Source organism: Tachyglossus aculeatus (genome assembly GCF_015852505.1).
Source record: "Tachyglossus aculeatus isolate mTacAcu1 chromosome 12 unlocalized genomic scaffold, mTacAcu1.pri SUPER_6_unloc_1, whole genome shotgun sequence".
NCBI classification, from domain to species: Eukaryota; Metazoa; Chordata; class Mammalia; order Monotremata; family Tachyglossidae; genus Tachyglossus; species Tachyglossus aculeatus.
In genome coordinates, this window is record NW_024044828.1 from 14520822 (window position 1) to 14625856 (window position 105035).

Sequence of the window (105035 nt, forward strand, 5' to 3'; positions counted from 1 at the left end):
GGTCACATTAGAAAACATCACAAGGTCATGCAATATGGACTTGCGATATCACAGGTTAGGAACAATTGCCCTAGGCGTTTAGAAGAAATAAGATACAGGAGACCTTGAAGAAATTCCCACACTAAATGAATCAACTCTTCATTTTCCCAGGCCCGAGTTCTATATCCCTGAGGACTGCTGGAAAGTAGATCTGCTCACTCCTACTGTGTAATCCCAAGACACAGATATCATTAAAAAGTAACAATTTTCATGCTATGAAATCTCTAAAGGTTCCCAAGACCTCACTTAGTCCACATTATCCTCCACCAAAACCCCCCAAAATTCTAAGCTTCTGAGATTTTTGGCAATTGCAACTGATTTTAAAGGCTGGGAGGGGGTGTGGGAGGGGGGATACAGGTGAATACAGAAAAGCAATATTGCAAAGTAGATAGAGCATGTGCCTATGAATCAGAAGGACCTGGATTCTAAATCCTGACTACCACTTTTCTGCTGTATGACCTTGGGAAAAATCACTTCACTTCTCTGTGCCTCAGTTACTTCATCTGTAAAATGGGGATTAAGACTGTGAGCCCCATGTGGGACAGGGACTATGTCCAACCAGACTAGCTTGTATCTACCCCAGCACTTACTACAGTGTCTGGCACATAATAAGTGCTTAACAAGTTAAAAAAAATAGTGAAAAGGTAGTTTTAGAGAGCATCTATTCACCACTGCCTGGAGTCTATTTCTAGACTCCAGCTCTCTAGACTGTGAGCTTGTTGTGGGCAGGGAATGTCACCGTTTATTGTTGTATTGTACTTTCTTTCATTCATTCATTCATTCGTATTTATTGAGCGCTTAGGGTAGGGTCCGGATAGCCCCAAATCAGCAGGACAGCCACCCAATTTGACTTTTGGTAGCGGTGTTGACTTGCCCTGAGCCATTCCCACTCTCCCACTCAATCTTCCTGTGCCCAGCAGTGCCCATGAGGAGCGCAGTGTTTTCTCCAGGGCAGAAACCACTTCACATTTGCATCTTCCCTCAAAAATGAGCTGCCGTTTACAACTGGAGTGTTTGGAATGGTGGGAAGCTCTGAGTGGTAGCAACTGTTGTTTTTCACTAGCTTACACTTATCAGGTTGTATTTATCCCTGTAAAGAAAGGTTTGTCACACAGCATCCTTCCCTATAAATATTTTTGCTTTTAATTTGTAGAGGTTTGTCTATGTTCAGCTTAATGATAATTTTTTTCAAAAAGGCAGTGATACTTGCATATCTTGGGGAGCAGTAAATACCTGGATAAGGGTCTCGCTGAAGATGTGCCCCGAAGAAACTCCGAGTTAGCAAGTGTTTGATAAATATTGAACCATTGTCACTCTGTAGTAGGAAACCACCATTTATACATGTTACCACAAGATAGGGTCTATTACAAACAAAAATACTTAAAACATTGCTCCTAAAGCTACCAACTTTCCCAGAAGCCCTTGACAGTGGAGTAAAGGAAGGAAGGGAAAATTAAATTTGACCTAAATAATAATTATGGTATTTGTTAAGCACTTACTATGTGCAAAGCACTGTTTTAAGCACTGGGGTTGATCCAAGGTAATCAGATTGTCCCACGTGGGGCTTACAGTTTTAATCCTCATTTTACAGATGAGGTAACTGGGGCACCGAGAAGTTAAGTGACTTGCCCAAAGTCACACAGCCGATAAGTGGCGGAGCTGGAATTAGAACGCATGACCTCTCTGACTCCCAAGCCCGTGCTCTTTCCACTGAGACACGCTGCTTCTCTAAAGGGTAAAGAGGGTGGGATGGGGTGATGGGAAAAGGCTCAGGGAAGAGATTTTGGGCTGATGAGCCCTGAGCCCTCTAGAGATGTAGGGGGGGCATCCATTCTTTAGTATGGTGGGGCCCTCCCCAGCCATTACTCCAGCACAACTCTGACAGTAAGGGGAAGGTTGGGACTAGGGGAGGCGGAACAGGACTGACCGTTTGAAATTTTTCCTAGGAAACAATGTATTATTATTATTTGTTAAGAAAAATAAACTATGCTCCCTGTTGGGTAGAGTTGGGGACGAACACCCTCCTGGGAGAGTGGGAGTGGGCTCGAGATGGGGCAGAGACAGGCCTCAGTGGGATGGCGTGATCCCTCCCAGAGTCCTCCGCATCTGGCAAACCGGACACCCAGGAGCCCCCGCGCACAGCGAATTGGACTCCCTGGAGCCCCTGGGGATGCCCCCACCATGTGCAGAGGAATAATAATAATGGCATTTATTAAGCACTTACTGTGTGCAAAGCACTGTTTTAAGCGCTGGGGAGGTTACAAGGTGATTCAATCATATTTATTGAGCGTTTACTGTGTGCAGAGCACTGTACTAAGCACTTGGGAAGCACAAGTTGGCAACATATAGAGATGGTCCCTACCCAACAGTGGGCTCACAGTCTAGAAGGGGGAGACAGAGAACAAAACAAAACATATTAACAAAATAAAATAAATAGAATAAATATGTACAAATAGAGTAATAAATACGTACAAACATATATACATATATACAGGTGCTGTGGGGAAGGGAAGGAGGTAAGGCAGCATATAGAGATGGTCCCTACCCACCAGCAGGCTCACAGTCTAGAAGGGGGAGACAGACAACAAATCAATCAATCAATCATTTATTGAGCGCTTACTGTGTGCAGAGCACGGTACTAAGCGCTTGGGAAGTACAAGTTGGCAACATATAGAGACGGTCCCTACCCAACAGTGGGCTCACAGTCTAAAAGGGGGAGACAGAGAACAAAACCAAACATACTAACAAAATAAAATAAATAGAATAGACATGTACAAGTAAAATAAATAAATAGAGTAATAAATATGTACAAACATATATACATATATATATATAAACCAAATAAAATAAATAGAATATGTACAAGTAAAATAAATAGAGTAATAAATAGGTACAAACATATATACATATATATATATATAAACCAAATAAAATAAATAGAATATGTACAAGTAAAATAAATAGAGTAATAAATATGTACAAACATATATACAGGTGCAAGTCCAATTCGGGAACAGAAAATGGGGATTCAGTACCTGTTCTTCCTACTTTGTGAGCCCTGTCTGGGGCTGTGTCTAACTTGACTATCTTGCAGTGCTTAGGACAGTGGTTAGCACAGGTTGTCCCACGGGGTGGGGGGGGCCTCACAGTCTTCATCCTCATTTTGCAGATGAGGTAACTGAAGCCCAGAGAAATGAAGTGACTTGCCCAAAGTCACACAGCTAAGTGGCGGAGTCGGAATTAGAACCCAGGACCTCTGAGTCCAAAGCCCGTGCTCTTTCCACGGAGCCACGCTGCTTCTCTAATGAGAGGGTCCCGGCTGGGGGCTAAAGCTCTGAGTGGTAGCAGTTGTTGTTTTTCACTAGCTTACACTTATCAGGAAGTATTTATCCCTGTAAAGAAAGGTTTGTCACACAGCATCCTTCCCTATAAATATTTTTGCTTTTAATTTGTAGAGGTTTGTCTATGTTCAGCTTAATGATAATTTTTTTCCAAAAGGCCGTGACGCTTGCATATCCTGGGGAGCAGTAAATACCTGGATAAGGATCTCGCTGAAGATGTCCCCCGAAGAAACTCAAGAGGGAGGAGGAGGGCAGGGCACCTGCCTACCAACTCTGTAATAGTATACCCTCCCAAGTGCTTAGTAATACTCGTTAAGCGCTTACTATGCGCCAATCACTGGACTAAGCGCTGGCACAGTGCTCTGCGCACAGGAAGGGCTCAAGAAATACGATTGATTGATTGAGCAGGTGGAGGTGGGCCAGAGCATTTAGGGGCTGCTCGGCGGCCCCGTAGCTCTCTCCGCCAACTGTCAGCTGTGTGACTTTGGGCAAGTCACTTAACTTCTCTGTGCCTCAGTTACCTCATCTGTAAAATGGGGATGAAGACAGTGAGCCCCCCCCGTGGGACAACCTGATCACCTTGTATCCTCCCCAGCGCTTAGAACAGTGCTTTGCACATAGTAGGCGCTTAATAAATGCCATTATTATCATTATTATTATCGCTGCCCTTTTCCCAGGGCAGGGCACGAACTCCGAGGAGGAGGAGGAGGAGAAGAAGGAGGAGGAGAAAAGGAGGTGGCCGGGGGTTGGGGGAGCGGCTGGGGGAGTTGCTCTCCAGTGTCTCCGGCGCCCTGCCAGTCCTGCCCAGCCCAGAGAGCGGGGGAGGCACCAGCCGGGCATTAGCCAGGGCCCGCCTTGCAGTGGCCACCGCTTTGGCGTCTCCCTCTCTCCGGCTGGGCCCGGCGGGCACCGTGGGCACCGCGGGCACCACCTCCTCCTCCGCCTTGGCCATGCTGCCGCTGCTGCTGCTGCTGCTGCTGGGGCTGTGCCCGGGGCTCCGGGCAGCGGGGCAGGGCCCCCCCGGGCTGGACCAGGCCGAGGCCTGGGGGACCCCCTCCGACCAAGTAAGTGCGCCTCCGGGGGCGGGGGGCACGGGAACGGGGGCACCGGAGGCGGGCACGGGCCCGGGCCAACTCGCCTCTCTGCCCTCCTCCGTTTTCCCCATCGTAACAGCGATTGGGGTAGGTCGTAAGCGCCGGCTAAGGGGCTGGCACTGTGCTGAGCGCTGGGGTGGGTGAAGTTCAATTCATTCAATCGTATTTATTGAGCGCAGCCTGGCTCAGTGGAAAGAGCTCGGACTTTGGAGGCAGAAGTCATGGGGTCGTATCCCGGCTCTGCCGCATGTCTGCTGTGTGATCTTGGACGAGTCACTTAACTTCTCTGAGCCTCAGTTACCTCATCTGTAAAACGGGGATTAAGACTGTGGGCCCCATGTGGGACAACCTGATCACTTTGTATCCCCCCAGCGCTTAGAACAGTGCTTTGCACAGAGTAAGCGCTTAACAAATGCCAACATTATTATTATTATTATTATTATTATTATTACTGTGTGCAGAGCGCTGGACTAAGCGCTCAGGAAGCACAGATCGACAACAGATAGAGACGGTCCCTACCCACCGACGGGTGCAGACCCGGGCCCTGGGGTCTGGGATCAGGATCGATCGAGCCATCGAAGCCGAGCGGGCACCAATTTGACACCAATCACCCTGAAGGCAGTAATAACACTAATAATAATTCTGGTGTTTGTTAAGCGCTTACTACGTGCCAGGCACTGTACTAACTGCTGGGGTGGATCCAAGCCAATCAGGTTGGACACAGTCCCTGCCCCACGTGGGGCTCACAGTCTCCATCCCCATTTTACAGTCGAGGTAACTGAGGCACAGTGAAGTGACTTGCCCAAGGTCACACAGCATCCCAACCTGATTAGCTTGTATCTACCCCAGCTCTTAGTTCAGTGCCTGGCACATGGTAAGCGTTTAAGCATTGAACAGAGAAGCGGCATGGCCTAGTGGATAGAATGGGAGTCAGAAGGCCTGGGTTCAAATAGCCACTTGTCTGCTCTGTGATCTTGGGGAAGTCACTTCACTTTTCCGTGCCTCAGTTGCCTCAACTGTAAAATGGGGATTGAGACTGTGAGCCCTTAGAGGGACAGGGACTGAGTCCAACCTGATTTGCTTGTATCCACCCTAGCTCTCAGTACAGTGCCTGGCACATAGTAAGCACTTAACAAATACAACAATAATAATAATAATTAATAATAATAATATTAATAATAATAATAAACATCTTTTTTAAAAAAAAAAACAAAGGGCACCTTCTGTAGCCCTTAGCCCATTCCAGCTAAACTGAGCTGAGCATCCTGAAATAGGTCTCGTCAGCCACCCCTGTGTCACCTCCAGCCATGGCTGACTCTTCCGTGAACTGGACACCACCACTGGGCTGCCAAGTTGTTTAGCACCGTAGATAAGCGTTGGGATGGAGGCAGAGGTATCCTGCCAGCAGCGTAAAATAATATCTCCAGGTGGCTCTTGGCCACCAGCTGGTTGTATGATATTGGGCTAGATCTTTTTTTGTCTTCAGGTCCACCTGGGGGAAAGAAAAATCACAGACTACAGGATCTGTTAATTAGTAAGACTTTTTACAAGTACAGAATCCTAAATGGGACCGAAAGATTCTTGTTTATGTTTCCCTAGACTTAAGACTTTCTAAAATGTTTGTTTGGCTGTGGTATATTGATGGTGTATATGAGAGCACCCTGAATACAATGCATTCTGCTAAGCATTTGGTTTGGCGTGTTCTCTTGGTAGGGTAAAGGATCTAAGTCCTCTAGCCTGGCTGTCTCTTGCAAATCAGCGTGGGTGCTTTTTTTATTATTAAAAAAATGGTATTAAGTGCTTACTTGGTGCCAGGTACGATACTAAGCACTGGGGTAGATACAAGCTAATTGGGTTGATCACAGTCCATGTCCCATATGGGGCTCATAGTCTTAATCCCCATTTTACAGGTGAGGAAACCGAAGCACAGAGAAATTGTCATTTACCCAAGGGCACACAGCAGATAAGTGGGGGAGCTGAGATTAGAACTTAGGTTGCGCGGACTCCCACATTTATTCTCTGCCCACGTGGCTTCTCTGTGCTGAAGGCAGAAGCTTAGAAAGCAAATGGAATCTAGTTATTCTAGAGGATTGGTCAGAGGCAAAATTTGGAAATTCTGAACTTAGGTCTCTGAGGCGACTGTAACTAGAGATAGGAATGCCAAGTTTACAGAATGCACTGGGCAGGAGTCAGAATCAGATGAGTCTGAAGTCTTGCTGAAGCATTTCTGTGAGAGGGCAGAGGGAATTGAAAAGTGGGAGCCTTTCTCGATCAAAGAGGAAGAGTTAAAGTGCCTCCTCGCTAACATCTGCCGCTTTGCACAATATAGTTTAGTTTAGGCTCAGTTTCCTTAGTAGCATGACATGGACTTGGCCCATTTTATTGATTTCCATGCCGATTTAAGCAGCAGTGACTTCTATGTGTTTCACAGATGACAGAATGAGGGAAGTGATCCAGGATGCCGAGTTGTGTGAAAATTTGTCTTTTCACCCCACTCATCTGTTCCTGGTCTTTATCCAGCACTCTGTGTAGCTTTGCGTGCTCCGGGGCTGTCCTAGTTCAGGAAGGATGCAAGCTGATATCTGCAGGAAGTAAGGAGAAATGGTGGTCATTGAGGAGCTTTCCCTATTCTTTGAAGGATCTGGCACTGGTCACTATTGGAAGCAATATGTAGCAACAGACAGTGTTCAGATTATGGCTTTCAAATTAAGTTGCAATGGATTTTTTCCCCCCAGTCTCCCTAAAACAAAATAAAACTGTGGTAATAAAACAAAATTGAGGGAAAGAAGTTCTCTTACAGGTTTAAGGTTAAAATGTCCTCTAAGAGTTTAATGAAGACTTACCCTCTGAGTGGATTATTTTGCTAGCAAGTTGATATGTGTCTTATCTTAGTTTCAGAAAGGATGTGAATCTACTATCGCTCCCAAACTATAACGGCAGAGTTGAAGACTTGTAGGAAACACAGAGTGAGCAATTCTAACTGAGGCATTCAGTCCATTGCTCAGGATTTATTCACTCCCTAGTAGTAGTAATAATGTATTTATTGAGCACCCACAAAGTGCAGTGCACTCTAAGCACTTGGGAAAATGCAGCAGAAGCATAATAATAATAATTGTGGTATTTTTTAAGGGTTTACTATGTACCAGGGACTGTACTAAGTGCTGGGGTGGATACAAGCAAATCAGATTGGACACAGTCCCTGTCCAAGCAGCGTGGCTTAGTGGATAGAGCACAGGCTTCGGAGTGAGAGGATGTGGGTTCTAATCCTGCCTCTGCTACTTGTCTGCTTTGTGACATAGTGCAAGTCACTTAACTTGGAACAGTGCTTTGCACATAGTAAGTGCTTAATAAATGCCATCATTATTAGTAACTTCTCTGTGCTTGTTACCGCATGTGTAAAATGGGGATTAAGACTGTGAGCCCCATGTGGGACACCCTGATTACCTTGTATCTGCCCTAGCACTTAGAACAGTGCTTGGCACATAGTAAGTGCTTAACAAATACCATCATTACTATTATTATTATTATTATGTGGGGTTTACAGTCTTAATCCCCATTTTAGATCTGAGGTAACTCAGTCACAGAGAAGTGAAGTGATTTGCCCCAGGTCACATGGAAGACAAGTGGTGAAGCTGGGATTAGAACCCAGGTCCATGCTCTTTTCACTAGACCCCGCTGCTTCTCAAGAAATGTTCCCTGCCCACAAGGAGTTTACACACTAATCTGGAGACAGACATGAATGTATTTACAAATAGTGGAATCAGAACAAATCACTGCCTGGACAGTCAAAAGTAGAGATAGACATAGGTGCTGAGAATGAATGTGAATGATTGTTTAAGTGTATGAGGTGGCTGTTGGATTGCTACAACTAGAGGTCTGGTAACTAATAGGAGGAAAGTTTGTTGGAGGAGGTCACTTTTTAGGAGGGCTTTTGAGGTGGGGAGGGATGAAATTGGATACATTTGAGAGGAAGGAGACTTCCAGGTTGAGGTAGACAAAATGTATAAGGAGATGGAGGTTCAAAAGATGAGCAGGATAGAGTTAGGTGATCTTGGGAGGAGCGAAGAGTTATGGGAGAGGAGAGTCTATATGTGAAATGGAGAGAGCTGGCAAAGAGCATTTAGGCCAATGATTGGCACAGTGCCTGGTCCTAAATAATAGTATTAAGTTCTTATTATTACTATATTATTTGCAAAAACAAGCAGAGAAACATGTAAGAAACAATGATTTTAAAGAGGGCAAGAAGTAATAATAATAATAATGATGGCATTTATTAAGCGCTTACTATGTGCAAAGCACTGTTCTAAGCGCTAGAGGGATGTGATGAAACCAATCCAATAATCTGTTTTTAACGCCCAACTCCTCCTCTAAACTCCTTGTGGGCAGGGGTCCCATCTACCAGCTCTGTCAATAAATACGATTGATTGATGATGATGATGATGATGATGATGATGAGTGGACCCTCCCGAGCGTTTTGTACGGGGCTCTCCACCAAGCAAGCGAGCGCTCAGTACATACCAGAGATCAATCGATAACCATCAATAGATAGGCAGTATGGCATGGGGTTAGGGCACGGGCCAGGGAGTCACAAGGTTTGCTGCCATTTGTCTGCTGCATGGGGACAGGGCACGGGCCTGGGAGTCACAAGGTTTGCTGCCGTTTGTCTGCTGCATGGGGTAGGGACTGGCTCTATATGTTGCCAACTTGTACTTCCCAAGAGCTTAGTACAGTGCTCTGCACACAGTAAGCGCTCAATAAATACTATTGATGATGATGATGATAGGGCACGGGCCTGGGAGTCACAAGGTTTGCTGCCATTTGTCTGCTGCATGGGGACAGGGCACAGGCCTGGGAGTCACAAGGTTTGCTGCCATTTGTCTGCTGCATGGGGTAGGGACTGTCTCTATATGTTGCCAACTTGCACTTCCCAAGCGCTTAGTACAGTGCTCTGCACACAGTAAGCGCTCAATAAATACGATTGATGATGATGATGATAGGGCACGGGCCTGGGAGTCACAAGGTTTGCTGCCATTTGTCTACTGCATGGGGCAGGGCACGGGCCTGGGAGTCACAAGGTTTGCTGCCATTTGTCTGCTGCATGGGGTAGGGACTGTCTCCATATGTTGCCAACTTGTACTTCCCAAGGGCTTAGTACAGTGCTCTGCACACAGTAAGCGCTCAATAAATACGATTGATGATGATGATGATAGGGCACGGGCTTGGGAGTCACAAGGTTTGCTGCCATTTGTCTGCTGCATGGGGACAGGGCACGGGCTTGGGAGTCACAAGGTTTGCTGCCATTTGTCTGCTGCATGGGGTAGGGACTGTCTCTATATGTTGCCAACTTGTACTTCCCAAGCACTTAGTATAGTGCTCTGAACACAGTAAGCGCTCAATAAATACGATTGATGATGATGATGATAGGGCACGGGCCTGGGAGTCACAAGGTTTGCTGCCATTTGTCTGCTGCATGGGGACAGGGCACGGGCTTGGGAGTCACAAGGTTTGTTGCCATTTGTCTGCTGCATGAGGTAGGGACTGTCTCTATATGTTGCCAACTTGTACTTCCCAAGCGCTTAGTACAGTGCTCTGCACACAGTAAGCGCTCAATAAATACGATTGATGATGATGATGATGATGATAGGGCACGGGCCTGGAAGTCACAAGGTTTGCTGCCATTTGTCTGCTGCGTGGGGACAGGGCACGGGCCTGGGAGTCACAAGGTTTGTTGCCATTTGTCTGCTGCATGGGGTAGGGACTGTCTCTATATGTTGCCAACTTGTACTTCCCAAGCGCTTAGTACAGTGCTGTGCACACAGTAAGCGCTCAATAAATGCGATTGATGATGATGATGATAGGGCACGGGCCTGGGAGTCACAAGGTTTGCTGCCATTTGTCTGCTGCATGGGGACAGATCCGCCAAGATCCGCCCTTTCCTCTCCATCCAAACCGCTACCCTGCTAATTCAAGCTCTCATCCTATCCCGTCTGGACTACTGCACTAGCCTTCTCTCTGATCTCCCATCCTCGCGTCTCTCTCCACTTCAATCCATACTTCATGCTGCTGCCCGGATTATCTTTGTCCAGAAACGCTCTGGACATATCACTCCCCTCCTCAAAAACCTCCAATGGCTACCGATCAATCTGCGCATCAAGCAGAAACTCCTCACCCTGGGCTTCAAGGCTCTCCATCACCTCGCCCCCTCCTACCTCACCTCCCTTCTCTCCTTCTACTGCCCAGCCCGCACCCTCCGCTCCTCCACCACTAATCTCCTCACTGTACCTCGCTCTCGCCTGTCCCGCCATCAACCCCCGGCCCACGTCATCCCCCGGGCCTGGAATGCCCTCCCTCTGCCCATCCGCCAAGCTAGCTCTCTTCCTCCCTTCAAGGCCCTGCTGAGAGCTCACCTCCTCCAGGAGGCCTTCCCAGACTGAGCCCCTTCTTTCCTCTCCCCCTCGTCCCCCTCTCCATCCCCCCGTCTTACCTCCTTCCCTTCCCCACAGCACCTGTATATATGTATATATGGTTGTACATATTTATTACTCTATTTATTTATTTATTTATTTATTTTACTTGTACATTTCTATCCTACTTATTTTATTTTGTTGGTATGTTTGGTTCTGTTCTCTGTCTCCCCCTTTTAGACTGTGAGCCCACTGTTGGGTAGGGACTGTCTCTATGTGATGCCAATTTGTACTTCCCAAGCGCTTAGTACAGTGCTCTGCACATAGTAAGCGCTCAATAAATACGATTGATTGATTGATTGATTGATTGACAGGGCACGGGCTTGGGAGTCACAGGGTTTGCTGCCATTTGTCTGCTGCATGGGGTAGGGACTGTCTCTATATGTTGCCAACTTGTACTTCCCAAGCGCTTAGTACAGTGCTCTGCACACAGTAAGCGCTCAATAAATACGATTGATGATGATGATGATAGGGCACGGGCCTGGGAGTCACAAGGTTTGCTGCCATTTGTCTGCTGCATGGGGTAGGGACTGTCTCTATATCATCATCATCAATCGTATTTATTGAGCGTTTACTATCTGCAGAGCACTGTACTAAGCGCTTGGGAAGTACAAATTGGCAACATATAAAGACAGTCCCTACCCAACAGTGGGCTCACAGTCCAAAAGGGGGGAGACAGAGAACAAAACCAAACATACTAACAAAATAAAATAAATAGAACAGATAGGTACAAGTAAAATAAATAAATAAGTAAGTAGAGTAATAAATCCGTACAAACATATATCCATATATACAGGTGCTGTGGGGAAGGGAGGGAGGTAAGATGGGGGGGACGGGGAGGGGGACGAGGGGGAGAGGAAGGAAGGGGCTCAGTCTGGGATCCTAATTAGACTGGGCACGGTCCCTGTCCCCCGTGGGACTCCCAATCTGCATCCCCATTTTGCCAGTGAGGTAACTGAGGCACAGAGGAATTACGTGACTTGTCCAAGGTGACACGGCAGACACGTGGTGAAGCCGGGATGAGAATCAGGTCCTCTGAGCTCCAGGCGCGGGCTGTTTCTGCCAGACGGTGCCGGCTCCTCTCCCGGCCGTGCTGGCGTGTCCGCGGCGACATTTATCCCCGGGCCCCGGGGAGCGGGACGCGGGGCCCATGGGCCGCGGTGCTACTGTGGCAGCCGTTCTATGTTGCCAACTTGTACTTCCCAAGCGCTTAGTACAGTGTTCTGCACACAGTAAGCGCTCAATAAATACGATTGATGATGATGATAGGGCACGGGCCTGGGAGTCACAAGGTTTTCTGTATTTGTCTGCTGCATGGGGACAGGGCACAGGCCTGGGAGTCACAAGGTTTGCTGCCATTTGTCTGCTGCATGGGGTAGGGACTGTCTCTATATGTTGCCAACTTGTACTTCCCAAGCGCTTAGTACAGTGCTCTGCACACAGTAAGCACTCAATAAATGCGATTGATGATGATGATGATAGGGCACGGGCCTGGGAGTCACAAGGTTAGATGCCATTTGTCTGCTGCATGGGGACAGGGCACGGGCCTGGGAGTCACAAGGTTTGCTGCCATTTGTCTGCTGCATGGGGTAGGGACTGTCTCTATATGTTGCCAACTTGTACTACCCAAGCGCTTAGTACAGTGCTGTGCACACAGTAAGCACTCAATAAATACGATTGATGATGATGATGATAGGGCACGGGCCTGGGAGTCACAAGGTTTGCTGCCATTTGTCTACTGCATGGGGTAGTTACTGTCTCTATATTTTGCCAACTTGCACTTCCCAAGCGCTTTGTACAGTGCTCTGCACACAGTAAGCGCTCAATAAATACGATTGATGATGATGATGATAGGGCACGGGCCTGGGAGTCACAAGGTTTGCTGCCATTTGTCTGCTGCATGGGGTAGGGACTGTCTCTATATGTTGCCAACTTGTACTTCCCAAGCGCTTAGTACAGTGCTCTGCACACAGTAAGCGCTCAATAAATACGATTGATGATGATGATGATAGGGCACGGGCCTGGGAGTCACAAGGTTTGCTGCCATTTGTCTACTGCATGGGGTAGTTACTGTCTCTATATTTTGCCAACTTGCACTTCCCAAGCGCTTTGTACAGTGCTCTGCACACAGTAAGCGCTCAATAAATACGATTGATGATGATGATGATAGGGCACGGGCCTGGGAGTCACAAGGTTTGCTGCCATTTGTCTGCTGCATGGGGACAGGGCACGGGCCTGGGAGTCACAAGGTTTGCTGCCGTTTGCTGCATGGGGTAGGGACTGTCTCTATATGTTGCCAACTTGTACTTCCCAAGCGCTTAGTACAGTGCTCTGCACACAGTAAGCGCTCAATAAATACGATTGATGATGATGATGATAGGGCACGGGCCTGGGAGTCACAAGGTTTGCTGCCATTTGTCTGCTGCATGGGGACAGGGCACGGGCCTGGGAGTCACAAGGTTTGCTGCCGTTTGCTGCATGGGGTAGGGACTGTCTCTATATGTTGCCAACTTGTACTTCCCAAGCGCTTAGTACAGTGCTCTGCACACAGTAAGCGCTCAATAAATACGATTGATGATGATGATGATAGGGCACGGGCCTGGGAGTCACAAGGTTTGCTGCCATTTGTCTGCTGCATGGGGACAGGGCACAGGCCTGGGAGTCACAAGGTTTGCTGCCATTTGTCTGCTGCATGGGGTAGGGACTGTCTCTATATGTTGCCAACTTGCACTTCCCAAGCGCTTAGTACAGTGCTCTGCACAGAGTAAGCGCTCAATAAATACGATTGATGATGATGATGATAGGGCACAGGCCTGGGAGTCACAAGGTTTGCTGCCATTTGTCTGCTGCATGACCTTAGGCAAGCAGAAAGTATCTTGTTTCTAGAAACAACAACAACATAGTAAGCGCTTAATAAATGCCATCATTAAGAAGACTACATCCCGTTTCCGTGGCAACAGGGCTGGCGAGGCCTTTGAGACTGAGTTCATTCATTCATTCGCATATTTATTAAGAGATTGCTGTGTGCAAAGCACTGTACTAAGCACTTGGGAGAGTACAAACTAACAATAAACAGACACATCCCCTGCCCACGAGAAGTTTGCAGTCTAAGCTAGTCTAGAGAAGCAGCGTGGCAACAGTGGAAAGAGCATGGGCTTTGGAGTCAGAAGTCATGGGTTCAAATGCCGGCTCTGCCCATTGTCAGCTGTGTGACTTTGGTCAAGTCATCATCATCATCAATCGTATTTATTGAGCGCTTTGGGCAAGTCAATTCAATCAATCAATCAATCAGAGTGAATGCCATATGTGAGCGTATATAAATGCTGATATGAACTAAATTCAATTGTATTGAGCGCTTACTGTGGAAAAGCTGAGTGGGGAACATCTGCAAATTGCAGCCTTGTGCGCTGTCAGGTGAACTTAATACTAACCCCTGAGAAGAGTTCGAAAGAGAATGTGACATGCTGAATGTGCTCTTTCCCCACATCCAGTGTTGTGAAACTCAGGATACTGTCCCTTGGTAGGCTTTGTTTTTGTCCCAGGACATGTTATTGAAAATGAAGGCCCTTCTGTGTATCCTCAGTGGCCTGTTGTGCTGCCTAGAGTTCCATGAATTCCTCTTATAAAAAATGTTAGCCGGAAGCTCACATTCAGTCCAGCTAGTGATTGAATGAATGAATAGTGAGTGGAGAGCTATTAATATCTTTAAATTCGGGTACATACCTTTAAATTTAAATTGTATATTAGTGAGTGGAGAACTACTCACATCAGAGGGGTAGTTCAGTTCTACCCTGGAGCTTACAGTGTTAGTCCTGTCTCAGTGAGAACAGACCACCCACCCACTTGGTTTCAATTAGTCAATAGTATTTACTGAGTGCTTATTTTGCACAAAGCACTATACTAAATAGTTGGGAGAGTAGAATATGATGGAGTTATTAGATACATTTCCTGCCCATAAGTAGCTTACAGTCAGAGGGGGATAAAGACATTAAAATCAATTTTGGATATATACGTATGTGCTGAGGGGATGAGCTTGTGGGCAATATCATGAACTTAAAGATTTCAGATCTAAGTGCATGGGTGAGGCTGCAGGAAAGGGGAAGCAACACGAAGTGCCTCAGTTTCCTTATCTGTAAAATAGGATTAACAATTGTGTCTAAATAATAAAATAAATAGTCAGAAAATAATTTTGCAAATATAAAGGGCTCCTTAATAACTTAATAAACCTTCTACTTTTTTTGCAGGTTGAGCAAAGAATCCCAAGGCAAGCCAGGATTCAGCAGAGATTGGTATGTACTGCACATTGATCTCACTTCTGAAAAGATTTCCTTCCTTTTATTTTTTCTCTTAGTTAGATATAGTTTTGACCAAGACCCAAGAAATCTTTCAGAAAAAAAAATCAGTGAAACCTGTCCAAGTTTGCTCATGTTTATCATTGCAACCAGCCACTGTTTTGGGATTTTTTTTCTAAACAGGCAAAAGCATTTTTTTCTTTTTTGGCAAAGGAATTAATGATGCCTGTAAGAAAACAAGAACAAGGCACTGTAAAAAGAATAAATTTATTTTCATCTGCTCAATAGGATTTTAAAATCCCTAACCGAAACTATTAATCCCTAACTCCCAGCTATTTTCTTAGCATCTTATCCCTCCAAAAGGACTTAATGATTGTGAGTTCATTCATTCAATCATATTTATTGAGCGCTTACTGTGTGCAGAGCACTGTACAAAGCACTTTTTAATAAAGTAAACAAGCAAGTCATCCCCAGCTGTAGGTCAAAGCTCCATGTGATTCATTCATTCAGTCATATTTACTGAGTGCTTACTGTGTGCAAAGCACTGTACTAAGCACTTGGGAGAGTACAAAAAGTGATGCAAAATTTACAGTGCATACCCAAGGTTTCAGATTGTAAATTTAGATTAGATTCTAGCAACCCTAATGACTTATTTTGAAACCCTCTTGACTCTATTCCTGGCTACTGGATACCCCTAAATCACACAAAAATGTGGTGACAAGTTCCTTCTGCTCTCCAGGGACCTCTCTTTTGGGCATGTCCAGCACGAACTTCACAGGAATTGGATTCTGTGTTTTCCTTGGGGCAGTGTAGGGAGGCTGCTCTCTCAGTTCTTTCTACATCTGGCCCTTTATAGAGAAGCCAATCCTGGTTATTGCTGCTATTGTCCCCATCTTTGGTGCCATAATTAATATTGTCTCATGCTCATTACTGTTATGTGTGAGAAAGTAAGAAGAAGAAAAAGAACAGTTGGCCTCTAACAGGAGCAAGTCCATTCCTTCCTCTAATTCTTGCCTAAGAAAGGCTAACCGTAATGATAATTGTGATAGTTGTTTTGTGCTTACTCAGCGTTAAGCATATACAAAGCAGTAGCGTGGATCAGACACAGTTCCTACCCAACATGGGACTTACAGTCCAAGAGGAAGGGACAACAGTTATTCAATCCCCATTTTGTAGATGTGGAAACTGAGGAACAGAGACATTAAATGACTTGCCCAAGGTCACACCACAGACAGGTGGCAGAGTCTGGGGATCCTCTGACTCCTGGGCTCGTGTTCTTTTTTTAAGGCCACACAGCTTCTCTCTGAAGTGTCTTCTTTGGAACTGAGATGTTGGATTTCTAATGAACCAGAACCTAGTGGATAGAACACGGGACTGGGAGTCAGAAGGACCTGGGTTCTAGTTCCGGCTCCACCACTTGTCTGTTGTGTGACCTTGGGCAAGTCATTTAACTTCTCTGTGCCTCAGTTACCTCCTCTTTAAAATGGGGATGCTTGTGGGGCATGGACTGTGTCCAAACTGATTAGCTTGTATCTACCCCAGCACTCAGTACAATGCCCAGCACATAGTAGCGCTTAACAAATACCATTAAAAAAAATTGAAGCCGCAAACCAATTTTAACCTTCAGGGTTCCTGCTCTGCACCCCGCCCAGTAAGGGTTCAATAAATAGTATTGGCTGATGGGACAGAGGAGGAAGGGAGGCTGGGGCAGATCACAGGATATGGTCAAGTGTAGAAGCAAAGAGAAAAGCAGAGCTGGTAGAAGATCCAGTCGAATTAAAGATTCAAATGTATTTGCCAAAGCCCTCTCACCACCTCCTGGGCACAGTGAAACCCACCAAACTTGGGCTGTGAAAGGCAGATGGGCCATGCAGAGCCTAGGTTCTTCCCTGCAGCTGGCCTGGTTTTCCTGAAGTAATTTAGTCACCCTCATTCTCTTTAACCTTCATTTCCAACCTAGAAAATTTCCTTCAGCATAGTCTAGTGGACCTGAGAGTCAGAAAGACCTGGGTCTAATCCTGGCTTCGCCACTTGTTGGCTGTGACTTTGGGCAAGTCACTTCTCTGTGCCTCAGTTACCTCAGATGTAAAATGGGGATTAATGCTGTGAGCCCCATGTGGGACTGTGTCCAACCTGATTGGCTAGTATCTCCCCCAGCGCTTAGACCAGTGCTTGACACAAAGTAAGCGCTTAACAAATACCACCATTATTATTGTTTTTATTATTATTATTATTATTACCAGATCTGGTCTTAAAACTTTGGACTCAAAGGCAGCCATGAAGACTAATCCTCCATTCGTTTTTCAGTTTTGTTTTAGAATTGTACAAAAATGGCATCAACACTTTGGGTTGGACAGTGCCTGTTACCATGGGGATCAGGATATGGGACAGATATATTTTTCCAAAGTTTAATTTCTCTAAATCCAATTTATCCCCATAAATTGGCAGGTAGTCTGAGGTGGGAGGGGCAGTGATGCAACCAGTTCTGAAGAGAGCCGAGGGCACTCCAGGTCCACCCATAGTGTGATTCCCCTCTCCCCTCCACTCCCCCCCCCTCCTTCAGTGTTCCAGTGGGTAGTTCTCAAGGGAATCCTCATAATAATAATAATAGCAACAATAATGGTATTTTCTAAGTGCTTTCTATGTGCCAGGCACTGTACTAATTGCTGGGGTGAACACAGGCAAATCAGGTTGGACATAGTCCCTGTCTCTCATGGGTGTCTCAGTCTGAATCCCGATTTTACGGACAAGGTAACTAAGGCACAGAGAAATGAAGTGACTTGCCCAAGATCACAAAACAGACAAGTGGCAGAACCCAGGCCCTTCTGACTTCCGTGATCTATCCATTAGACCATGTTCCTCCAGCAGCCTCATCTGAGGGATTCTCCAGTCAGCCTTTGCCTCGGGGTTTTGAGCCTCTGTGCCTCCACTCCTTCTGGCAGCACGGGGAATGCCCAGCAAAGCCTCTGTTGTATTTGCTAGTTTCCCCTCTGTCTTTTGTGTGAGCCAGATGGTTAGAAAAGAGGAGTAGGGGTCAAGGAGACTCCCAGATTCGACCCCGAGCACTTAGGACATCTTTATTCAACTTGAGAGAAATGGCTCACATGAGTAATTCAGAGGCCTTCTGTTCCCTGGGCAACGAATTAACACACTCCCAGCGTCAAATGACTTTTCAGTCTGTTTAGCCCTTTCAGGAAATAAAAATGAAGGAATAATTACATTGCATCATACATAGACTCCCCCCCACCTTATTTTTTTTCCATTTTCATTTAAAAAATCAAACCTAATTAGATGCACCTATAGAAACATGTTATGCCTTGAAAAATATGCATTATAAGATGGTAGCACCTGGTTTCCATTCTTCTCTTCCTACAGCACCAGGCCTTTTTCAATACATTTCTCATTTGCCCTGTCTCTCTAGCCTGAATGGACTCGTTGTTCAGAATGGGTAATCACTTCTGTAATATTCCAAAATCCAAACATCTCTCATGATCACAGTCTTTCTCTGAATGTCTAGGTTGTGATTCCTCTCAATTTCACGGGCCTTTACCTTGTTATGCTTTCTTAAGACCTAATAAATACCTCTTTTTTGGGTATCAATCAGTCAGTGGTATTTATTGAGCACTTACTATATGCAGAGCCCTGTATGAGCACTTTGGAGAGTACAATACGATAGAATTAGCAGACATGTTCCCTACATATGTCTTTCAGCTACATATAGATCATTCTTTCTTCTTTATTGAGGCTTAACTGAACTGTGCACATTCATCTCTTCCAAGAAGTCAGTCTTTGCATTCTCCTTATGTTTCCCCTCAACCTACTCCCATCTGTGTATCTCTTTTGAGTCGCAGAGGAAAGAGCTGATGCACCAATGGCTATTCCCAAGACATCTGCTTTAAATTGGTTTTCAACACTCCACCCACTCCTCCAGCTCGTAATACTTTCTCATATCCCTGCATTAGCCAGCGCAAAGAGAGAGTCCACCGCGTTCTCAGATGGGCTCTGGGCACTGGGACCCCAGCCACAATTCTTTGGTGGATTATAGGGCATTTCCTCTATGGCTTTTCTTAATTGGTTGCAGGAAGCCTGTTCCATGTCCTCTCCATCTCTTCCCTTGAGTATCTGATGCAAAGCCTGGTAATGCTGGTCCCATGGAAGCTCTTGAGGTCCTTTGTTTTCTGAGTGAGCAGTGTCTCTTGATAGCTTTTATTGTGTGATATTTCACAGCTGGCACCTTGGTGCAAAAGGCATTAAGCCAGGCCTAAGAGAATAAATCTGATGAAAATTAGAGAATATCCCCCACCTACACAGAAAGGGATTTTCACTGCAAAAAAACTTCTCCAACTTACTATTACTCTTGGACTCCAACTGTATCCTATTGCCCTGCCATTGGTAAGTGTGAGAAGGCTAGGAAGCATTTTCATAGGCCAGTGGCATTTTTAAACCCCTCTGTAGAGCTGGTTTTTATGTCATATAGCAACTCTATTCTTTTTGTGTTAAACATCTGTATAAAAATTGCTTCTCTGGTGGGTAGTGCTTGAAAGCCTTTGCTTCTGAATTCCTTGGATATCTTTGTGAATTAGGGAAATGGGAAAAGCACAGGCCTGGAATCAGAGGACCTGAGTTCTAATCCTGGATCTGTCGCTTAACTGCATTTTGGCCTTGGGCAAGTCACTTCACTTCTCTGTGCCTCAGTTGCCTCACGTATAAAATGGGAATTCAAATTGTGAGTCCCATGTCGGACATGGACTGTGTCCAACCTGATTATCTTGTATCTACCGCAGTGCTTGGTACAGTCCTAGGCACGTAGTAAGTGCTTAAATACTATAATTCCTGCAGTCTAGGCTTAGGGACAAAGAAGAGGTTGAAGCATTGGCCTTGGGCATCGAGTCTAGTGGGATTACTCCCTAAGAGAAATATTCGTTTGTGCGGAGGGGTAATGCAACACTGAGCTACTTCATACCTGTTCCAATTTCCCCAGAAGACCAAGCCCCTGATGACAGATCTGGTTGTGAAATCTACCATCATCTCTCGTTATGCCTTCACCGCCGTCTCCTGCACCATGCTGAACCGGGCCTCAGAGGACAAGGAAGTAGAATTTCAGATGCAGATTCCGGCAGCGGCCTTCATTACCAACTTCACCACGTAGGTGAACGAGGGTAGGACAGCCCCTGCGTAGGTGGCTTGTTGTGGGGAAACAGAGCAAGGCCAGGCAGAGAAAATATAGAGTCCAAAATGGTGTTAGTCAGGATAAATGGTGCTGGGAACTGGAGTTACTCAAACCTGTATAGTTCCAGGAGAGCCAAGGGATCAGAGAGCCCAAGTCTTGCACCAGGACAGCACATCTATTTCTGGTTCTTATCAGAATCAGAGATGCGTTCAAGTAGGGTGGGTGTTTGGGTTTATTTTTAGGTCTGGGCAAGGACTCAAGTTGTATCTACTTAGGGCAGGGCCAGGCCCGCCCAACCCTGGTGCTATGTCTGGATCCGCTCACTGGGCTGCAGGCTGGTGGGGTGATAGTGCCTGGGGCTTTGTTTATTACTTGTGAGCCAGGACTTGCCGTTCAGACCTGTTGAAAGTTGTCCTGGAGAGGAATGAATGATCTCAGGGAATGCCCGAGTCTGGCACCCCCAAAAACAGAAACAAAAATATTTCCCAGGGTTGCTGTGGTTTTACCTTCTGTGTCTGAAATGGTCTCATCACTGTCACTGGTAACAAAGCTGTCTCCTACTTTTTCAGCATCATTGGCGACAGGGTGTATCAGGGGAAAGTTGTAGAAAAAGAAAAGAAGTCCGGCAACAGGGAGAAAGAGAGGAGCAATAAAACTTCTACTTCTGACGGTGGTGGGTGAGTACCACTTCATCAAGGATTTCATTAGAGGTTTCCCCTGCCAATCAACCAATAAAAACACTTATTGAGCACTTGCAATGTGCAAAGCACTATGTTATGGGCTGGAAAGGATGCTGAAACAATAATCTGCCACTTGCCTGTTGTGTGTCCTTGGACAAGTCACGTCTTCTCTGGTCCCCAGTTTTCTCATCTGTAAAATGAGGATTAAATAAAATACCTTGGTCTCCCTCAGTGTCCGACCTGATTGAATTGTACCTAGTGCTATCTATTTGTTAGATGCTTCTATGTGCAAGCACAGTACTAGGCATTGAAGTACAGTGCTTGACACATAGAAGCATGTAACAAATACCATAATTACTCTTACTGTTATACTGTCTAAAGTGGGATGGAGAGAGGAGGATGGAAACAGAGAAAAAAAAATAGTGGGGAAAATACAGGCTAAACCTTCAAGTATCAAAGGCATTAATATGGGCTGCATGACTACAACACTTGGTTCAGTAAATTTCATTCATAATCAATCTTGTAAACCTCACTAGCTACTGAGAGGTCACTCTGGGACCATTTAAAGAGATGAGCAGAGGGAGGTAGGCTTGCCAGAATCCACATGGTGAGTCATGGCAGAGGGGAGAATGAAATCCCCATGCTCCTCATCAAGGATACATTTCTCTTAGAAGGAGCCAACCCCAAATCTGGGAGGGTATATGCGCCCCTGACTCTTACTAGCCTCAGTGTCCCTCGGCAGAAAGGGAGGCAAGGTAGGATCAAGTGATACAGGTGGACCACTAAGAGTAGGTGCCCATCTACCTTCTGACTTTTCTAAAGAGCCTAATCCAAACTCCCTTTGGAGTCTCTGAATTCCCTCATCGGGGAAAAATAAAGCAAATTGTACATATAGTAATGTAATTGACTGAGCACATACTTGGTGCTTGGGAATTACAGAATAACAAAGTGACACATTCTCTGTCCACAAGGAGCTTGAACTCTAACAAGCAAGTCAATCATATTTACAGCTACAGTAGTCAGGTTTTTTTCTCTTTTGTTTAAAAGTGTGTAGGAAAGGTTTCCCTCCCTGTGCCCTTTTTCCTGCTGGAGGTATAGTAAAGTGGACTCTCCCAAGCGCTCAGTACAGTGCTCTGCAGTGTGTTCCATAAATGCTACTGATGGATTTATTTATTGATAGTTGGAGAATGCAGTTGGCCTGCTCTTCATCGTTCCATGCATGTTTTCGTATGGTCCTGATATCCTGACCCTGCAGGAAGCTTTTCCTTACCACCCACTCATCAGGAATCACTTCCCCGAACTTTGCGGGCAAGCTGTCTGAGAACAAACGCTGAGGGCTGATTGGTGGTGGAACTGGAGAGGGAAGGGGCTCTGGAGGAAACAATCAGTGATGACACAAGGAGACAACTGTGCCTGATTGGTGATGGCTCGTCTGTCCTTTCCATGCAGGGAGAGAGGTGTTGAGACTTTCCGAGCCTCTGGAATGATTCCTGGGAAGAACAAAGCTGTCTTCCTCCTCCATTATGAAGAGCTCTTGCAGAGACGCCTGGGGAAGTACGAGCATGCTGTCAGTGTCCGGCCTCAGCAGCTGGTTGGGAGGCTGCGGGTCGAGGTGAATGTTCTGGAGAAGGCCGGGCTCCGGTCTCTGGAGGTGCCGCCCCTCCACAATGGCCGCAAGAAGAGTAACGAGAAAGAGGGTGGTAAGTTTCCCTGGAATTTGAGTGAAGTGAGATGGAACATCCAGGCTGTTGTCACTTGGGGGTATTAATAGGGCCATTGCTTTGGTCCTGCTAAACTCCAGTCTGAGCACTTGTATCCTGTCTACTGAATTTATTACTCACATCCATCTCCTTTCAGTCATTCAATAAATCAAACAATCAAAGGTATTTATTGAGCGCTTATTATGTGCAGAGCACTGTACTAAGCTCTTGGAAGAGCATAATACAACAGAGTTAGCAGGCATGTTCCCTGCCCACAGTGAGTTTAGATTCTAGAGGGGAAAACAGACATTAAGTAATTTTACCCCCTGTTGTACAAAGAAGGGGCTGTGAATTTGCCCCGACGCGACTGCATGGAACAAAGGGACTGGAGTCACATATGTGATCTAGTGGCAAGAGCATGTTCCTGAGACTCAGGAGACTCAGGTTCTAGTCCTGTCTCTGCAACTTGCCTGCTGCGTGACCTTGGGCTAATCACTTAACTTCTCTGGCCTCCATTTCCTTCTTTGTAATTTGGGGTTGAGACATACTATGGGACGGGGATTGTGTCCGATATGATAACCTTGTATCTACCCCAGCATTTAGCACATAGTAAGCCCTTAAGAAATGCCATTATTATCATCTTCATCACATAATTTTAGTTTTTGACACTTCTGCTTCTCAAACCTTGCCCATCACAACATATAGTCTTGGCTTACACACCCTTCTAAATATGAGAACTCAACATTAATATTGATATTTCACCTTTGCTGGCTGCTCTGTTGGAAGAGAACTTATCTCAGACCAACCAACAGCTAAGACCCCAGTTAAGTGGGTTTGGCATCTGATTTGTTAGAGACAGATAGCAAGGAGGAGAGGCGGGCATTCATCCTGATAATTACACTGTGGGTGGGAAACCAGAGGTGAAGAAAGAGGTCAGTGAATTAATCATTTGTCTCCCAATGGAGCTCAGGGTGGAAGAATTAAGCTTAGCTTTGAGCCTTTGCAGATAGTAGTAGTTGTAGCTATCATTATTGGGTTCCCACATGGTATGGTGCATATACTAGGAATTTAGGAAGAACAGAACAAAGTGACATGTTTGCTGCCCATAAGAAGCGTACATTCCAGTGGGAGTGACCAATGGAGAAAATATTATTGGACCTGATTCCAGGGTGAGCCACAGAAAGCGATGAGTTTCTGAGAGGAAACTTTGTGATGGATTGCAGTCAATCAATCAATTGTACTTATTGAGCACTTACTGTGTGCAGAGCACTGTACTGAGCCCTTAAGAGAGTACTTATAACAGAATTGGTAAATACGTTTTGTGGAGTATAGACTGTCCCCATCAAGACTTGTGTGTATGAGTGTGAATGGGAACTGCCCATGGTCCCACAAGAGGAGGAGAAGATGGACACTCTCTCCCAGGCAGCTGAGGAATCTACCCGGGAATGTGTGGAAATTCCCATTACGACTTCCAGGGCCCCTCCTCCCATCCTGCCTAGTACCTGCTGGTCTGTGGGAGATTTGAGCTACAGCACGAGTCCTTCCGGCCTCTGTCTCTCTTGCCATCTCTTCCAGGCCAGAAACCAGGTCTGGAATAAAGCTTTTGCCTGCCAGCACTGCTGTGTCACATCAACAACGGTCCTTCCGTCTCACCGGAACATTGGGAATCCTGACCTAACACCCCCCGATTTCCATTTGAAATGTTTTCTCCTGGATTTAGGCCATTATTGAATTACTCATGCAGTTGTTGGAAATAACCTCTCCCCATATCCTCCTCATTGCCCTCGGAGTCATAGAAACAGATGATGGAAAAGTATCAACAGTAGACTCATTGCATCCTTACAGTATTTTCTAGCCTCTCCTGCTTTGATTACTGCATCTTCCTCCTCGCTGACCTTCCTGCCTCCTGACTCTCCCACTCCAATCCGTACTTCTGTCTGCTGCCCAGATCATTTTTCTATATAAACATTCAGTCCACATCTCCCCTTGCTTCAAGAACTTCCATTGGTTGCCCATCCATCACCGCATCAAACAGAAACTCCTTACCATCTGTTTTAAAGCACTCAGTCAGTTTGCCTCCTCCTCCCTTACCTCACTGCTCTCCTACTACGGCCCAGCCTGCACATTTCACTCCTGTAGTGCCAGCTTGCTCACTATGTCCCCATCTCATCCATCTCACTGCCATCCCCTTTCTCTCACCCACCCTCTGGCCTGAAGTTCCTTTGCTCTACATGTATGTCAGACCACCACTCTCCCCATCGTCAAAATCCTATTGAGGTCAGAATTTCCAAGAGGCCCTCCTCTCTTTCCCCAGCCTTGCTCTCCCTTCTCTACTGTCTATGTGCCTGGATCTCTATCCTTTGGGCACTTGGTATTCACCCCACTGTCAGCCCAACAGCACTTACATACATATCTGTAATTTATTCATTTATACTAATGTCTGACTCTCCCTCTATACTGTAAGCTCACTGTGGAAAGGGAACGTGTCTACCAACTCTGTTGTACTGTACTCTCCCAAGCAGTTAATACAGTAATCTGCATGCAGTAAGCACTCAATAAATGTCATTGATTGATATACTCTGGAGTTTAACCTAAGTTTCAGGTTTCCAAATTAAGAGACTTTTTCCCTTATCTCTTGGATCACCCAGGATATTCTCAATGCCAGAATGTGATTTTTAAAATTCCCCATACACTACCATGCTTGAGAATGAGGTCCTTAGAAGGAAGATTTTTAGGAAGATTTTCTAGGATTATTCAAGAGATCTCCTTGAGGATTTTTCTTTTGGCCAAGAGGAAAGTAGTGTCATTGGCCTGGTCTTTGCAGATGATGACATGATAGCAGTGGTAACGTTTGGGGGTACAGGAGGGTCTATGGATACTGGGTACCCAGTCTGTCCCTGTTTCCATCAACTGATACTATTTATTGATCATCTGCCGTGTGCAATGCACTGTCCTAAGCGTTTGGGTGAGTAGAAGAGACTCAGTACACATAATCCCAGCCCTCAAGGAGCTAACAATTTTGCTGTTTCCAACTGTTTCTTTCCCAGCCAGTCTTCTTCATAACTTTTGTCTCAAGATAAACTACCCACAAAGTTTGACCATTGTTCAGTTTTCTTGCACTAATCAGGGCCTGATGGAGCAGGATCACTAGCTTTTTCAGGAAGGGAGAAAGGAGAATAGGGTACATGGATTTTTTTTGCTATTTTTGACATGAGGCTTGGCTGACTTAGCTGTTGCCATATGATCTACAAACTGCCAATTGCAAGCTTGGGTTTTCCATTGCTAGCAAGGGAATAGAAATGTTGGGAGGATTATTTTTGCGAAGAGCTGAGCAGTGTTGCAGGATTTAGGGAATGAGCCCTGGGTTTTTGTTAGGCTTGCTAAGTATAAATCCAGTGTAATATCAAACAGTTGCTCTGCAAGCCTGAAAATAACTTCAGTCCAATATGTTTGCCTTATCCTTCCATATCCTCTTCATGAAATAGTCAGGCATCTCTGTGCCTCTTAACTACCCCATATCAGATCACATACTGGACTATGCCCTGCTCTGCATCTGGAAATCAATATGGCAATTGCACGCTCATCTCCCAGATTACACTGGCATTGTAGAGGAGCAGCATGTCATAATGGAAAGAGTACAAGCCTGAGAGTCAGGAGACTTGGATTCTAATCCTGGCTCCACCACTTGTCCACTGTACAAACTTTGGCAAGTCACTTAACTTCTCTTTTCCGCAGTTTCCTCATTTGTAAAATGGAGATTAAATACCTATTCCCCGTCCCCCTTAAACTGTGAGCTCTGTGTTGGGCAGACTATGTTTGATTATCTTGTATCTATCCCAGTGCTTACTACATAGTAAGTACTTAACAAATACCACAGTTACTGTTATTACACAATACCACAAATATCACAATTTATTTATTATTCCAGGCCCCCTACATCTAGCTATGACACTCCAACCACCATAGAGGTTTGTTTGTCATGCCTTTTGCCATAATTTGCTCAGGGCCAGCTGTTGTGCAGATGACTCAGAGTCACTCAATGTGTTAGACAGGGTTGGAAAAAATGTTTTCTTTGGTATGCATCTCATGGCTCATGGCAGCATTTCGTGTGTGAAAATCTGTCTTTATCTCTACAATTGGATTGTTCCCTGTATCGCTATATGTACAGGTACTGTGGGTTTTTGTTTTTTTTTAATTCAGGGGCAACGTCATTTTTAAGTTGCCTCCTGTTAGGTTTGTCTGGAATCTGCTCCACTGGGCTCAGAATTTCTTCTGACTTCAAATCATGGCCCGATTCCTCCAGCCCCTTGGGATCTGGAGCAGGTCACTTAGCCATCAGCACTGCCCACTTAGAAAGCATTTCTCCTCACCAAGTGGGGCAGCTGAACTGTGGTTCATGAAAGCCAGTAGAGGCAAAAGGGAAAATTAACTTCCTGGGCTTGTGAAACCTGGAAGAGACTGGGAGGTCCAGAGGAGAGACTAAGTTGGTGACAGAGAGGCCCTGGGACAGAGAAGGCTGATTCTTGAGCTGCCAATCGAAGGTAATCACCTCTCCTTATACCGGAAGATTAGGGAATATGGCAGTTGTACCCACATTTCTTCCTGCCCACCTTCAATCCTTAGGCTCCTGACCCAGTTTTTTCCCACATTGTAACAGCTCAAAATTGAACTGCCCAATTATACACTAAAGTGTTCCTCTTGTGAAACTGTCTGGTTTCAGCCCAGCTGTGTTCAAATGTGTGTGTGTGTGTGTGTGTGTGTGTGTGTGTGTGTGTGTTTGTGTGTGAGAGAGAGAGAGAGAGAGAGAGAGAAAGAGAGAGAATGTCCAACATTTAGGTAATTTCATTAATAGCATTTGCCTCCCTTTCAACAGAGAAATGAACAAGCAAATGAGCATCTGGAAAATGCCACACTAAAATCACCAGGTGTTGGCTGCTTTTGTGCCACGGCAGCTCAGACAAAACAGTCCACCAGAAGCAGAGGCCAGGAAACCCCTCTCTCCACTGACCCAAATGACTGCAGCCTTCCGGACAATGCCCTAAAGGGCCATTCCCCAGACCTATGTCTTTTCATCTTTAGTTATTCTACGTAGTCTCTGGTTTCCTTCTCCCGTTTGTGTGTAAAGTGGTGTTTGTAGCTGAGGGCGGGGAGAGGTTGGAGGGAGAGGGGTTAGCAGCGGCTATATCATCTTTCCATAGCATACCATGTCCCTGGTCCAAAACTAAGCAGACACCCATGAATCTCTGAATTCTCTTCCCAAGTTTTATTTATTTTAAAAAACCTTAGTTGTTTATCATCAAAAACTAATATATCAAAAACATTTTATATTGGGAGCCAGTGTGACTTAGTGGAAAGAGCATGGAACAAGGAGTTAGGAGACCCAAATTCTAAACTCAGCTCTGCTTCTGGCCTGCTGGGACCTTGGGCGAACCACTTAACCACTCTGTGCCTCAATTTCCCCATCTGCAAAATGGGGAAAAGATACCTGCTCTCCCCTATCTCTTAGATTGTGAGCTCCATGTGGGATGGGACCATGTCAGACTGTAAGCTCGTTGTGGTCAGGGAACATGTCTACCAACTTTTACATGTACTGTCCCAAGTCCTTAGTACAGTGCTCTGCACATAGCGCTCAATAAACTTGATTGATTTATCTTATATGTACAAGTGTTCATCACAGAGCACAGCATATAGTAAGGGTGTTTAAATATCATCATCAGTGGTACTACTCATTATTTTTCCATATCATTTTCCTTTCTCATCTCAACAGTCATGTAATGTGAGGCATTAGATACTGGAAACATGGCTTTCTATAGCTTGTAGCTCATGTTTATGAAACACTTTAAAAAAAAAAAATGGTGGTAAGTATTTACTATGTGCCAGGCACTGTTTTTAGTACTGGGGTAAATGCAAGCTATTCAGGTTGGACACAGTCCTTGTCCCTTATGGGGCTCACAGTCTTAATCCCAATTTTACATATGAGGTAATTGAGGCCCAGAGGAGTTAAGTGACTTGACCAAGATCACACAGCAGACAAGTGGAGCTGGTATTAGAACCCAGGTCCTTCCGACTCCTGGGCCCATGCTCTATCATTCATTCAATCATATTTATTGAGCGCTTACAGTGTCCAGAGCACTGTACTAAGTGCTTGGGAAGTACAAGTCGGCAACATATAGAGACGGTCCCTACCCAACAACAGGCTCACAGTCTAGAAGGGGGAGATAGAAAACAAACCAAAACATGTAGACATGTAGACAGGTGTATCCACTAGCCCATGTTGCTTTGTTATCAGGGTATTTTATTATCTTCATTTCATAGGGAGGAATGAGAGGCCCAGAAAGGACAAGCACCATTAATTAGCTGTGGGACCATTGGCAAGTTACTTAACCTCTCTGTGGTTCTCGTTCTGCGAAGTAGGGGGAACCAGAGCAACCTTGCTAAATGGCAGTGCTGTTTCCCAAGGATAAACAAAGGGTTGCATTTTCCCATGAATGTCAACTGGGGGCTATCTGTGGTTACAGGAAGTTTGCTTATGGCGTTACTATGGAATACACTGGGTCAAATCTTAACCTTATGGTATTTACAGAGAAGGATGAGTTGAGATCAGTAGTAGGCTCTGGTCTTGTGTGTCGGTAACCGAGGACTGGCTCAGCCCACTCTCTGGGTGCAGTATAACACAGGATCTTTTCATCTCACTTAGACAAAGCTCAGAGTATTTCAAAGTGCCTTATATTAGCATAAAAGACAGCCTTTCAAATACCGTTGGAGCCAGTGGATGCATATATGATGCCAAAATGCCTTTTCTATATAGCTAAAAAAACTGGTTTAATGGGATAGTGAAATCTACCCCAGCACTTAGTACAGTAACTGGAACATCATAAGTGCATAACAAACACCACAATTTATTTTTAGTAAAGGTCTGAGAGTGAATGGGGACATAAAGGAGCTTGAGGGGGCAGTCAAATTTTCGCACCACTAGTGGCTTGATGCATGATATTCGGCAGATCATTATTCTCTCTGTGTCTCAGTTTCCTCATCCGTAAAATGGGGAGGATAGTATCTGCGGCTCTCAGCCACCCAGGCAGGTTGGGTGGGGAGAACTAGGTTGTTGATACCAAACGACTTCGGAAACAAAAAAGTTTAAGCAACTTCAAGAAATTATTATTAAAAATCAAACCAAAGGACCCCCAGAAAGGTAAATAATAACTCTTTTATTTAGTCCTGTTTGACTAGGGGCAGTGGCAAAGATAATTTTCCTAGAGATGATTGAATTATCAATCCTGGACAATCCTCACCATCTTGTACCGTGAACATATGCTTCATTGAAGAAGTTCAAATTCAGCATACTAGGGAGAATACTGAAGGCAACTCAGTAGGGGATGATCAGCACCAAGATTCTGTGAATCCACTAGAAATGGCACTGGGATAAGTGTGGAGTTAAATGTCCCAAACAGTGAAAGTCAGATCCCACCAGGAGTAGTAGTAATGGTGTTTATTGACTGACCCCTCGGTGCTTTGCACTGTACTAAGCACTTGGGAGAGTATAACAGAAGTGGAGATACATTTCCTCCCCATGAGTAGCTTACACTCTAATGAGGTAGATCAATATAAAATAAGAAATTGGCTGGGTTAAATCTCTAAATTATATGTATATATATATATATATATATATGTACAAATTCTGAGGATGGGAATAAATAAATATGTACTGGAGGTGTCTGATAGGTTGACATGACTCCCAAGTACTATTGGGCCTATACCCTTTTTCTCTATTCCTTATCATGTCTTGATTTTTGTCGACAGATGACATGGTCCCACCTCCTTCTACTGTTATCAACCGAAATGAAACTTTTGCCAGAATCACTTTCAATCCCAGTGTGGTCCAGCAAACTAAGATTTCTCAGAATGGCATTCTGGGAGATTTCATCATCCGATACGATGTCAACAGGGAGCAGAGTATTGGAGACATTCAGGTAAAGTTCTCCCATTTTATGCTACTCTGATTTGTTGTTTCCCTAACACATCCCTGACTGCTAGTGCCATCTGTCAAATGTCACCCAGTCTATTTTAATTCTTCTGAATTTCACTGCTACTTTATTTTATTTGCTGGCTTTCCAGTGACCGTGAAATGTGGGTCATTTCCAAAATGTGTGCTCTTCAATGAAAAAAGAGTTTTCCTGGGAATCAGATGTATTGATTTTGTGCTTGGGTACATCCTATATTATCTTTGTTCCTGCAGCTGTGCTTGGGCAGAGTCTGTTTAAGAAGGCTTATCCCACTTTTTAAAATCAAAGCATCTGTTCAGTTGGTAGCCCTTTCAGGTTCACTAATTCCACACATGGAAATGGAAACTTCATCACTGCTTATTCTTCTGGGGTGTGGTGATGAAACTAAACATGCTTGCTAGCTCCTGCACCCAGTTCTGCAAAGGTTGTAAGAGGGCTGTAGAATGACTACTCCTGGTCTCTTGGAGCCCCCCAGCTTTCTTCAGAGCTGGGTTGGCCATCCTGGAAAATAGGGATGGTCTGGAGCATTAGGATGAGCTACTGGGTAGGTTCTAGATGTGATCTGGCACACAGGTGCATGCACAAGGCCCAGACTCAGGAGTCAAGAGGGTTTGTAGGCAGTCTAGAAGTTTCTCTATCTAGTCTGGAGGTTGGACACTCCTCTTTAACTCCAGAAATGCCCATCAGAATCCAAAGAGGTGCCTTAGTGGGGGTTCTGGTCAAAGCACTAGCAGTTGCAACATGTCATAGTGAATAGAACATAGGCCTAGGAGTCAGAAGGTCATGGGTTCAAATCCAGGCTCTCCCACTTGTATGCTGTGTGACTTTGGGCAAGTCACTTCACTTCTCTGTGCCTCAGTTACCTCATCTGTAAAATGATGATTGAGACTGTGAGCTCCACATGGGACAGGGACTGTGTCCAACCTGATTTGCTTGTATCCATCCCATCGCTAGAACAGTGCCTGGCACATAGTAAGCACTTAAAAAAATGCCATAATTATTATTGAGGGAGAGGGAGGGAGGAAGTAGGAGAGACAACCTTGGCCGTCAAAGAACATAGCCTGGGATATTCCTCCAGGCAGCTGTTTACTGCCTAATCACCCATCTTTCCCCACTCCCTGCTCCATTCTGCATGAAGTGAAGCCCCAAGTGGTAGTGGTACTGCCCTTGTTCCTCTGGGGAGAGCCTGGGTGGTTGGTGGTTTAATTTGGGGTGTGTTGGTTGTCCTGCAGGCAGGCACAGAACCTCTAGATAGGCTCTGGCCCCTCTCCTCATGGCCGCTGAGATATTGTCATAATGGCAACTGGAGGGAGACTGTTCATTCATTCATTCAATCGTATGTATTGAGCACTTACTGTGTGCAGAGTACTGTACTAAGTACTTGGAAAAGTACAACACAACAATAATTAGTGACATTCCCTGCCCACAATGAGCTTACAGTCTAGAGGGGGGCAGGCCATGGCCAGGCTGTCCCCTGAGGCTTCCTCCCTGCCAGAGCATCACCAACCTCTCAAAAGAAGGCTCTAGGACCAAAAAAAAAAACCTCAAAGTATCAAGCCCGTGATTGTGGGAAACACCTCCAGATTTAAACCTTTGTTTCCCCCCAGTCTTCCAAATGCAGGTGACAGAAGCCAGCTGGAGGGCAACAGTCTGCCACCACTTCCCAAGGAAAAATGAGCTGTTCCTAACATCCTGGGAATCCCTCCCCAACCCCTGTCCCTGCCCTTCAGAGACAGTTTCTTTTCTCTTTCCCTCTCCCCGCCAGGTCCTGAATGGCTACTTCGTCCACTACTTTGCCCCCAAGGACCTCCCTCCCCTGCCTAAGAACGTGGTATTTGTGCTGGACAGCAGTGCCTCCATGGTGGGAGCCAAACTCAAGCAGGTGAGTGAATGCCTGGTGCCCAGGCAGCTCCATCCTCTTCCCCCACAAATGTTCTTCCCATGGGGGTCCACGCCCCACAGCTGCTCCCAGAAGTCAAGGCACAACTGCATCACCCAGCTGTTCCCGCTAGCAGGGAACACCCCGGAATGGATTGGGTTAAACCACTGGCATATTTCAGTGCCAGAAAGTTGGCTGGAAGCAGGGCGGTAGTTCCAGGTCTAAATATGTGTGACCCTCCCTTCCATTTCTGGGCAGTTTGGCTTCACCTGAGCTCATCTTTTCATATGTTCCTTGTCCTGGCTTCCTCTCTATGTGAGTGAGTGAAGTGCAGGGTTGGGGAAGTCCATTTTGGTTACATTTGACAGCCTCCTGTCTAGGCTGTAGTTTCCTAGAGGGGAGGCACTGATACAAGACCTGAGGGTCCTCTGTAAGACATGTAGGAAAACTGACAGCTCCCCGCTAACTGGGGGAAAGTTTCAGGAGCTGACCCTGCCTCCTCCTTGCTATGTCTAGGAGGTGGCCTGTTAGCAGGAGCAGGAGATGTGTGCTAAAGTTACTTGGGATTCAGAGAGAATATCAGAACCTGGAACTACCAATCCAGCATTAAATCACAGAGGTTCTGTGGGGCATGTAGAATTAAGGGGAAGGGGATGTCCCTCTTCCAGTTCTATCTTTGAATTGTTTTGTGACCTTGAACAAAATAATTACCCTCTCTAATCCCTGATTTCTTCTGCCACAATTCTCATCTTTCTCCCACCATTGTTGGGTGGGATGATTTATTTTTAAAATGTTGTAAAAAATATTTGTGGGAGAAACAGTGTGATATAGAGCTGTGTTTTCATTTTCATTTTGACTGCTTTGGTAATTGTATGGACACATTTTTTGCCTAAAGGTAAGAAGATTTATCCCTCTGCCCAAATGCATCCCTCAGTTAGATCCGAGGTCATTCTTGTCTTGACAAAAATCAAAGAGGAGTGGGGAAACCTTCCTTATTAAATGAACAGTGAATTATGGAATTGGGATGTTGAAACTTTTGGCTGACCTGCTGAATGTTGATGAATTGTCTAAATGTCTTGGGTTTGAAGATTCATTGTTGTAGTAATTTTTTAAGCTCCTCCCCAGCACTTCATACAGTGCTCTGCACAGAGTAGGGGCTTAATGAACACTTTCAATCACTGACTGATTGATCACCATCCTTATCACTGGCATTTCTTGTCCTGTTAGGGCTTAATACTCTTTCTTCTTGGCAAAACTATTTGGAGCAGGGGAACTGAGTGTTTCTGAAGGAAGAATCTGATTTTGCCTGACGACATAAAAATGATCTTTCTCCTCCATATCTTCTCAGCTGGCTAGAGGAACCATTAAAGAACAGTATTGACTTCATAATAGTCACAGAAACAAATTTTAGCTCCTGTTGCAGACTAAGAGGCTCCTGTTACAGCGAAAGGCAATGCTAGATGATCCATCAGCAAACTTGGAGCCACGCTCAGGTTTCAGAACCTTGAGCTCCTGCCTTCTGGGATCCAAGAGCAAAAGTGACCTATTGTGGGAGGCCCAGCAAGAGCAAAGCTCGCATCTTTTGCTTCCAAACGGTTTGCGGCATTAACTCAAAAACCTTATGGTGTTTTGATCTGAAGGTTGAGATGCTATCGGACCATCGTTGTGAGAGAAGAAAGAGAATCCCAGCTGTGAGGGGCACTGCTGCTTTTCTTTCTTAGTTGGTACCTGTGATGGATGGGGCCAGAGATTGGTGCAGAGCCTGGCTTGAGTCAGTCATTGAATACTGAAACTACAAAGAGCCAAGTAAAATGAGTTCACATGACCCACTCAGGCTCATCTCAGCTTGGGGAGTTGTGCTAGAAACTATCCCGAAAGTGGAAGTAGTGTAGCCTAGTGGCATTGGGAGTCAGGAGATTCAGGTTCTAATCCCACCTCTGCCACTGGCCTCCTATGTGACCTTGAGTAAGTCATTTAACCTCTCTGTGCCTCATTAATTCATTCAATCATATTTTTTGGGCACTTACTGTGTGCAGAGCACTGTACTAGGCACTTGGGAGAGTACAATGCAACAACAGACATGTTCCCTCACCTGTAAAATGAGGATAAGAACCCCCCCACCTCAACCCCCCGACAATCAAACCTCTTTAGATTATGAGCCTCAATGCGACTGTGACTGTGTACGACTGTGACTGTGTATGATCTGATTAATTACCCCAGCACTTGCTAAATTCTGAACATTATGTTAAGCACTTAAGAAATACCCTAATTCTAAAAGCCATTGGCTTCATCTAGTGGAAAGAATTTGTGGCAAGGGGATCAGGGAGAACTGATGTCCAGTCTTGGCTTTACCACAGGTTTGCTGTGTGACCTTGTGCAGGTTGCTTAACCTCTCTGTGGTCAATATTCTCATCTATTCAAGTAAGAGAATAATATCTGCCCTTCCCTATCCCTACATGGAATATTTGTGACAGTCATTTGGAGAAAGAAAAAACTCTATATACACTCCAGGTACTATTAAGGAATGGTTACAAGAACCCCAAGACTGAACATGGGCTTTTGGATATGTATCCTTTAAGCACTTGATATTCACCCTACCCTCAGCCCCACAGCACTTGTATATATGCCTGTAATTTAGACTGTAACTTCCTAGTGGGCTGGGAACATGTCTAATTATTCTGTTGGATTGTATTCTCCCAAGTGCTTAGTACAGTGCGCTGCACGCAGTAAATGCTCAACAATTACTATTGATTGATTGACTGGAAAATTTGGGAGGCTGTCGATCCTTGTTTTATGAAGTGACCCCATAAGGCAGATGAATTTGTGGGAACTTCTCTCACTCTAAATCTCCAGATTTGCCTTCTGAGCCCGACCAAGCAAGACTTCCCCAGCTCAGACAAAAGCAATTTTTTTTGCCTCTCGTTTGCTGCCCTTTTTCGTCAGTCCTTACATCCTTGTGGATTAAAATCCCTTTTTTTCTGTAGTCACTGAAGCCCTGGCATAAAGTCTGCTGGCTGTGAAGTGCCCGGGTGGCAACTTTCCTAAAGAACTACCTTCACTCGCCAGAAATCTGCCAGGCCCCTCTGAGCCAACCTAATCCTAATTGCTGCTCCATGAGGCTTTGAAAGCAGCTGACTGTTTGAGCTGCTCCCCATTTCCCTGGGCTTGTGGCATGAAAGGGAAAGCCGGTAGCTGGCACTCCCTTGGGCATTGGGTAAAATGCCATGTTCACTGGAGAAGGGGGTGTCAGTCCCCACTCAGGGGTTTCTCATCAGATTAATACTTGCCAAAGATCCTTATGATGTCCAAAGGGCTCCATTACTGCTTTTTCCACTCCTCAGCTCCTCTTGCCAGTGAGCTCCAGAAGCCCTTTCAGGGTGTGATTGGAGTCACTCAACACAGAGATGAAATTCCCTCGAGGGTGGGGAAAAACAACAGCAGATTTGTTCCATTGGGCTGGATGATAAGACAGGAAATCGAGAACCTGATCCAAACTCTTGGGGAACATGAGGCTGGTGGAGAGGGGGAGCTGGCCTGGATTCAGCTTCCAGTCCTTCTAGTAATAATAATATTAATGATGGTAATTTTTCAGTGCTTACTGTGTGCCAAGCACTATTCTAAGCACCAGGGTAGATACGAGATCATCAGATTGGACACAGTCCTGTCCCCCACAGAACTCAAGGTCTAAGGAGGGAGAGTGCATCTCACAGTGGCATTCCCTATCCTGCTCCACAGGTAAGAATTCCTGGGAGGTGAGTTTCTATGCTCCACTTGGGAGGATATTTCTGGATCTGGACCAGGTTTGTGTCATCAGACTTCCGGGGTTGAGTTTGAACCTAACACTTCTCGGTGAGCCTAGTGAATCAGGAGGAGCAAGGAGGGACGGATGGAAGAGCCTTGAGGAAGAGGCTTGCTGGATGGGCCTCCATGGGTTTTTTTTTAGTGGGTTTTTTTTAATGGTATGTGTTAAGTGCTTACTATGTGTCAGGCACTGTTCTTAGCACTGGAGTAGACACAAAATAATCAGGTTGCACTCAACCCTGTCCCACAATGGGCTCACAGTCTAAATTGAAGGGAGGAAAATTTAATCCCCATTTTGCAGATGAGGGAACTGAGGCACAGAAAAGTGAAGTGACTTGCCCAAGGTCACACAGCAGAGAAGAGGCAGAGCCGGGATTAGAACCCAGGTCCTCCAGGTCTCAGGGCCGTGCTCTTTCCACTGGGTCTTGCTGCTCCAGGATTCATCCACTGGAATGGTAGAGATCATGTCAACTTTAACAGACTAACTCAGCCTCCACCCTCCCTCCTGTTCACTTTGCTGGGTCAGTCTTGCTCAAAAGACCATCCCTGCCAGGTTTTCAAAGGAACCCCCAACACTAACCATGCCAGACACGCAGATGTACTCAGTGGGTTCTGCAGCAGCTGTTTCCACACTGCAAGCTTTGAGCAGTTTCCTGAGAACATCAGAGCAGTCCCCCAGGACCCAGTTTTCCCATGTGAGTTTTGGATGGTTGTTTTCCTTTCTTAATCCGTTCATCGCTGTGAGTGGGTTAAGAATAAATAACCAGAATTGAGTTTGGGAATAGCAGTTACTCACTTGAAAAGGAATAGTGTGATCCAGAGAAGAAAGTGGTGACGTGAGAGGGAAGGGGTGGTGAGACCCAGTAGAAGGGCCATGGGCTTGGGAGTCAGAGGACCTGGGTTCTAATCCTGGATCTGCCACTTGTCTGCTGGTTGCCCTTGGGCAAGTCACTTAACTTTTCTCATCTCTAAAATGAGGATTCAATACTTGTTCTCCCTACTACTTAGACCATGAGCCCCATGTGATACAGGGACTCTGTCCAGCCTGGTTGTCTTGTATCATCCCCAGTGCTCGGCACATAGTAAGCGATTAACATTACCGCAATTATTACCATGATTAGAAGTCAGAATTATGTTTCTACTTCTCTCAGTGATTTGCTGGATACCGTGGGGGAATTAACTGAACTTCTCAGAACAATGCTTACTCCATCTGTAAAACCGGTAGAGTGATACAGTCATTTGACATCACTCTAGCATAAGTCCTGCTGCAGGCAACCTATAGGACAAAGACACCTTCTTCTCTCACTGAGTTTGTGAACCAGGAAAACTGCTCCAAAGAGCTCTTTGGACTCAGGCAATAACAAGTGGGTGGTTGACCGACCTCAAAATAGCTGAAAGCAAGGCAACAGTTATCTCTAAGAGGCCTCATCACCCCTGGCTCTGCTATTCTGGCTTTTAAGAGCAATGACTAAGTGGAGGCCGAGCTGAGGTCAGACCAGGTGACAGACAGGACCCACTCTCACCTGCTGAGCTGCAGCTGTCACTGCCGGGCCACAGGCAAATCCGTTGTAGAAACACACCACAACTAAAGCTTTCCAGGGCTTTGAACGTCATGGAGACAGCAGGAAGGTCAGCATGCAGAAGGCTCGAGGTATAAGAAATGCCCCGGGGAGATAGAGAAATTATTTTTCCCTCCAAAACCAACCAGCACAGTCTTTTGTTTTTTGCTCCCAAGAATTAGCCTGCGGCGGTGATGGAAAGGGTCTCATAAGGTAGTGGCTTGAGAAAAATGTAATGTGATGAGTGCTTAGCCCTTCTTGGGGAAATTGAAAGGAACGCTGGAAAATATTAAAGAAACTTGTGACATGAGAGAGCAATTGGGTGCAATGAGCTAATCAGTGACAGGATGGGCTGCTTCTTAAAAATAGAATAAAAGAGCCACAAGAATCACTCTTGTAATTGATACTTATAAAAAAATCCTTCCTCAAAATAGCCCAAAGCCTCCTTGTCCACTTACCTTGCTCTTCCTCAAAATGTCTCAGAAGGCACTTGGAAATGAGGGATATCATTTACCTGATAGGCAGGCTCAGAGTGATGAAGAGACTGGCTAAAGATTTCATGACAAGGAGGTAAGACAAAGATGCTAGAATCCTAATTCCCCAACTCAACTCTCCGAGGAGGGGACATGGAAATATTCAAGGCTCAGAAATTGAAGGCAGAACCCTTCAATAACGATAATAATTATGGTGTGTGCCAGCATTGTTCTAAGCACTGGGATAAATACATGATAATCAGGTTGGACATAGTCCCTGTCCCTCATGGAGCTTGTAGTCCAAGGGGGTTGGGGGGGGGAGAAAAAGTATTGAATCCCCATTTTACAGATCAGGGAACTGAGGCACAGAGAAGTTAAGTGACCCACCCAAGGTCACAAACCAGACAAGTGGAAGAACTGGGGCTAGAACTGAGGTCCTCTAAATCCTAGGCCGGTACTCTTTCTGCTAGGCCATGTGGCTTCCTTTACCCAGGTTTGTATTTCCATGGTGATTCACTGCTGTATGCGGGAGAGGAAAGGATGGTTTGGTCAGATTTCTGGGAGACTGGGATCTATTGCTTCTAACATGCTCCCCTGCCATCGGGCCCAAACTCCAAGAACCCATAGAGGGTGGTCTCTCCCTCCGCACCAGGATTCAGATTTAGATCACTTCACCCTCTCATTGTGAGCTGGGGAGGCAGGGGTAAAGATTTTAGGGGAGGGGGCAGACTTCAGAAACTAGTAGGCTGGAAAGCCACTATGTGAGCCCTCTTCAACTGTGATTTGTTTAGCACCTCGATCTTGTCAGAGCCCTGGGATGAATGAGTCCAGGATTCCACTCGCTGGCCATGGGGACCATTATCCGTGAGGCGGCACTGTAGCTTGGGTTCAACTTTTGAGGAAGTCCTTGGAATGACTGTTCATGAAATGTATTTTTGGAGGTTGCTAAAGTAGATTTCTTTTTGACCCCTGGTTAAGAATGTTAAAGCCTTATTCTTCGATAGGGGGATTGGGGAGAAAACTCAAGTAGATTTTTTTTTAACCCATCAATAAATGAAGGTTTTCACCAGCCCTTCCTCATCAGACTTAGTAATGTGCAGGACCAGCCTGACTCTGAAATTCATACAGGGAAATCCCAAGACAGATGTTGGGTGGGGCGAGGGGGTGAAGAAAGGAGCATCAAAAGAGCGGAGTGACATTTTTTCTTCTGTCTGGGAGTCACTCCAGTTGGCTCCTGCTTGCTGTCTGTAAGCTCAAAGCAAGAACAGAGCCACTCAGAACTGCACATGGCCCACATTGGCCCACCAGTACTTTCCTGATCTCCCCATGGGCCAGTCTAGCCCAGCTAATGTCATATCTGGGAAGCATCTGATGGCCTTGATAATCGGGAATCTGAGAAAACCAATGATGAAGCAGTGGATTGTATTTTCAACTAACGTAAAATTCTTACCTTGTACCTGCTGGTTGTTTTAATAATGGATTGTACCAAACACCGTGCTAAGCACTGGGGGAAGAGTTAGGATTATCAGATCAGATATAGTTCCTGTCTCAGGGACTAGGATGGGAGAAGCAAGAATCTTATTCCCATTTTACAAGAGAGGGAACTGAGGCCCAGAGAAGTTAAATGCCTTGCCCAAGGTCACACAGCAAGACCAGAGGCAGAGCTGGGATTGGAAACCCGGTCTCCTGCTTCCCAGTAGCAGATTTTATGAACTACTTAATAATAATGATGGCATTTACTTGCACTGTGCATAGCACTGAACTAAAAGTCACAGACCCTGCCCTCAAAGGACTTGCATTCTAAAGAAGTAAATATAAAAAAATTCAATTCCCAGAAACAAACAATAATTAACCACATGAAAATCAAATCATGATGATGATCCACTAATCAAGGTGGACTTCTCATAGCAAAATTGGAGCTTCTCTCAAGGCTCAGGGACTTGGAATTTTCAAATTTTACAGCTACATGCTACGAAGTAACTAAAGCTGCCTGGTGGGGCTTTGACTCTAATGGTGCAGGGAGGCAGGGACGGTCCTGGCCATGACACAGCACAGTCTAATGGGAGGAACACTGGGATTGGAAGTCAGAGGATCTGGATTCTATTCCCATCTCTGCTACTGACCTGCTGTGCGACCTTGGGAAAGTCACTTAACCTCTCTGGACCTTGGTTTCTTCATCTTCAATTTATTTATTTTGAGAGCGTTTTATATATGTTTGCCTATCCCATTAGTGTAAGTTGTTTATGGGTAGGGAATGTGTTACTTTGTTATTCTGTAATTCTCAAGTGCCTAGTACAGTGGACTGCAGGAAGTGGGCATTCAGTAAATGCTGCTCCTACTGATTCTCCTGTAAAATGGGGATAAATATCTTCTTTTTCTTTTAGACTCTGAGCCTCATGTGGGACAGGGGCTGTGTCCTACCTAATAATCTTGTGTCCACCATAGTGTTCAGCAGAGTGCTTGGCATTAGAGAAGTAGAGTAGTCTAATGGAAAGAGCACGGGCCCAGGAGTCTCACGACTTTTAGTTCTAATCCCAGTGCCGTCACTTGCCTGCTGTGTGACCATGGGCAAGTCAATTTAACATCTCTGTGCCTCAGCTTCCTTATGTTCTCCCTTCCCTGCTAGACTGTGAGCAACATGTGGTACAGGGACTGTACAATCTGTTGGATTCGTAACTACCTCAGTACTTAGTACAGTGCTTGGCACATAGTAAGTGCTGAATACCTACCATAATTGTTATGATCATTTTTAGTTCAAGCTTAATAAATGCCACATTCTTGTTTAAAACCTTCCTAACCCTTGGAAGTTCACCCTGCTTTGTGGTGCCGAGCCCAGCTTCATTCGGTTTGGGCTGCTGCCCCAGGGTCTGTCAATCAATTAATAGTATTTATTGAGTGCCTACTGGGTGCAGAGCACTGTACTAAGCACTTCCGTCCTAACAGGTAGTACTGAAATGAAGAAAATACTTGAAGGAGAAGGGTGTCAGGGCTACTGCCCAACCTGTATAGAGATTTGCATTATTTCACATGCCTTTTTAAGTACACGTTGGCCTCCAAGTGGTGACTTACCCCGGCACAGACCAGCCTCGAAGTCCACCATGCCCCTGATGCCAAACATCGGGCCAACTCTGAGAGGAGCCAGATTTCTAGAGCGGAAACCATCCACCGCTCTTATCTCTGGAGAAAGCACTCAAGCATCAAGGAGCAGTTCAATTAAAACTCCATTCCCCCGCCTGGCCATGCCAGGGTAAAATCAAATCCGCATTATCTGGACTCCAATATTTTTTACTTTGGTCTCACTTGGCCCTTTCTCTGGAGAACAAAAAGCAACATTGAAGTGGAGGCAAATGGGTGAGCCATCAGCTGGGGACCCGAAGCGAAGAAAGAGGAGATTGTCTCCATGGAGGAAAAGGAGCAGACTCGGGAGCGAGGGAACAAGATAAAAAGTTCCCTGGTGGACGACGTTGACTTTCTGCTCCTGAGAGAGCGCAACTAGGTCCAGTGAATTGAGCAGAGGAACAGGGAGGTAGAGCCAACTCGTGCCCTCTGTTCTCAGCTCTGTGCAACCAACCTGAAGTAAATCCCTTCATCTCTCTGTGCTTTCAGTCCTCCACTGCAATCATCCTATTAATATTAACAACTGTGGTATTTGTAAGCTCTTACTATGAGCCAAGTACTGGATTTAAGCACCATGGTAGACACAAGATGACCAGGTTGGACACAGTCCCTCACAGTCTCACAAGGCTCACAGTCAAGACGGGAGTTAGAACAGGCATTGAATACCCATTTTACAGATGAGGAAACTGAGGCATAGAGAAATTAAATTACTTTTCCAAGGTCCCAGAAGGTGAGTGGCAGAGCCAGAATTCGAAACCAGGTCTCATGAAGTGTAGGTCCTCCACTAAACTGTTTAATTTCTCTGAAAAATGGGGATAACAGTACAGTGTCTCTGATCAGCCCCCACATGAAAGTGGAGTAGAGACTGAGTTAACTGGCCAGCTAGTTGGGCTCCTGGGAAGAAATTACTCTGTATTAAGTACATTTATAATAATAATCATTATCGTGAAATTTTAGTGCTTTCTATCAATCAGTGGTATTTATTGAGCATTTACTATGGGCAGAACACTGTACTAAGCATTTGGGAAAGTACACTTTGACCCAGGACAGATACAATACAATCAGATAAGACATAGTCCTTGTCTCCCGTGGGGCTCTTAGGCTAACAGGAAGGGAGAACAGGTATTTAATTCCTATTTTACAGATGCAGAAAATGAGGCACGGAGAAGTGAAGTGACTTGCCCAGAATCACTTAGCAGTCAGGTGGCTGATCTGGGATTAGAACCTAGGTCTCCTAACTCCCAGTCATGTCCTCTTGCCCCTAGGCCACGACATTATTTGTTAGATAAATATTTTCATTTATTAAATTTTCATCTTGAGCTTTCCCCTTGTTCCAAGCACTGTACTAGATGCTTGGGGGATGAATCAAACTAGAGTTGAGACAATATTAGGAGCTTGAATTTTTGAATTTTCAACTAAAATTTAAAGGGAAAGTGTAAAGGGTACAGTTATCTAAATTCTTGTTTGGACCAAAATTCAAAATCCTTGAACACAGGAACACAAAGACTGAGCAATCAGAGTGTGTGGATGGAGCAAAAGGTACCCCAGCTGATACGCTGCATTTTTCAAATGGCAGCCACATAATGTCCTCTGGGGGAGGAAAGGTCAGATGAGCTAAAGGACATTTTGTGGATTTGACAAAATGTTCATCAATCAGATGGTGGTATTTGGTGCCTACCAAGTGTGAAGCACTGTGCTAAGTACTTGGGAGAGTTCAACCAAAGCAAGAGCCATGATCCCTACCCTCAAGGAACCTACAGTCTTTAGGGGGAGGCTGCCAGAAAAGAGTTATTTGCAGAAAGTGGTCAGAGATGGAACCAACAGGAAGTAGTTTGAGGACTCCAGGATGGACTAGCAGAGTAAATAATTGAATATACATATGATAATCCAATAAACCTTGACATCTACAGGGCGATTCCTCTTCTGAGGATGACACATGAAGGTGGCTAGAGAAGGGCTTGAGTATTTTACTCTGAGGGAAAAGTGTCAGGTGAGAGAACCCACTCCTGCGATTTTTTTTTCAAACTGCCCCACTCTGGAGCTCGGTGGTGGCCACATAGGAGATAAGGACAAGGTGGACAATTGAGCAGAGAAGCCTTTGCCCTCAGAAGCACAGTCAGCTGAGCCACTCACGAGAACAAGAATGTTAGTGTGCAGAAATAGTGGGAGTCACTGACCACTTAGCCCCTTCAGAACTTTGCTCTGCTTATGATGTCATGTCTTCCCCTCCGCCCGCCATGCCCAACAACCAGGGGATTGTGATAAATGCCATCTGGGTCAGGGTTTCATCCTGTTCACCCTGGCTTGACACAGTCTCACAACTATTTGAGAGTAGTCTGTGCCAAAGGGTATCCCAGGAAGGATTGTGCAGGCTGTCGAGTTTTCCATTGGTCTCACCGAAGACTTTATCGGAGGCTCTGGGTGTGAAGCTTTTGAATTGTATTGAATTAGCCCTTGGGTAACCCATTCCAGCTGTGAAGGAAAACGAACACAGAATGAAGTGACTCTCAGCTACTCAAAGGCCAAGTCTTCAAAGCAAATGAGAAGTGGGAATGTGGCCACTCTTTGATTAATTTGCTCCATGTAGATAGTCCATGACAAGCTGAATAATCTGGCCAGTCTGAATTTCTAGCTAGTAAAGAGTTCAGTGTTTATGTGCCAAGCCAAGTTTAGACCTAAGCTATTGCCACTTCAGCATGAAAGGATCCTGCATGTCAAAAAATCTTTGTGTGCACTTTGCAGTGTGCTATGGCACAGTGAACCAGGCTATCAGGAGAGGGAAGGGTGCTAGTGGTGCTGCTCATTCTACTCTCACCATAATCAGTTCTCGGTCCTGAAATCCTAGGATCAGGGCTCATCTGCTCTCCCAGACAGGAGACTCCATTGTCACAGGCCAATCACTGTGCTAAATGTTGGGGGAGGTGCACAAAAAGCAGATCAGACGTGATCTCTAGCCCACCTGGGAATCACAGTCTGAAGGAGAGCAGGTATCTTAGCCCCATTTCACTGATGAGGAAACTGGGACACAGAGTGGTTATGTGACACAGCAAGCCCAGTAACAGAGTTGGAATTACTATCCAGATCCCCTGACTCCCAGACTCATGCTCTTTCCACTGGGAAACATTCCCTTTCAAGTATCTGGTTGGGCTGTCTACACGGGTCAGATGATGATGATGATGGTATTTGTTAAGCGCTTACTATGTGCCAAGCACTGTTCTAAGTGCTGGGGTAGATACAAGGTAATTAGGTTGTCCCACATGGAGCTCACAGTCTTAATCCCCATTTTCCAGATGAGGTCACTGAGGCACAGAGAAGTTAAGTGACTTGCCCCAAATCACACAGCTGATAAGTGTTGGAGTGGGGATTAGAACCCACAATCTCTGACTCCCAAGCCCGAATCAGAGTAACTGCAGCCACTGCACTTGCTCAATTTAGACCAGGTCACTGGGTGTTGGAGGTGATTTGCCTCTGGAAAAATCCACGTTTGAGCTGAAATTAGAGATGCCTCCTTCTTGGGCCCAGGCGAGGATCCCCAGATCTCCCTTCCTGTTGCTTGTGTTCAGATGGGATCATTCAGATATGCTGGGAACTTGGAGAGGGCTAGTCCCTTAAGGGCCAGGATCGGGCTCTCCATTTGGGCAGTAGTGTCCATCCCCTGGTGAGTACAGAATCAGAGGGCTGTAAGCTCATTGTGGGCAAGGAATCTGTTTATTGTTGTACTGGACTTTCCCAAGCACTTAATACAGTGCTCTGCACACAGTAAGTGCTCAATAAGCAAGGTAGAATGAATGAATGAATGAGCTTGGGTAGTATTTTCCGTAGAAGAGCAGGGGCAGTGGTTGAAGTTATGTTTTGAGAGGCTCTGGCACTGCTCAATTAGCTCCCAATCAGCTGCCCCAGTGCAACTTCCCTCCCACCTCCAGCTCTTTCCACTGAAGACAATACATATATAGGCTGGGGCTTTTGAGAAGCAGCATGGTCTAGTGGAAACAGCAAGAAACTGGGAGTCAGGAGACCCAAACTCTAAGCTCGCTCTGCCATTTGCCTGCTCATGAACTTGGGCAAGTCACTGGACTTCTTTATGCCCCAGTTTCCTCGTATGTAAAATAAGGATGAAATATTTGTTCTCCCCTCCATCTTAGACTGTGAGCCTCATGTGGAAAGGGGACTGTGTCTGATCTGACTGCATTGAATCCACCCCACTATTTAGCAGTGTGTTTGGCACATAGTAAGTGTTTTATAAAAACTGCCATAATTATTATTGTGATTTTACCTCTGAAATTGTAGGAACTGATAACTTTTCAGTCAGACCACGGCAAAGACCATCCAGGTAGGGAGAGGTGTAAGATTTCTCAGTAATTTTGGCCTTGGAGTTTGGAACTTGAAGGGAGGGAGTTCTGGAAAAACCAGACTGGTAGGCACAGGGCTGGGCAGCCTTTAAAAGACCCTCTTCTCCATGTCCTCCCCAGCCTAGGGGTGTGTTCTTTGGTGCCTGTTAACTCTGGGTTTCTCATCCCTTCCCATAGTCCTCCAACTCAACTGGTTCCTGAAAATGCCTCTTGAATAGAAAGATTGTAAATGGGGGATAATTTTCTCCTAGGGATACTGTTCTAAATGGGGGATTGATTACTTTTTTACCAAAATTCCCCAGAATTGTGTACTTTATTCATTAGCAATCACTAACATAACAACATAACTACATCACCTTGCCCCCTCTTATCTCACCTCCCTTCTCTCCTACATCTCTGCCTGCACACTCTGCTCCTCTGGTGCCGTTAAACTTCTCACTGTGCCTCGTTCTCGCCTGTCCCGCTTTTGACCCCCGGCCCACGTCCTACCTCTGGTCTGGAACGCCTTCCCTCCTCAAATCTGCCAATCACACTTCCCCTCTTTAAAGCCCTACTGAAGGCTCACCTCCTCCAAGAGGCCTTTTCAGACTAAGCTCCCCTTTTCCTCAGCTCCCCTCCCTTCTGCATCACCCCGACTCTCTCCCATTGTTCTACCCCCCTCTCCCTGCCCCACAACACTTGTGTATATATGTACATATCTATAATTCTATTTATTTATATTAATGCCTGTTTACTTGTTTTGATGCCTGTCTCCCCCATTCTAGACTAATCCCAGTGTGGGCAGGGATTGTCTCTATTGCTGAATTATACTTTCCAAGTGCTTAATACAGTGTTCTGCACACAGTAAGTGCCCAATAAATATGATTAAAAGAATGTATTATTATTGGTTCAGAGAGGTTCCACTACCCGGGTGACTTATACTTCATCAGAAGTGAAACAGAAGTATTAATCCTCCTTGGCAACTCCACCTTGTCCCTTCCCACTGTCATTACTGTCGTTAAACCTTCTTTCCCTTCACCACTGCTACCCCAAACCAGGGCTTTTGTTTGTCTATTTCTCTTTGACTCTTATGGGTTCCATTTCTCCCCCTACCACTGTCCAAGCCCCAGGAGCCAGTAATGAAGGGTGGCAGTGGTGGCAAAGGGAAGCCATACTGTAAAGGAAGGAAGAGTCCTAAACAGGGTAGTGAATTTAATTAACAGGGTGTAAATTTAGAAACATCGTGTCGTTCATCTTGACTCAAAGCGCCGTATGTTGAGGACTGCCTGAGATTCCATGTGCCAGTTGCACCCGATGGAAACAAGGCCTGGGATGCTGTTGGGTTGGACAGTTGCCCTCTGCCCAACAAGGATGGGAAGCATCATATTGGAACGGGCATTGACTCTGCTTTCAGTTCAGGTCACGCGAATGTCTGATCTGGTCTCTGCTGCAACTCACCATTTTTCTAGACTGTGCAGAAATATCAGTTTAAAGCTATTGAGCATTTCCTCTCTTCCAACCCACCCTATCCCCACCGCCTCTAGTGCCTTTTAACCTTTTGGAGGTTGGGAGCCATCACAGGGTTAACCCATGCCTCCAGGCCCCGGGTGGGCCGCAGTTCCACTGGCTTGCTCTTCGAGTGCATGTGAGGATACATCACAGCTGTGGCCTTACAAGGTCATAAGAAACCTGCATCGGAAAAGCGGAGGGAGGAGCTATCCAGCCAAATGCAGTCCACAGCTAACTTCTGATACTTGTCTGGAGGGAAGTATTAAAGTGTCCCAAAACAGGGGCTGTTGCTGCCTTGTAGCTTACAGACCTGAGGATGGCTCCCAATCAATCAATAGATGGCATTGATTGAGTGCTTACTATGTGTAGAGCACTATACTAAGCGCTTGGGAGAGTACAGTACAAAACTTGTACTTCCCAACTGCTTAGTACAGTGCCCTGCACACAGTAAGCGCTCAATAAATATGATTGAATGAATGAATAGAATTTGCGGATATTTTCCCTGCCTATAATGTGCTTACATTAGAATCTCCCATCTGTGAAGCAGTGGCAGAGCCTAGCATGAGTCTGGTAGGGCCCAGGCTAAAACCAAGGTATGGTCAGGCTGGACAGTCAGTCTGGGTCCTCCCCTCAGCCCCCTGCAGCGCTCTCTCCTATTTTCTGTCCCAGGAGTAACAGGATTGGGGTTCAGAGTGCAGTGGATGGGTGCTACTGGGTATGCTGCTGGTACTGTACCTCCCAAAAGCAACAAGGACAATGGCATGCATGTGATAAGACCTCCAGGAGAGAGCCAAGACCCCCGCTCACATGGACTTGAGCTCACTTCTGCTGGTTCCCCCTCCCCATCCCCTTCCCCCTCCTCATCCCCCCCCTTACCTCCTTCCCCTCCCCACAGCACCTGTATATATGTATATATGTTTGTACGTATTTATTACTCTATTTTATTTGTACATATTTATTCTATTTATTTTATTTTGTTAATATGTTTTGTTTTGTTCTCTGTCTCCCCCCCTTCTAGACTGTGAGCCCGCTGTTGGGTAGGGACCGTCTCTATATGTTGCCAACTTGTACTTCCCAAGCGCTTAGTACAGTGCTCTGCACACAGTAAGCACTCAATAAATATGATTGAATGAATGAATGAATGAATGGTTCAGTGCTCCCCAGGTTCCAGAGCCAGGACTAGATTGGGATGGCTCTAGCAGGACTAAACTGAGCCAGTTTAGCCCCCAGCTACTGGCCCAGGCAGAGCTTTAGCTGTGGCTCCTTTGGATAGATGAGACTGGCTGAAGCCGAGGCCACTGGCTGCTTGGTGCTGCTGGCCCTGCGTGCGTGTGGTGATTGCTGGGGCTGAGAAAGGAGTGCTAGGAAAACCTAGGAGGTGCTGAGCATGTACGGCTGTTCTTAGTTTTCCCCTGCTCTCTGTTGATTCAGAGCAAACACTCAGGTCCAACTTGACTGGATTCTTCTTTTGGGCCAGAAGTGCCACTGGTTTCCCCAGGCTGGCTTCTCCTTTGAGCTGAAAAGGAGATGCACAGTCCCCAGGCTGCGAGGGGGTTCAGTGGTCCTGGTGGAGCCAGCAGTGCTGGAGGCTTGGAGGCCAGAGGTGGAAAGAGAAGAGGGTTCCTGAGACAGGGAGCAGGGGGTGAAAGAGGCTAGAGAAAAAAATGGCCCATTGTGGCTGCCCTCCTTCCCCTAGAGGAGTGGGGGAAGCCCCAGTTTCATGAAGAGCGGGGGGGAAGGATTCCAGGGGAAATCCCTTCCAAATCTGTTCATCCTGAGCAGGGCAGACACTGAGTCCATGGGGAGCTTCTGCCCAGCTGTGAGAGGGGACAAATCATTCGGTTGCTGCTGGGAGAGAACAAATAAACCCTAGACTCATTGGGCACGCAAGAGGCTGTGAATCGTCTGGGCGGGGACTGGAGCAGCCAGCTGGCCGGAGGGCAGCAAATTCCACTGGCCCAACTTACTAAGGCCGGGCTCCGAGACATGTCACAGCCCCTGGCTGCCTGGGCAACCAGTGGGTCGGAAGCAGAATGCCCAGCTGGGCTCTACTGAAGCTGTGCCCAGTGTGGACAGGGGGCTCAGTCCAGGGCGGGTTCTGGTATTCCAGGGGAAGTAGGGAGGAGCTTCAGTGGAGCCTGGAGGCACGATGGATGTGGAGGATTCCTGGGGTTGGATCCTCTGTAGGAGTGGGAAAGGGAAGACATCCTTGAGGGGTCAGTGTTTGGAGGGTCAGAGGGTGTGATCTATGGGAGGGGAAAGTATCATCCTGGATTCTATTCCCAGCTCTGCCAGTGGCCTACTGTGTGACTTTGGATTAGTCACTCAACCTCACTGGGCCACAGTCCTGTCATCTGTAAACATAGGGACGATTCTGCCTCTCCCTACCTCATAGGGATGTCATGAGGGTAAAATAAGTGCTTTGGAAAAATAAAATTACTATTCAAATGCAGGTTTGTTTGGGGCTTTTTCCTTTGTATTAGAGGGGTTGAAACCATGTTGACAGAATGGAAGAGATCGCGGGCTGCACTGGCCAGACATCTGAGTGGGAGGGTGGGAGCAGAGTCTGGTTGTGAAAGCATTTGCATAAATGTGATATGTGTTTACATTGACTATATTGTGGGGAAGGTGAGGGATAAGTGTGGCTCACAATTGCTGCCTTGTACTCCCCAAGTGCTTAGTACAGTGCTCTGCACACAGTAAGCGCTCAATAAATACAATTGATTGATTGATTGATTGGAACAAATAGTCTCAAGATAAAGATATAGTGGCCACAGTAGGGGCAGAGAAGATGGAAGCATGAGGAAGTCAGTAACCAATCCTGTCCTCAAAATGAGGCAGTGAGGCATGGGACACATGTTCCCAATTCTCCCTTCTCTCCTCTTCCACCCCTCCACTTCACTCTTCAGGTCACCCCCTTCACTCCGAGAGGGGAGGGGAGGGGACCCAAGTGGGAAGCTCCACATTCTGGTGGCTGAGCATATGTACACTTAGAGTTGTCCTTCATATTCAGTTCATCACTGACAATGAAGATCGTGTGTGTGTGTGTGTGTGTGTGTGTGTGTGTGTGTGTCTGTCTGTCTGTCTGAAAAGGCCAATGCAAGATCCACAATCCCAGCCCTATAATAGGCTCACCAAAAGGTTGTCACTTGTGCTTATTGTTTGCCACGACTGGTGCCGTTTTCTCTTTTTCTCCCTTGCCTCTCTTTCCATGCAAACTTTTGTGCAGAGTTACTCCTTTCTCGATGGCCGCGTGCTGTCATAAGCTATTGCCTCCCAGTTTTGAGCTGGGATGCAGCATCGTCGGAAGTTTTATCACATCTTTGAAATGCTTCCTCTGCCCTCTGTGCTTTCTGATGACCAATTTCAACTTTCCTTACAGCAACTGTTTGGGTGTCTTGCTGTCAGTCATTTTCCTCAGGTGTCCCACCCAGCATAGTTGTGTTAAGGTGAGCATAGCTACAATGCTAAGAGACTGACTTCATTTCAGAGCTTCATTCTTCATGGGGGGCTGAACATCTAGACTGTGCCGACCATCTCACCACCGGCCCCATTCTCTTCACCCATTTTTCTCCCCAGCGATGGTTCTTTCTTACCCTAGAAAACACTTGCCCCATGTCTTCTGGACAGAGCTGGTGGCTTATTTACAAAGTGACTGCATTCTTCTAGAAATTATCCAAATAGCCTGCTACCCCAAGACTCCTTATCCCTTCTCAGGAGGAGGAGGAGTAGGCTGTTGCTTTCAAGTACATCTTGTTGCCATGAAAGGATCCGGTTGGGAAGTCCAGAATGCAGCATAGCCTAGTGGATAGAGCACAGGCTTGGGAGTCAGAAGGATCTGGGTTCTAGTTCCGTACCCACCACATGTCTGCTGCATGACCTTGGGCAAGTCACTTCACTTCTCTGGGCCTCAGATACGTCATCTATAGAATGGGGATTAAGATTGTGAACCCCATGTGGGACAGGGACTATGCCCAACCTGATTTGTTTGTATCCAACCCGGTGCTTAGAACGGTTCCTGGCATATAGTAAGTGCTTAAACAATACCACAATTATTATTATTATTGTTGTTGTTAGTATTAGCCGATGGGAATTAGCTCAGCTGACTGACCCGTGTCTGCCTCTGTCTAGACCAAAGAAGCCCTCTTCACCATCCTCCATGACCTGCGGCCTGAGGACAACTTCAACATCGTTGGGTTTTCCAGCCGAATCAAAGTGTGGAAGGACCGACTGGTGCCCGTCACACGCAACAGCATCAGGGATGGCAAAGTCTACATCCACCATATGTCCCCCAGTGGAGGTAGGAGAGAAGCTTGCAAACTGCCCAGGAAGCAGAGGCAGGCTGTTTGCGGGTTTCCTCAGAGGTTAGGCTGAGGTCCCTAAAGTATCATCTGCCACTCTGGTCCTTGGTGTATTCCCCCAGAGCCAGCTGGAGAAGGTTTTTTTTTCTTTTTTTTAAATGGCATTTGTTAAGCACTTACTATGTGCCAGCAGCAAGCAGCCAGTAGAGAAGCAGTGTGGCATAGTGGAAAGAGCACAGGCTTGAGAGTCAGAGGTCATGGGTTCTAATCCTGACTCCACCACTTGTCAGCTGTGTGACTTTGGGCAAGTCACTTAACTTCTCTGGGCCTCAGTTACCTCATCTGTAAATTGGGGATTAAGACTGTGAGCCCCACGTGGGACAACCTGATGATGATGTATCTACCCCAGTGCTTAGAACAGTGCTTGGCACATAGTAAGCCCTTAACAAATACTATTATTATAATTAATGGCCTTGGCTTCAGCCTGGACTGCATTAGTCAGGCATTTATTTTCTGAAAAGAAGCAGGAAGTTCCTTGGATTCTGACTGCAGGAAGGGACCTCCACACCCTCCTGCCTCGGTCCCCATCCAAGGTGGTCAAATAAGCCCAGAGGAAAGAGCCAATGGGTCCAGGGAGGCTCCCCTGCCTTCTCTCATCATCCACAGACAATGAAGCCACGTACTAAAAGAGGCCACGCAGGGGAGGAATCGGGGCTAACAGGATGCCCTGCTGTTCTTGAGCTATGGTGTTATTGCTTTCGGAAGGCAGTGGGACCTGCCTGGTTCAATAGTTGTGCAGTAATTACCCTTGGGGGAATGGAGCAGAGCAGGAACAGAGCAGAGCAAGCCTGTCCTCTGGTGGGCCTCTCTGCAGTGCACACTCCTGAAAGGTTCACACTCCTGAAGCCGATGTGCTAACTGTCCAGATTCACTTCTGATGAATTGCTGCTTAGGGCACTGATTTTTGGCTGGGATCCTGCCAAGTCCAACGTGGAGATAAACTGCTTTCCTGGATCATGGGGAAATTGAAGGTTATTCCGCCGGGGTGGGGGTGGGGGGTCATTTAACTTCTAGGTGTCTCAGGATCAGCATCTGTAAAATGGGAATTACACACCTGTTCTCCCTCCCTCCCTTTTAGACTGTGAAGCCCATGTAACACAAGGACCTTGGTCTGATCTGTCCCAACACTTAGAGCAGCACATGACACAGAGTAAGCGTTATAATTATTCACATCAGATTAGAGAAGTTTGATGGCTTCTTTGGAGACTCCCAAGGTCCTTAAAGACGCTTTCCCGAATCCCTTATCTTCCTCCTCAGTTTGCCTTCATCTCTTCCCTCTTGGAGCGGGATCAACTATTCACCAGTATTAACTAGCTCCTCCTCTCATTGAACTCCCTGCACCTGACAGTCCTGGTCTGAGCCTGTTTTCTGCATCCCTCTTCCTCCTTCCCAAACCAACTCCTTGAGGTTTGCCACAAAGAACTCTCTCCATTCTTTGGAAGACAGAGTTCTGGGAAGCTCGGCCAAGCAGCCACTAAGTGGAAATTGAGTGGATTGAGCCCACTGATTCACCGTCTGGCCAGGCACCATGGTTTCCTTAGTGTTACAATAATGATGACAACATTTATCAAGCATTTACTATTCATTCATTCAATCGTATTTATTGAGCACTTACTATGTGCTGAGCACTGTACTAAGCACTAGGGAAGATATAAGAGAATCAGATGGGGCCTAGTCCCTGCTCCACACAAAGCTCGCAATCACACAGATAGGGAAAGTAGGCAAATTATCCTTATTTTACAGATGAAGAGACTGAGGTCCAGATAGGATAAGCTACTGACCCGAGGTCACACAGCAAGTCAGTGCCAGAGATCTCCTGATTCCCAGACCCATGGTCTTTTCCAGTAGACCATGCTGTCATCTCAAAGAGGCTTCCGAGGAGACAGGATGGCCCACTTATCCAAGAGCCAAGGCTCTGAGTAGATGGAGCTCAGGGTCCACAGTCCTGGGGGTAAAAGAAATCGGTCTGAACAGACACTTTCCTATTCCTTTTCTGTTTGGTTGTCAGATGCCCCTGTGCCCAGGGGTGTGTAGTGGCAGATGGATGTGGGGAAGAGGTTGTAACTTGGAAGAGAGGGCAGAGTCACCGTTTAGCAAATCTTAATCATCTATGGAGGCTGGGGTGGCGCAGGGGAAACACAAACAGCAGGCTTAAAGGAAATCCGCAGAGAAATCCCAAGTACCGTCTCCCTCAGCCACTACCTCATAACACAGCGCAACCATCAGTGGCCAGGCTGATGACAATTCCCCATTTCTCTCTGACCCAGCCTGCCTTCTGGTGGAGGTGCCCACCTGCAGCATGGTGGCAGGAAGGCCTGAGTGAGCAGGGAGGAAGGCCAAAAGCCGAGGGCCCAGGTGGTGAAGGGTTGACTCGATTGGGCCTCCGTGGGCGAGGAAGCCTAAGGTCAGACTGACCGCGCTTTGCTTCCGTGTCCCGCAGGCACCAACATCAACGGGGCCCTCCAGACAGGAATCCGATTGCTCAATGACTTCGTGGCCCACAATGACATCGACGCCCGGAGCGTGTCCCTGATTGTCTTTCTGACAGACGGGAGGCCCACCGTGGGGGAGATCCAGACCCCCAAGATCCTCAATAACACCAAGGAGGCCACCCGGGACCGAGTGTGCCTCTTCACCATCGGCATCGGTGACGATGTGGACTTCAAGCTGCTGGAAAAGCTATCCCTGGAGAACTGTGGCATGACCAGGAGGGTTCAGGTGGAGGCCGACGCAGCAGCCCAGCTGAAAGGGTGGGTGGTGCAGTTCTCGCTGAGCGTGGTGGCATTGATTGGTCTTTTTTTTTTAATGGTATTAAGTGCATCGATCGGTCTTTGTTTTAATGATATTTAGGCACTGTATTAAGTGCTGGAGTAGATACAAGCTAATCAGGTTGGACACAGTCCTTGTCCCACATGGAGCCCACAGCCTAAATCCCAATTTTTCAGATGAGGTAACTCAGGCATAGAGAAGTTAAGTCATGGGTTCAAACCCTGGCTCTGCCAATTGTCAGCTTTGTGACTTTGGGCAAGTCACTTAACTTCTCTGTGCCTCAGTTACCTCATCTGTAAAATGGGGATTAAAACCGTGAGCCCCCCGTGGGACAACCTGATCACCTTGTAACCTCCCCAGCGCTTAGAACAGTGCTTTGCACATAGTAAGTGCTTAACAAATGCCATCATTATTATTATTATTATTAAGTGACTTGCCAAAGGTCACATAGCTGGTGTTAGAACCCGGGCCCTTCTGACTCTCAGGCCCATGCTTTCTTCTTGCTGAAGGATGTGAGTCAGAGCAAAATGGAGCCCCGAGGTCCTGTGGAGGCTCTGCCCATATACCGCTCCAGGGCTCAGCCATGAAGGAAGGGGTCTGCCCTTCCTTGGTTGGGTGCTTAGGAAGGAGGAATGCATCGAGCACTGTCGTAGATGCTTTGGATAAGGTGCTAACAAATGGATTCAGATCCTGCCCTCGGGGGTTAGTGTCACATTAAAATGAGTCAAAACACACCCAAACCTTCAATCAACCAACAGTCACAAATACATTAGATTTGATTCTTATGAGGCGCGGGTGATGGATGGTGTGAAGAAAAGGTGGGATTAATTGTGGAAAACTTCCTGGAGGAGGTGGGTCTGGAGCATCAGTCGAGAGGGGGGGCCATCATCAGGCAGAAACTCCTCACCCTGGGCTTCAAGGCTCTCCATCACCTCGCCCCCTCCTACCTCACCTCCCTTCTCTCCTTCTACTGCCCAGCCCGCACCCTCCGCTCCTCCACCACTAATCTCCTCACTGTACCTCGCTCTCGCCTGTCCCGCCATCGACCCCCGGCCCACGTCATCCCCCGGGCCTGGAATGCCCTCCCTCTGCCCATCCGCCAAGCTAGCTCTCTTCCTCCCTTCAAGGCCCTGCTGAGAGCTCACCTCCTCCAGGAGGCCTTCCCAGACTGAGCCCCTTCTTTCCTCTCCCCCTCGTCCCCCTCTCCATCCCCCCATCTTACCTCCTTCCCTTCCCCACAGCACCTGTATATATGTATATATGGTTGTACATATTTATTACTGTATTTATTTATTTATTTATTTTACTTGTACATTTCTATCCTACTTATTTTATTTTGTTGGTATGTTTGGTTCTGTTCTCTGTCTCCCCCTTTTAGACTGTGAGCCCACTGTTGGGCAGGGACTGTCTCTATGTGATGCCAATTTGTACTTCCCAAGCGCTTAGTACAGTGCTCTGCACATAGTAAGCGCTCAATAAATACGATTGATTGATTGATTGATTGATCAGTCGGATGTGAGGCCTGGGTGAGGTTGGGGTGGCATTGAGTCACCCGAAACACACAGGCTCACCACCACTCGTGCTGACAAGTCCGCTCCCTTCCAGGTTCTACGATGAGATTGGGACCCCATTGCTGTCAGATATCCGGGTGGATTATCCCGCCAGCTCAGTGGAACATGTCACCAAGAAGCTGTTCCCCAACTACTTCAATGGGTCAGAAATCGTAATTGCCGGGAAGCTGGTCGACCCCACCCTGAACACCTTGCATGTGGAGGTCACAGCCAGCAACAGCAAGAAGTTCGTCGTGCTGACGACGGATGTGGCTGTGGGGGCCCCGAGGGGGAATGAGGTTTCTGGGGCGGCGCCCCGCGCCGAGGCCGAGGGTGGCGAGGACCCGAACTACGTCGAGAGGCTCTGGAGTTACCTCACCATCAAGGAGCTGCTGACGGCCTGGCTGAAGAGCGACAACGAGCAGGAGAGGGCCGATTTGATGGAGCGGGCCCGGGCCCTCGCAGTGACTTACCATTTCCTCACCCCGGTCACCACCATGAAAGTCAGGGAGACGCCGGCTCAGGCTGGGAAGCCTAAGGAGGCTGGCGGTGGTGGCGATGCCGCGGCGACGGGCCCCGGAGATGTGATGCAGAGCTTACACGGGCAGGACGTGCGACCGGGTAAGATACGAACAGGCCTCAGTGCCCTGGGGACCTCGGGTGGACCTCCAGATCGCAAGACTGTTCTTGCTTTGGTTTCCGAGACAGGGTCTGCTTAGATGTGGAGAACCAGGAGAAATCAAGACCAGAAAGTTTCTCGGCCGGGGAGCGATCAGTGACGCGGTTATTTCAGATGGTGGGAAATATGAGTAATCTGGGACAGAGTGTATTTTTAGGTCTCAATTATCCAGATGATTTTGAGGGCGTAGATGATTTTGAGGATATAGGGTCTGGGTTCATACCCAGGCACCGTATTGGGTTAAAGTTGGTCATGTCTCCCTGCTCCTCAGAAACCTCCAGAGGTTATTTATCCATCTCTGCGTCAAACAGAAACTCGTCATCACTGGCACTCAATCAGCAACCTTCTGCTTCACTCACAGTAATAGTGACTCTCTCCTCCCTTCCAGGCCCTGTCCTCAAGGAAAAAGGAGGCCCAAGGATTCACATTTCCAAAACTTCAGGTATGGAGAATTCAGACAATTAGCTGCTCCTCCCTGGGGTGGGGTGGGGTGAACTCCTGGGCCAATCTCACTCCCTGGGATGGTCCAACCAGGATCCCATCTGTCTGCCCACCCCCGCCATCGACACTTCCTATGCTGCACAGTCGTAAATATCACTGGAAAAAAACCTCCAAAGAGGACTCCATGAAGGAGAACCACCACACCAATGGGGAAAAAACCCAGCACTTTTAGAGAACTGTGCAGGTTTCTGCAAGCCTGTTTGTTTCAGCCCTTGTATTAGGCCCTTTTCCAGCATCCATCTTATAAATAGCCACCAGTGATCCTCAAATAGCTTCGGCCTTGGAGGGGAAGAGTATAACGGCAAAGTCATTGCATCCCTTGGGGGTAAAGGCAAACTGTCCTAGTTTTAACAAAAAGCTAAACAGAATGCCTGCAGAAGGAGATTTTTCCTCTTGGAGGAGTATGGATCTGTATACCTGAAGGGTTTTTTTCAGTGTCGTACTGATTCCACACAAAGTCAACTGAGCAAATTATAAAGCCTAGGCAGTTCTGTAGATCATTCTTTCCAAGAAGTTGACTCTAACTTTTAGACACATGCCTGTGAAACCCGCCGCCACCCCCAACACACACATATATCTGAATGTTTGAAACTCTCCCTTTTGGAGAATCAATGCTAGTAATGACTTTCAGATTTCTTATGAAAACAATCCGTCTCTCCCCATGAAATATTGGATAGGATTTGTGTCAAAAATGCGCCAAATAAGCAGATACAAATCACTCCCGCAGCTTAAAAGGAGAGGTTCTGATTATGTAAAGGGAATTCCAAAGCACATGCTAGGAATCTGCCAAACTTGTGCTTCTGAGACTTCAGTTTCTCCAAATTCCAAGTAGCCAGATCAATGATTCCCGCTGAGCTGAGAACCCTTCACAGACACTGCCACATTCTTCCAGGGCCGGAGCAACTCCTCAGGGGGAAATTGGCTATACTGGAAAGTCTCCGGTATTCTTGGAGCAGGCAGTGATTTGTTAAATGGTGGTGTGAGGACCTGGCCCTCCTGGTGGTCAACTTAGCACTGGAGGGTAGCCCCTTAGAGACAGGTCCAAAAGGCCAGACAGCCCTGGCCAAACTGAGAGCCCCTTGAACAGATAAATCAATAAGAAAAGAGACCCAACCAATGGAGAAGACTCTTCTTACTTGCTGAGATGTCCCTCTCCCTCCTCCTTGCCACCTCTGCCCCCCAAGCCCCAGATCCCATCTGAGAGTAAATTTGGTTTCATTTTCCACTGTGGCAGCGGACGGAGACCCTCATTTTGTAGTGGATTTCCCCCTGAGCAAGCTGACGGTCTGCTTTAACATCGACGGGCAGCCGGGAGACATCCTTAGGCTCGTCTCCGACCACCTGGGCTCCGGTAAGTGGGCGGGGGGGGAATCGGGCATTGAGGGTATCTGTTTCTGTGAGCCCGTTGTTGGGTAGGGACCGTCTCTATATGTTGCCAACTTGTACTTCCCAAGCGCTTAGTATGGTGCTCTGCACACAGTAAGCGCTCAATAAATACGATTGAATGAATGAATGAATGTAGTCAAGAATCTGACCCAGTTCTGCCATTAGTTGGTAGCTCTCTAGGGGCAAAGCCCATGGTTTCTCCTTCCTCTGTAATTTCTTTTAAGCCCCAGTGAAGGGCTTGCCCAGAGTGAAACCCCGATGATGGCTGAGTGATAATTGACTGGCAGATGCCTTCCCTGGTGGCTGTCAGAATCCTAATTTTGGCAGCCAGGAGCCTTGATTACCTAGCTCCCCTTCCAACCCCTCTCCCCTCAGCTTCCACATCTGTAAAATGGAACTGTGGATTGAGGAGCTGTGTGGCTTATTGGAAGGAGAACGGGCCTGGTCATCAGAGGACCTGCATTCTAATCCCACTCTGCCAGTTACCTGCTATGTGACCTTGGGAAAGTCACTTAACTTCTCTGTGCCTCAGTTACCTCATCTGTACAATGAGGATTAAATACCTACTGGGTCTTGTCTCCTTGTGAGGTGTGACCGTGAACGGGGAGCTGATCGGAGCCCCAGCCCCTCCGGGGGGCCACAAGAAGCAGCGCACCTATTTCAGCACCATCACCATCCTCATCAACAGACCGCGGAGGTGGTACCTGGAAGTCACCCCCAGCAGGGTCGTCTTGGACGGCGGGGACCGGCTGGTCCTCCTTTGTAACCAGAGCGTGGCCGTGGGCGGCTGGGGGCTGGCGGTGTCTGTCTCTGCCAACGCCAACGTCACGGTGACCATCCAAGACACCATCACCTTCGTCATCCTCCTCCACCATTACAAGAACCCTGCCCCCTACCAAAGGAACCACCTCGGCTTCTACATCTCTGACAGCCACGGGCTCTCGGCCGGCTGCCACGGGCTTCTAGGTGAGGAGTTGAGAAGGAGCGTGGCATAGTGGCTAGAGCACAGGCCTGCGAGTCAGAAGGTCATGGGTTCGAATCCCAGCTTCGCCACTTGTCTGTGTGACCTTGGGCAAGGCGCTTCACTTCTCTGGGCCTCAGGTACCTCACCTTTAAAATGGGGATTGAGACTGTGAGCCCCACTGTGTGCAACCCGATTTGTTTGTATCCACCCCAGCATTTAGTAAAGTGTCTCACAAATAGTAAGCACTTAACAAATACCATAATTATTACTTATTATTTTTAAGGAGTTGGGTTTCTTGTCCCATATGGCCTAAGTGGTCCAGAGATTTAGCCTTGAGCATTGTGGACCAGCGGAACCTAGTGAAAAAAGCTTAGGCCTGGGAGTCTGGAGACCTGGGTTCTAATCCCGGCCCTGCCAGTTGCCTGCTGTGTGACCTTGAGCAAGTTACCTAACTGTTCTGTGCCTCAGTTTCCTCATCTGTAAAATGGGGACTAAATACCTGTTCTCCCTCCCCTTAGACTATGAGCCTCTTGTGGGATAGGGATGGTGTCTCACTGTTTTATGTATCCCAGTATTTGGCATAGGGCTGGGCTCATAAGCGCTTATTACAGTGCTCTGCACACAGTAAGCGCTCAAATATGATTGAATGGATATAAGTCCTTTTATTGGTATTACTAGCATTGTTATAGTCAGGGAAATACTGTCCATTAATGCTTTCTATCTGGGGAGCCAGGCTGGGTTGTGAAACCCTGTCCTTACAGGTTGGGGTCCTGAGAATGTAAGAGTCTCCTCCCCGGGACCATCCGGTCTTTCCTTACATCCACTTACGTGGGTGGGAATGTACAGCCAGAATCCATACCATTTCCATCTACTAACCCTTCCTAAGTCTATTACCCTGACTTTATCAATCAGTCCATCACTCAGTGGCAGTTATTTTGTTTATTCAGACAGTTTTGACACCTGTCTATATGTTTTGTTTTGTTCTCTGTCTCCCCCTTCTAGACTGTGAGCCCGTTGTTGGGTAGGGACCATCTCTATATGTTGCCAACTTGTACTTCCCAAGCGCTTAGTACAGTGCTCTGCACACGGTAAGCGCTCCATAAAAACGATTGAATGAATGAATGAATACTATGCATTTGGGAGAGTATATAATCTTGGCTCACAACTTTTCTTGAGCCCTTCAAATTTTCCCTGGAGTAGAGCTAACCTTTGGTTACATTAGTAGTGTAATGATTAATAATGCTATTAATGATAATATCTCTTTTGGGGTCCTACACTTTTCCTAGCCCACTTGCATATCAGTGATTTCATTTTATCCCCTCAGTATTCCTATGGAAATTGTGTCACAGAGAGGTGAAGTGACTTGCCCATGGTCACACAGTGCATCAGGCCAGAGCTGGGACTAGAACCTAGGTCTCCAGCTCCCAGCCCTGTCTCTTAGGCCACTGCTGCCTCCCTTAAGTAGCATAGTGTGGACTGCTCGTCCTTGAATTTCCCCCACCATTCTTGCACCTGAGGACATTTCTTACCCACCCAAATTCCTACAGTGTCAAATTCTGTGCATCCACCGCCCACTGGGTGTAGGTGCATTTCCCTTTCCAAGCCCCAGACTCAGAGACCCCCATCCCAGTTCACCAGGCAGCCTCCTTCCCTCTCCTCACGTGGCGCTTATGCCTAGCCCTCTACTAAGTGCTGGGATTGATAAAAGATAAGGAGATATGACAGTGTCTGCCCCGGCAGGCTCACAGTTGAAGAAAGGAGAACAGGTATACAATCCCCATTTTACAGATAAGAAAACCGAGGCCTAGAGAAGCCAATTGACTTGCCCAAGGCCCCAGAGCCGTGCTATTGCAGTTGGATTTCTTCCAATCGATCTATAGTATTTAACACTTACTATGTGCAGAGCACTGTCCTAAGCACTTTGGAGAATACAGTACAACAGAGTTAGCAGACACAAGGAGCTTACAGACATTACTAGGAATCTAAATAGAATATAATACATATCTGACTTGCCCCACTCCATTTCTGCTCTTCTAGGTCAGTTCCTGAACCAAGATGCGAAACTTATCCAGGCACAGCCCCCCGACCCCGCCAGCCCGCAGGGTGGCCCAGGCTCCGAGCCCATCCTCCAGGTGAACGGCCACAGGGTCCCAGTGGTGTGGAAGCAGAGGAAGATCTACAACGGAGAGGAACAGGTCGACTGCTGGTTTGCCAAGAACAATGCGGCCAAGCTGATTGATGGGGAGTATAAGGACTACCTGGCAGTCCAGCCCTTCGACACCAAGACCAGCTTTGGGGATGGGGCAGCCGACAACAACCTTTGAGATGTGCAGCCTGGGGGGAAAACAGGTGGCAAGGTGCCCTCGCTCCACCCACCCCCCACCCTCCGGGGTCGCCACACCATGGGTCTTCCTCATGTTTAACCTCCCGCCGTGTCCCGGCTACTTCCTGGACCTCCCACCTCTCCCCTCCCCCTGGCAGCAGCCCCGGTGATGTACTAAACAGATGCCGTGGGGCAGCAGACTAAATTGTCCCCACCCTGCCGTCCCTGCCCCAGCCAGACAACGGTGAGGACGGAGCCCACCGGGGATCGGGTCCCCAGGGTAGTGAGCACAACTGAAACCAAAGCCTGAGCACCACTCCCAGTTTGCACCAACTGCTCATGTTGACCTCAAATGACCGGCATCTTCAACTCTGCTCCTTGCCTTTCAGTGGCGGCTCCCCGATCCGGTCCTGGCACCCAATTCCTGATCTGCCCAGGCCCTCTGGGGGCTAGAGGATGGAAGACTGGTGGTGTTCCATCCAGAGGAACTGGCTCCTGCTGTAGTACCTCGTTATAAACAAATTACTCTGTTTCCACTGAAAAAATCATTTAAGAGAATGGATCTGGCCTAAGGAGGGATGCCCATCCTAGCCTCCACCCACCTCAAAGCTGCTCAAATGGGCTGGGCTATTCCCCATTTGTCCCCCAAGAAGGCCCACGTGCAGATCCACAGTAGAATGGGCAAAACCTGCTGCCTCTAGATTGAGGCTTGTGCAAAACCCTGGGCCACTGTCAGTCGGTCATATTTATTGAGTGCTTACTATGTACAGAGCATTGTACTAAGCGCTAGGGAGAATACACTATAACAAGCTCCCACCCCGAGGGCCACTGCGGAGGGCTGTAAATTGCTCTGAAGTGGGGGAATCGCCTTCTAGCAGCAGGTGGCCAAAGGGTTAACCTGCACACTTCCAGCAGAGAGCCAAAGAACCAGAAAGCGCTTTCACAACCCAGGATCACTTCCAACATCTCCTCACCACGCCTTACTGAGGGGTCAGAGGGAGGTTGTGTCCGAGCATTTCAGACCCTCTCTCCCGGCTCCCAGCTCTAAGCAGGGACTGGTGAAAGCCCAGCGCCCCATCTAAGGGAGCAAGATACAGTAGTCTCACGCAAAGGGGGAGGGCCAATCCTCCACCTTCCTCTTTCCCCAAACATTTGCCAACTTCCTCTCAACCCTGTACCTCCTCCCTCTCCTGCATGGCTGGCTGACTGACAGCACCCTAGGGAAGCGGATGGCTTAGGGCATTTAGAGTGGGCCAGAACCAAGCAGCAGGGAGCAGGCTGGACTCTGTCCAAACAGATTTCACTGTGCGTGCCTCCCTTGATAGAGAAACACAGAGAGAGAGAGAGATTCCTCCCCCTACCAAGAGCCCTGCCAAAGTGACCCTTCCTTTAGGTGGGAAAACACTCTGCACTGAGGGCAGAGGGAGCAGGAGCAAGTGGGTTAAAGGCCCTTCCCTGAGGGAGCAGCTGAGCCCTGCAGGCTCAGGCCTCTCTGTCTCTCACGCTCCTGGCAAGGCTGGCTGGGACCAGTTTCTCACTCCACCTAGCTCCCCGGCTCAAGCCCCGCTGGCTCCCAGACAGGCGGGACTACATGGCAGAACTTCAATAACTTGCAAGTGGGGGCCTGGGAAGTAATATGGACTTCAGCTGAACTGGGCTTGGACTAGCTGATGTTTTTAGGAGAGAGGCCCAGGACCTCTGGTTGGCTGAGGAACAGTAGTTTTTGGAACTTTGCACTACTGAATAAACTGATATTGGACTTTAGGGGACTGTACCCCAGGTTTAGGCTCTTGGGCTTTGTAAGCCAAGCTAGGCCTGGGATAGAGTAGAACACACCAAAGCGATCTCAGAGAACACTGGCACCTGTGGATCCTGGTAGCAGCAAGGCTAGAACCCTTCTCCCTCTCCCCTCAAAGTCTATACACCCAGACTTCCTATCCCATCCAGAACGTTTCAGCTTCTACTGGGACTTCAGAATTCCTCCTGGCATGCTAATCCCTTTTAGTTCCTTCCCACTCCTGGCAGAGGGCACTAGGCAGCTTGTGTCTTCAGCAGCCATAGCAGTTCAGATTCAAAGTGGTCAGACATTGGGGAAATGCCCCCCTGCCCTATCACATTCCTTAGGGACAGGCTGGGTGCCATCGTGGGTGAGCAGACTGGTCCCAGAGTTGTCCTCAGGGAAACTTTTGGAGCAGGGGCAACGGGGCCAACTGCCCAAATTTAGCCAACTATCCCAGTCTCAGCAGCTCAGGTCCTCCTGAATCCATCTCTTCCTCCTCCAGGGCCACACCCCATTTGGCAGCAGGCACTGATCCTGTTTAGGTAACGGCGGATGCTGTTAAAGCCCTGAACCTCCAGCCCTCATCGAAAGGCAGGAAAAAAACAAATAAAAAACATTGGAAGACTCACCAGGACAGGGGCCACTCCATTCTCTGCATAAGAGCCCCATCCCAATAAACATACTTTACATACCAGTCACGTTCTTTCCTTGGCCCAAGGAAGCCTGGTGGAGAGAACATGGCCCAACCCAGTGAATAGGCAACAGTCACAAGGGGGAGAGAGCTATAATAACTTCATATGGAAGAGCTTAATCTGACTGACAGCACAGAGAGAGGAATACAGATGTTTTTCAGTACCAGCTTTGCCTGGGGCTGCACCCAACCCCAATTCCCCCTCACAGTCCTCCAGTGTTGCATTTGCACAGTCCTTAGAGAATGAGCAGCTGGTGGTCTCCACTGCTTAATAATAATGGTATTTGTTAAGCACTTACTATGTGCCAAGCACTGTTCTAAGCACTGGGGTAGATACAAGATAATCAGGTTAGACCCACAATCCCTGTCCCACATGGGGCTCACACTCATCCCTATTTTACAGATGAGGTAACTGAGGCACAGAGAAGTAACTTGCCCAAGGTCACACAGCAGACATGTATTTCCTAGCCACCCCAGGAGGAATCAAGAAAGAGAGCCAGTCTCCTTTTTCTCCATGCCCAGAGAGTCACTTCCTAGACTGATGGGGGTAGACCACCAGGCCACTGGGGAAACATTCATCAGCTGTTGCTTGTACAGGTGCTCTCATGGCTAAGATTAGGCCTTAGCCCTGGACCTGTTCTCTGTCAAAGGGCATCCTGTACTGAGGGATATTTTCTCTACTCACGTAGGTGTCCTGGCCCCAGCCCCCACAACAGGCCCGGGGGAGGACGCTGCTGCCACAGCTCTTCACACGGACACCTGTCTTACTTCAAATGTTTATTACAATCTGTACAAAAAAAGTACCCCCCTCCCAGAAACCCAGTTCATTAGGATACAAAGAGTTCAAATGCCAGGGATTTTTGCATTTTCTTAAATAAGTTAGAACACCAGAGATATCTTTGAGACATCTGTGCTTGTAAAAGGCAAGAATGTCAGGGCCCGGCCTGGCATTTTCAGAAAAATAACAGTTAATGTTAGGGCTTCACCCAGAACCCTGGTTCTCTGAAGGCACCATCAGCTGGCCCCTCTCAGGGCCTGCAGGGAATGTGCCACTGCCAGAGGCCAGGAGGGGTGAACCAGAGGGTCCCGGCAGAGAAGGAGCTGTGTGAGTTACCGAGCACATCCCCTCCCCACTTCCTCATTGCCTCCGGCCCCAATCCTGAGCCCTTCAGTTAGGTCGGCAGCTGGCTGCAGTGGGGAGGAGGCTGTTCGTGGCTGAAGGTATCTTTTTTTGACACCACCAGACAAGAGTCCTTCCCTGCAGCCTCCATCCCAACCCGACTGCTCTCACTCCTGGGGAGCGGCCCTAGCCGCCGCTGGCCCACGACAGCATCACTGCCGCCGCCTGCAGCTGGCGTTCTCAAGGCACAGTCGGCCGGCCACCTGAGCCCTGCGGCTGGTCCCTGTTCCCGTCTCCGTTGCTTTGGCCTTGGTCACCGCCAGCGGGATGCCCCTCCGCTCCCGCCAGATTGCCACCAACTCCACGTCGGTCCATGGCCAGTTCTGAGCTGAGCAACACCTGAGGAGGGTGGAATCAGAGCAAAGGTCATGAGTGAGACCAGATGAGGTGGGTAGGAGCAAGGGGGAAGGTCCCGAACATAAACCAAGATGGATGGAAAGGCCAAGGGATTTGCTCACCCAATCCCCAATCAATCAGTTGTATTTGAGCACAACGCTGTACTAGGTGCTTGGGAAAGTACAATAAAACAGAGTTGGCAGAATTATTCCCTGACCACAAGAAGCTTAAAGTCTACACGGGGAGACCAGTACTTTTCCAATCATCCAACCAGAAAAATTTGTTTCCCAGGCAAAAACTTTCTGCTCTAGCCTCGGAGGGCAAATTTCAAGCTAGTCACACACATTAAACCTCCTGCAAAGGTAGGCGAGGGGATTTTTTTCCAGCCTGGAATGGCGGCTCCATCCTTCCACCCCCTCACTCCTCACCCCTGACCCACCCAATCTTACCCCACTGAACTTCCCACCAAACACTCCTGTTCCTGATTTTAACCCTGCCTACCTCTTTCCTTCATCATTTCCCACTTTGGGCATATGAGGAACCTGTAGGTAGTCCTGCCTCTTCCCCCAATTTAGGTGCTTACTGTGTATCAAGCACTGAGGTAAATACAGCATAATCAGGTCAGACACAGACCCTGTCCCACACTAAGCTCACAGTATAGGGGGAGAAAAAACATATTTACTTCCCATTTTACAGATGAGGAACCTGATGCACAAAGAAATTAAGTGGCTTCCCCAAGGTCTAACAGAGGGTAGATGGCAGTCAGGATTGGAACTCAGGTCTCCTGATTTCTAGCCCATGCTATCCCTTTGAAGAGGTACCCAACATGCCAAATTTGATTCTGGTTTCAGGCCCGGGACAGATGAATCTCTCAGCTAAAAACAATATAGTAAAATTGGCCTGATTAATTAAGCATGGTACACGACATACAGGCAGCCTAGTTTGCACACAGGCAGCTTGAAAGTGTTCATTTCATGGTCTAATGGAAAAAACCTGGGTCTAGGAGTCAGATGGCATAGGTTCTAATCCCAGCTCTGCCATTTGCCTCCTGGACACCTTGGGCAAGTCACAACTTCTCTGGGCCTCAGTTTTCTCATCTATAAAATGGGGATTCAATACCTGTTCTCCCTCCTACTTAAACCATTTACCCCATGTTGAACAAAGTCAGGATCCAATCTGCATATACTATGGCAGCCTATTGTTTATGCATATTTGGCACATAGTAAATGCTTAAAACAAATGCAATTATTATGGGAACAGAAAGAGGTGACAGGTTATGCAATTTTTTTTTTTTTTACCCCTTCTGATTTTTTCTCTCCAAGTACCTTTTCCCTTCCAGTAAATAGTTTCTCTCCCAGACCTCTCTGGAAAGTCCAAGAGAAGCAGGCCCTATGATTCCTCCCCTAAGATGAAAAAGTCTTGCCCATATAGCACAGACCTGGGAGTTAGGGGACTTGCATTCTAATCCCAGCTCTGCCACTTAATGCTTATTGTATTTAAGTGCTTACTCTGTGCCAGGCACTGTACTAAACACTGGGGTGGATACAAGCAAATCAGTTTGGACACAGTCCCTGTCCCACATGGGGCTCACAGTCTCAATTCTCATTTTACATATGAGGTAACTGAGGCCCAGAGAAGTGAAGTGAATTGCACAAGGTCACACAACAGATAAGTGGTGGAGCCGGGATTAGAACCCAGGTCCTTCTGACTCCTAGGCCCATAGTTGATTCACTACGCCATGCTGCTTCTCTAAGTACCATCACTCCTCCTCCACCTCCTCAAGGAGCCTGGATGTTAGCCCCACCTCTGCCACTGACTAGCCCCCAGACCTTAGGCAACAAATCCAGGACTTAGTTTTGCCACCCCTCCAAAGGAGTACACTAACAACTTCCCTTCCCCCAGCCTCCCAAGAATAATGCAGACGATTGGTGCGAAGTGTTGGAGGCCCTGGGAATCGGCATCCACTGGGGGTGGGCTGTGGTTGCCATAGTTAAGGATTTTTCATTCATTCATTTAATCGTATTTACTGAGCACTTACTGTGTTCACAGCACTGTACTAAGCGCTTGGGAAGTACAAGTCAGCAACATATACAGACGGTCCCTACCCAAAAACGGGCTCACAGTCTAGAAGCAGGAAACAGACAACAAAACAAAGAGAGAAGCAGCCTAGCATTGTGGCTAGAGCCTGGAGTCTGAGAGTCAGAAGGTCATGGGTTCTAATCCCAGCACCCTGCCTGCTGTGTGACCTTGGGCAAGTCACTTCGCTTCTCTGGGCCTAAGTCCCCTCGTCTGTAAAACGGGGATAGAGACGGTGAGCCCCATGTGGGACAGGGACCGTGTCCGACTCGATTTATGGGTATCTACCCCAGTGCTCAGTTTAGTTCCCGGCACTTAAGTGCTTAACACACGCCGCAATTCTGACAATTATTAGAGAGAGAGGGCGGGAGGCTGGGGACCTGGATGGGAGGGGGTGGGGGGTAGCAGGGGCCAGGTCCTGTCTCGGTCGGCCAAACCACCCGAGGGGCGAGGGGTCTGAGGGGAGGGGAGATCTCCTCACCTGATACTCTTCCTCCTTGCGTCCTCGCAGACCCTCCACAGCCCAACTGCTCTGCAGGTCAACATCGTCGTCTTTCTTCTGTTTGTATTTCCTCATGATCAGGCTGTCCACCACCCAGAACATTATGGCCTTGAAAAGGAAGTTATCCAAAGTGAATTTTACCACCCTTTGGACACATATTAATTTCAGTCCTACAGGGACTGGTTATGCTGTTATCTCTCTCTTTCCCCCACTCCATTCCAAAAGGAAACTAGACTGGGGTGTCCACCTCCCAACACCTCCTTTTTTCCTGTGAAGCCTCGGGTAAGCTGAATTTGCATGTCACCAGACCCACTGTTCCTGGGTGGCCTTTACCCTAGTGGACCCCACTCATGTGATGAATTCCCAGCTGTTGGGGACCACAGGAGTAGCTCTGAGTTGAGAGAGAGAGAGAGAGAGAGAGAGAGAGAGAGAGAGAGAGACCAAGCAGAACAGTAGCTACAAAGTCCACTTGTTCCAATCCCCACTGTAATGAATGGGGAGAAAGGAGAAAATATGGCTGGACAGGGCTCCAACTCTGGCCCTGCTGCAGGTCTTGGAGCTCCACAATCTGCGGAGCAGCCTTTGCAGCCACTTCATCCCCTGGACCGGGTGCATCATGAGGTGGGACAAGGGCATGCCCCACTTGACATACCCCACCCTCCCCTCTGACTGCAGGGGGGATGAACTAAACAGTGGCCCCAAGCAGAGCGCCACATCTGCTCTCCAACCCCCGCCTCCGGGCCCTGCGCAGCCAGGCAGCTCTCCAAAGCCATCAGAGGTTCGGGGTCGTTCACAGGGCTCCAGGAATTGGGCAGGGCACATCCTCCAACAGCCTCTAAGACGCCACTTAAGCACACAATCCTTTAGAAGAACTTCCACCAGACCATCTGGGGCTCGTCTCTCTCGCTCTCCCTCCTGGAAGAGTGCAGTCTTCTGCTGCTTTCAACTCCCTCCCCCGGAGGAAATCCAACCTCTGGCCAACTCTTCCTCTTCGGAAGGTGCCTCTGTCTCTCTCCCATCTAAAAGGCCATCCAGAGTTGTTTTGCCCTCCTGCCAATCCTGTCCCACGAGGAAGGGCCCAAGATCATCCAGAGCCCAACCAGCATCCCCCGCACTCACGTTGACTATGAAAGGCACAATGAGCATGACCAGGATTAGCTCCAGCTGTGGGTCCGGGATGTAGTCCAACAGAATCTCCTGTAGCTGAAAACGGGAGAACATTGAACCCCAAGTAAGCCAGGGGGAGAGATCAAACCGCGCCATCTGCCCTGGAGAGGAACCCACCTGACGGCAGCGTTTTGCCACTACCTGTCCTTGGCCATAGTCGCCCCTGGCTTCTCCCACTGGCCCAGCTGCCAGAATAGTCAGTCAGTCATATTTATTGAGTGCTTACTGTGTGCAATTTAACATTATAACATACACATTCCCTTCCCAAAATGAGCTTACAGTATAGTGGGGGAGACAGACATTAATATAAATAAATTATGGACATTCAATCGTATTTATTGAAAGCTTATTGTGTGCAGAACACTGTACTAAGCACTTGCGAGAGCACAATGCAACAATTAACAGACACATTCCCTGCCCACAATGAGCCTACAGTCTAGAGATGTGCATATGTCCTGTGGGGGTTGGTGGTGGGGTGGCAGGGAGAGAATGAATAAAAGGAGCAAGTCAGGGTGGCACAGAATGGATTTGAGAAAAGGAAAAGAGGGCTTAGTCAGGGAAGAACTCTTGGAGGAGATCTGCCTTCAAAAAGATTTTGAAGAGGAGAAAGTAATTGTTGGATGAGGAGGGACAGCTTTCCAGGCCAGATGCAGAAGAGGTCGGCAGCAAGATAGACGACATCAAGGTAGAGTGAGAAGGTTAGCTTTAAAGGAAGGGGAGCAGGGGAAGCAGGACAATGTATGAGGGGGAGCATGGACTCATGCAATGAGATGGCAGGTGTTTGTGTTCTTCAATGACCTTGCATTATGGAAAAATCATCTTCTAGGAGCCAGTGATTCAATGGGCACCAACGGGCTGCGGCGAGAAGGCAGCATGGCCTAGTGCCACGCTGGGAGTCAGGAGAACTGGGTTTTAATTCCAGTTCCACCGGGTTGCCTGCTATGTGACCTTAGAGGTCATCTAACTTCTCCAAGCTTCAGTTTCCTCATCTCTAAAATGGGGAGTTAGTATTTCCCCTTTAGACTGTGAACCCCATGTTGGGAAGGGAATGAATCTGGACTGATTGTATTGTATCTACCCCAGCGCTTAGTAGTAATAATAATAATAATAATCATAATAATGATAGCATTTATTAAGCGCTTACTGTGTGCAAAGCACTGTTCTAAGCGCTGAGCACTGTTCTAAGTGCTGGTACAGTGCTTGACACAAAATAGGCACTTAGAGAATGTGTCTGACAACTCTGTTGTATTGTTTTCTCCCATGCATTTAGTACAGAACTCTGAACAGAGTAAATGCTCAATGAATTTTATTGATTGATCAACCAATGCCATTATTATGGTTCAAAGATACCACCACGATGGACATTTCTGTTACAAATTCTACATTACTGCTACGTCGACTGCTTGCAGAATGTTGTAAGCCTGCACTACTCAGTGGTATTTTACTGTCTGAAGTACTGTCAAGTTCAAAAACTGCAAAGAAGCTCAGAGCCTTGGACTGGGAGCACAGAAGGTTGAGGCATAAGCCAGGAAGCTAGGCAGCGTCACACAACTGACTCCACAGGTGTACCTACACAGTCCTCTAATTCCCCAGATCTACTTGAGCCAACTTGTGGTGTGTGCTAGATCCAAATAGACTTGTGAGGTGGGAAGAACGTTCCCTGATACTGCCATCATTTTCCAAGCAAATCAAGTAATGAAAACATGGATTATAGCACATTCAAACAATTAGTACCAGTCAGCAGAAATGCCTGGATCACAGTGTTGAGGAAAAGTGTGAATAACCAAAATTCACGGATAATCCCCCAACCTCCATTTAACTAACTGTTCCTACTCCTTCGCTCCTTCCCCAGGCTTTTACCTGAACTGCAAACAAGGAGCAAAAATGCACTGATTTGAGTTTTATCTCCTTCACCATCCAGCCTGTCTCCTCCAAGGAAGCACTCAGAGGAGTGCCGTCACACGTCTGCAGCTCAAACCAAACGTCAAATCTCAGGGCCCCATACCCCCCACCCCCTCGACACCGCAGGGGAGGCCGAACTTCGCTCCTACCTTGGTCCAGCCGGGAACAAGAAGCACAAGGCTAACAGCCGTCTTCTCGAAGACCATGATCAGCAAGTAGAGCATGCACTGCCCAATCCAGGCCGCTGCTTGGGGAGGGTCCCCTGGGGGGGAAGGCAATGAAAACAGGTGCACCTTGAGGGCAAGAAACATCACTGCTCTGTTTGGAACTCTTCAAGTGCTTAGCACAGTGCCTTGCACCTCGGGGGTGCCCAGGCGATAGTATGACAATGACCCCAGTGTGGCAGAATAAATAGCAAACCATAAAGAATAATTTGAGGTCCGCTCCTGAAGACCATCAGGATGCTGAGTCCTGAGCACTTTGGAACCATTCTACCTGGCTACTGGAGACGTCTGATGTTCCTACTGCACATATCTGAAGCATGAGAAAGTGTCCGCCTGCTACTGCAGTCCCTATCTGTCCCTACTTGAGAAGGGATTAAAGCAGGCACCATTTTCCGTAAAGCCATCGGGTATCTTTCACTGCAGTCCAGAAAGATTGGAGGTGAGCACTGCCTTGCAGGGATCTCTAGGTGGTGAATCCCCAAAGGATAGAGAAAGAGGACCTGGCTCAGGGAGCCACCATTTTGTGTTCAAGTTGGGAAATCAGGACCTCCGTTCACCAGAAAAATCCCTGAACTCGAGAAAACTCCTTCTCTGAGTCGAGAGGCGGGCAGATCAGGTAGTCATCAGGCACTCACGGTGAGGAGAGGCTAGTAGTGACAAAAGATCTAAAAAAGGGGATGGGGGCTCTGTTACCCAAGGCTTTCTGGATAATGCAATTGGAAAATCAACACTCATTAAGCACAAATGAGGCTATTACCTCTGACAGGTTACAACTCAAACAATAATTAAAAGCACATTTCCAGAAGCTTAGATACTATGTAATGCATCCTCATTATCCCACAGAAGAGGTCTCCACAAAGACCCCAACAGGCATTAATTAGCTCTCCAGGAATTTCCCGATTGTCATTTGGCATTTTAATCTAATTTTCCTCACTTAAATGAAACAGAATCCAGCAATAACTCCCTCCACATTCTCCTCTATCTCCCCATTCTTTCAACTCTTAGTAATAAGGCCTTTCTCCAGGAAGGCAAGCTCAACTCAGCACTTACACCTGGTTTCTGTCTGTGTGTTCATTGATAAATTCCCCAAAGTCTCCTGGACCTTGGAAACTTCCCTTTCCCCACTGCCCAATCTGCTCTGAGTAGACAGAAGTGGCTCACCCATTTCTAGCAGTCAATGATCTCAACACACTAGACACCCCGTTTTACAGATGGAAAAGCTGTGACCCAAAGAGATTGGTCATAGGAAGTAGCAACAGGGCTACTGATCAGGAAGCTCTAATGATAACTACCTGTTGCTTTCTCATTATTACCATCTCTTTCCCTCCATGAGGCCCAACTCCACTCTCTGTACATCCTTTCCCAGCCCATGCCATACACAGTGACAACTCCCTTATCAAATGGAAACACATCTTGTTTACCTCAGTTGGCTCACTGTCCACACAGGGATCTCACAGCGAGGGAGGAATGTGGAACTGACTGAAGCTATTTCTAAGAGCTCAAGTTGCTTGTTAAATGCAAGCCGGTTGCATCAGTGCTAGATAAAGGGTGAGGCAGGCTGACAAGCAGAACTATCTAAACGGCAAAGGGAAAGCAGAAACGCCAGCTAAGTCAATCTACTTGGGGTTATTCTTTCCTTTACTGGGGCATACGTGGGCCTGGCTCTGCAGAAATGGAGGGAAGGACCTCAAGGTGAAAACAAACCACTGGTCACCTGGATCCAGACAATGGACATTTCCACAGGCAGCTCAAAAATCTCCACAAACAGAATGGGATTTGCAAACTAAGAGACCTGAATGTTTTTCAGTGACCCAGGTTATTCCTAAGGATGAGATGATTATGATATGTTATGCACTTATTGTGTGTCAAAAACTGTAATAAGCGCTGGGGCTGATACAAGATAATCAGATTGAGCCCAGTCCCTATCCCACTGCCCACAGACCTTCAGACACAGCTAAAGAAGAATTTGGGTCTCATCACCTTAATAACCAATCAACCAATGGAAATGATTTCTTACACTTAGAACACTGTTCTAAGCACTTGGGAGAGTGCAACAGAGTTGGTAGACATATTTACTGCCCCCAAAGAGCTTACAGTCTAGAGTCTAATAATAGTACTAATTATAGTAAGTGGTATTTGTTAAGTGCTTACTATGTGCCAAGCACTGGGGTAAGGGCTGGGATGGATACAAGATAATCAGATCGGTCAGAGTCCCTTTCCCTCATAGGCCATGGTCTCCTAATTCCAGACCTTAGAGTTTTGGAAGCTCTTAGACTTGTCTGGATTGAATGAGGCAGTAGACAAACAGATGACTTCAGCTTCTTTGGCAGTTTTCTCCACGGAGAAAATGATCTAGAAAAGATGCATCTGCCCACACTTGTCTGCAATCAATAGCCAAGATGGATTTCATGACATTAATTTATTAGGTCATTGGCTTCTTCCTTCCTAGCAAGGGTCCTCTCAGAGCTGGATAAAGGAGGGTTAGAGGTTCTACAGACGCAGGACAGTAGAATGGGCAGTCTGGATTTTAAAGGTCGTTTCTTCAAAGGATCCCAAAGCACTTCAAGTTCTGCTCATCGGAAATCACCAGCCCCATTTAACAGATGTGGCAAACAGAGGCACGGGGGACAAATGGCCACAAACCCCCACTTGGGGATGGTAGAGCTAGGATGAGAACTCAGATCTGACTTCCTCAAGTGCTCTCTCTCAGACAAAACTTGCCTTCACTATAAAGTACAAACAAAGCCCGCTAATGAGAAATCAATAGGTTGGTGAAAAATGTCCAAACTGGTATGTTCCTCCTGTACTTGTTGAGGCCAGAATCTCCTCCTGTGTCTGGCTCTGGCACCCATCCGTGACCAAACGAAATGTGGTGGTTGCCCTGGGGGCAAGGAGAGAGCTGCCTGCTGGGTTAAAAAAAAATCATTGCTCCAACTCAGGCTCTGAGTCAAGTGGGCATTTTCCTTCCAATCCACTCCAATCAGACTTGTCCCAGCTTTTTTCTAATGCTTCTGCTGAGCTTCTCAGGAAAGAAGGCAAGCCCGTCACTTGACTGGCATGGCTGCTTCTCTAATTGGGAGCAGGGTGACCTAGAGGAAAGAGCTTAGAACTGGGAGTCAGGAGACCTGGGTTCTAATCCCAGCTCTGCCCCTGGCCTGCTGGGTGACTTGGGGGCAAGTCATTGAACCTCTCAGTTTCTCAACCTTTAAAACAAGGATAAGTTACCTGCTCTCCTTACCTGTTAGATTGTCAGCCCCATGTGGGACAGGGATTGAGTCCAATCTGATCATCTTGTATTTACCCCAGCACCTGGCACTGAGCTTGGCAAAGAGTAGTACTTAATAAATACCATTAAAAAAATTCAAAACCATAACCTGGCCATCAGGGAAGGGAAAATTTTGGGAAACTGCTGCCACCTCTACTGTATTCTCCAAAGTTTTCCCAGCACTTACCGTATTCTCCAAAGGTCATCAAGGTATATTCTTGGCGTTCCACAATCCAGGACACCACCTTCACTCCAGCCCAGATCAAGAACATCCCCAGGGTGGCATCCAGGAGGAAGTTCATTAGGTAACTAAGAAGTGAGGCAGAGAAGAAACATTAGGCACATTAAGCACTCCTTGGCACTCCTTGTAACCCTCCTTTTGCTGGGAAAAAACATGGAAAAGCAGTGGCTACCTCCTCTTCATGCAAAGATCTCTCCCAAGTTAGCCCTGGGAAGATTAATTCAATGTGGAATCTTGTATTCTCAGAGGCATCATCATCATCATCATTAATGATGTCTACTGAGCACACTCCCCCTCTAGACTGTAAGCTTATTGGCTCATTGTGGGCAGGGAATGTATCTACTACTCTGTTATACTTTACTCTCCCTAGTGCTTAATACAGTGCTTTGCCCATAGTAAGTGCTCCATAAAAGATTGATCGAGCACTTCCTGTGGACAGAGCACTGAACCAAGGGCACAGTGGAAGGAGCACAGGCCTGGGAGTCAGAGGATATGGGTTCTAATCCTGACGCCATCACTTACCTGCTGTGTGACATTGCACAAGTCACTTAACTGCTCTGAGCCTCAGTTTCCTCATCTGTCAAATGGGGATAAAATACCTGTTCCCTCTTTGCGACTGTGAGCCCACTGTTGGGTAGGGACCGTCTCTATATGTTGCCAACTTGTATTTCCCAAGCGCTTAGTACAGTGCTCTGCACACAGTAAGCGCTCAATAAATACAATTGATTGATTGATTACATCTAAGCAGCATTATATCTAGCAGCATGGCCTAGTGGACACAGTATAGGCCTGGGAGCCAGAAGGACCTGGGTCCCAATCCCAGCTCTGCCACTTGCCTGCTGTGGGACCTTCAGCAAGTCACTTAACTTCTCTGTGCCTCAGTTACCTCATCTGCCAAATGGAGATTAAGACTGTGAGCCCCATGTGGGACAGGGGCTGTGTCCAACCTGATTAGCTGCATCTACCACAGCTCTTAGATCAATGCTTGACACATGGTAAGTGCTTAATAAATGCTATCATTATTACTACAATCCCATCTATCCCATTGCTTAGTACAGTCCTTGGCAATAGTGCCGAACAAATATGACAATTATAATAACTATTATTATTTAATTTTTAATTTTTTTATCAGATACTGAAATCAACTTGAACTTTTCTTAAAATGTTCATGGACTAGGAAATGTTATGCCTTCTTCACATAAGTATATTTAGAAAAAAACTTATTGTCTTAGTCCCTGAGAGACCAACCAACCATGGTGGAGAGAGACAGGGTACTGATTACAGATTCTCTTCTTGCTCATAATTGCCTCCTGAGTCAGTTTCCACCCACAACCCATCTGGTGAAAGTCAGATAAGCACAAACCCAGCTCTTTTGGTTCCAAGGACAACTACCCATCTCCCGCCCAGGGAGGACAGCTATACTCACAGAGAGCAGGGATCCTTTTCCGTGAGATCTGATAGGTAAATATTGGTGAAGTGGATGAAAAGGGCTCCAATCGCTTGCTTGGAGGTGTCATAAAACCTAAAAACACAGCATCTCCAGCTGCATAATTGTGGCCTCCCAGGGGGGTCAACAATTTTGATGTCACATGTTTCTAGGCCACATCACCCCGGCCACCAAGGAAGAGTTGTGAGTCTGAGCCTGGAAGTCCAAGTCCCTCTGAGGCTCAAATTCCTTCTATGAACTTCAAAACATTTGTCCTAGTGGATAAAGCAGAGACCTGGGAGCCAGAGGACCTGGTTTCCAATCCCAGCTCCACAACTTGTCTGCTGTGTGACCTTGGACAAGTCATTTCACTTCTCTGGGCCTTGGTTACCTCATCTGTAAAATGGGGATTGAGACTGTGAGCCCCATATAGTACAGGGACTGTGTCCAACCCCATTTGCTTGTATCCACCCCAGCGTTGAGTATAGTGCCTAGCATAAAGTAAGCACTTAAATACCACCATCATTATTATCATTATTATTAATAAAATGAGGATTCAAACTTGTTCCCCATCCTACTTAGACTTTGACCTCTATATGGGGCAGGGACTGTGCCTGACCTGATTAACTTGTACCTACCCCAGCAGTTCCAACAGTCCTTGACACATAGTAGGCGCTTAACAAAAACCACAAAAAAAATTAACATGGAGTTTTCAAAGTTCTAAGACCCAGCCCACAAAATTCTTCAACTCAGGATAATGCTTCACAACAGGATCCCAGCCAAACAAGTCTTAAATCAAAGTAGTATGAACAGTAAAAGAAGAAAGTATACTTTAATTTTTTAAATTCAAAGAAAAAATATCTTCTCCCACCATCCATAATAATTTGAAATAAGAAAATTCACTCAGTTGTGGCTCTGGCAAGCCTGGTCCATTTCAAAATTATGCTGGGATTCTTGCAAATCCCTTCAGTGACCTTTCCTGCTTCCTGGGAGCAGGCAGGCTTTGCAGTCAGGGTCAATTCATTCCTTCAGAGAATGATTTTAGAAACTGTCCAAGGAAAATGCATCGAATCGACTCCCCACTTCGGAAGCAACAATACTATTTCAAAATGCCACTGTTCTACATAAAGAAGGGGGATTGAGCTTCTAAACTTTAAGGAAAAAAGGGCCAATCTTCCCCCGCCTCAATTTCAAGAATGAAGACTGGCAGACTCTCACCATATCCTCCAAGGACGCCTTTCTTCTTCTGGTTCCTTGAAACGTTTCACTGGGAAGCAAAGAACCAGAGGTTAGTGTGCTGCTCCTTTGGGGCCAGGTTTCCCATTGTAGGAAGGCTGCCCCGCCGGGAGCTGGTCAAAACCCGGTGCTTGGAGAATTTGGAACCTGGATGAACCGAGCCTTCCCTGCAAGGCAGCGGGCACCTCCCTGTCCAAATCCGGGGCATCTGTCTCACTGGAGCCAGGCCTAGGAGCTACACATCGAGAGTTGAAAGCATGAGAGCTGGGTTAACGTGGTCACAATCAATTTCTGAATTCAATCCTTAATATTTATTGAATGCCTTGGGTGGTGGCACTTGGAAGAGGACAACAATAATCAAACAGTGGTATTTGCTGAGCACTGACCGAACAGCACACCGTGCAAGATATACCTTTCTTCCCCTCCAGGAACTTACAGTCCTTCAGTGAGAAACAAAAAATAATTGCAGGCCACTGGACTGTTAGATACTTGAGGGCAAGGATCTTGTCGACTAATTCTGTAGTATTTTCCCATGCACTTAGTACAGTGCTCTGCACACTGGAGGGGCTCAATAAATACCACCAATTGATTTATTGGGAAAGCCAGAAGAGAAATGAGGATAAAATAGGAAGCAGCACAAACACCTCAAAACAAACAGATGAACAGACATTAAAAAAGTGGTTTATTCAGAATTGTAGACCCTCCCTAAAGAGGAATTTTTTTAAAAAAATCACTGACTGCATCTAGAGTAGATGTGTCCAGAAACACTTTCACCCAAAGCACAGGCTGGTTTGACTTAATGTGGCTGGTTTCTCCATTTGGTTTTGTTTCACTTGGTGGTGCTGGTGCATTTAAAGTCAACTGACTTTCCAAAAGGCAAAATTCCATCCTGATGGCAATCTCACTTTTCCAATCTCTGGCCTGGTACCTAACCTGGTACAGGTTATCATCACAGAAGCAGGTTTCCCTCAAGAACAGATAAACGGTGATGCTTGGCTCCCCCTCCAATTCCTTCAAAAATCTAAAGTTTCTCTTTGATGTCTCCCAGAAACCAATTCTGCCATTTAAGGATTATAAACCCCAAAGGCTGGAAAACTCCAAAGGGAGACTCTATTCACTGATTTTTCTCCTCACGTGGCTTCTCTGCTGCGTGGCTGGAGTTTTTCAAGGCACAATCTTTTGCTTCCATCTGTCTGCCTTAAGTTCTTCCTGTAGTTATCCCTATATTCAATAGTAACTTTTCAGCTGTTTGGGCAGCCTCTGGCTGCGAGGCCCCAAATTGGACTTCGGGCTCAAACAAAGTGCCAGGTAAGGAATCAACACAAGCCCATCGAGCCCTACGATCAGAATTTTTCTGGGCATAGCCCCTACTCAGCTGGCCCAAACAGTCATCCTGGATGGGCAGGACGAGGGAGTGGCTGCTTACATCTACAGGGTGGCTCAGGCGGCCAATAGAGACTGGAGAAACCCTCAGGTTCCTGGCCATAAAATAGGGTTATTTTCAAAAACATCAAACACAAGGGAAGCAGCATGGCCTAAAGGACAGAGCCCAGGCCTAGGAGTCAGAAGAACCCGGGTTCTAATCCCGGATCCTCCACTAGTCTGCTGTGTGACCTCGGGCAAGTCACTTCACTTCTCTGTAACTCAGTTACCTTATCTGTAAAATGGGGATTAAGACTTTGAGCCCTAAGTGGGACAGGGACTGTATCCAACCTGATTAGTTTGTACTTACCCCAGCATTTAGAACAGTGCTGGACACATTAAAAATGCTAAACAAATATCATCATCACATTTCATGTTTACAAAATGCAGTGGTAGCCACTTCTCCCAAGTACATTTGAATATGATAATAATAGTAATAATGGCATTTATTAAGTGCTTACTATGTGCAAAGCACTGTTATGAGCTCTGGGGAGGTTACAAGGTGATCAGGTTGTCCCACGGGGGGCTTGCAGTCTTCATCCCCATTTTTACAGATGAGAGAACTGAGACCCAAAGAAGTTAAGTGATTTGCCCAAAGTCACACAGCTGACAATGGGCAGAGCCGGGATTTGAACCCATGACCTCTGACTCCAAAGCTCGGGCTCTTTTCCACTGAGCCACGCTGCTTCTCTGATCACACTCGCTCCCTCTGAAAACTGGCCTGCATAAATAAACCACTAAATCCCCCATAATGCTGGCTTCTTCACTCAATCCAGCAAGAGAGATGCCCAGCATGTTTTGTTTGTTGGAAAAATAACCATGACACCATCCAATCTAAATACTACCCGTGACTGGAAGTCTAAGGGCTTTGTCCTCCTCATCCAACATTTTCCTCCAAACCTGTCACGCTCTCATGCACGCATGCAGGATTATCCCAGACCTTGGGAAGAAGCAGTATTTTCCAAGTGACAAATGAACACTCTTAAAAACTTGGCTAAGTCTTCTGACTAATGGTGGGCCGGCTGAATGTGACTGCATCTCTTCTGGGACACCCCAATCCTTAGTCTCTCCCTTGCATGCATGCCCGGAGGCCAGACTTATTAGGATCATGGAGAGGAAATGGAGAGGTTGGCTCAGAATAAATTGGAAAAGGAAAGGATCTGAAATGTATATCTGGCTTCTGTTGGAAACTCCCAACTCCCTGACTTCCCTTCACTCTGTCCTCATGGCAGTTTGGATGGATCCAACCCCAAAAGGGTTAGAGCTGTCTCACCCTCGATAGAAGCACTAACCACCACCCAGGATGTTCCAAACAATTCTGGGTCGGGCGGGGGGGGCGGTCCCAGGATGTGCCAAATGATTCTGGGGGCTCCCAGGATGTCCAAACAATTCTAGTAGGGGTGGTTATCCAACCCCCAGGCCTGTGACCTTGCTGCCTAACAATGATTGATTGACTAAAGGAAATTTGACAGGTAGGAAAAGGGCAATGGGAAGTACAGGGAGTAGGACATTCATTCATTCATTCAATTGTATTTATTGAGTGTTTACTGTGTGCAGAGCACTGTACTAAGCACTTGGGAAGTACAAATTGGCAACATATAGAAACGGTCCCTACCCAACAACAGGCTCATGCTGTTTAGACTTGGCAAGCAGCACTGCAGTGGTGGGGAAGATTGTACATAGAAACCACCAGGAGAGAAGAATTAAGAAGAGCTGGAAGTCAGAGAATAAGGAGAAAGGGAACAGAAACCCCAATCTTCTCATCTACAACATTTAAATTTAATTTTTGACTGTCTTTCTCCCCCATTAGCTTATCAGCTCATTAAGGGCAGGAAATGTGCATCTTGTTTGGGTTACCTTCTCCCAAGCGCTCAGTCTGGTGGCTTTAGACGTACTAGATGCTCAATAAATACTATTGATTGATTTCCAGGACACTAAGTTATAGTTTATCTTATCAAATGAAGGATTGTTTTCTGCAAAGTTTTTTCTATCTCTAATTAAGAGTCCCAACCCAAAGATGACATGGTACTCTCATATAACTGAAAAGAGCTCTAATAATTATTATTTTTGTTTAAATACACTATTTTTGGCAGGAAAATTTCCAATTGCATTCTGGAAGGAGTTAGTGTCTGAGATCCTTCTGGAGTTGGGGTTTTCCCTGGCCACCCAGTTTCTCCCCTTGGTAATCAGGTGATCATGAGAAGCAGCATGGCTTAGTGGCAAGAGCACGAGCTTGGGAGTCAGAGGCCGTGGGTTCTAAATCTGGCTCCGCCACTTATCGGCTGTGTGACCTTGGGCAAGTCACTTAACTTCTCTGTGCCTCAGTTACCTCATCTGTAAAACGGAGATTAAGACTGTGAGCCCCACGCGGGACAACCTGATTACCCTGTATCTACCCCAGCGCTTAGAACAGGGCTTGGCACATAGTAAGTGCCTAACAAATACCATCATTATCATATTCATCGCTCATTCCCTTCATATCAATTCTCTGATCTGGGTGAAGGAGGTGAGGAGGGAGTGCTGTAGGGGAGAAGAGACACTTGGCCCTCCAAACCCTTTTCCTTCCTAACGGCCAGCCAACCTTCACATCCTGCAGAAAGTTCCCTTTGAAATTATTTTCCAGTCCGCCGGGTAAACGGACACCACAGTCCTTTCTCTTGTGAAAACATTTGTCAAGGAATCTTGTCCGCAACTTTCCAAAGTTTGGCTCAGCCCAGGGTTGGATAGACTGATCGATGGTGCCATCTACTGTAGGAACAAAACAAAACTATCCCAGAAAAGGTTCCAGGGAGGAATTTAGGGGAAAAAAAATGCATTTTTTTTCTGCAACCAAAGATGATTGTAGTGTCAGAATTAATCCATGGGCTGGACTTCCCCATGGTAATAATCATCATCATTATGGTATTTGCTAAGCACTATGTGCCAAGCACTGTATTGTCTTCAGAACTTATCCTTTAGTTCCTAGTCCTACACGATGAAGGATTCATTTCCATCTTGGCAAAAACAAAGACCTTTTTTTCCCAAGCCAGAGCTAAATATATCCAATATACTATTCACATCTTAAATCCAAGGTTTCTGCAGTAAAATGAAAATACAGCATTGGAAAGAAAATCATAATTGACTATAATGAAGTTTCCAGTGCAACACTAGAGGAACCCAAATTCCAAGATCACTGTGAAGTTCATTCATTCATTCAATTGTATTTATTGAACGCTTACTGTGTACAGAGCACTGTACTAAGCGCTTGGGAAGTACAAGTCGGCAACATATAGAGACGGTCCCTACCCAACAAGGGGCTCACAGTCTAGAAGGGGGAGAAAGACAACAAAACAAAACATGTAGATAGGTGTCAAAATCGTCAGAACAAGTAGAATTAAAGCTATATGCACTTCATTAACAAAATAAATAGAATAGTAAGTATGTACAAGTAAATAGAGTAATAAATCTGTACAAATATATATAAGTTCTGTGGGGAGGGGAAGGAGGTAGGGCGGGGGATGGGGAGGAAGAGAGGAAAAAGGGGGCTCAGTCTGGGAAGGCCTCCTGGAGGAGGTGAGCTCTTGGGCTTTGAAGGGAGGAAGAGAGCTAGCTTGGCGGATGTGTGGAGGGAGGGCATTCCAGGCCAGGGGTCGATGGCGGGACAGGCGAGAATGAGATACAGTGAGGAGGTTAGTGGCAGAGGAGCGGAGAGTGCAGGCTGGGCTGTAGAAGGAGAGAAGGGAGGTGAGGTAGGAGGGGGCGAGGTGATGGACAGCCTTTAAGCTGAGAGTGAGGAGTTGTCACTTCCCTGACTGCAGGACAAAGTCCTGGCCTGAGCTCCACAAATCACGAGGGGGAAGAAGGAAAGGGAGGAAAGGAGGTTGGAAGGGTAAGGCTTGGCCCTACAAACCCATTTTCCTTTCTGCGGGTGAAAATGATTTTTAAAGACTGTGCCTTGCTGCTGATCCTGCTCAAAAGCTCTTGCCCGGCTGCAGACGAGTTTCAAAGCTGCCAAAAACCACAGCTGAGAATGAGATCATCTGAGCACTGATACAGCTACTCCTCCAAACCCTTCCCACTCACACTGGCCTCACCCACCACGGGAAGTGTAGGCCATTCGAGGTTCTGGAGAGCTGTGAGGCCATTACAGGTTTTGAAGGGTGTAAGAGGTTTAATAAGAACCACATGAATTTCCCAGAGGTCCACTGGAAATTACCCAAAGGTTCCAAAGCATTTTAACATCTGCAATCTATGAACCAATTGATTACACTTCCTTTTAGAGATTATTGAAATGCAAATACAGGTTTGCACAATGCAGCCAAGACTTTAGATCCTGCAGTGATCTTTTCTCTCTCTCTCTCTCACACACACACACACACACACACACACACACACACACACACACACAAGTTTCACTGTCAGTGGTGTCTTCTTTGCGTATGGATACCACCACAAATGACAACTTTTCACTGTGTGCAGGGGCAAGAAGGGGCAAAGGTTTTTGTGTGTGTGTTGGTGGGGAGGTGAGGAATCAAGATAAGAGATGGGACAGAATTTAAAGAATTAACAGGGCAGAGAGTCATTTTGGGGGGTCTTTTTATTCATTCATATTTGTGAGCACTTATTTGGGGCAAAGCACTGTACTGAACAGTGAGCCCCTTCTAGAGTGAGCCTCCCCCTTCTAGACTGTGAGCCTGTTGTTGGGTAGGGACCGTCTCTATATGTTGCCAACTTGTACTTCCCAAGTGCTTAGTACAGTGCTCTGCACACAGTAAGCATTCAATAAATACGATTGAATGAATGAATGAATGAACAAGAGTACAATAATAACAGACATTCCCTGCCCACAACAAGCCTTAAAGGGAAACTCTCAGGTCTTATTCGAGGCTAGGTTTGAGCAAGTGTAGATTCAACCTACCCATGTGGGACAGGGATTGTCTGAATTGCTTACGTTGTGTTGAAGCAGCATGACCTGGTGGACAAAGCAGCGGACCTGAGTTCTAATCCCAACTCTTCCACTTGTCTGCTGTGTGGCAAGTCAGTTCACTTCTCTATCTTCTTCTACTTCTCTATGCATCGGTTCCCCCTCATCTATAAAATGGGGATTAAGAACGTGAGCCTCATGTTGGAAGTGGACTGTGTCCAACCTATCTTGTATCTACCCCAGCACGTAGTACAGTGCCCGGCACAAAATAAGCACTTAAAAAAATCTATCCCAGTGATTACCACAGTGCTTGGAATTTAGAAATTTTGTTTTTAATAGTATTTGTTAAGTTCTTACTATGTGTTAAGCACTCTAAGCACTGGGGCTGATATGAATTAATTAGGTTCTTAGCAACCACTGTTATTATTATTCTTATTGTAAACAAACTGTTGAGAGAAAGAGCTATAGTTCAGTCATATTTATTGAGTGCTTACTGTGTACAGAGCACTGTACTAAGTGCTTGGGAGAGTACAATATCAGATTAAAACAGGCAAATTCCCTGCCTATATACTTATTGATCAGATGTCTTATTCATGACCCTTTTTTTTTTTAATTTCCATGGAAGTCATGTTGATTCTTCCTTACAGATGAGGAAACCGAGATTCAACAATGTTAAGTGACTTGCCCGAAGTCACACAGCAAGCTGGTGGTGGAGCTAAGAGTGGAATCTGTGAGTGGAATCTGTGTCTCCTGACTCTCAATCCAGTGGCTACCTATCTCCCCTCCAGTCCCTCACAGAAGCAGGGGAACCCTGCTCCCTGGAAGGAGGGTCCGGGGTTGAACAAGGGGAGGGAAGGGCAACTACCTGTTTGATGGCTCCATGTCAACCCACACTGGCCTGATTTGGGCTCAAGGATTCAGGCAGGGCCAGGCTGAGAACCCTCTGCCCCTCACCCCCCATCCTGGCCCCAGGGTGTAGAGCTGGCAATCCAGCCAGGAAAAAATGACAGATTAAGAGGAGAGAGGTTAATGGCCTACACCTTGTTGAGCAGAGTTTACCACACCTCATTAGATGTAAAGGAGTTAAGAGAGTTATCTCAGAAGGGTAATTATCAGAGTCAGTAAGACTGCTGTATTAAAAGATAAGAGTGAGTCTCAGAGAAATAATGAACTGCCTAATAGGGCATCTGGGGGCAGAGCTGTCTCGTTGTGAAAGCCTGGAAAGCCGGTAAGATCACTAGAGTCCCACAGAGGCCACCTCCAGGGTGTTGCCCACCCACCCTGGGGCCCTGGGAAGCAGAACATTAAGGAGAGGACTGGCTGAGGGGGAGGCAAGGGACCCAGAGCCAAGGCCCTACTCTGCCAGTCATCTGCCCTAAGACCCTGGGAAAGTCACTTAACCTCTCTGGGCCTCAGTTTCTTCACAGACTGTGAGCCCACTTCTAGACTGTGAGCCCACTACTGGGTAGGGACCGTCTCTATATGTTGCCAACTTGTACTTCCCAAGCGCTTAGTACAGTGCTCTGCACACAGTAAGTGCTCAATAAATACGATTGATTGATTGATTGATGTAAAATGGGGATAAAATATCCTCAGACTGTGAACCCTGTATGGAACTGGGATTGTATCCAATCTGATTATCTGAATCTGCCACTCCAGTGTTTAGCATGTAGAACACACTTAATAAATACCATCATTTCCAAATCCGTTTCAGCAACTTGATGGTTTACTTGGTAGTATTCTTGGAGACCAGCCAAGATTTGCACAACAAAAGTTTTATATGTATTTCCATTATTTTGGTGAATCAAAGATGTCCTGTAGGACATACAAGATAGTCCCTTGTTTCTGTGGTAGTTTCACTGCCCACTCACTGCTGCCCAAGTATCTTCTGCACAGCTTTTCCTAATGAGTGACCACTCACCCAATGGTATTTAAGTGCTTACTCTGTGCAGAGCACTGTACTAAGCATTTGAGAGAGCACAGTAGCCACTGGAAAACATTTGCAAAAACATTTCTGCCATCAGAGAGACGCAAGGTGTTTTTCAAAATGTTTATGTGGCAGCTAAAAAGAGTTTGCGAGAAGACTTGAAAATCTCCACAGTGGGTTTTTGTTTTGCCGAAGCAGATAAAACTTTCTATAGTGACCATTTATTTTTATTTTTTCAGGATCTATGCATTCATCCAACTATACTGAGCCATGGAGTGTCCTTCTAGAAGGAAAGATTATGGGACTGGGAGTCAGGAGATCCTGGGAGAAGGGACTAGAATCTAGGTCTCCTGACTCGCAGTCCCGTGATCTTTGGAACCTCCTTGGCTCAACATAATTGGACAAATGCATATATCCTGAAAAAAAATAATCAGTGGTAATAATAATAATGGTATTTGTTAAGCTTACTATGTGCCAAGCACTGTTCTAAGCTCTGGGGTACATACGAGGTAATCAAGTTGTCCCATGTGGGGCTCACAGTCTTAATCCCCATTTTACAGATGAGGTAACAGGCACAGAGAAGTGAAGTGACTTGCTCAAGGTCACACAGCAGACAAGTGGCGGTGGACAGGATAAGAAACCAGGTCCTCTGACTCCCAAGCCCGGGCTCTTTCCACTAAGCCATGCTGCTTCCCATGGTCACTTGATAAAGTGAATCGACTACAGAAAATTATATCTCTAATAGCACTAGTGGAATTGTTCTTTGTGGAACATGGAACCAAGGCCACGAGACAAATTATTTTATTAATGATGTGTATATAGCTATAATTCTATTTATTCTGATGGTATTGACACCTGTCTACTTGTTTTGTTGTCTGTCTCCCCCTTCTAGACTGTGAGCCCGATGTTGGTTAGGGACCATCTCTGTTGCCAATTTGTACTTCCCAAGTGCTTAGTACAGTGCTCTGCACACAGTAAGCGCTGAATAAATACGATCGAATGAATGAATGAAATTATTTTGCTTCTTGTTTTTAAGATGGGTCTTCCACTATGTGCAGGGGAAGGGTCTCCACAGAGACAAGAATACTTGCGGATCAGCCCTATGCCACTGAGTAGGGCTTTTCCTAGGTAAGACTCCACTCTAACTTTCCTCCTAAACAAGGCTTTGCTGGCTTGCTCCCCTGGGGATTCATCTCATTCCTCATTGTTTTGGAGAACAATGAAAGGAAGAGATGGGCCCAGCTGTTAGAAACATTTTGAAGAGTGACGCCTGCTCAAACAAATGGAAGGGGCTCTGTCAGGCATCTGCCTTGGGCAGGAAGACAAGAGACTATGTCAGGTGACCCTCACACAAAAGGGGGCTTGGTCCTCCATGTCCAGAAGAGTAAGCAACTCTAAGTAAGCCCCTCGATTTTGAAAGGGCCAAGAATTCAAGGGATGAATGCTTCCAAGAAGCAATTCCCCCACAACCAAACCCATGGATGAGTATTTCCAAGAAACAATCCTCCCCACCAAACCCATAGATGAATGCTTCCAAGAAATGCACCGCCCCACACACCCACACACACACACAAAAAAAGGATAAACACTTCCAGGAAATGACTCCCTAAAGACCTGGGTTCTAATCCCAGCTCCACCACTTGTCTGTTGGGCAAGTCACTTCACTTCTCTGTGCTTCAATTACCTCATTTGTAAAATGGGAATTAAGACCGTGAGCCCCATGGGCGACATGGTCTGTGTCCAACTTAACTTCTATCTACCCCAGCGCTTAAAACAGTGCCTGACACATAATAAGCACTCAATACCACTAAAAAAAAAATCCAAGGATGAATGGCTCTATCGTTTCACCATTTTTTTCCCATAGGATGGATGACCCACTGGTTGTCCATGGGAGGAGGTGAGCTTCAGGTTGGAAATGAGATAGGATCCTGGCAGAGGAGAGAGTCAGAGAGCTGGAAAGGATCTCAAGAGGTCAATTTAGCGAGCCTCCTCCTCTAGGCAGAGGATGCCTAGATCAACAAGAACAGATGAAAATATGATGGACACCCCACCCTCCCTCCACTTCTCCCCACCAACACAATTCGACAGGGAACTATCTAGTATTTCAAAGCAGCAAGGATAATAGTGGGCCAACAGAAACCCCCAGGTGTAAGTCAGGAGTTTTGAAACAACCAACATCCATCCTACAGATAGCTTTGAGAGGACCGGCAGGGAGTGCTAAGGAGAGACTTAGCAGTGGAGACCCAGCCTCTCCTTGGTTCTTCAGAGGGGTCTCTCCCCAGCTTGGGAGTGGGGTGGGGAGAGGCCATTGCTGGCTACCCACAAGCAGGTTTCTCACCCACCCTCCTACTTGTCCTCCCTCAAACTCTCCAGATAGCGCTCTGCCCTCCCTCTACTGCTTTTCCCTGTTCATCAAGCTTTCCCTCTCTGGATCCCCAGCTTCCACTTGCCCTTTCTCCTTTCCCCCACAATGCCACCATTGCATCTGTTTCCAGGATTAATAGACAAAGCGGCAAAGACGATAGCCTTTAACCACCGGTTTCTTCCAAGGCCTCTGGGTTGGGAAACATGCCTGCCTTGACTCTGTGGAAACAGCACCAGTTCATGTAATAATATTTCACGGGTCGGGTGGGCGTGAACAGCGTTTGATGCTTTTAACGCCCACTGCTTCAGTAAACAACATCTCTAAGGAACAGTCCACGCTGACTCTGCCATGGGGAAGGGGAGGGAGAATACAAGGGCCAGAATTCAACGTCTGGATGACAAGCGAGGCACTGTCAGCGCTGGGGTATCGTCCCATATGGGGTGAGTTCCTTGACCCAGCCTTTTGTGAATCTCTGTGAATGGGAAAAGGTTCCCTTTGTTCCAGCGCTTCCTCATCACAAACCGAACACAAAAACTACCCATCTGTTAACGCAGCAGAAGGCCCTGTCTGTCTCCTTGGCCAGAACGGAGCTTCTATTGACCCACAACATGGTCGGATAGCAAAGTTGAAACCTGACATTCCCCCATCAGACTGACCTCTCCCCATCCACTCCATGGAAGACATCGCCAACTTATCCCAGGGCAAACTCGGGTTCTTTAATGGCAAAGGCAGTGTCGTTGGATTTTCCTCCACCCAACCTCTCCTGGAGCTCACCTTTTCAGCCCATCATCTTTTCACAGCCCTCAAAACTCTACCAGAAACCCAGCTCCTCCTTGGCTTCCCCTAGGAAATGGTCAACTTGGGCAAAGGATCATTATTAAGTTAATGCCAGCATTTGAGAGCCAGGAAGAAATAAATCTTCCCTCTTAATTGACAAGAGATTATTAGAATAATACATTGTTTTGTTTACTACATGCTAAAAAGGATGCTGAGAAACCAGAGAGGATTCAGAAAAGAATTAAAAATATGATTAGAGGGACAGAAAAGTAACTATTATAGTTAGGAATTGGGAGTCTTTAGATAATCCTGAAAGGGTCTCATCTCCTTATAGACCATTAGTAATTTTAAGAGGTTGCTTGCCAGTTCATTTCTACAGAAGACAAAAGTAGACTAAACTGCAGTATCGAGCATGCACCGAGTGCAAAACACTGTACTAAGCACGTAGGGAAGTATAACAGCAGAAGAAGACGCACTCCCTGCCCACAAGAAGATTACACTAGCACATTTTGTAGCTACCCCAGTGCTTAATTCAGCATTTGGCATTCATTCATTCAATCGTATTTATTGAGCGCTTACTGTGTGCAGAGCACTGTACTAAGCGCTTGGGAAGTACACGTAGTCAGTGCTTAAAAAATACCACAATTATTATTATTTAGAATTTCTTGATTTTCCAGTCAATTAAACCCTGGCACCGGCTATGGTGGAAGGCACCGGACCCAGGAATAGTGGCTCTGGAACAACACTAGGAATATTAAAAATGAACAGACGACCTCCTTCTTGGATAGTTTAGACACAGGAGACCAGACTAAGCCCCTTTGATCTTTTCCACTGCTACACTTCTGAATGCAGTCCTGGAGAACTTTGCGCTCTCCGGTCCTCAGGGGCTGAAGGCAAACTCTTGGGAAGCCAGTGCCACCGGGCAGGGACCAGAAGGGGCCAGAATTCCAACCTGCTGCATCACTATGCATCAGAGAGGGACGGCTGTGTTTAGTGGGGTGATTCCCTGGATCCACTGAAGCACAGTTTGAAACAATGCGGCATTGCTGTTGTCAGCTGGGGGGCGGCAGCTGCTGGCTGAAAATGCTGGCGAGCGGCGAGCGGCAAGAAGGAGGCCCCCCGTTTGAGAAGCAACGCACCATCTGCCAGACTAAAAGGCTCTTTAAAGTAGCCCTGGAGAAAGGGGAGCGATCCGTGTTGGCTGCAGGTTCGTTCCGCACATGCGATCGCCATGGCGAGGAGTTCAGGTTACAAATGGGAGACTCTACCCCTACTTCCTTTACCTTCTGTGCCCTCTATGCACTTGGATCTATTCTCTTTCGGCACTTAATCTTCACCCCCTCCTCAGCCCCACAACAGATGTACATATCTATAATTTACTTTAATGTCAGCCTCCCTCTCTAAGGTCCTTGTGGGTAGGTAATGTGTCTACCAACTCCGCTGTATTAATAATAATAATAATAATGTTGGCATTTGTTAAGCGCTTACTATGTGCAAAGCACTGTTCTAAACGCTTGGGGGGATACAAAGTGATCAGGTTGTCCCACGTGGGGCTCACAGTCTTAATCCCCATTTTACAGATGAGGTAACTGAGGCTCAGAGAAGTTAAGTGACTTGCCCAAGGTCACACAGCAGACATGTGGCGGAGCCGGGATTCGAACCCATGACCTCTGACTCCAAAGCCCGTGCTCTTTCCACTGCGCCACGCTGCTTCTCCTAAGCACTTAGCACAGTACTCTGCACACAGTAAGTGCTCAAGCAATACCAGTGATTGACCATTTAAACTGCCTGTAGGGTCCAACCTTTACAATTTTACAATCACTCACACACCCGGGTGGAATTCCACTGGCAGTTTTGTCTTCAAAAGTAAGGTGAAGTGCTTGCAATCTAGAAGGGAGTAAACAGGCACATAATCAAGCGATGATATTAATTGAGCACTTACTGTATGCAAAGCCCTGAACTAAGCACTTGGGAGAGTACAGTAGAGTAGGTAGACCTGATCCCTGCCATAGTACAATCATTTCAATTCCAAAATTAACCATGTAAAATGAAGTTAGTCATGGTTCTTGGAGAGAGGAAGGGATCTGGACACAATCTACGCTAAATAGATCTGCCCTTACCTTTGCTAAACTGAAATGGCACTCAAGTAGATAAAATACTTCAGAGGTTGAGGAGGAAAGGGAAGGGAGGTGTTGAAGCCAAAGTAAATTATGCAGTGTTATTTTGAAGTGGAAGAGCTCTTTAAAAGTGTCCATATGGACAGGGATCAAGTCTACCGACTCGGTTTTATTACACTCTCCCAAGTGCTTAGTACAGAGCTCAGCTCACAGTAAGCGCCCAATAAATACCATGGATGATTGATTCAACAAAGCTATTGCTAAAAAGCACTAAAATGGGAGGCTGCTGAATTAGGTTTCCTTTTGTTAGGTTAAACACACTTGGTAGAGGTTTAATTGCTAAGTTTCTTGAAGAATGGGCTTCAAATTACTTTGCACTCTCCTTTCAGAGCTTAACCCCTTAACGCAGGGAGAGAGAACTCGATGGAGTTAATAAGAGGCTTTAGGAAAATTCAATTAATCAGATTGTCAACTTCTTGGGGGTGGGGAGGGGTAGGAGAGGGGCAATTGTTCCTCAATTTCACCCTCTTCTCCTACCCTTTAATCAGCCTGTCAATCCCCACTTTCTATTTTATCTTCCCTCAAATGGCTAACAACCTCTCATTGTTAAGCCTGAACATACACTTCTGTCACAGTTTTGAAAACTTTCGCTTAGATCCACTCTTCCGCCCACCGTGAATGTCCTTACCATCTGTGCCACTCAACCCAAAGAGCTACAGCCTCATTCTTTCTTCTCAATATAACTCGATCATCAATCATGGTATTTATTGAGCACTTACTGTGTGCAGAGCACTGTACTAAGCGCTTGGGAGAGGTACAATATAATAGAGTTGGTAGGCATATAGCCTGCTTACTCCGCACCAACTTTTTTTACTTAGTTCCACCTCCGGCTTATAAAACAAACAAGCAGTGTGGACTAGTGGGATGGACATGAATCTGCAAATTAGAGGACCTGGGTTCTAATCCCTGCTCTGCCACCAACCTGCTGTGTGACCTTGAGCAAGTCACTTGGCTTCTCTTGGCCTCAGTTCCCTGATTTGCAAAATGTGGATCCAATACCTGTTCTTCCTCCTACTTGACTGTGAGGCCCATGTGGGACCTGCTTATTTTGTATCTACCCCAGTATTTATTACAGTGCTCCGCACATAGCAAGCGCTTAATACCATTACTAAAACCACCCACCCACCAAAATGTGTTAATCTTATCCCATCCTCCTTCCAAGAAGTCTCAGGACTGTGCCCTACTGAAGGATCTAGTATCAACCCCAGCCTGCAGCACATAGTAAAGCACTTAAATGCAGTCTTTTAGAGTGTGAGCCCGTTGTTGGGTAGGGACCGTCTCTATATGCTGCCAACTTGTACTTCCCAAGCGCTTAGTACAGTGCTCTGCACATAGTACGGGCACAATAAATACGATTGAATGAATGAATAAATGCTACAGTTATTATGGAACACTGTGAGATTATTTCTTGATTTCTAGGACTCAACAGCTAAAGAGCACGGGCTTGGGAGTCAGAGGTCATGGGTTCAAATCCTGGCTCCGCCGATTGTCAGCTGTGTGACACTGGACAAGTCACTTAGCTTTTCTGTGCCTCAGTTACCTCGTTTGTAAAATGGGGATTAAGACTGTGAGCCCCACGTGGGACAACCTGATCACCTTGTATCCTCCCCAAAGCTTAGAACAGTGCTTTGCACATAATATGCGCTTAACAAATACCATCATTATTATTATTAAAAACTGACAGTTCTATTTGTTCTGTCGACTTGACACCTGTCCACATGTTTTGTCTGTCTCCCCCTTCTAGACAGCGAGTCCGTTGTTGGGTAGGGAACGTCTCTATATGTTGCCAACTTGTACTTCCCAAGCGCTTAGTACAGTGCTCTGCACACAGTAAGCGCTCAATACGATTGACTGAATGAATGACGGGGGTGGGGGGGCCTGTTCCCTGGAAGGGTCTGCTACCACAGGTAACTTATTACACATTCCCGCACAAACAACTGTATTCAGTCCTCACAGGTAACAGTTCCCAAGCCACAACTTCCAGAACTTGGGAGGATTTGGGAAAGGAAAGTTACAGAAGTTGTGGAGTTGTGGGCTTGGACACCCAGGGGCAGGGGGGACCGACCCCGGCCAGGCCAGCTACGTGTCGCCCATTCATTCATTCAACCATATTTACTGAGCGCTTACCGTGTGCACAGCACTGTGGTAAGCGCTTGGAAAGTACAATTTGGCAACAAATAGAGGCAATCCCTACCCAACAACGGGCTCACAGTCTAGAAGCGGCATAGCCTGATCTTGGGCAAGTCACTTAACTTCTCTGTGCCTCAGTGACCTCATCTGTAAAATGGGGATTGAGACGGTGAGCCCCACGTGGGACAACCTGATGACCTTGTATCCACCCCGGCGCTTAGAACAGTGCTTTGCACATAGTAAGCGCTTAATAAATGCCATTATTATTATTATTATTATCATTTTGACCTTGCATCCACCCCAGCACTTAGAACAGTGTTTGGCACCTAGTAAGCGCCTAATAAATGTCATTGTTATTATTATTATGACCTTGTAGCCACCCCAGTGTGTAGAACAGTGCTTGGCACCTAGTAAGCGCTTAATACATGCCCTTATTAATATGACCCTGTATCCACCCCAGCGTTTAGAACAGTGCTTTGCACCTAATAAGCGCTTAATACATGCCATTATTATTATTATTATGACCTTAATCCACCCCAGCGCTCAGAACAGTGCTTGGCACCTAGTAAGCGCTTAGTAAATGCCATTATTATGACCTTGTAGCCACCCCAACGCTCAGAACAGTGCTTGACACCTAGCTAGCTCTTAATAAATGCCATTATTATGACCTGGTATCCACCCCAGCGCTCAGAACAGTGCTTAGCACCTAGTAAGCGCTTAATAAATACCATTATTATGACTCTGTATCCACCCCAGCGTTCAGAACGGTGCTTTGCACCTAGTAAGTGCTTAGTAAATGCCATTACTATAACCTTGTATCCACCTCAGCGCTCATAACACTGCTTGGCACCTAGTAAGCGCTCAATAAATGCCATTATTATGACCTTGTATCCACCCCAGCGCTCAGAACAGTGCTTGGCACCTAGTAAGCGCTTAATAAATGCCATTATTATGGCTCTGTATCCACCCCAGCGTTTAGAACAGTGCTTTGCACCTAGTAAGCTCTTAATAAATGCCATTATTATGACCTTGTATCCACCCCAGCGCTCAGAACAGTGCTCGGCACCTAGTAAGCGCTTAATAAATGCCATTATTATGGCTCTGTATCCACCCCAGCGTTTAGAGCAGTGCTTGGCACCTAGTAAGCGCTTAATAAATGCAATTACTGTGACCCTGTATCCACCCCAGCGTTTAGAACAGTGCTTTGCACCTAGTAAGCGCTTAATAAATGCCATTACTAGGACTCTGTATCCACCCTGGCGTTCAGAACAGTGCTTGGCACCTAGTAAGCGCTTAATAAATGCCATTATTATGACCTTGTATCCACCCCAGCGTTCAGAACAGTGCTCGGCACCTAGTAAGCGCTTAATAAATGCCATTATTATGGCTCTGTATCCACTCCAGCGCTCAGAACAGTGCTTGGCACCTAGTAAGCGCTTAATAAATGCCATTACTATGACTCTGTATCCACCCCAGCGTTTAGAACAGTGCTTGGCACCTAGTAAGCGCTTAATAAATGCCATTACTATAACCTTGTATCCACCCCAGCGTTCAGAACAGTGCTTGGCACCTAGTAAGCGCTTAATAAATGCCATTATTATGACTCTATATCCACCCCCAGCGTTTAGAACAGTGCTTTGCACCTAATAAGCGCTTAATAAATGCCATTACTATGACTCTGTATCCACCCTGGCGTTCAGAACAGTGCTTGGCACCTAGTAAGCGCTTAATAAATGCCATTATTATGACCTTGTATCCACCCCAGCGTTCAGAACAGTGCTCGGCACCTAGTAAGCGCTTAATAAATGCCATTATTATGGCTCTGTATCCACTCCAGCGCTCAGAACAGTGCTTGGCACCTAGTAAGCGCTTAATAAATGCCATTACTATGACTCTGTATCCACCCCAGCGTTTAGAACAGTGCTTGGCACCTAGTAAGCGCTTAATAAATGCCATTACTATAACCTTGTATCCACCCCAGCGTTCAGAACAGTGCTTGGCACCTAGTAAGCGCTTAATAAATGCCATTATTATGACTCTATATCCACCCCCAGCGTTTAGAACAGTGCTTTGCACCTAATAAGCGCTTAATAAATGCCATTACTAGGACTCTGTATCCACCCTGGCGTTCAGAACAGTGCTTGGCACCTAGTAAGCGCTTAATAAATGCCATTATTATGACCTTGTATCCACCCCAGCGTTCAGAACAGTGCTCGGCACCTAGTAAGCGCTTAATAAATGCCATTATTATGGCTCTGTATCCACTCCAGCGCTCAGAACAGTGCTTGGCACCTAGTAAGCGCTTAATAAATGCCATTACTATGACTCTGTATCCACCCCAGCGTTTAGAACAGTGCTTGGCACCTAGTAAGCGCTTAATAAATGCCATCACTATAACCTTGTATCCACCCCAGCGTTCAGAACAGTGCTTGGCACCTAGTAAGCGCTTAATAAATGCCATTATTATGACTCTATATCCACCCCCAGCGTTTAGAACAGTGCTTTGCACCTAATAAGCGCTTAATAAATGCCATTACTAGGACTCTGTATCCACCCTGGCGTTCAGAACAGTGCTTGGCACCTAGTAAGCGCTTAATAAATGCCATTATTATGACCTTGTGTCCACCCCAGCGTTCAGAACAGTGCTTTGCACCTAGTAAGCTCTTAATAAATGCCATTATTATGACTCTGTATCCACCCCAGCGTTTAGAACAGTGCTTGGCACCTAGTAGGCGCTTAATAAATGCCATTACTATAACCTTGTATCCACCCCAGCGTTTAGAACAGCGCTTTGCACCTAGTAAGCGCTTAATAAATGCCATTATTATGGCTCTGTATCCACTCCAGCGCTCAGAACAGTGCTGGGCACCTAGTAAGCGCTTAATAAATGCCATTACTATGACTGTATCCATCCCAGCGTTTAGAACAGTGCTTGGCACCTAGTAAGCGCTTAATAAATGCCATTACTATAACTTTGTATCCACCCCAGCGCTCAGAACGGTGCTTGGCACCTAGGAAGCGCTTAACGAAGCCGATGATGATTATTCTCCGAAGACTGGAGGGGGCCGAGGCCCTGGTGCCGGCACTGGGTCCCCTCGCTGGCCCCCGGCCTGGGGGGGTCCCGGCGTTACTCACACATGAGGGTGCTGAAGGCCACCAGGGCCAGGAGGGCTTGCAGGGTGAGGCCGAAGCGGTCCAGCAGCGCCCCGGAGTCGCAGCCTCGGCTCAGCGGGGCCATGGGGGCCCGGAGGACGGCCAGGAGGAGGAGGACCGGCGGCGGCGGCGGCGGCAGGAGGAGAGGAGCGGGGTCCCCCGGGCCCCCCTGTCCGCGAGGGCACGCAGAGGAAGGAGGGGGCCGTGGCTGGCGAGCGGCAGAAGAAGCGGCGTCCCCGGCCTGGGACAAAGAGAAAAGTTGTGAGCAGCCGGGGGGCCGGGAAGGGACCCTCGAGGTCTCCCCGGCTCCGCCCTCCAGCCCCAGAACCGGGGGAGGGGGCGCCGCCTCACCGACCCTCCAGCTCGGCTCGGCTCAGCCTCGCCCTCCCCCCAACCTCGGACACCCTCCCTCCCTCTCTCCCTCTTTCCTTCCCTCCCTCCTTCCTTCATCATCATCATCGATCGTATTTATTGAGCGCTTACTATGTGCAGAGCACTGTACTAAGCGCCTGGGAAGTACAAATTGGCAACATAGAGAGACAGCCCCTACCCAACAGTGGGCTCACAGTCTAAAAGGGGGAGACGGAGAACAAAACCAAACATACGAACAAAATAAAATAGACTAGATATGTACAAATAAAATTAATAAATAAATAAACAGAGTAAAAAATATGTAGAAACATGTATACATATATACAGGTGCCGTGGGGAAGGGAAGGAGGTAAGATGGGGGGGATGGAGAGGGGGACGAGGGGGAGAGGAAGGAAGGGGCTCAGTCTGGGAAGGCCTCCTGGAGGAGGTGAGCTCTCAGCAGGGCCTTGAAGGGAGGAAGAGAGCTCCTTCCTTCCCTCCCTCCTTCCCTCCCTCCTTCCTTCCCTCCCTCTCTCCCTCCTTCCCTCCCGCTCTCCCTCCTTCCTTCCCTCCCGCTCTCCCTCCCTCCTTCTCTCTCTCCCCTCCCTCCTTCTCTCTCTCCCCTCCCTCCCTCTCTCTCTCCCCTCCCTCCTTCTCTCTCTCCCCTCCCTCCTTCTCTCTCTCCCCTCCCTCCCTCTCTCTCTCCCCTCCCTCCTTCTCTCCCTCCCTCTCTCTCTTCCTCTCTCCCTTCCTCCCTCTCTCCCTTCTCTCTCTCTCCCTCCTTCCTCCCTCTCTCCCTCCTTCCTCCCTCCCTCCTCCCTCTCTCCTCCCTCCCTCCCTCTCTCCCTCTGTCCCTCCCTCGGCCTAGTGGACAGAGCCCAGGCTTGGCAGTCAGAAGGTCATGGGTTCTAATTCTGCCTCCGCCACTTGTCTACTGTGCCACCTTGGACAAATCGATTCATTCATTCAGCCGTATTTATTGAGCACTTACTGTGTGCAGCGCACTGGACTAAGCGCTTGGGAAGTACAAGTCGGCAACATAAGCGCATTTGTTAAGCTCTTACTATGTGCCAAACACTGTTATAAGCCCTGGGGAGGCTACAAAGTGATCAGGTTGTCCCACGGGGGGCTCACCGTCTTAATCCCCATTTTACAGATGAGGTAACTGAGGCACAGAGAAGTGAAGTGACTTGCCCAAAGTCACACAGCTGACAATTGGCTGGGATTTGAACCCATGACCTCTGACTCCAAAGCCCGTGCTCTTTACACTGAGCCACGCTGCTTCTCAAGTCAGCAACATATGGAGACTCTCCCTACCCAACAATGGGCTCACAGTCTAGCTTTGCTTCTCTGGGCCTCAGTGCCCTATGCAAAAATAGGGATTAAGAGTGTGAACCCCACGTGGGACAGGAACTTTGTCCAACACAATTATCTTGTACCTACTGCAGCGCTTATCACATAAAAAGCACTTAACACAATACCATTTATTATTATTAATAATAATGAGCATCTGGCACATAGTAAGCACTTAAATGCCATAATAATAACAATCATTATTAATAAAGAGGAGTGCCTGGCACATAATAAACACTTAACAAATACCATAATTATTATTATTAATAAAGAGGAGTGCCTGGCACATTATAGACACCTAATAAATACCGCAATTATTATTATTATTAAAGAAGAGTGGTCGGCAGGGTCAGGACTTCTCTGCTTATCCTGGGGGCCCCCTTTCTGACCTGCTCGTGGCTTTCAGCCCTCCACCCCAACCCAACTAGATGACAGACCCCTACCCTCCACCTGACATCTCACAACCTGATTTAGACACAAAAATTCCTTCATTCATGCCGGCAAGGGGGCTGGGGGCATGACTGTTTATTGCTTTCGAAGAACTAGGGAAGGCTACGTATAAAAAAAGCCAACAAAAAGGGCCAGGTTGGCAGAGAAAATGACATGCAGCAACAAAGAGGTGCCCTCCTTCTCCAGCCCTTCCTTTACTGCTCTGTAGACCCTCCCCATCGGCCCCAATTGAGTAATGTAATGAGCAACTCTTTAGAATTAGAGAGGTGGAGGACAATTTTGGTCACAGATATTAAATTGGAGGGCAGAACCCTAGGAGATTGTCTTTTCCTTCCTCATTCAAAGCGTCCTCACAGTGTCAAAAATATAAAGTGTCGGAAGAAAAGAGGAGGAAGTCAAATAAACTGTCCCACTCTGCCTGTAATTCCTGATATTTGTACCTTGGGCCTCCTTCACTGGTCCATCTGGTTGAACTGTTATCCCTTTCCTCACCAATTCAGAGAAAAAAGGAGTGTGTGGCTCTACACAAGATGTCAAAGTAGAAAGCCTGCCAGACACCCATGATCGTTTACCAAGAATCCAGCAGGGGCATCAGGGGTCTGAGTATGTGTAATATTTCTATTTCTTAATTTTTCTTAATATTCATTCCTCTAGAAATCCACCTTATCTACCTTACTAGTTCTTGCCGCCTTTAGTCGTTCTCATATTTATTTCTCAGATACTGTAACACAGTGTAATTGTTGTGGTATATGTTGACCTTTTACAATGTGCCAAACCCTGGGGAAGATAAAATACAGTCAAATTCCGTTATACTGACCATGTACCTAAAATACAGAAATATTATAAGGCCAAAGACCAGGAGGAGGAGTCTCTTGTAAGCTGGAAATTCTTTTTCAATCCCACCCAGGTGACAGGAGCTGAATTCCACGTGGGAAATTGAAACGCCTAATGGACTTACAGGTGTGATGTGTTTGCAATCAAGCTGCTGCGATTCAGGAGAAAGAAGCTTGTGTGGCTTCAGGAGGAGAGCTGTGAGAGCAAGTAGTCCAAGAAATCAGCTACCAGAGGGGAAGCAGCAGATTGTAGAACTGCTACAGCCAGAAGTGGACTTGCAGTAAGTACAGGGCAAAAGGATGTAGAGGGAGGGGAGGAGATGTGGAGGGGGGTTGTTGTAAAATATTTAGGAGGGTAGGTATTAGGGTTTTTAACAGCATTGGCCTAAGTATGAGGGAGAGAAACTAGACAGAAATCCTAAGCAGTGCTTTGTTGGGGTTGGGGAGCCTGGGAAAAGCTGTGGTAAATCCAAGGAGTAACTCGTTCTCATTGCTGCTGCCATTTTGTGAGCTGCTATAAGTGAAAGCAGCACTTTTATGGGTCCTTCTCACCTGTCAGGCCAGAGGCTAAACTTGTGGGACAGATGGCCACATTAGCTTTCTGCCCTGCCTGGTTCACTTCTGTCTCTGATTCTTTTACTGTCTCCTCGCCAATCCTCTTCCTCATCTCCCCTCCGGCAAACGCTGGAATCATTAACTTTATTTCCTTCAATTCTGCTTCTTGAAAATTCTCTCCCTCCAGCCATCTCACTTTGGACTTCACACTAGCTGGATACTAAGTGTGAAGCCACCGGTGGGGGCTCAAATTTTAACCCCCTAGAAAACCCAAACTAGTTTTCAGTTGAGTAGAATTTCAAGTTGTATTCAGAAATAAAATGAATAATGGTATTACCCATCCACAGCCCTACGGGGCAGTGCAATAGCCTGTTTAAAACATATCTTTAAACCTCTAGGCGGCTCTCACAATCCAAATGTAGGGGTGTTATCTATGGGAAAGGGGTGTGGAGACTTTTATGGGGGTCATCCAGATTTGCAGCTCAGAATACAGCCCCTGAGAATTCAGGTATTCCACCCAATGTACATATTCTAGCCCAGGAGTAGGCAAGGCTTTCAGTTCCTCCCTCCTGACTCCCCACATCTGCCAACACGATGTGCTGCATCACATTCCAGCTCTTCCACTTGTTTGTTGTGCCTTTCTCACAAGTAAAGTGAGGATTCAGTACATATTCTCTCTCCCTCCCTCTTCTACCATGTGTCCCATGTGGAACAAGGACTGTATCTGACCTGATTATTTTATTTCTAGACTGTGAGCCCGCTGTTGGGTAGGGACCATCTCTATATGTTGCCAACTTGTATTTCCCAAGCGCTTAGTACAGTGCACACAGTAAGTACTCAATAAATACAATTGAATGAATGAATGTCTACCCCAGCTCTTAGTGTGGTGTTTGGCCCGTAATGAGTGCTTAACAAATATCAGCATTATTACTGTTCCCCTGCTGCCTTAGAGTATCCTTAATTGCAGAAAGACAACAGAAGTATTTCTTGAAGAAATAGACGAGGTGCTTGGGGTTTTATGTGAAACTGAATTTTAGTTGGGCCCCTGGTTCTTTGTACACCTGTGAGAAAATGTGCTTATTGCTTTCACCTGTTAAACTGGGATAATTATTCTTATTTACCTCATGGAGTTAGAATTACTTGCCAAGTGTTTCCTAGATGTTAAGCTCCAAATGCTACATAAATCGAAAAGTAAAATGACTGGGGGCAACTTTCTCCTGACAATCTTGTTTCCAAGGTAGATTGATTTCCAAAATAATGCTGTTCATAAAATTAGATGCCCCTATCAGGTAAGGGTAGGGAAATAGAGATAGAACAAACATGGACAAAGTTGCATTTTTTTTGTGTGTGTGTGTGGGGGGGAGACTCTGACATGAAGCTGGCTATTACACTTTCATAGAAAAGTCTCAGACCAGTGCACCTTTTATGTTCTGTGGCATCTTGAAACTACTACTTAGGATTGGCCATCTGGTTCACGCTAGGAGCCTCTCATATTTCACAACAATAGCATCCGAGAAGGTAGTTTGTAGAATTTCCGCTGTTCAAGGGCGCCCTTTTCTGAGAACCTTTTGGCATGGTGTCAGCATCTTTGGCCACTCGCCAATAACTGCGAAGTTGTTTGCATTCTTGTCTCTGAACACTGGAGCTGTGACACTGTCGGTGCAGTTGGTTTTCTTTAGTGGGGAAAATATCCTTCCCATTATCTCTCAAACCTCAGAGTACTGGCTGCTCAAGCCCTGACCCAGAATTACATCTTAGTCCACAGGCTACTGAAAACAGAGGTAATGACTGAAATGTAAATTTAAAGACGCTAAATACTAGGAAAGCATCAAACTATTGACACATCTCTATGGATAAGCAGCAGCGGGATCCTGAAAGCGGAGGATCTGGCTTTCCCAGCTCTGTTGCTTGCTGTGACCTTAAAACAAATCACTTGTGCCTCAGTTTTCTCATCTGTAAAATGGGGATTTAATACCCATTCTCCCTCTTAAACTGTGAGCCCTATTTGGAACAGGGACTGTGCTTGGCTGTCATATCTATCCCAGTGTTTAATACAGTGCTTGGCACCTTGTAAATGCTTTACAAATATGACAGTAATATTGTTGTTATAATTATGGAGTGAATTTATACCGCAAGCACCAAGAAAAGAATGTTGGGGGGGGACTGGGAATTTTCCTACAAATTTGAGAAGGCCTGTCACAAAAGATGACCAGCGGGGCTCTGCCCTCATTGAGGTTAAAACTAGTATAAATTGAAACTAGTAAAACTAATATAAATTACCTACAGCTGTGGAGGAGCTGAAGTTGGCTAGAACTAAGGATGGGAAGGCAGCATGGCATAGTGGAAAGGGTTTGGGACTGAAAATCAGGCAAATGATATTAAGCATTTAGACTGTATGCATCCTCTCAATCCTCATTCTTTTCAAGAGGGATTTAAATATTGAAAGGTGGGTCAGAGGGTTTTTACTTTAGCCAGAAAATAGGCAACAGCCAACCATTCCCACCAGAGACTGTTCTTGCTTCCTGGCTGCCATGTTTACTCCCTTGCCCCATGTAACAGTAATAATAATTATAGTATTTGTTAAGTGCTTACTATGTACCAGGCACTGTACTAAACACTGGTGTGGACACAAGCAAATTGAGTTGAACCCAGTCCCTGTCCCATATAGGACTCACAGTCTTAATGGCATTTTATTAAGTGCTTACTATGTGCAAAGCACTGTTCTAAGCACTGGAGAGGTTACAAGGTGATCAGGTTGTCCCACGGGGTGCTCACAGTCTTAATCCCATTTTCCAGGTGAGGGAACTGAGGCACAGAGAAGTAAAGTGACTTGCCCAAAGTCACACAGCCAACAATTGGCGGAGCTGGGATTTGAACTCATGGCCTCTGACTACAAAACCCATGCTCTTTCCACCGAGCCACGCTGCTTCTCTTAATCCCTTAATCTTAATCCCCATTTTACAGATGAGGTAACTGAGGCAGAGACATGACTTGCACAAGGCCATACAGCAGACAAATGGCATATCCAGGGTAAGATCCCATGACATTCCTGACTCCCAGGCATGTGATCTATCCATTACAGCATGCTGCTGATCTGTGTAGGGAGAACTGCCTCCAGGTAGGTGGTGACTTGGTTCTTAGAGAGGCACTTTAAACCCAAGAGCCTTCAATATGAAGTTAGGACAGAAATAGAGTGTATTTGCCCTAACCTTGACTTCCATCTGGCTCCCAGAAAGAAATAAAAAATTTTAAGGCAACAGTAAATTTCAAACTCTATTCTGACCGCTATGGTAATGACAAGGTGTCATTCTTCCACCAAAGATTTAGATGTAGGAAATTACATTTTGCAATGTTTGACTTTTAGTTGGCTACCTTGTTGATCTTTGTTCACAAGACTAAGCAAAACTAAGCATTTTTCTGTCAAAGATAATAATGGTGGTGTCTGAGTGCTTGCTGCATACCAAGTGCTGAGGTATATTACAAGATAATTAGGTTGAGTCCACATGGGGCTCACAGAATAGGTGGAAGAATGGGTATTAAACCCCCATTTTACAGATGAAGAAACTGAGGCCTAGAGAATTTAAGTGACTTGCCCAAGGTCATACGGCAGCCAAGTGGTATAACTGGGATTAGGACCCAAATCCTTTGACTCCAAGGACTTTGCTCTTTTGCATACTACTTCTCTAATCATTATACTTCCAATCAGATCCCTCCTGCTTCCTACCAGTACAGTATTTTAAGACTACTCCTGGACCCCTCTTACCAGCCCATTCTGCTCCTCTCTTGTCCCTCTCCCCTCCTCACTCCCAGACCATACCTCCTACAGATAGCTTCCCAAGTCTGAAATTGTGCCAGCCACTCGAAGTAGCACAGGCTGTGAAACCAAAACCCATTAGGCTGGATCTCAAGCAAATCAGGCTGTAATCCAGCAAAAATTGCAGTAAATGGTCACTGTGCTTGTCGTTCAGGCCTGTTGGCCAAGTGAAGAATGGAGACAATTATCCAGATCAGTCAAGCACCGAAGTCCTCTTTCCCTGGATATATCCAGCTAAGGTCTGTTATCAGAGTGGCTAGCCAGCTATGAAACAATAGAACACAGGAGGAAACAGAGACTTTGCAGTGATGGAAACAGGGGTGTGATCTTCCATGTTCTCTATCTGTCAGAGAGCCTCAGTCAGGGTAGCTCCATGAATTTGAATTTGGTCCTCAAATCCCATTTCTTTTGCTTTTAAAGATATTTTTATTTATGCCTCAGGACCTAGAAAAGCTGGACAAAAATACTTCCCAGGTGCCCAGAGTATTAATTTCCTCCCCTCCCATGCGCCCCCAAGAACTGAGAGGGCAGGATTTCTTCAGGCTCCCGTTGCTCGCTGCCATAAGATGCATAATCACAGTGACTCTGCTGAGGGTAGAGGGAGTGATGCCTGCTTAAAGTCTCTTTCTAAACGTTTTTGCAGGCCTGAAGTCTTTCCGAAACAAGGCATCTTTGCAGATCGAAGACCAGGATCGGGATTCACCCAGGTTCCTGCTTTATATTTTTCTCCTTGCAAACATTTTGATGAGAGTGTAGACATTTCATCCATTCGTCATTCAATTCATTCCCTGTGGATCACCAGATTCCTGCTCCTCCC

The 105035-nt window shown here is 46.8% G+C and overlaps 2 protein-coding genes and 1 non-coding gene across 3 annotated transcripts; 1 reads left to right on the top strand and 2 right to left on the bottom strand.

Annotated features, from left to right (window-relative positions):
• Window positions 1–4403: 4403 nt before the first annotated feature.
• ITIH5 (inter-alpha-trypsin inhibitor heavy chain 5) lies at window positions 4404–64451 on the top strand. Its single transcript, XM_038741419.1, has 15 exons — window positions 4404–4444; window positions 15183–15227; window positions 20212–20375; window positions 20970–21077; window positions 22530–22780; window positions 30581–30750; window positions 32549–32665; window positions 51581–51749; window positions 54251–54560; window positions 56185–56750; window positions 57197–57250; window positions 58544–58660; window positions 59284–59661; window positions 61697–62008; window positions 62372–64451. The coding sequence occupies exons 3-14, from the start codon at window positions 20227–20229 to the stop codon at window positions 61981–61983; spliced, it is 2676 nt and encodes an 891-aa protein (XP_038597347.1). The 5' UTR covers window positions 4404–4444; window positions 15183–15227; window positions 20212–20226; the 3' UTR covers window positions 61984–62008; window positions 62372–64451.
• LOC119921173 lies at window positions 12035–12166 on the bottom strand. The gene has a single exon (XR_005448479.1). It is a non-coding gene; the product is annotated as a small nucleolar RNA SNORA5 (small nucleolar RNA).
• Window positions 64452–65261: 810 nt separating the features above from the next.
• On the bottom strand, window positions 65262–96947 carry LOC119921069 (store-operated calcium entry regulator STIMATE-like). The gene is made up of 8 exons (XM_038741415.1): window positions 96845–96947; window positions 77991–78039; window positions 76773–76868; window positions 75293–75414; window positions 71766–71878; window positions 69667–69750; window positions 68527–68655; window positions 65262–65972 (listed from the first exon to the last, which is right to left on the bottom strand). Exons 1-8 carry the CDS (start codon window positions 96945–96947, stop codon window positions 65814–65816), a joined length of 855 nt encoding a protein of 284 aa, XP_038597343.1. The 3' UTR covers window positions 65262–65813.
• Window positions 96948–105035: the final 8088 nt, after the last annotated feature.

Excerpts from the sequence above, each read along its gene's own strand:
- ITIH5 (XM_038741419.1), top strand. The coding sequence starts at position 20,227 with ATGACAGATCTGGTTGTGAAATCTACCATCATCTCTCGTTATGCCTTC. Across the intron at positions 20,376-20,969 it reads TTCATTACCAACTTCACCAC|CATCATTGGCGACAGGGTGT; the intron begins GTAGGTGAACGA and ends CTACTTTTTCAG. Across the intron at positions 21,078-22,529 it reads TCTACTTCTGACGGTGGTGG|GGAGAGAGGTGTTGAGACTT; the intron begins GTGAGTACCACT and ends CTTTCCATGCAG.
- LOC119921069 (XM_038741415.1), bottom strand. The coding sequence starts at position 96,947 with ATGGCCCCGCTGAGCCGAGGCTGCGACTCCGGGGCGCTGCTGGACCGC. Across the intron at positions 75,415-76,772 it reads GAAAAGGATCCCTGCTCTCT|TTACCTAATGAACTTCCTCC; the intron begins GTGAGTATAGCT and ends CTCACTTCTTAG. Across the intron at positions 71,879-75,292 it reads GATGACCTTTGGAGAATACG|GGGACCCTCCCCAAGCAGCG; the intron begins GTAAGTGCTGGG and ends CTTCCCCCCCAG.